Source organism: Archocentrus centrarchus, chromosome 3 (assembly GCF_007364275.1).
Source record: "Archocentrus centrarchus isolate MPI-CPG fArcCen1 chromosome 3, fArcCen1, whole genome shotgun sequence".
Classification (NCBI taxonomy): domain Eukaryota; kingdom Metazoa; phylum Chordata; class Actinopteri; order Cichliformes; family Cichlidae; genus Archocentrus; species Archocentrus centrarchus.
The window spans coordinates 23,843,564-23,987,742 of record NC_044348.1 but is presented as its reverse complement, the minus strand read 5'-3'; the positions used below and the strand labels follow the sequence as shown (position 1 = coordinate 23,987,742).

The following is a 144,179-nucleotide window of genomic DNA, read 5'->3' as shown; positions in this document are numbered from 1 at the left end:
TCATTAATATGATATTATATCATGTTTTATGTTATACTCATTAAAGTGGAAGTGCTACAAATGCAGGCAGTAAGCTAGAGTGGAAAGCAGAGTGGAGTTTCCCCTGGCGGAGGCAGAGGTGTGCTTTACATGGAGTGGGCTCTCAGCCTTTAGCTGCGATAGCAGCCACCAAGAGGGGGCAGAATTGTAAAGGACTAAAAAAGATGCACACAAGTACATAACTACACGGAAGGTGGATGATTCTGTGTTTGTGTGTGGATGGGTGTGTAAGGACGTGTGTGTGCATGTCACTGACACTGACAATGAGCCTTTGTAATGCAGTGACTACTTTATTGGCCAAGACAGGAAGTTCTTCACATGCTAAAGAACAGATTGTATCTGCTCACACCTGCCAGTGCCCTCGACATTATTACACCAGGACAGACAAGGCTAATTATTGAATCATTTTGATGCAGGAAGGAAACTCAATGGATGAAAAGGAAGGAGAAATGTAATGAAAAGACAAAGAGATGCAAAAATAAATACTATAATTTTATGGCACAAATATATACTTTTGTGACCACAGAATTAATTTTTAGAATAGTAATACCATAAACAGCAAAACATCTAATAAAATAAGTATTTTAAAATGCTTGAAACATAAAAGTGGTCACAACTACATCTCTATCAAATATTACATACATAATGTAAAATAGCATAATATAAAACAACCTAAAAAAAAAAGGTGTTTGGTTGCAAAATATTTTATTGTACAGAAGATGGTAACAGTTTTTTAAAAGTCAGTGTAAAGTTTTGGATGGAGGTCTACACATGTTACATAAAGAACACCTGAGCAGATAGACCTCTTGTAAATTGTACAGAGCAAATTGTCATTATAGAAGATGATATTAGGTTCCTTGATAAGCTATAAACAGTCTTTTGTACCAGAATATGATGACCTTATAACACAAAGACTTTGGATTGTTTTTTTTCTTTAAATTTCAAGATTTTTTTTTTCCTTCTGTGCTTTGTAAATTGCATTTGGAACCCAAAGCAGAAACTAAGACAAACTTTCTCATGTACAGTACACGAAAGTATCTTCTATTTTCCTGCAGCCCCAAAGGCAACGTTATCTCAAGTAATACTAGCTCTGTTACCGTCTGAATATCTTGCAGAATATATATAATATATTGATGCTTGTGATGTGGTACGCTCATACTACTTACATTTAAATCTTATTCTAACCACAACCAAAATAAATGAAGTGTAACTTTAACCCCAACTAATGGCTTGAAGAAAACTCAGAAGATATATATATATATATGTGTGTGTGTGTTATCAGCTATCACTTATTCAGGTAAGGGTGAAATTTGATTCTGTAGCATTTTCAGTACGAGAAGCGTGTTGACACTCATCCAAGTAACTTATTCAGTCTTCCGTGACTGCAGGTTTCCCCATCTTTATAAACAGTACATTTGCATAATGACCAAAACTAGCACCACTAACGAACAATGTGCTGTGAGTTCAGTTTCATTATCGTTAGTATGCAAATTGCCATGTCATGAATGTCAATGGCTATGAGTACCATTCACAGACAGTTGTGGAATGGTTGCACTCACAGCATTATAAAATGGTGAAAGCTGTACTCTAAGCCTCCCTCCTCAGTTCAGAGATGGTCTTTCCCTTTTCACTTAAATGGCCTCCTTGACTCCCTGCTCAAACAGGCATTCTTCCCTGTCCAGGATGTGTACATCCTCATCACTGAAAGAGTGGCCATTGGCCTGAAGGTGTAAATAGACTGTGGAGTCCTGGCATGATGAAGTAGCTCTTCTATGTTGTGTCATCTGCTTGGCCAGAAATCGTTTGGTTTCCCTGATGTATAATTCACAACAATCCTCTTGGCACTTAACTGCGTACATTATATTACTCTGTTTATTACTCTGATCCTTGGGGTGGACCAATCTTTGGCATTAGAGAGCATACTATACAAATACCAATCATAGCCATACTAACTTTGGTTTATTGTGCAAGTTGACCAAGGCTGCCAACATGATACTTTCTATCCATATGAGGTGAAGTCAAAAGTACATCTATATGTGTGTGCATGCCTGTGCTTGCATCTCTTTCAATTATTTTTCTACCATCCTGGCTGCCTTCAATTGCATTGCATTGTATGCACAAGCAGCTGCACATCAAAGTGAACTGTGCCCTCGAGGACATATTTAAAAATCAATGTAGACCTGGATGTAGCTAAAAAATTTATATCATTCACTGCTACCTCTCTCCTCAGCACACACACACCTAAACACACAAAAGCACCAGTTACAACTCATCAACAAAAAGCCATGTTAGTCACTGATCTTTGTGTGAGAAGTGGCAGTGGCTCAATAGCTCTGCTGCCGAAGGATCAAACTCACATGTCCTCATATGTTTTAGCATTTTGCACAGGTAATCATCGGTGATGTGTTGGAATTACGTCTCTGAATTTATATATAAATATATATATATATATATATATATATATATATATATATATATATATATATATATATATATATATATATATTAGGCTCAATTACATGAGAGTGCATTTTATGCATGTACCGTCTGTCTCTCACACTGGTCGTTATGATCAAGAGTTTCAAGATCTCAAGATGGTATCATTCATACTAACTGCATCCCTCCCATAAATTTATATATACTACACTACATGATTTTTGCCATTGACACCACAGATCAGGGTGTGCATGTGGTTTATATGCTTCAGAAACAAAAAGACTTTGGTTTGCCCTGTCCATGGTTAATTTTTAGTAGAAAATTCTGAAAACTCCCATTAGGTCTGTTGTTTGTGTCTTAGTATATTGGCTGTTTAATTCATACAATAATCAACTTGGACATCAATAATCAATAATCAATAATTTCAATTTCTCTTTATGCTATGCTAACCTAACTCTTAGAACTGGTGCCAGTCAAACAAATAGGGTAAAATGTCAACTTGCTTTATTAAACAATAATACATATCTTACACTAGACATAATCAGGGAAAACAAAGGTATTTAAGTATACTGGTTTCAGGCCTTATTTTTAACGTTGTCTGCAATAAGCTAAGTTTTAGATAGCTGTAAACTAAAGGAGTGGATTGATGCAATGTTCTTTTATAGTAGATATATTTCCTGGATTACAGATAGATCCACTTTACAAACACTCAATTTCTTACTTATTTAGACCTGGATTGGGTCTGAATGAAGCTCAGCTTTCCTTATTTAGCTACAAGCACACATTTTACAATTGGCTTGAGTCACGAATTTGATGTATTAGTGCTTGTTTTTACCTCATATTGCTTTTGTGATTGTTAAGGGCCTTTGTTAGGCACTATTACAGAGATAGAAAGTAGAATAAAAGGAAAGGGAGGTGCTAGATGAGTGTTATAGCTTTCCCCTTGGCTGTCTGATGAAGCAATCCTGAAAACAAACCTGAAAACAAATCTAAGTACAAGGCCATTCTTGTAAAAAAATAGACTTAATTATTATTATCTAATTTATTACATAACTGTTTGCAGAATGTTACTACATGTTTGCAGAGCACAGACTGCACTCTATTTTTCATTTGTGATATGCCTCATGGACATGCACTTCCTCACATTTATTACTTTCATAGGATGATACCTGATCTGTTTTTTTTTTCTTGTAAACTGGATTACCTGGCTTGCCCATGAATTTGAATCAGCATTCTTACTTTCATTATCTTATGTGATCCGCAGCCTTTATGCTGTGATCACAGAGCATTCTTAAAATGGCACGATGACTACTGGTCCACGAGACACACAGTACTGCAGCATTTCCAACAGACCACACCTGCCCCCAGAAATATCAATTCTACTTTGAACACCCATACTGGTGGGAAAGTTATACTGCTCCTTGCTTGTTTATTTATGTAAATCTGTTATACTTATCATCCACTGCAGTGCAAAGCCTGTAAGAGTGCAGCCATTAGTCTAACGGTATTAGAAATTTGACTGCTGGAAGTCAAACATATTACATAAAGGATTCCCAGCCTAGCAAAGCATTTTACAGTTACTATAAAATAGGGCTTTGCTATCACTGCAGACTCTAATTGTTTGCATCAGCAGGGCTAATGTTTTGACACTGAAAGAGCCCTAACTTGATTATTGGATGTGCTGCTATCCCATATTAAATCAATCTCACATATTATATAGCAAATTGTGCAAGATAAAGATTTCAGGAACTCAGCAAGTCTCTGTGATATTTAACTAGCTGTATCACCTTTGCAACCTATATGGATTTAGATCAAAACATTACTAGATGTTCTTGGATGTTTAGATTAATTTCTTTCTGCCCATCAAACAAAGCAAGCAGACCTTTATTATTTCTCTCCTGGTGAAATACCAAGAAGCTAATGTATGAACAGTCATATCTTATTACTATGCAACTATTTTTTCTCTATTTTTTTTTTTTTAATTGCTGACTGGATTACACACAGAGGTCATGTTTTTCTTAACTTACTCATAAACTGCATCTGCATTGGCAGGTGGTGTTTAGGGTGGATGTTAGGAGTGCAAAGCTTCCTGCTCTCTCAACAGAGATCAGTGTCTGCTTCTGCAGTCCCGTTTGTGGTTCATTTTGCCAAAACAAAAACCCTATGTACATACACAGGCATATAAATAAGGCGTTTTCAAGATGCATAGTGCTGCATCTCAAAACTGTCTTCACCTCAAAGAACAATCTAGTTATGACTTTCACTTGATCGTGACAGTAGAGACACTGCATGGTAGGGGGAATAATCCAGATTTGTTCCATTCCAGCTTTTTGTAACGTGAGGGTTCGTTATATGCCACTGCTTCTCTCTCATCTAAAAGAAACAGCACGATGGAGACGGATAATTTGCTTAGCAGCCTCTTTGTTTACTTCTCCACACTTACAACTTATTTGTTCGAAATTTCCGTGTGACTCACAAAACCAATCAGAAGTCAGAAACTCCTGGACTTGAGGGAAAACCACAGCGGTAGATTAATCACAGTATTAAAACTGCACTTAAAGGTGCATAAATAAACTTCCAAACGTACTTGCCAAAAACACGTAAACACTAAATATAAATGCAAATATGTATATAATTAGCTTCTGTAATCACATCTCTATAAACTAACTGAAGTATAAGTTTACCTCTAAACTCTACATTTTCATAATGCCACCAAGCACCACTGTTTCAGAATGAAAACTACCACTAACTAAATCAATGAGAAAGTAATAGGACAGTCATGACAAAAATCCTAGAAATATTTGCACTGTGTTTCAACCGCTTCCCTGATTACTTTTAACATCTGATTACATCAGAATTCCTTACAAAGGTGAGTTGTGCAGCTTCTTCTTTCATCTGGTAAATTGCAGGAATGCACTGGGGCTGCTGCAACATGGCGCAGTTATGAAAGGCATCTCTGAATAAATAATATGAATTTGTTTTGCCTTTGCAACTGATGGAGCTGCTGTGATGGGCTGTGAGGGGAGCAGACACACAAAGATCAATTCTAACCTGACCATCATTCAGTTAGAACGTGTGGTCTAAGATGCTGTAGAACACATTCACACTTTCAAGCTATCTGCTGCTGAGCTAAGTAAATGTAACAAAGTTGCCTCCTTCCTTGAATGCAAATTTGGGTTCAGGGTCACGTGATCCAACCCTAACTATAAACTTTATAAAAATTGAAGGTTTTAAGCCTAATCTGAAAAGTAGAGAGCGTGTCAGTCTCCCAAATCCAAAATGGTAGCTGATACCACAGACGAAGGGCCTGAAAGCTGAAGGTTCTGTCTCCCATTCTACTTGTAAATACCCTAGGAACCACAAGTAAGCCAGCAGTCTGAGAGCAAAGTGCTCTATTGGGACAATATGGTACTATGAGGTCTTTAAGATAAGATGGGGCCCAATTATTTATAATAAATACTCTAAATATTATAATACTCTAACAGGCTTATATGACCACCCTGGTTCATGAATAATTTTCAAGAGGAAAAAAACAACAGCAACAAACAAAAATCCTCCCCTCTGTTTTTTATTTCTTCCCACAAATTGCAACCTGAGTATATGTGTCCATTAAATGTAGTGACAGATAAAACAGAAATACAGAAAATTTGTTGAGAGCCAAGTAAATAAAAGAGTGAAGACAACTAGTCATCAAACAGGATATAACATGCCATTCTAAACGTGATAATGCTAAACCAAACTGAAGAAACAACAGAAAAGAGAGAATCATTACAAATGAAAATTCCATCATTGGAATATTACTATCCTGTATGAATCCAATATGTCTTTGAGACTCTGTAACTGACACAGAAACTCATTAATCTCAAAATGACAAAATGTCATATTGCATAAGACCTGGGAGCCAAATAATTTTACTTTCTGATTTGTCTTTGAATCTTGTCAATTACAGGAGAAATGCTGTATATTAATTTGTTTGCAAAGCCATATTTGGAAATTAAAGATACCAGAGCTAGAAGATAAAGAAATTGCTGGTTATGTGGCTGTGGCCATTTATTTATTAAAAACACTAATAATTTGAAAATATTTTAGACAATAGTTGACATTTTACCCTAACCATATCCCATGACCCAGCCCCAGCTAGTGGCTGAAAATGGATGGATGGATGGTTGGCACACTGTATATCAATGTGAATGCAGTGTTACACAGTTAATTATGAACATACCAAGATATATTGTCTGAGCCTTTAGTTCCCCTCAGCTTTATATGGTTTTACAGTGAGTCGGTCCTCAAATTTACTGTTGAGTTTTACTCTCAAGTGAGTTTGCTTGATTGGCAGATGCCAATAAGGTTGTGGTCCACAAAGACACATAGAGGTTGCATAAAGGGCAGTCTATCTGCCTTACAGATAGACTGACAGTCCCTCCCCCACCCCCCCCCACCCCCCACTTTCCAAAAGTTTACTGTAATAGAACTGAGACGAAAGCCCTCCAACATCATGCAGACAAACCATGCTTATAACATGACAAACTGTAGAAACTGTCACAGGGACTGAAGCCTTTCTGACAGTCCTTCTTGACAGAAACAAAAGTGTGCAAATCTCAGCCAGCTGAAACACATTTCAAAGTAGAAGAGAAAACAAAGAAAACTGTGCTCTTGGATTTGAATTACATACTCAGATTTAACCAAAATTAAAGTGGCATTATATGCATGCACAGTTGGTTCTTGAGTCATTTATCCTGTATGCACTGTGCTGCCGTAGTTGTTGATTTGTATCGACCACTGGTTAGACTCTCCATGGATTAATGTGTAGACACACACACACACACACACACACACACACACACACACACACACACACACACACACACACACACACACACACACACACACACACACACACACACACACACACACAAACACATACAAAGGCCCACTTGAACTGACAGCTCAATCAGTGACTGGCCAGAGGAGGCTGACAGCTGCCTCATTACACATGCGGGAGATCTCCTTCAAAATTACAGGTTTCACATCTGTTGTAAATGTGTGTCTTTCCAGAGACAGCAAATGAAAAACTCCTGAAGAAAAGAAGGTGCTTTGTCTGTGCATTAAGACATCAAGGCACAAAGCTATTGGGCTGTAATTGCTTACGCTGGATTGTGTGATCCTTTCAATTTGGCAGTTTAGTAGAGTTAAATGTCCTTTTGATGATCAGTATAAGTCTCAGTGGTTTTGTGAAAGCACCTAATGAGAGGATGCCTGAGACAGTTTATGCTTGTTTTGCACAAGTAGTTACCTGGTATTCAAATGAGTATGTGTTACTGTATGTCTGAGTATATATTTGTTGTCTAACGGTAACTGAAATCATTATATTGGCTCAGGAGATAAGTGGGTTATCTGGCATGCGCAGTTGGTAGTAAGTGTGTACAGAACAGAGAGAACAAGTGGTTGTGTTCGAGACTGAGTGAGATAGTATAGTCATTCCATTTGCACAATAATGAAGTGGGGTCAGAAGCCATCGGCAGTGTTTGCCTCCCACCTAATTGTTCTCATGTTTTAAATGGACTCTGTGCTCCATTATTTTGCTGACCCTGGCTTATCACAGAGACCTCAATTACAAAGAAACAGAGCCAGGAGCATGAGAGCATATGTGTGTGTCTGTCCATATTTGTCAGACTCTGGTAAAATAGTACCATAAGAGAGTAATAGAATTTATTTAAAACTCTCTGGATAAATGAATGGGTCAATTTTACTATAGTTGTGTAGACTGTAGGCTAGATTTTCCTTTTACTATAGTTTGGTGACTGAGTTTTCTTTCTTTCTTTTTTTCTTAGGCAGCTGCATGGCCAAACCACTCTGACAGATAAAAGTGTAATAAATTATGTCTTTCATAATAATGGCTTTGAAAGAGCAAAGAAAAGTACCCACATTTTTTCCCCCCAGATCTTTTCTGGTGGCCTATGTAGGTGTGGTCATCAGCAAAGGATAAACAAAAGGCCTTTCTTTGAATTTTCTGATGTGATCTCTGGATACGATGACAAATATTGATTGGAAAGAACTGCAAGTTATTCCAAGGGAATGTTTTTTTTTTTTTTTTTTATATCATAAGTAAGTAAAAATAACATTAAACATTATAATATGGTAATTATTAATTCTGACTTTCAAGAATTTTCATGTGATTTTAAAGGTGTTAACCACTGATATGAAAAAAAAAAATCAGCCTATATTATCTCATTATCAGCATGTTATTACCACAAAAGTATATTCAGATTTTTTAATTTTTAATCTAAAAATCTGAACAGTATGCTGATAGAATGTTTTTATTGGTTATTATCTTGGTACCAAATATTAACAGATTTTTTTTGGGTCTCATTGCTAATTTTAGCTGTGTTTTTGGCTCCCATGAGCTGAAGAATAACTGCTGATTTTTTAATACCCATATATTCACAAGTTACTACCTTGGTAATTATTTATGCTAATGTTCAATCATGACCTATTAACAATTTCAAACCCAGCAGTTTAATGGTCTTATGGTACATTATTTAACTGCAACAAGGCAGCAGTAAAACCATTAAAAGATAAACACACATATTAAAAATCTATTAATCACTGAGAGCCTTTGCAGTGATTTTTAGTATAAGAAATTAGGTTTTTACATAAAGAAAAGCTACACAGGATCAGACATTCCTAAGATAACAGTAGAATCCATTTCAAACAATATTTCAGATTCAGGTTAGCTCTGGGCAGCCTGGCTTTACCAGCTGAAGGAAACTAACACTTTCTTTGTGCTTATTGCTATTCATACTTTCTGCTGCTGACTGGCCCTTAATTATTCAGCTGAATAAATTACCCATAAAGCAGAAAGTGGAGTCATGGTGTGCCAGGAGGGAGCAGGCCTGTCAGCTTCAAAGGGCCAAAACCTGCCGAGCTCCTTTGGGCTTCATTCCACTTAACACCAGTCAGTAGGTATATATGTCTAGGTTTTCATAAGCCTGGCTTAAATGTCGAGGGAAGGTTGCTCCCTAGTGTGGGGCTCAATATTGAATGGAACTCACATTTAAATCAGCTTGCATGGCTTTAGTGACCTTCATTGGAATTAAGTGAATAGAGGTTAAGGTAGAGGTCAACATAATGGCCAAACTAAAATAATTCAGAATTTCCCTCATTTGAATATTGTAGTAATGAGCAATATTCTTAACACCCTATGAATCTGAAGCGTTTTAAGCATCTTAATCTAATACTAGATGCTCACTGAATGACTTCATTAGAAAGATTGTGTATCAAGTTTATAACTGGAGGAAGACTCAGTAAGCTTTGTTCATGTTTCATAGTATCTGTGGTACATTATGTACGCACTGCAGTGCTTTATGTTTAACAGACATAACTGGAAGCTCCACGGGGGCTCACAAAGTCTGGGTGCGTAAACTAAATGACCCCAGATCCTCCCATAGTGATTTCTGTCAAGGTTCTGTTGAACAATGTGCTTAACCCCAGCCGTTCCAGTGGACCTGTCAAGTACAAGAGAAACAGCAAGATATTATGTGGTTGCAGTGGTTAGCTCCCAGGTGTGAATGTGTGTAACTGAACCAATGAATGTCAAGCAGTTTGTTGGTGAAAAAGGGCAGGGGTGGTCAGCAAACTATCCCTGGACAGATAAACTGATGAATGATATTGCAGTGCTGGATCTCAAATGGTATGCCTAAAAGGATGTTTTTTTTTTTGTTTTTTTTTTGTTAGCGCTTTCAAAATAAACTGCTTCACTCTATCTGTAAGTCTGCTTATCCCTGCTGTGGTTGGATATTTTTGATGTTTTCATCCACAAAGAAAGCATGAGAAAAAGATAATATACACTGATAATCAGTCTGATAGCAGTTCGGACAGTGCTTTGAATTTCCAAGTCTGTTTCGGAATTATGACTTTTTCGCCTTGGTGGCCAAGTATGTCTCTCTGGGCAGAGTGTCTATAGTTAAATGTGCCTGATTTATGTCATATATGCCACTCCGGACTCCTGCTAGTGCTGTAATTGCCACTCTGACTGGCTGTGCACCATGTCAGACAGCACTGATGAGTAAATTACACAATAATATTGTGTTAAAATGGAACTCAGCACTGTTCGTCTTGGATGTTTCAGCATGTTTTATACTATAAATATAAATATAGTAGCCTGTAGAACCACTTTTAGCAGCAGTAACTGTTTTCCATGTGACTTTATCAATCTTTCACATTGTTGTGTTGGAATTTTGGCCCACTCTTCTTTGCATCATTGCGGCATTTCCTTTAGGTTTGCGGGCATTTATTTGTACAGCTCTCTTAAGCGTTTCAGATGGGTTGAGGTCTGGACTGGACCCCTGTTAACACCTTGATTTTTTCCTTTTTTAGCCATTCTGTTGTAGATTTGCTGGCATGCTTGGGATCAGTGTCCTGTTCCATGACCCAATTTCAGCCAAGCTTTGATTGTAGAATACTTTGGTATACACAGGAGAATGTGGCTGATTCAGTGACTGCAAGATGCCCAGGTCCCATGGTGACAAAACAAGCCTAAATCATCACCACCACCACTGGGCCTGACAGTTGGTATGAGTTGTTTGTGCTGATATGCTGTTTGGTTCTCTTAATATGGGTTGCTTAAAGCCCCCCCCTAAAACTCATGTTACTGCAAAATAGACTGTAACCATGATGTGGCATTTTTAAAAGTAAGCAAAGGAAATATTGCTGAAAACATTGAAATTTACCCCAAGAACAATACCTCATCCAGGGCAGCAACATGAAATACACCTATTTTTCCTAAGTCCCAAGCACCTAAGAAGACAGACTGCTTGACTGATGTGGTTATTTACAGCATAGTAAAAATGATAGAGCTGGAAATAACGTCAGAGCTGGCTAGGTCAACACAACAAAAATGGCAAATCTACCTGAGCAGGCAACAAATAAACCTAACACAAACCAAATAAAAGAAATAACATAACATAACTTTCTTGAATGAACTAAACAGCAGAAAAACAGGATTAAGAAAACTGGCAGCCCACCAATAGTACATCTTACAAATCACAGCTGAGATAAGAGTGTGGCTAGTTGGAGAGGGAGGTGAGCTTTGCCCCATGCAGGTATAAAATCACCTTGGCTCCTGATGTAGTGTGCTGTCAACAGTAAAAAGCCAATTGGCTGCAGATACTGGCAGTCAGTTTGGCCACCTAATGATGCATCCACACCTGTTGCATGTCACGCATCCTCATTCACCGATTGTAAATAAGTGTGAGTCATCAGTATTGCGCACACCCCCTCAGTTGGTGATTTTATATTCATGCTGTTGTACTCTGATCTTTCCATCTTTGGTTTCATTTTCCTAGTTAAGCAATTCAGCATTGTGGGCTTGATTACAAAGTTTATTACCCATCAACCTTACACAAAACAGTGAAGTCAGAGAAAGCAGTAGAGGCAATGGTGACAGCTCAAGCAGGTTAATCTGCCAACCATGTGAGCCTTCAGGGCAGGGTTTGGTAATGTGATTTAGATGAGTTTCCCACGCTGGCGTGTCGCTGCCGTCTCCCCTCAGTGCTCCAGCGACAGTCCCTCATTACACACCGTGCCAATGTCAGCAGTCTTGCCAACGAGCGTGACAGTTTTTGACAACCGGTTTTCTCTTAGGCAAAAATGGTGAGAAATGAATAGTGATATGGAGAGGACTTTACAGAATTAGAAATGTTAGAATTAGAATTCCCTTGCTGTTCATATTTGAAATTACATGTAACATGTGCTCTCCTTAGTATTTAACCTGTCAGTGGATCAGAACCCTTGAAATTACTTTTTTTTTCTACAGTGTTTGATAATGCAGCTTGATAATGAGGGAGGCTTGAATCATCCAGTGAAACATTAATGCTGGCATAATGGTACAGTTTGGTTTTCACAATTAAGACAATAAATTTTATTAAATTCTTTGGAGAGGAGCAAAATGTTCTGTGAATATGGGCGGATAGAGGATAACTGTTAAATGTATTTCTTCCCCACAGTTAATTTTGTCTAACCTCTGTCTGTGTGTGTTTGTGTTCGCAGACAAAGGTGAAGGCTGGATGTACAGTATGTATGGAGTTTGCATACAGTAGATGTACTGCATTTCAACAGTATGGTTATACACATGCATGTTTGTTTTTAGTATTGATGAATAAGTGACTGCCATTCAAATGACGCTTTGGCTGTTTGCCAAATGGAAAAATTGATATTTCTCTTTTTATTTGCCTCCATCTTCACATCCTCTCTCTGAAGCTGACTAAACAACACCATGCTCATCTCTTATGAAACAGACTGAGGATGAAGCATGACTGACAGGCAGCTCAACCTGTTGTGAGTGCGTGTGGCTGCCAAAATGTTTGTGTGTCAGGGTTTATGAGTAAGCTCCCTGTAGATGCTGAGAACAAAGCACAAATGACTTTCAGTCAGTCTTCATTAACCCCCTCAATTTTTGAAATATGTGTGTATCCCTTTCAAGTAAATCAAACAAAATCAGACTACTGGAAATTGCTGTTTTTCCATTTATCTCCAAACCAGAGAACTCATCCATTCGAATTGGAACAAAGAGGACTTTGAGAAGTTAGGACAAGGGCAAATTTCTAAATTCCTTGCCTCTAAGACGCTCTATTACTCTAGTCTCAATCACATAGCCTAGTTATCACCACCAACCAATTATTTGATTAGAGGAAAGAGAGGTTTAAATCATTTAGGCCACTTCATAATAAGGAGGGGCACTACAGGATCCCATGGATCTGACAAATACAAGGCTAAGCTCCAGACTGAAGGGATATAATCTACAGAGCTGTCTGATAATTCTAAATTTGCAGCAGCATACAAAGACACACACACACACACACACACACACACACACACACACACACACACACACACACACACACACACACACACACACACACACACACACACACACACACACACACACAGAGATGCTGCATATCCATATTCACACTTGCTATGCATCACTCACATTGCCTGACATTATGCCTTATAGATTCCACAGTGCACTCTGAAAAAAATGTAAATATAAAAGGTGTTTTGGAATTATGAAATGTTGCAATTTCCAAAAATGCAAATATTGCACTAATCAAAAATATTAGATGGACGTTATTCTGTCACAATCACCTGCGTGAATCACTTGCCTTTATTGGACCTTATATTTCTTGATCTGACCACTGCTGACAGTTATGCCGAATTATGAATTATTGAAGAATGCAGAGGTGAAAATGATGGTATTGAAGCTCAGATTGACTTTTATTTTAGTTTTGCACATTTTGAAATGAAAATGATATAAGAGTATTGTTCCTGAACTTCTAATGTAAACATCAACATCCAGTTATTAACACAATTTTACCGTAAGGCTGTGATGACAGAACAGCAATGGTAATGTGAATGTATTGTGACATATGGTGATGATAATGAAGTTGTGTTTTACGTGCAGAACAGGACAAGTGTGTTGTAGAAACATCCAACATTTTCACACACCTCTCATAACTTGCTTTCATAGCACAGGATGTGATGCAAGAGGAAAGCAATGGATTCACACAGGTTATTGATTTCCAGCTGAAACAGGTTAGGTTCTCACAGCTGGATACAGGGATTAATATTGAAAGGAGACTGTGGGGGCTCTGATGTTCAAAGGAATCCATGAAAGACAGACCCTATGGTAAGTTTACCATATTTCATATGGTTATACGTTTACAGACATATATATATATGCGTTAATTTCGATTAATTAATTATGGGGAAATTAACGCGTTAAAAATTTTAACGCATTTTAATCGCACTTTGCACCGTGGAACGTTTCTCAGTGCACGAGTTCCCGGCATACAGATTATATCGACGCACAATGTCCAAATTAGGGGCCGCATCCTGCGAAGGACCCGGCCCACGTCTTTCGCAGCCCACGAATGCCACAAAGGCCGGAAGTGAGCGGCTAGCCTTCATATCAGCTGCCGTCACCTCTGCGTAGCTCATGTCGCCTAGCAACCGTGAGTGCGAAGCACAGCTGTGTAAAAGCAGCTGTTAAACGGAGAACGAACTTTTTCTCCTTTTTGTGGTTTAATTTTAAGTCTTTAATTCAAAATAAGCTGTTAAAACAAGCATAACACATTTCAACATCAAGGAATACAGCTGAGCTAATGATTAATTTCCAACTATATTAAGTGAGACATTAATGTTGAATAAAGCTATCCAGTTATGATGCTTAACTTTAATTTCAGGAGTTTGCTTATCACAGGAGCACTTCCACCCTTCGTTGGTCTGTGTAGTAGACTGGTGGGAAAATAAACAAAATTTTGAAGTTTAAGCTTATGTATATTGATTCATTCATCAACTAAACTTAAATTAATATTTATCATGTCAAATATTGAAATGCGATTAAAATGCGATTAATTTCGATTAATTAATTACAAAGCTTGTAATTAATTCGATTAATTTTTTTAATTGAGTCCCACCCCTAATATATATATATATATATATATATATATATATGATCTTCATAAAAACTAGATTTCATGGAATAGTCATTTCACGTACAGTGATCCAATGAGGTGCTTTCAGTGAACAGAAGAAGAACATGTCCCAAATTTCAAACAAGAGGATCCCATTATGTAGGTTGTTTTTTCACAAACAAAAAGCCATTATCTCAGAGATAAGTAAAAGGCTTATTTATATGAATTGGTTAATTTATATTTCAAGCCTGAATGACACACTGACAGTCTGCTATTTTTTGAACACTACACTACAAAAGCTATTGTTGTGACTGTTGAGTATGCATACACAATAAATAATTTTGAAATGGACTGTGCTGTACAAACAAAGGATTTGACCTCTCTGATGTAGTGTCATTTCCTATTGATTAGCTGGAAAGATGCGGAGGCCTGCATGAATACAAGTCCTGTTATTGGATTAAGGCTCTGTCAGTATTCTGCAGCCCTGTATTGCTAATGTATAAAATATCAATAGTAATGCAACAAATGCTGATTAGTGAGCACCTCCACACACACACACACACACACACACACACACACACACACACACACACACACACACACACACACACACACACACACACACACACACAGAAAGTTTCTCTAATGTCAGAATACAGACGTTCTCAGGTGTCTTCTATCTTGAGCTTTTTCCTGTTCATCAAGTGGATTTTATTTTGAGAATCCCACCAGCAACTTATGACTAAACTAGCTCATTCTCGGCACTTGCTGGACCTTTTATTTTGAAATTTCATGCTTCTCAAGACAAACTGAATTTCTGTTTTAAAAATTCACTCTAATTGGGAAATCTAGCTCCATTAGTATCAAAATATTACATAGTACAGACTATATTTGGACTTTTTTTTCTTTTCATTTATTTAACAGTGACAACACATGTTAATGGACATCAAAAATATAAGATGTTAACATGTCAGATTATAGCAGAACTGCTAATTTACATCTGCAGTCCCAAGGCAATTCATATAAAAAAACTTTATAATAAACAAAGACGTGCAACAAAAACAAACACAATAAACACATCACAACAGAAATAAATTAAAAGTGGTTGTAAACCTGGTTTGCCATCAGCCACTGTTTGAGCTGAGCTTTTATATACTATATACTGTTCCAGTATTTAATTCCCCTTATTGACATCACAAATGTCCAAATGTAGTGCACCTATGAAGCACCTCACAGTCCCCTCTAGTAGTGACCCTAGTGTTAACTCCAAAGTCCATTTTTCGATTGATGAATTCCTTTAAAGGAGGTGGGGCAAGCACATGTAACATCTTATATATAAAATAGGCATACTTGATTTTATTTTTTTAATTATCAATACTCAGAAATTTTTTTTTCTCCAAAATTCTGTAGATTACGTTTTACAATGCTGGACAGCTTTGTTGCATGACTTTTAAAAGACTCTAAAGCGAGCCCAAGATATTTGGATTTATTTACAATCTGGAGCTCGTCCTCTTGCAGGAAGACATCAGAGTGTATGACCTCTACCGGTCGTTTTGTAAACATCATACACCACTGTAAGCCGTTCCTGGACACGAGCCGATGCCTCTGTAAGAATTCAGTGGTGCATAAATAAAAAAGATTTTCTGTAGACCAAGTTCAGCTTTAAAGATAACTGGATGTAACTCATTTTAGTTCATTTCTGGAAAGGACAGGAAAGATTTGGTGACTGCAGTGAGACTTTTGTGTGACACATGTTGGTCTGTGCACATGTGCTCTTACAGTAACAGCAGAAGCCCCTCTCAGTATGTGTTTGACTGATCATCGAGTCCTACGGTGCTGTACACAAATACACACACCCAAATGAGCAGCTATTCTGGATGACTGAATGTACAGAGACAATCAATGAGGCTTGTGGTTCAGAGCAGGGTTCTGTCTGCTCTGCCAACTCTGCTCAACCATTTGCTTGGGTTTGTTTTTCTTAAAACTTCACCTCTTATCACCTGTCCTGCAATAGGGTGAAGCCTGTGTGAAATTTTCTTAATTAGTATTATGGCCCAGTTACAGGGCTCGGCTGTGTTTGCAGAGCTAATGTTTATGGCTAAAAAGAATGAACATGACGAGTCTTAGATTAGTCCTGAAAATTCCACAAATATGTGACAAAATTAATCCCAGTGAAAATTAAAATTAAATAAACAGTTTATAAGCAATGCACAACATAAACACTGCGGGAAATCTCATATTAAAACACACTTCTTGATTCAGTGGTTATATTATTTTTTTTGAGAACGAGAAGCATCATACAAACCTTGTAAAGGAATTTACTATTAATGCTCACAGACAACACTACCACCCAGGAGGCTGAAAAGGCTCTTTTTGATGCAGGCAAATATTGTGTTGGAGTCACTGTCAGAGGATAATGAAATGGGTATTTATGCAACCATGCGCACAGTTCAAACTGATGCTAAGCTTGTCGACAGAATCTGTAATCAGTCACCAGCTCAGGGCCCACGGGGACATGCTGTTTGAGTGAAATCAGAGGGAAAGCAGAAAAAGCTCAAAGAACGAAGCCCCATTTTGCTGATATTTTACTGTACATTTTTAACATTTTTAAAGCTTGATGAGTATTGACAAGAACCACAAGAAGGCACATACATGCAGCAGATCCTGGGAGAGCTTTGCAAAGCTTTATAGGGAGTTAAAAAAAAAAACAAGTTTTTTTTTAAAATGAGTTTTAAACTTTCATAATCAGAAAAAAAGGGAAATGCCAACAGCTGAATGTGAAAGTGCATGGACAGAAAAATGTTTTCCACAGACTGTGGCATCACACTCCCATCAAAATTACCAGGGGGAGAACTGTGAGCTAATTAATCATCCACCATAAAAATATGCATAGCAGCACACACTGGTACTCTGTAGATACTCTGTAGATATGCACTAAAGATCACACAGATAAAATGTCAAGATGAAATCTGAATTGTGAGGCCAGTGCAGCAATCTAACCCCTAACCTGCAAAGAATTGGGCTCATCCTTCACATATAAGAGGAGAAATCCAAAAATGAAGTGACTCTGTCAATGAAAACAAGAAAGAAAAAAAAAAGTACCTAATTTAAATTTGACTGGCATTCCCTTTGAAGGACTTGTGCCACAATATGTCAGTCCCAGTGCTAATGTCACATTTGGAACATTCCCCAGAAGTCCCATTTTATAAGTGCCATTGTGCCACAGTTTAGGTTGTTTTCGCTCACCAATGAATGCTACAGCAGAAGTTTGTATTAGCAGTCTGAGCCTGGAGCACGTATTACCAGTGCACAACTGCTTTCCTGATGAAGAAAACATTGACCGTGCTCCTGTTTACATTTGTAACCTGAAACACCTTTTTCAGTCTTGGAGCCCATGGGTTCTTCCAGTGTGAAGACTGCTGTTTGATCTTTTGTCACCAGTGATCATCTTCAGCATGAAGATTAGAATCATCACAGTCTTTTGACAGACATCCTCATGGACAAAAACATGGTGCTGCTTCTGATCATAGTGTAAATCACGTTCAAGATGTTGTTGCTTGTAAACACAGGTCACGATCATGTAACATCAGGGATTAAAGTGGGCCGGAATGATCCAGAATGGTGTTCCAGCACTTTCAATTAATGAGCAATTAAATCTGATCGGCAGGTTAATGCATATTACTTTCAGATTAGTTAATTTTCCATGTGCTGCAGCCCTGGCATTGCTTTCAGTGACGGCCCACAGCCTGCTTACATCTTCAACACACCTCTTTTTTTCTTTCATCCCTGTAATGAATTCATAGTATAGATGTAAAGTTGCAGTTGCAGTACTTCAGCATCTAGTTACAGAAGAAGAGAAAGCATAAACAGAGCAACTTTTTATTATACGTGGCAGGTAATTTCAAATGCAACTTTTTTAACATCTCAAAAATATTACCAAACACACAAATTGTTTCTGATTAAATTCACTCACTGAACTCGACCTTTAATTCTAGCTCTATAGTGTTCAGGGGTTGGAAAATCAGCATTACAGCTTGTGAAACATTGGCTTATACCTTGTTGAACTCAGTTGGCCAAATCCTCAAATATCAGGGTAGCAGCATAGATCACAGCCCCACAAAACAAATCATTATGTGACTTATTTCCAAGTAATTCTTTTCCCTACACGGTGCTGCTACACCCAATCTTAGGGTTCCCCCACCTGCCAAATCCCACTTTAAACCCTGTGTAACATGATACGAAATCCACACCAATCAAAGTTACAGCTTACACCTACTGACATAGCCGTGCTGTGCCCCCTTGTTGTGCAGCAGGAACCGTCTCTGAGCTCTTTGATCACACCTTATACTGCATTTAACAACAATAAAGTACTCCCATTTTTTTTTTCAGTGTTATACTATCAACCAACCACTGTCATTTTATGGATTCTTAGCAGCTGTCTGTTAACACTCAGGGGACTCGATTCCAAATGACCTGGGATCAAAAAAGATATCCTCACAGTACAACCACAGTGCACCAAACTACAGCTTAATAAATAGCATATTAAAAAGGTGGGACTTCGGGTGCCGGGGTGGCTCAGAGGTTGAGCAGGTGACCACATACATATGTAGAGGTGCAGGCAGCGCAGGTTCGAGTCCTGGCCTGTCACCATTTCCAGTGTGTCCTCCCTTGTATCTCTCCTCCCAATTTCCTGTCACTCTCCACTGTTAATAAAAGCCACTGTGGCCAAAAAAAAACCCAAAACAAAGGTGGGACTTCAATTAGATATCTACCCATAAATATGTAGATTGCAGAAATATATAAAACAGTGACTCATTATTTCTTAAAGTCAGTTAAAAGCTTTATGCAGAGGGTTAGTATGACAGAAGAGGATTCAAAGGATAGCATAAGATGGAGGCAACCCACTGAAGGGAGCAGCTGAAAGAAGAGGTCAAGAAGAAGTTTTATACCTGTTTAATTACTTGAAGACAACGTGAATTGTAAAGTTATTCAAATCCTGAGTACTTAATTGAGTCAAATAATTATGGGATAACTCATTGATAGGCTACTCACTGAGCTTCCTCTGGTAGAGATAGTACCCTGGTGAAAAATTTTTAAATTTTGATTTAGAGAGTTTGGTGCTTTCTCTTGACAATTATCACAGGAAAATTACATATTACAAGTTGCTTGAGTGTCTCTCACTGCAACGTCTCATTTATACTTTATGCAGTCGTCTTAGAAATTGGTTTTCTTGGGAAAAGTGTCCCACTGCGCTGTGTGAGATATGAAACAATAGCATATTAGTACCTCACTGAGGGTAACCGTTGGAATAGTAATACCTTTATCTTTTAAGCATATTGGTGTCTTCTGGCGATTTTAGTCTTGGCCTCTTAACCATCACTGGGGTTAAACTGAAAAGTCTTGCCAAATGTATTTGTACACATTTAGCCTCCCAGTTTAACTGAATATCACTTGAACTTTGAGAATAAGCTCTGCACAAAGAAATAAAATGTTCTTTTTTACTGGAGGCAACAGCAACAGTTAAACTGCCTGTGTTGACATGCACAGAGATATCCTCAGAAACATCCATCATCTCAGGTATGCAGTAACCTGGGAACTAGACAGAGAAAAGAGGTGTGTCACCCCGCCCCCCCCACCCCCCCCCCCCCGTTAAAACAGGGTTCCACCCGGTCTTACCCGTGGTAGGCCTATCGCAACCATTTAATGTATCTCTTATGCATAGTGGGCTTAATACAGAGCTCTAACCACATAATCTTTTAACATTTTTCAGTTGCTCAGTAATATATATAATAAGAAATGTTCTTGCTCTGATTGTCTGTAGGTTGTTCCAATTGTGTCCAGACACGTGTTCATCTGGAAATTCGAATGGAATTGAAAAGTGACATCACATTTTCCTAGAAATGTGATTATTTCTTACTAACTGTAAACAAGAACATTTGGCTTGGAAGTTAATTATCACTCTACAGGTTTTGTGCCATACTTATCTCTTTTTAATGGAAGCCCCACTGACTACAATGTTTTCCTCAAGTATTAACAGTAGTTATAAAGACCTGACCAAGAAACTTTTTCCATCACAGTGGCTGACTGACACCAAATTTTCCAAGTCAATTTAATATGTTAGCAGCTCAGGTTATGGAGTTGTAAAAACACATTTTGAAAACCATCTTATGACCTGCCAGGCTAAAAGTGAGACAGCCTGAGTCATCCACCACAGCCAAAAATTATACAGCATGTGGCTAGTAAATGGGGTGATTTCATGCCCCGAGTGTTACCAGTCACTTTGCTTATAACGCATTAGATAACATTTTATGTAAATTTAAAGTTTTGATTAATTTTATTTGATTAGCTAAAAGCTGTCACATTTGGTGAAACTGTCTTATTACCAAGTTACCAAACTGGGCAGTTCAGGGAATGTGAAGCGCTGCAAAGAGAGGGCATCAGATTAACATCTACTTAACACATTTCCACAGATAGCAAGACACTTCAAGCTCTCTGACAGAGCTGACATGGGTCCTCTTGATAATAAGGATGTGGGCATATAGTGTTGACAGGGTGTTCCATGGTTGGAAAGTTTATTTCTCTTCCACTCTGCTGTCAGCAATAGCCATCTATATTTAATATTTCCATTTCCCTCTAGTCTGCCCTGTTGACCCGTTCGTGAGTAACTTTCAAAACATACACCCATTCTTCAGATAAGACTGACATTTCTGGATGACCACAAAGCTTGAAGTGACTAACTAATTGGTTAATAAAAACAAGTTTATACTCTATTATGACTATACTTTTCTATATCTAATACAGTGTAATGGTAACAGACCTTAAATGTGTCTTTAAAATTGCCTGACCTAAATAACAACTGAATGTTCAAAACACAGAAAAGAAAAAAGCACATCATCACTTGTAGAAATCCAGGCTGTTTTTTTTCCTTAAGAAAAGGAGGCGACATTTCATTCCTATACAGTACAGTAGAGAAAAAAAATTGCTGTACAGTTGAAAAAAACACACCTTATCTACTGTAGATATGATGTTACTTTTTCTGTTTTGTCAGAATTTCTGTTACATTTCTCTGTGTCTGCCTTGAAAGTTTCAGTACATGTATTATGTCAGGCTCTGCTTACTGTCAATCTCCTGACTCCCATGGGAAAATAGTCAAATCTGCAAGAAAATAATCCCCTTATAATCTTGCCGCTTTAAGATTTTACTATGTATTTGTAACAAAGTCAAATTAAAAAACAGAAAGAATATCTTTTTTTTTAAAAGCTTTGCATAACAAAAACCTAAACTTAATGTTATAATTAGTAAACTTACTATAACATGAACATAAGTAGCAGCAACACAGATAAAATAACAATAATAATAGACATATACTGTATGCAACTCATTTAATGTACTTCAGTGGAAGCTTAAATCAAACATGGAATGAGCTGGGCTATATAGATGTGAGTGCAGATGGCAGACATAACACAGTATGCACCTGAGAAAAGTCTATTATTGCTACATTGTGCTAATTGGGTTTTGTTTTAAGAGCCTTTTTCTGATTTATCCCCAGGGTATGCTGCCATGATGTGTTGGTATATAGGCCTGGAGAGAACAGGAAATATGAACAGCTGCTGCCGCTGCTCTCCTCTAGGTCCGGTCCAAGCTGTCCTCATTCTATCTATCTGTTTCCATGAGATTTTGTTTCTGCCTGCTGAATGTCTTTTGCGCCCCTTCTTTCATCATAACATTGCTACACCAGGATGCAACAGTACATAGGAACAATGTTTCGTTTTTAATAGAAAGACAGTTCTGTTTTCACACTGAGTAATGCAAAATAATATCTGGTTATTACCATATTTGCATATGTTATTTAAACCCACATTGTCACAGTATACACACAGATGAGCATACATCTGTGTGTAACTTTGAAGACATGATGTACAGGAGTGTATATATATGTGTATATACTCTGAATATTTTTTTCATCATAAAATGGATTTTATTTATCAAAACTACCTCTTCTAATTCTATTCTGTTCTATCTATGTTGCTTCTTTGGACATGTGAATTGGCCCCAGTTGTCTGACTGATGTGTTATTCTGGACAGGCAGCTTTGCTCTGCTCTGTATTCTGTCTTCAAACACAGTGGGGACTCCTCAGTTAGTTGCCAGCATGTGGGCCTCTGGGAGGGTATTGTCCAGATGCTTCTCTCCCAAACCAGGAGGTTTCATTGCCAAAGGGAACTTGCTGCTCTAATTAAACATCACTATATGTGCCACTATGCATGTGCAAGAGCACTGTGTTTGGCCCATTACAGCCACAGTCCTGCACATAATGATCTGTAAAAAAAGTTTGTATGTATGAGGTTCTTTTTTATGCTATTGTGTACTGAACATAATCAAAGTACTTACAATATGCTCTTATTAATCTAAATATTAAGGCTATATATTGCCTGACTGGTTTTACACTAGTGTTGATACAGTAACCTGGGTGGGTACTGAAACACTGCCTTCATGGATGTATCACTTTAAAGGTACAGTCAGTAATGTTTTGAGGTTATTTAATATAAAAAGAGAATAATGTACTCAGTAATATACATCCCATAGATTAATGTGTAAGTACATTTTCCAATAAATTGATGCAGTCTCATAAACTTATAACTATCCATCCATCCATCCATCCATCCATCCATCCATCCATCCATCCATCCATCCATCCATCCATCCATCCATCCATCCATCCATCCATCCATTCCCTTCTGCTTATCCTGCTCAGGATTGCAGGGAGACTTATAACTAATCCATTAAAAATGCATCGGAGTGGGCGCCGGTTTGTAGAGCCACCATGCTGCCCCACCGTATTTGACTACAGTGACCGGAAGGGACAGCTCTCTTCTGACTAATGGTGTTTTCAGTATGTGAAAAGAGACCATCCACATATGTAGTATGCCAAAGGTGGAGGGGAAGTCAAAAGTGTTCACATACTGTGGAGAGACCTTGAAATTTGTCCCTGCACTGTCAGACTCAAGACATGAGTCTGTTTGTTTTATCACTGAAGAAGAGGTCCCCTTCACCAAAGAGGTAAAAACACACAAAAAAGAGACAACGGGACCAGGATTTTAATAAAATATCATCCTCTTTCTCCTCACCTCAAGTCTCATCTCCTGAACTGAAGTGAGGGCTCTAACACAAAGTGTGCATAAACATGCTTATTTCTGAAATGCTGAAACGTTATTTCTGAAACGTTTCCATCTGAATGCATTACTTTTTGTGAAATGAAAATGGCAAAATGACACCGTCTCCACTGAAAACGTTCTCGTGTAAATGGGGACTTTAGCCCTGTGACATACTGGTGACGTGTCCAACGTGTGCCCTGCAGTGGATGGGATAGAGTCCAGCCCATATCCCCACAACCCTGAATTGGTTGGATAAGGGGAAGAAAATGGATGGATGGAGTACTATAACGTCATCCCTAGATCTTTATGTCTTTAAGACATTTCTGCAGTTTAACTAATTGGTGCGTTTCATCTGGCTTCATGGAAAGATAAAGCTGGATATCATCTGTATAGCAATGAAAATGTATGCTATGCCTTCTAATAATACTGCCTAAGGGAAGCATGTATAATGTAAATAAAATTGGTCCTAGCACAGAAGCATAAAACCCTGTGGAACATAATTAACCTTAGTGTGTAAAGAAGATTCCCCATTTACATGAACAAACTGGAATCTATTAGATATGATTCAAACCACTGCAGCGCTGTACCTTTAATATCTATGGGACGCTCGGATCTCTGTAATAAAATATTATGGTCAACAGTATCGAATGCTGACTGAGGTCTAACAGGACAAACACAGGTATTAGTCCACTATCAGAGGCCATGAGAAGATCATTTGCAACCTTCACTAATGCTGTTTCTGTACTGTGATGAATTCTGAAACCTGACTGAAACTCTTCAAATTAAACCTTTCCTCTGCAGATGATCCGTTAACTGTTTTACAACTACTATTTCATGACTTTTAGAGAGAAAAGAAAGGTTTGAGATTAGGTTGATGAGGAAGATTAAGTGATGGCTTTTTAAGTAATGCTTAAATTACTGCCCCTTAAAGGCCTGTGCTACGTAGCCCATTAATAGAGATAGACTGATCAATTTGAAGATCGAAGCATTAATTAATTAATGGTAGGACTTCTTTGAGCAGTAGCAGTAGGAATGGGGTCTAAAAGACACACAGATTTTTTGGAGAACGTAATTATTGAAGTTAACTCAGAAAGATGAATCGGAGAGAGAGTGTCTCAATATCAATATCTCAGTTTCAGTAGTAGTGAAAGTAGCTGTGTGTAATGATATATTTGTGAGATGTTATGAATAATTTTAATGGTTAAAATTTTATTTGTGAAGAAATTTGAGAAGTCGATAAGGTTAAAGGAATACTTGGCTCAACAGAACTCTGACTCTTTTTCAGCCTGACTGAATAGAAACCAGGGGATATTCTTATTTTTGTCAACCTGTGATGTCCTAGCTTCGTGCAGAGCTTTTTTTTTTTTTTTAAATAAAGCAGCAAACTCTTTTTTCCAGGCTAAATGAATATCTTCTAAATTGGTTAGATGCCATTTCCTCTCTAGCTTATAGGTTATCTGCTTTAAGGTGCATGCTTGTGAGTTATACCAGGGAGTCGGGCACTTCCGATTGAGATGTTCTTTTTCAAAGGAGCCGCAGTATCCAGTAGTACACAGTGAGGATTTAACACTATTAAGAAGATAATCGACCTCTTTGGGAGTATAGTTTAGGTAGCTGCTCTGCACTGTGGTGGCATATGTCATTGATGAAGATAATAGTGGAGGAATTATATCCCTAAACTTAGTTACAGCACTTTCAGAAAGACATTTGCGGTAATGAAATTTATTCCCCACTACTGTGCCATCCACTTTTGTAAATTTAAATGTTAAGAAATGATCAGACAAAAGAGGGTCTTCAGGGCATAGTGTTAAATGTTTAATTTCTATGCCATATGTCAGAACAAGATCCAGAGTGTAATCGACCCTCTGTACCCCATAGTTGCCACAGCCGGCCACCTTGCATTTCCCAATAATGGCTGTAGCCAGCTGGTGTGTGTCTGCTACTTTTTTCTACTAAATTCTTGTACACACTTTATTTTAACATATTTAAATAAAATCAACATTTAGCAATAAATCAGGAATAAAAATCTGATATGTGTCAATTAATTAATTATTGTTAATTATAATTATTTGGCGATGGTTTACGTTGTTACTCCAGAGTCCCCTCAAATTCTCTGCACAGCATTTATCTAGTGAGATTACCTCATAATGCTGGGTGTGAAGCATCCACAGCTATTTACTCTGGAGGAGGCTGTAAAACTTGGTGAAAGGAATCCAGTTTGGGTCGATGAATTAGTGAATGAGTCAGGATATCCTCAACAACTCACCTCAGAATAGCTGTCATCGGTCAGAAGTGAGTTTCACTGACTCATCAACTTGTATAGGACTCTTCACAAAGTTTTACAGCCTCCTCCAGAGTAAATAGACGTGCACGCTTCTCACCTGGCATGTCGACAGCCGAGGTAAACAGTGGACTGACTACCCAGACAGTGAAAGACTCTGGGCTGATCTGGACCAAAGTCACTTTTCTATCTAAGTACACTCACTACAGATGAATGGCAACCACAATTTTAAAAAAAATGTAAAACACTGCAAAATATTTAATTGATGTATATCTGTTTTTTTATTCCTAATTTATTGCTAAATGTTGATGTTATTTAAATGTGTTAAATTATAGTGTGCACTGTAAAATATTGTGTGAGTAATTTTTCTTTTACACAAACAGTAGTAGAAACACGCTGGCTTTAAAAAATAAGTGAAGCTCTTCTGTAACATAATTTACTAGACTTAATTTGTTTATATATATTGATTTATAGTTTCACTAGAAACACACAAATTTAATGCTATTAAATAAATGAATGTGGTCTTAACAAAAGCAGGTACAGATTACATGATCATCATGTTTCACATTATCTATAGATATTTTTCATTCTTGAAGTCTTATTCCCACCCTTTTCCTATTGCATTCATTGACAAAAGCCCCATAGAGGATTTAACATTATTGAAGCAGTTGTCCAGGTTTTAATCTGTGACTTGGGGCTGTCATTATCCATCAGAGGAGATAGTCTGTCCCCTCCAATTTCCTTCCCGTGTCCATCTCTTCCTTTCGCACTTCCCTCTGCTTCATAAATATTCAACATGCCAAACCATAATTTACGCGCACAGTCTGCCACTCCCCATCATTTCTACACCTGGACACATGGACAGTGACATTCCCTTCTGTCCTAATCTGCTTTTGTGTCCTTTATTTCACTCCTCTTCCTCTCTTTCTCAACCCTTATCTACTTTATACTCTTTCCATCTGCTGTCAACTCTCCTCTCCTCACACATCCTTCATCCCATCTAACTTTGTCCCTAAAACAATTCAAGCATTCTTTGTTGAAGGGCAAAGTTTCAAAGACTCGTTTAAGTAAAATGCTTGAAGATTCCCTCCTGACCTTGGCGCAAACAGGTTGACAACTGAAAATTAAATGTTTAAGTTATTAAAAATAATCTTTTAAAAATTAGCTGTGATAAAAAGTTGTTATACCATCACTGTGTATGACAAAAAAAAGCAAAATGTCACAGCAAAATGTTGACCATTCATCCACCCAGCACTGACATTAAACCACATCTGCATCAGGTGGTTAAACCATATCACCCTGGATGTTCTTGTACCAGGGTCAGACTCTCTTATAAAAATGTACCATTTTTCAAAGGTTGTCAAAGGAAGCTCAGTGATGATGCCAACCAGTATGACTAAACTCAATGTAGCATTTGTTGTGGTTAATTCTTTTTCATGAAATTGGGTGAGCTGTGGTTAAATAACATTGGTCTTATTGTAAGGCCACTATTTATGCACTAACTGGCATTTTTGATTAGGTGGAATTGAAAATGTTTTTTTTTTTCTAGAGGTTTTCAAATTTCATTATAGCCTCAGGATTTGGACAAGGAGACTTATTTCAATATTCTCCTAAGTGTCTTTGGTGCATAGAGCACAAGGTTGTTCATCTTAGCCTTACACGTACCACAAATCTTCCTCAAGGGCCTTTACAATCTAGACAGCATGCGGCACTGATGTTCACTGCCAAATTTGATAAGAAAAAAAAAAACCTAAGTCCTCCAGCCAAAAACAACAAAAAAGGCACTTTAAAAATTTAAACCCAGAAAAATCCTTAGGAAACGCAAAAGAAATTGTTTTAAGGTTCCTCTGCACCTCAAGATTTACAGCGCAGTACATAATGCACTATTGGATAGCTGTGTCTATTTAGATAGCATATCTATTGATATTTGCCACTTTATTTGCAATATCACAGTAAACCCACAGTAAATCTGTCATTAACCACATTTTATTTACCATAACCACCATTTCTCCATATGCATAACTGTTCTGCATATGCCTGCTGCAGATACTTAGATTTTTTGTTTGACAGTTGGGTTAAAAATAACAAGTGTAATGCAGGAAGCTGGGAAGACACTTGGCATTGCAGCTGGTTGAGCTGCCCTGATTTTGAGGTAAACATGTTCCTGTATTGATAACATTTAATTAATGGTACATTAATTCCATTAATTCTAAATAAATTTGTGCCATAACGTGATTAGTATTTGCCATTTTTGCCATTATTATGAGATCTAATGAATACAAATTTGCATAATTTGATTTATTATTACTATTTCAGTGATGCTAATGGACAACTGTTTCTTCTAAAACCAAAGATGTACATAGAGAGAGAACACCTTCAAGAATTACATGATACAATATAATTTAACCTTTAAACTGATGAGTTAAATCTGTGCCAAGGTAATAAAACTCCTGTTTAAACAATCTTTAACTAAGATTATGTACTTTTTTTTTTAACATGAATTATTATTCGATTGCTGTCCACAGCAAAATAACGTGATCAACCATTTACAAAAACAGAGGAGCTAAATACGTTAAATCTTTACACACTTTGCACGGTATATTCTGAACTTCTAAATTTCCTTTCAGTTTTTCACAAGTCAACAGCAGAATAATAAATTTTATATATTTTATGTTGTTAGCACATCTTTAACACATGTTAAGAGGCAATGTAACACTGCACATGTGCAACTGCTAACAATGGTAGCGTGAAAGACTGACTGCAGCTTAGCATAGGCAGAGGCCGAGCACATCTACTGATGTTTTCTTGTGTATGGGTGAACACAAGAATCAGGGCATGGACAGTAAGGGATCTAGGGTCAAACAAAGAGAGAGTGATAGAAAAGGAAAAGAAAAACCCAGAAAAAAAATCAGCAAATACAGATGAAGAGACAACACATCAGTAAGAGGGAGAGAGAGAGAGAGAGAGAATACAAGGAAGTATGAGTAAGTCGGAGAACACTGTACAATCAGTTTTGTTCATCTTCAGGTTTGGTCTGTTTGGTCTGCTGGTCACAGGCAGGACATTTACACTCTGTGTCTCACACATAAATCATGTCACATGGCTGAATGAACAGACACTACCAGCATTTTTGCTTCAACAAAGCCCTGCACTGTGTAGCCCACCCTGCTGTCAAACACAAACACAGTGCGCAGAGTAAAAGTGTACAGTGTATAGATTCTCATTCTATGCACAGTCATGCATTTGTACAGAATGCATACATGATCATGCTTAGTCATGGGTACAAATACAGATTCACACGAAGGCCTGGATGGACAAACATACTCTGCAGGCATCCCATGTCAGTTTTCAAGGTGTTCTTTTCATACGTGCCGTCTAATCAACTGCAAACCTGCAATACAAAATTGTCCCATTTCTGTGTTTCTCTCCACTATTATCCCTCTCTCTGTCATCACTTCGCATAATTTGCATCTCTCTCTATCATGGGCAAACCGTGCCATTACTTCCTTCATTATTGGGAGAGAGTGATGCTGAATTTCTAAATTTCCTGTCAGGTTATGTTTATAGTACAAGTTGAGACAAACAAATGGCACAGTCACACTCTCGTGGTTTATGCATTCTTGTGTCCCTCCGTGCTGGATAGATGATATCTGGCACAGGTTCCACATGCTGAAGCTCTCTCCTTTTGATGCTTGTACAAACACAGGGTCTGAGACAACAGACTCCAAATGCTTTGATGCAATTAGCCAACAGAGTGTGAAGCAGAAAACCTTTGTAGCTTTTTACACAACTCGGGAAAACAGTGTCAACACAAAAGGACGCAGAGATCAGTCCACAGAAGCCGAGTCTCTTTGTTGATGCCACTCCACCCCCTGTGTCTGGGACAGGCTGAGAGAGGATCTAACACTCATACAAACTGGGTAAAAGACAGAGGAGGTATGACAGAGATTCTGGTGGGAGCCATGCTGCCCTGTGTTCAGTGGTTAGTGAAGGGCATGATCATACAAAAGAGAGTGCATGGATTTTCATGAAAACCTTTAAAATGCTTTGGTGAATACACAAGAAAGGTCAAGCAGTGATAGATCGATAAGGATAAAGCATAAAGGAAGCCACACGAGTACTGCCATTTAATTTTAATTTTTATAAAATGCAGTGTTCTTTGCCTATGTGGGGAGGAGAATATGGATTATTGTATTATCATTCAACTGAACTACACTAACACTAAAAGGATGTGTATATTCTCATGCTACAGTACTTCCAATATAGAAACAAAATACTTTCACTGTACCAGCCTATAATAGGCCATTAAATACGATGAATGCCTTTGCAAGAATGGATGCAGGCTTTACCTGAAGCCTGATTGAAATAGTTAATGCTGGCATACACTGGCAACTAATAAAAGCATACAAAAAACTAATGACGAAAATGAATGTCATATTACATTCATGGATTCTGTCCAGAGTGTTATTGTCAAAATGTATGTGGACATTTGAATATTTTATTTTACATTTCATTTCAAAACTTGAAATTGGCCTTTTGTGAAGGCTTTTCTCAAGATTTTTACATCATATTTCAGCCACAAGAACATCTGTAACCCTGCACAGTGATGTTAAACTACAACGGTTGGGCTCGCGCCAATCCATCCAAAAACACAAACTCCTTTGAATAAAACAACAGTGTTCTTTGTTTTCTGCAGCCTCTGAAACGAAACATTTTCTGATCTGACATGCATTACGGCAAGACATGAAATATACATAGTGGTACAGTATCATTATGGTTTAAAAACAAACAAATTACATTTTTGGATTCAGAGAGAGATCTTAATAAGTTGTTAAAATTATTTTTCATTTTGTTCTGTTTGCATTTATGTATATTTCTTTCTGTTGTCATTTCGTATTATGTAAATGTATGTAAACAAAAAATAATGTACAAAAAAAGGATAGAAAAAATTAGGGAGGTTTGGTTATCTTTCACACACTCCTTCTCAACTGTACATATTTGGTCAGCAACATTTAGTCATATTTTAACTCGGGATAGCCCTTTGGTATGATTTTCTGACCTAAGGAAGACCAAGAACTGTCAAAAGTCCAAGTTAGCAGCTCATGGTGCAATCACAGAACCTCAAACTAGAAGGTAAAAACTAGACACGAACCATTTCAGTTTCCAATCAACAGCCTATGCTAAATTCATCTTTTTATGTATCCCTGTAACCTGCCCAAACAAATTTTGTTTCTCATTAAAAGTACTATTTGACCTTCTCCTTTGCTCCCAATTACTATGGTTCTAGACTGCGCTATTATTTGAAAATAATCACGTCTTTTAGGAGCACTTGCTGAAATGACTAATGCTGTTGTTTATCTTGATGGGATGGTCACTTCCAAAGGTCAGTGAGATCAGGATTTGGGGTTCTTTCTCCTTCATAGACCTTTGGAACATTGTCATGAAGAAACTATAAAGGCTGATTTTCACTAAACTTTTGTGACAGGTGGAAGTAAACTTTTTCTATTTTGTGGCATCAAGATTGGAATTGAAATTGGTACTAAAGCTATTGAAGAGCCTTACTTAGAGTGTAGATGAACAAACTCAAGAACATCACTGACATTATTGGACTTCTTTTGGTTAATTTGCCAGCAATAAAAGGACAATTGTAAAAATAGATGGACAGATAAGGAGAATGGACATTTAAAAGGAAGGGAAAAAAGGGGAAATGAAGAGGATGGAAGAGTCAGTGAGGTTAAAGGAGTGACAAAAATGCAGACAAAGTTGGGCAGAAGAATAGAGAAGGGAAATGGAGGAAGATGGGGGAAAAAAAAAGAGAGTAAGCAAAAGCAAGAGGGAGAGTGGAAAACAGCAGGGCGAGAGTGTTTGGCGAGCTAATTCCCAGATATCGACTCTGCTTTGATTAGTAACTGGAGGGAAGCTTTTAATGAGAGGATTCTTTAATCAAACCCCAACATAACACAGCCCACTAAGCTATCTCTTGTAAAGGGGGTGGGAGGTAGGGGGGTGGTGTGAATTATTTCTCTCCTCAGACTTCTTCCCTTGTGCAAGTCAACAGATGATCCTGCTGCTCTCCCACAAACTGAGAAGGTAATCGCCTGTGCAAGTATGTTCAGACTCTCAAGTAATTTATTATCTTCAGCGGTCTTATTGCTTCAGATTAAAACCTCCTTTCTAGGAGCTTAAGGAGCTGTGTATTGATGCTTTGCTTAGCACACCGGCGCAATAATGGGGCATTGTAGAGTGTGATTGTCTCCAATACCTGTGTGCTGATTTTCTGTGTGGACACTCTGTGCGCACTCATGCATGTGTGTTAAAGTCTCTTGAGAAAAAGAGTAGCTTGTTGTTGTGTGGTCAGGCTTTTCAGACTGGAAGAAAGAGAAAAAGAGAGTGAATGATAGAAAAAAAAACAAGTGAGACCTTTAGAGACAAACAGTTTGAGGAGCTTTAAGTGTACTTTAGGCAGAAATGTACCCTTGCTGGTCTACCTAGCAAGGGTTTGTCTCGCTGGTCTCCAATGCACTCATTAGGAAGCAGGGACAGCATCTTAGAGACACTCCCTTTTCAAGAGAAAGAAGCCAACTAATTAAAGGTCTGTCCTCCTCCCTGACACATCCATGTCCCCTCTGGAGCATCATAGCAAACCACTCACTAGTCTAACTGAGCTTGCAGTGTGGCACAGTTTATAAGTGGATCGAAGGAGATGGCAAATACAAATAGTATTAAATGAAAGATGCCATTTATCATACAGAACACAAAAGTGTAGTAAAAACAAAACAATTTTTACTTCTAACTTATTTAGAATTAATAGTAGATTTATTAACAGCTGACTCACTTAAATTACTAATGATTAATCACTGTTTTATATTAAGAATGGGTCAAGTGACTGTGCAGTACAAGAGTTTATTCAGTGACAATCCAACCAGCATACATGTCAGACATGTTTTTATGAAGGAGCAGTGTACAAAGATTCACATTAACAGAGAAGAAAAGCAAATCATTTTGTTCTTCAGGGTGATTAAAGAGAAAATATTTTAACAATGTAGTATTATTCCTTTTCAGGTCTGATTTCATTGACACTGAAAAAGAAATATAATTTTTTACAAAGACATTAATTTAATTACAGTGTTATTAATGTGGGGGAAATTTTATTCTCAATTGTATTCATTGTATTCATCAACCTTATTTTGTTTTGTTTTTTGGATTTAGTTTTATATCTTAAAGAGTGCATTGTCAACACTACAACTACTTATAAATTCAGCTTTGTTTTGGCCATGTGTTTGCATGAATTGAATTACTTCATGTTTAGAGAGACAAACAAAATACTTTGCTCAAGGAAAGCTTTACTTTTTCTTGTGTATTATAATTTCTTTGTCCTTTTCCCCCACTCTGCAAATTCTGAACATCTGTTTTCGTCTAAGATATTGAACTAACAAGGGAGGAACACTGGTTAATTCTGCCTTGAAATTCTGGTCAATACACAGACTGTGTTAGGATATTTGATTAGATCTCAATACACTTGCCTCTCTATTGCTTCTACTCCAAAAATGATTTGGCTTGGGTAAAGGGTGTGTATGTGTGTACTGGGGTTAGTGTCTAAGAAAAGAGTGCTGCTGCTGTTTTCATTGATTGTGACACTAAACCATACATTTACCATAGTACATCTCTTATGTCTTTCTCTCTCTCCCTGATGCCAATGAATCAAAAGCTGCAGTGGGAGGAAAGCAGAGCTCGTTAGAGGCGATTTCCAGGGAACCTCTCGCTCAAACATCTGACAGCCCCTCTCTGATCGATAGCTGTCTTTCTGCACTGTGTCTGCCTTTGCTCAAGCTTGTGACTAAGCTAAGCATTGCACTGTTTCAGAATAGATGGACTGAATTACTCTGTGCTCTGCAGGGATCCAAGACTTTGAGCAACTGCTGACACCAAATGACATGTTTATATATTTTATATTTTTTAAGGAGAATGAGCTGTCAACCCCTCTTAGTATTTCAAGAGACATTACAAAAGTTGAGAGGCACACAACAGGAGAGTTGTGCAAAAAAATATTAGGACAGTGACACATTTTTGGTTGTGTTGGTGGTGTCCTCAAATGTATTGTCTGAAATTAAAACGTGATTTTTAAAGGCCATGAACCCTATTACGCATTTATCATTCATATCATATTTTAGAACCACACGAGGAGCTAATCCACACGTTTAGGTGAGGTCATAAAAGTCTGTGCGCTAATACTGTAGGTATGGTGTCCTGCCGTTTAAAGGGTAACAAACTCAACAGGAAAACCATGGAGATAGATGGATGCATGACTGTGGATGAATGGATGACAGTGCATACCCACACGGTCCTGAGAAGAAGTCTGTTGAACCAAAATAACTAATCTCATTTAATCTGAGTTTATTGGGCTTGTATTTACTTTGTGCATTTTAGCCGTGTTTAGAGCCACATCAAAAATATTGCTGCAGTGCTTTTTATTGGCAGCATGGGAATGCAGTGGCTTCACAGGAAGAAGATCTGGGGTTTGAATCCACTGGCCTGCTGGGGTCATTCTGTGTAGAGTTTGCATGTTCCCCCTGTGCTTGTGTGGGTTCTTTCTGAGTACTCTGTAGGGGTGGATGTATTGATCCAAATATCTATAGTATCAATACAACCCTGGTATTGATATCAGATTGACACTAGTGTGATAGAACTGATGCTTTTGTTTGTTTGTCTCATGTAAGTTCAGTACGTTGCTCTTGTTAATCAGAAAGGAGACATGTCTGTGTAAGCACCTCTCCTCTCATGCAGACACACTTTACTCTGATTAGTTTTCCTGCAGTCACATGTCTCAGCGGCACTGAGCAGAGCCATGTTGGCTGCAGTGAGTGAGAAAGTGTGTGTAGAGGTATTTTTTAGCAGTAAATGAAAATATTGTAAACAGTGATGTGTGTTGGAAGGAAATTCACTACTGTGGCAACACTACGAATTTATATAAAGATGACGAAAAAGAAAAAACTTTGTCCCGGAAGGAGCAGGAGGAAGGAAATCCCTCAGACAGACCCAGATGTCCCACGGAGACAGAGCCTGCGGCCACAGTCCTTTCAAAGCAGCAAAGATTAACCAGGTAGTTCATATAGTGATGGAAGTAATGCTTCAGTCATCACTTATGTCGGTTCTTCAGCATTAGGTAATGTTAGTGTTAAGTATTATTGGTCATCATAGATGTTACTTCAGCAGACTGATTACTTATAGACTATAGTCAGGTGGTCAAATAATATATTCAACCCACTGAATTGTGTTAAATTATTTTACTGAAACAGAAAAATATACCTCAAACATGAACCATGAGAAATGCCTGAATATAATAACTGTTTGTGTTGACTGTCAAAGTCTATTTTATTTAGATAGCACATTTAAACAACAGAAGCTGACCCAAAGTGCTTTAAAGACAGGCACATTTATATTTCAGGTGTCCAAAAAACCCAGTTTCAAAATACATGGAAAGCTGAAAGATGTGTTTTATTGTGTTAATTATTGTGGAAAGCAAAAATCACAGTGATTTAGTGCTCATTTAAATGTGTTCAAATTTGGAAAATTGATGATGATTCATCTAATGTATCATGACATGAGCTACCGTTATAAGCTAAAAGTATTGGTACTGGCAATACTGCCCCAGTAGTTACTTGATATTAGATTGATACCAGCATTTTAGTATATATAGCACAGCTCTGGTACTCTGGCCTCCTCCCACAGTCCAAAGACATGAATAGGTTAGGGTCATTGGCATTTCTAAATTGGCTATAGGTGTGTGTGGATGGCTGTCTGTCTCTCTATATTGGCTCTGAGATAGACTGGCTACCTGTCCAGGGTGTACCCCGCCTATGACAGTTGGGACAGGTGCTGTTTAAAAATGGGTTCTTTGTTGTCTATTATGTGTAGACACAACACTGGTTCATCCCTTGACTTAGGTCCCTTTTTTATGATTCTTAGGTCAGTATTGACTGGCTTAACACACACACACACACACACACACACACACACACACACACACACACACACACACACACACACACACACAAAATGGTCAGGTACAAAGAATGAGTGAAAAAGCAGCCAATGTTCAAAGATGAAAGTGTGTGTGTGGAGAAGTCAGAGTCTTTCGTTTGTCTCTTCACAGAGTTCTGACAACCTTGGGGTCACTTATGAAATGAGTGGCCCAGACTTCATCTGAAGAATCATTAAAAGTCTGGCCAAAGGGCAGCAAGAGAGATGTCTTCACTTTTTAATTTCCTCATGACATCCTCAATGGGGCAGGTTAACACAGGCAATCACATCACTGAATCAGAAAAAAAGTTGTTTCGGAATATTGTGCACATTAAAATCCAAATTGCATGAATAAAGTGTGCTCACATCTGTTATAAAAAGAATCCTGGTCTATGGTGTATCTGAACATGCATTAGAATAATATTGGATATGAACAAACTGGAAAAAAAAACCTAGTTTCTAGTAAATACATAGGCCTCATGAATGTCAAATGAGGTTATTTGATTTAAATTTGGAAAAAATTTCCAGAGATTTATCATTTTTTATCATTTTTGGTACTGTATCTTTGCATTTGGTCTACATGGGGAAGTGGTTTTGTGTAAGAACAACAGTGTCACGTCCCACGGGTCTAGGGGACGTAGGAGCAACATATGATTAAGAATGGAAACAAAAACAAGAAAAGCAAAACAGCAAGTAAATAAATTACGATTTTTATTGTAAATGAAACAATGCCTTCTAAAAGCCAACCAGAACTCAAACAATCTCCAAACTGGAGACGTCACCTGTCCTGTGAGGGGAAAAGAAAGATATAATGTTAAAGCAACCCTCAAAGGAAAGTAAACCCACAAACAAAAACCACTCCCTCTGAAAACCGGAGCACATCTATTGTCAACCAACAGACAATTTCCACCCTCCACAACGGAAGGAACACTGGCTCGGTTGGCTCATCTCCTCCTCTTTATACAGGGCGACCTCAATTAGAGATGGAAACACCCACTACTGGATGACAGCTCCTGTGGAGGAGAGAGAGAGCAACAGATAACAGAACCAATAACAGACAGGACTCCTCGGGCATCAACCTGCAAGATCACTGCCCCAACTCCCAGGTCACTAGCATCCACCTCGATCTTGAAAGGTTTGGAGAAGTCTGGAGTGGCAAGGACAAGAGAGCTGGAGAGAAGAACTTTAATGCACTCAAAAGCCTGCTGGCAGTCATCATTCCATAGGACTGGATGTTTAGGGCTGTACAGGTCGGTGAGAGGAGCAACAACCTGCGGGAAGTTTTTACAGAAGCATCTGTAATAACCGGCCATGCCCAGGAACCTACGAAGCTCACATGTAGTGCGAGAATAGCAGAAACTTTGACATTGAGGGGACGGACATGTCCCTGCCCAACCTCCTTACCCAGGTATGTCACAGTGGCCTTGCCAAACTCACATTTCGCCAGATTGAGAAGCAATTCAGAGAAGCAGCAGTGAGGTATTTGAAAACCACCTCCAGATTGGTGATATGTTCAGCCCAGCTGGAAGAACAGACAGCCACATCATCCAAATACACGTTACAGTTACACATGATCAGAGGTGGCAAAAGTACTGACATTCTGTACTTAAGTAGAAGTACAAGTACTTGTGTTAAAAAATACTTTGGTAAAAGTCGAAGTACTGGTTCAACTTCTCTACTTAAGTAAAAGTAAAAAGTACAGGCTCTGAAATTTACTCAAAGTAAGAAAGTAAAAGTAGCTCTTTGGAGGACGTTTCTACCTGCTATTTTTGTGTAAAGCTAACTGAACCTTATTATATATTATTGTAATAATATAAAATAATACATGAGAACACAAACGTTATTCCAATCTAAATTTTAATTCTAATGAATGCACTCAGCTTGAATCACAAACTGTGAAAAGGAATTTAAACACAGCTCTATTCTCTGTGTCCTCCATAGTAGAGGGTGACTGTGTCTCCACCTAAACACCAACATGAGGATACTCAGGGGTTACAGTGGGATTCAGAAGGTGGAGGAACCCTAAGATCAGCTGTAGTGGCACTGCATGGGGAGAAGAATCACAACTTTCTATTGTAGCTGCAGTAAATGATGTTGGTGTGCAGGCTGTGATCAGCTGACCTGCTGCTGCTGCTCTGAGGTTTACTGCTCTGTGTGGATGAACTGAACTCACAAAGATGTAACCCAGTATTTCACAGCTATCTGAGCTGATCTCCATCCCCTACACTGACAGCATACAGGCTGTAGAAATGTTGGATTCAGTGAATGAATCTCAGCATCAGCAGCTTTGATTCAAACTCATCTCTGCACTGATGTAACCTGATGTAACCTGTAACTCTGACCATGAACACAGAGCTTTACTGTAAATACAGTACAACAAGCTAACCTGTTTATTACGTACTAAACTGCAGTATTTTCATACAATCTTTGAATAACACAAAGTCAGCATACTTCAGTTTATTTTCCAGTCCTTACCTTTAAATCTAACCTCTCTTCTTCCTCTCCTGTCCCCTTTCTCCATCTCTGAGTGAACTTCTCTCTCTTTGCTCTCCCTGACATGCAGCAGCTCTTCTTTTAGCTAGCAGACACACTGTGTGACAAACTGCACACACTTTGTGTGTTTGCTGATATTTGTTGAGCATTTAAAAATGTTGCATTTACCTGCCACACGTTACTCCCTTTATGCTCGCTCCTCTTCAGTAGCGCTAGCTAAGCTGTTTATGTCCCGCGAGCATAACTTACGGACTCGGTCCGGCCTGCTGTAACCCTGATTATAGCGCTATAAATGAGACATTAATTACATGGGTTTGTGCATTTAATCCCTTTGTACCCGATAAGTCCCGGTGATGGAGGATACGCCAGTACGATTATTCCTCCGTTTAGGCTCAGATCGCTTGATGACTGACGGCGCACTGACCGAAAACGCAAACTTCTCCCTGACGTGTTAAAAAGTAACGAGTCTGTTTTGAAAATGTAAGAAGTAGAAAGTACCGATACTTGTGTAAAAATGTAGGGAGTAAAAGTAAAAAGTATTCAGAAAAAAAAATACTCAAGTAAAATACAGATACCTAAAAAATCTATTTAAGTACAGTAACGAAGTATTTGTACTTCGTTACTTCCCACCTCTGCACATGGTAGGCATGCTGTTTAATAGGAGATGCATTGCCTACAATGATATTGTGGTCCAGTACCATAGTACAGGAAGGTACATCATTGACGAGAACGCGATAGGACCGAATAATTTCTGTAACATCAGAGTCTTGCTCTGTTGTCAAATGAGACAAATATGACCTTAAATTGGACAGCACCTTGAAGTTCAGTAATCAAACACTCCCTTGGCTTGCATTATGTAAGTCAAGACCATCCTCATCTGTTTCTGCCACCTGCTTCAATGCAGAGACCCATGAAACAGGCACTGGAGATGGCTCAGGTTCACCACAAAAATTGCATTTTAAGCAGCTTTAAAGGTCCCCGCACCATGTGACCAAAAATGAGCTCGGCTGGACTAAAGCCCAGTGATTCTTGCCTAGCCTCAGGCATGGCAAACATCATCAGCGGCACCCCCTCATCCCACTCCTTGCCAGTGTCTAAACAGTATTTCTGGAGCATGGATTTTAAGGGTCTAGTGCCACCGCTCTAGAGCGCCTTGAGTCTCAGGTGATAAGCGCTAGACACCACATGCTTGATTCCCAGGGATTTCATACTCTGTTTAAAGAGTCGGGACATAAAGTTAGAGCCTTGGTCTGTCTGGACCACTTTGGGGAGTTCAAAGATGGTGAAAAACTTGGCCAAAGCTTTAATGATCAGGGGAGTAGTGATCCTCCTAAGAGGGACTGCCTCTGTGAAGCAGGTGGCAACACACATCATTGTTAACAGAAACTGATTCCCAGCCTTTGTTTTAGGTAACGGCCCAACACAGTCTACCATCACATGTTCAAATGGTTCCCCAAGAACTGGGATGGGGTGAAGTGGGGCAGGAGGACATTACAGGTTCTACAGAAATGCACATCAGCTTTTAAACCTGGCCAGAACAAATGATGCAGCACTCTATCATAGGTTTTTGTGATTCCTAGAAGCCCTGACCATGGATGGTCATGTGCGAGTGTCAAAACATGATGACGATACATAGAGGGCACAACCACTTGATATGTTGTTTCCCAGTCAGTACCTACTTCACCATCTGTTTTGGCATTTGTCCATTTGCACATGGTAGGAATGCAAATAATTTTTCCTATCATTCAGGTCGGTCACAGACAAAACATATGGCCAGACCGGGGTCGGACCTCTGGGCGCTAATGAGTATATGGCAACCCCTCCCTCAGGGATTCCCCTGCTTGCTCGGATAACCCCAGAGGGTTAACACTGTCACTCTCACCATCCCTGTCACTTGAGCCCCACCCAGTGAATGCTAATGCCAGCCATGAATCTGCCAACTCAGTGTCCTCTGCCTTTTTGCGTGACTGGGCTTGAGTGAGGACATTTACAGGAAACACAGACGGGTGACTACTGGACAGCTCATCTAGCCCTGGCACTGGTGTATCTATAACCACAAGGACCGGGTGCACCCTCCCCCCAGCTATGTCATTCCCCATAATGAAATCAGTGCCCCTGATTATGGACTTAACATATACCTGATGCAGGGGAGCAGGCACATACCCCATCTCTACACCCCGTATCAGAATACTAGCGTGACAGGAGGAAGCCTCATTCAGGAGGAGGATATTGGACAAAATTAGAGATGAGGACCCACCAATATCTCTCAGGATTTTAATGGGTTGCTCACCCGCCGAATTCCCCATTAGTGACACCATTCCATCAAAGATGAATGGTTGAAAACATGGCTCTGGCCCCTCTTTCCGGCATTTGTCCAGATCCTGGGGTGGAATAGTTTTGATTAAACCCACTCCCTTTGGTTGTTTAGCAGCTACCCCTCACTGCTCATGCTTTAGAGCCAGACACTCTGCTGCCACATGTCTGGGCTTGTGACAGAAAAAACACAAAGAGATAGGACATTTTTGCCTTAGCAGTTCTATAAAGTGTTTTATGGTGTAACATGTTTCTCATTCTCATACATACCCAGGCACCAATGGCAAGTGAGCTTCCTTAAAAGGTACTGTTTTGAAATCACGTGTCTTAACCAAGGACTCTTTGAAAAGCCAAGACTGAATCGTTAACACTATCCTCACTGGACAGTCTGTTCTATAACCAGAGTCAGAGCTGTTGTTTCTTGTCACAATCCAATATATTCTCATCAAATAACAGTTGATGCAAGTAATACAAACTACAGTAATAATAATCCCGGTGGGGATGGGATGTCCTAAGATAAGACATTAGGTTAAAAAGCCTCCCACTGTTTGATAACTCATTGGTTCAGTCATTTACCAGACAGAGCAGAATATTCGTCTTGTAAAATTCCTCAACCTCAAATATAAGGCGTATTGGTGGGCAAAGTACAACAAAGGGAATGTTATCTAACATGTATGGTGTCCAACACATCAGGCCAAAAACCTTAACTCCTTCATGCTACCATGTAAGGGGAGAAGGAATGAAGAGGTACCTCTTGTGCCAATATCCTGCTGAGCTGGCCTTGGTGTGAGTCCCACCGGGCAATAGTCCAAATTAACTGTGACTTAAAGCTCCTGCTTTCTATGCTTCCGACAAAGACTGGTGGGGGGGGAGACAGAGAGAGAGACCAGGAGAGAGAAAGATACAGATAAAGAGATGGAAAGAGAGAGGGAGAAAGGGGAAACATCAGGAGGATGGGGAAAATGAAGAGAAAAACAAGAGGAATCAATGAAGGGAGGAATGAGCGAGAGGAGGAAGGCTGTGTGTGTGTGTGTTTGTGAAAGAGAGAGAAACAAACAAACAATCACCCATGCAAAGACTGGGGAGGTATGCAGAGATAAAGGAAAGAAAGAGAGGGAAAATAACATGAAGGAGAAAGAGAGAAACAGGCAGACGCAAAATAAGAGTGAACTTCAAGGTCTATATTGAGTTGGCGGTGGCAGCGCCAGAGGACCTGAGTAGAATAGCCTTGGCATCGCCTCCTTGGCCAATTAATGTGAAGCTGTCTGGGTCCAGGGAAGCTATTAGATTCTGGAAGAGAACAACACATTAAAAAAGAACAAGAAGAAAAGTTCACCACTGCTTCTGCACAGTGGTGCTTGTATGTAAAGCCCCCTTGTTTTTCTTGACTGAATAATAGTACCCCCCTCCCCTTCCCTTTCAAAGCCTCTGGATGTGGGCAGAACATCTCTGCTTTATTAACCATCTCACTAGAGACAGGACACCCTCGCCGACAAGCAGCAGCCTTTATTAAAGATGCCGCCGTGTGGAAAGGACTGAGCATTGAGATTCAAATTGAAGGAGAAAACACCGTGTGGCCATAGCTTTAGTTAGTCAGATGAGAGGGAGAATTTGTATTGATGTTAATCAAACAAGCAAGTGTTATGTTCTTGTTTAATAAGAAATGCCGGCACTGTATTAGCACATGAGACTTGTGTACACTACCTGCAACAGATAAGAATACATATGTATATGTTTGCATACATAAAGACAGGTGTGTTTGTGTGTGTAACATCTGCAGACAATTCATGGATAAATGTGTGTATGCACACATAGAGTACCAATAGATTTTTAGCTTTATATATATATATATATATATATATATATATATATATATTATAGGGGTTATTTTATAGCATAACACAATCAAGTCATCGTTGTATAACAAAGTGTAACACTTTTTGAGCAGAATGAACAATAAGGTTCAGAAACGCCAAAATATAATATCCCCATTTGAGGAAATAGGGTCTCAGGAGGTTAATTTGAAAGTTTAACACTTTTTGGGGCATCCTGCATTGGTTCTGCAGCAACACCAGGTTTTGATTATTAACATCAAGTAAGGCAAGTTATTTTAAGCATTTAGAGATATTTGTCAATGTTCCCTGAATCAAAGCAAAGATCAAAGGAATAAAACATGTGTTAGATTCGCCCTTCATAGAAAATGTTATTATTGGCTGGACTTATTACTTGGAAAAAGATCATGCACCATTGATGAATGGGTTTAAAATCAATCCAGTGAGAAAGAATTGATTAATATTTAACTCTGTGCATTTTAACATAAAATATGATTCACTCTGAGCCCACTTTTGGCATACAAAATCAATTTTTCCTTTTTTATCGAAAACATTCTTACATAGATCAGGTAACCTGGTGTGGCACAACTATGAAATTATTCAATTAATATGTGTAAGCAAAATTATGGAATTATAATTTTGTTCCTACAAATATGCTGTTTACACTGTAGTCATGAAAAAAATAATTATATATACAGGTACCAGTCAAAAATCTGGACACACTCACCCATTCATATGGGTAAGTGTGTCCAAACTGGGCATTGTGGTTGTGTGTTGCATCCTTCTCCCATATGCTCTTCCAGTATTGCTCCGTCTCCAGCCTTGGAGGGGGTGCTGTTCTCATATTGTTCCCCTGTCACTGAGAGTACACCTTGGATGGTTCAGTGGAGAACATCTGGTTTAATCTCCTGGTTTCTATCTGTCTGGTATACCTCTTTAAGCGGTTAGCCAAGGCTGTGAGTCCAGTTCTCCCTCATAGTCTGAGGTAGGCTTAGGTAGCATTGAACCCCCTATTATATAGCATCTCCCACAATTCCCACAATGTAGAAACAACAGCAGTACGTGACCCTTTTGAATCACTGACAAAATCTGAGTTGTGGCTGGGCAGTGCAGATGTGTTGAATCAGTTTAAGCATGCCACCCTTTGGATGGAACCTCCACTCTTCTTTGCCCATCTGTCATTTCTGTTTGTTCTCCAATTTGCTCACAGTGTCAAGATGAAGGGCACAACTCATCAGCCAAACAAGTCCCATTTTTTTGTGCACAGTTCAGCTAGTAAAGCAATCTGACTTCATGATTATAAAGAACCGTGATTATTTTAGCAGCAGAAGTTTAAGAATTGTATCAGGTGTATTATGCTGTGAAGTGCCATTGTATAATACTATTACAGTATGTGTGATAATTAAAGCTAAAAAAAAATTGCAGTAAAATATGCAGTAAGGGACAACTTTGTGTCTGTTTTGCTACTTTAAACTGGTTGCATTAACTTTTTTGTACATAATATTTCTTCAGTAAAATTTTTCCTCTCTGAAAAACAAATTGTTGAATATTGACTCTTCTAATCAAAGCCTCTCACTTCTTTCTTATCTGTTACTATATAGCTCTGCTTGTCTTCCCACAGTTGAATGGCTCATATATTCTCCTCTGATCACATCTTTTTTTCCCTTGTTTTCATCCTGATTTTTCCAGTTATGCATAGAGCTGTCGCTCTGCTTCCCCAAATCTTCTTTTTGAAAAGCTGTATTGTTACCATCTCTCTCTGGCACAGACACACACACACACACACACACACACACACACACACACACAGACACACACACACACACACACACACACGCTCACTCTGGCTTAACACCAGATTTTGATCTTATCTGGTCAAGTGTGTTTACCACTACAGTACACCTTGAGCTTACGCTGCAAGTGGCCAATATTTTGCTGAGAGATTATTTGAGGGATTTGTGCCTCAGGTATATGATTTCCCATTTGGGGAGCACACTGGAGATAAGTGCAATCACTTAATCATTCAGCCACCTGAAATCAATGCGGCACAGCCTGAAAGGAGCAAAAAATGGACAATAAAGTAAAATCAACTGTGGCCTGTGCAGTCATTATTTTTAAAGTGCTGTCTGCTCCCTGTTAGACCACTTGCTGACTGTGCAGTCAGATGTGTATATTTATTTTTTTCACCTAATTTCAGGTCAGTGACAATGAATTCTGTCAGTTGACTGTATAGTGTGTTAAGTAATAATATTACTCACAATATAATTTTAAATGTAAGCTCACTATTAATTTTCTTAATGTGGAAAATGTGTTTGTAGGTTTGAAATGTTATTTGTAATTCTGAGAATAACACATCGTAAATGTAGGATTTGTGATTCATCCAGTACTGTATACAGTAACACAGTACAGATACTGTATATTCTAAGGCAGGAGTATGAATACTTTAGAGGTGTAGGGATATTTGGAGGGGGTTATGAAGAGCCTGACATGCCTGACAGTCTGATGAGAACTGATGATTAAGGCCTACATTCATGTTGATATGTTCTCTCGTGCGGGACCTGCCAGCTGGGCCCAGATATGATGAGTCTACTGTGGTAAGGAGCTGTCAGTGCTATAGAGGCAATGCTATAAAAAGATCTATCACTGCCAGACCAGCCAAAGATTGGCCATTTCTCAGTGAAGGCTCATTGACAAATAAAGTTAGTGTGACACCTAATAAATAAATAATAAAGTGCACCTAAAATAACTCACTTTTACTGACTGGATGTGGGGGAAAAATTGTTCTTAAACAAACAAACTTAAAATTTTAAATCTACATTTGCACTCCATCCCAAGCAAAGTGAAGCACCATGGTGCACATATACAGTATATGTGCTGTTTTCCAAGCTGCAAAAGGAATACTATGTGGAGTAGAGGGATAAAGCTTCCTTATGTGTAGTGTAGGATTTGTTTACCAACACAGAAATTGCAGTTCTGCATCTGGCATGTTTTTTTGTTTGTGTGTGTACTACATCTGTGGTCAGTTCAGTAGCCTTTCTCTTTACAATCCACCAATACCTAAATACCAGTATACATATGGGAAATTATGTATTGTTTGGTAATTATTGTAGGTAATAAATATGTAATTAGTAGCAAAAACACAAAAACTGAGATACAATCCTTTGTAATAGGAGGTAATAAAGGTTTTTCTGAATATTTCAGTTGTAGTTTCTCTGCAATAATCTACTTATTTCTTACTTATAAATTGGTTTTGGAATCCAAAATTGCCATGGTCCTGGGCTAGTTGCCCAGTGTTTTTGAGATTTGGATTCTGTGGTTTTCTTGATCTAATTATTCTGAGATTTTTGGCTTGTCTTGTGGTTATATTGATTGTTGTATTTATCTTTTAAGTATATTTAATTGTGTCCTCAGTTCTTAGCATTATGTTCCCTCCCTCTGGTGTCTAGTCTCTCATTATGTTCATTCATGTGTCTGTTTTCTGTGTGCCTGTCTTCCAGTGTGGTGTCAAGACTGCATTCCTGTCTCCATGTTCAGGGTTTCCTGTTTTACTTTGTCAGTCTCTCGTCTCTCGTGCTTTGCTTATAGTTTACTTCCTTTGTCTCGTCTCTTGTGATTCTGTTCAGCCTTTCTCCCCAGCTTTTTCCTCTTTTCCAGGCATCCCTCTGTGTATATATAGTCTCAGTCTCCCTTTGTCCCTTGTCAGATCATCTACTTCAGTTCCTTTTTCTGTTCCTAGTCCCCTTGCCCTAGTACTACTACTCTACTACTCTTTTTTTCAAAAAATAAATATTGAAAAAAAAATTAGGTCAGATTTAATAAAATTCTACTTTTTTTGGCATTAGCAACATTTAGAAAATAATACTAGTATATGGGGATTCTAAGTATTACATTATAGTTTTTATCCAAATATTATATCATGTTACATTTGAGCTCTGATCTCTGCATTATGCTCTGCATTATATCTCTAACAAAAGTAAATGAGAATGAGCAGCTCAATTAGTTTGAAATATTGCTTTTAGACTTAGATCCTCCCATGCTATGTAGCATATCTGGTGGCAAATGAATGCCACTGGTTTTGACCTTGCGCCAGGGCTTCTGCTTCTTCCCATGACATATTCAGTGCCTTTAGATCTTGGTTGAGTGTCTTTCACCAGGTGTTACGGGGGCATCCACATGCTCTTCTGGCACACGAAGGCTGCCAGCGCATCGCCATCTTGGAGAGTCGCACGTCGTCCATAAGGAGTATGTGGCCGGCTAGTCGAAGTCTTCGGTGTGCGACAATGTTATGAAGTTTGACCGCGCAACTCCTTCATAGGACTTTCTCTTTGGTAATGTGATCGGTGTAGCAGATCTTCAGGATTTGGCAAAGGCAATGCTGCTGGATGACGTTGAGCTTGGTGTTGAAGCTAACCGACACCATCTAGGTCTCGCTGGCATAAATGGCAGTTGGGATCATGATCGAGTTGAACAGGCGGAACTTGATCTCAAGGGAGATGGTAGGGGAGGACCAGATCTTGTTCATCTTCTGAAATACTGCTGCTGCCTTCCCAATACGGCATTTGACGTCCACCTCCGCGTTGACATCTTGGGAGATCACACTGCCAAGGCAGGACAACTTCTCTACTTCTTCCAACTTCTGTGTCCCAACGAAAATTCCCTGCCGTTGATCCGTGGTGCTCATGTGCATGATCTTCGATTTCTCGGCCAACTTTCCCGGCTTCTCCTTGCAGGTCGGTCATCCGTTGTTGTAGCTTTAGCTCGTTTTCCTCGAGCAGGGCGATATCGTTGGCAAAGTCCAAGTTGCCGAGATGGTTGTGGTTGGACCAATGGATGCCGGCCCCAATACGGGTGCTGGCGTGCCACATAACATAGTCAAGGGTGACGAGGAAAAAAAGTGGTGAAAGAATGCAACCCTGCCTGATGCCGGTGGTGATCTCAAAGAAGTCGGTGTGGCCATTTCCGGTCTTGACGCAACAGCTCAATCAAAGGTACAGGTCCCTGAAGATGTTGATAAAGACGGCCGGGACGCGGTACAAGCGCAGGAATTTCAGTGGATGCTGTCGAAGGCCTTCTTGAAATCAACAAAGTTGATGGTGAGTTGTTGTTGGTATTCGACACACTGTTTGATGATATTTCTTAGGACGAAAATCTGCTCTGTGCATGATCGACCACTTTGGAACCTGGTTGTTCTTCTTGCAGTCGTTGGTCAAGAGCACGCTTCAGTTGCTGAAGAAGGACGACACAGAACACCTTGCCGGGCACGGAGAGGAGGATGACGCCTCTCCAGTTGGTGGACTCAGAGGTATTGCTTTTCTTCGGAAGCTTGACTATCTCGCCCTTCTGCCAGTCCTCCGGCACGTGGCCATTTTGCCAGCACTTGTTGAACAGAGTCGTCAGTTCTTCTGCCATCGCTCAGGCACCGTGCTTCAGTAGCTTCGCTGGTATTTCATCCAAGCTGGCCACTTTGTTGTTCTTTAGGCTCTTGATCACGATATTCACTTCCTCGATGGTGATTCTGCCAGTGTTAACCCTGTGCTCTTCTTGGGCGTCCTCCACCTCAAAGTTGTAAGTCGTGATGGGCTTTGGCTGATTGAGTGTGTTCCTGAAGTGTTCAGCCCATCATTTGTTCTGCTCTTCAGGAGCGTCCCATTCTTATCCTTGATCAGGACATTTGCATTAGTCCTTGATCCAGTGAGCTCATTGAGGATGTGGTAAAAAGTCTTGGAATCATTCCGGTTAGCTGCTCCCTGAGCTTCAGCGCCTTTTCATTTCAGCCATACTTTCTTGTCCTTTCAACAGCTTTTCTTCATGAGCCGATGCAACTCGGCATACCTTCGGCTCTCTTCCTCTCTGGCTTGCTCAGTTTTGGCCTGATTCCTTTTGAGCTTCATGATTTTTCTCTCATCAATCAACTTCCATGATCTTTCTTGGATCCACTGCTTATTCCTCTTTCCTTGGCGTCTTCCGATGATGTGGCCAGTCTAGAAATCTTTCACATCTTCAAGTTCTCTAAGGAGGGCGAAACGATTTTGCAGCTCCAGTATGAAGGCGTTGGTGACGGTCGGATCCTTGAGCTTTTCGATTGCGAATGGCCTCTTTGGTGTGGACTGCCTTTGATTCCAAAATTTGAGTTTGACTTCCGCTCTGACTAGATAGTGATCAGATCCAAAGTCTGCTTTCTGATAGGCCCTCGAGTCGCGCAGAGCCGACCTCCACTTTGGCTGATGCAAGCAAATGTCTTTTTGTGGATCCCTCGGTGCTGGAAGTGCATATTCCCAATGCACAGCCCATTGCACTTGCAGAATGATACCAATCGTTTGCCATTGTCACTGAGGCGTGTAGAGGATGCGTATGCTCCAATCCCAGTCTCCAATCCCAGTCTGTTGCTGCCCAGCTGGGCATTGAAATCTCTGATAAGGATCTTTAGGTCACGATTGGGGATGTCATCAAGGACATCTTGCAGCTGATCATAGAAATCGTCCTTGGAGGCATCCACTGCACTGTCCATCGGCGTGTACACTTGCACAACAGTCAGTTTGGCGTGTCCAAATCCAAAATGGGCTGTGATGATATGATCGTTGATAGGCTTCCAACCGATGAGTGCTTCTTTACTCAAAACAAGACCGACGCCACGTTCATGTTGTTCCTCATGGCAGGAATACAAAATCATCTTGCCGCCACAGATAATTCGGCATGTTTCCGTCTATCTGACTTCACTAACCCCGAGGATGTTGAGCAAATAATCGCTGAATTTCTTCAAAAGTTGAACCATTCATCCTTGTTGATATAATGTGCGAATGTTCCACGTCCCTTGTAATGTTTTTGGCTGAGAATAATGCTTCCATCAGGTTCTGGACACCGTTGCCGGCTTCCTCCAGCACCAAAATGCCACTTGAAGCAGAATTCCCACCGCGTTGTCCAAAACTTCTACTTCTATTTTCTGTTTCTGTAGCGGTTAGGTTTTTACAGGGAAGGGTTGCTAGCCCAATGCTCAACCCTCCTCCTTTCTCATCCGGGCTTGGGACTGACAATGGTTAGTTTAAAATATAATATAGTATAATATATATATATATATATATAGTAGGGCTGGGCGATATGGACCAAAAATAATATCTCCCTATTGTTTAGCTGAATGGCGATATAGGATATATATCTCAATATTTTTTCTTCCCAAAAGGTATAAACAAAAGGGCACTTCTGAGTCAGAGCTAGATGTCCCAAATGCCACACAGGTACTTTTATTAACATTCAGCTGTAGATGTACATGAGAAATTTTTAGTAACCAGCTCCTCTTCAACAGCTTCATGTCTGTTTACTTCTTCATGTTGTCACTTCCTGCATGATTTGTGGGTGAAGTGGTGCGGGAGAGAGGCGGGGCAGTGTGAAGTTGAGCAGAGACAAACTGGGAGAAAAGAAAGGTGAACTGGTGGATCTACAAGTGTGATTGTAACGTGACATAGACTATATTGATATAAACAATATTGTCTCGTCTTATATCTTGTATGAAAATATTTAGATATTTCTTAAAAACTCGATATATTGCCCAGGCCTAATATATAGATTTATATTTTAGATTCTTTAAAGTAGGCATACACCTCTTGCTTAGATGACAGCTCTGCACATCTTGGCATTTTTTGTCAGCTTTATGAGGATATCACCTGGAATGGCTTTCAGTTAACAGCTGTGCCTTGTCAAGAGTTAATTTCTATACAGTGAACAGCCCTATTTGAGTAATGTTCTATTCCATATTATGGCAAGACCTAAATGTTTCGGAGAGTTCAATTAGCACACCCATCTCAAAATCAACTGTTTAGAGAAGACTGCATGAATCTGGACTTTATGGTTGAATTGCTGCAAAGAAGCCACTTCTAAGGAAGAACAACAAGAGGCAGAGAATGGCTTGGGTCAAGGAACACAAAGAATGGACATAAGACCAGTAGAAATATGTCCTTTGGTCTGATGAGTCCAAATTTGAGATTTTTGTTTCCAAATGCCATGTCTTTGTAAGACACAGAAAAGGTGAGTGGATGGTTCCTATATGTGTAGTTCCCACAGTGAAGTATGGAGGAGTAAGTGTGATGTATAGGGTTGTTTTGCTGGTGACACTGTTGGCAAGTTATTCAAAATCCAAGGCAAACTTAACCAGCATGGCTAACACAGCATTCTGCAGTGACATGCCATCCCATCTGGTTTGTGCTTAGTGGGACCATCATTTGTTTTTCAACAGGACAATGACCCCCAAACACACCTCCAGGCTATGTAAGGGCTATCTGACCAAGAAAGAGGGTGATGGAGTGTCAGATTACTTGGCCTCCACAATCACCTGATCTGAACCCAATTGAGATGGTTTGGGATGAGTTGGACTGCAGAGTGAAGACAAAGCAGCCAACTAGTGCTCAGCACCTCTGGGAACTCCTTCAAGACTGTTGGAAAACCACTTCAGGTGATTACCTCATGAAGCCAATTGAGAGAATGCCAAGAGTGTGCAAAGCTGTAATCAAAGCAAAAGGTGCCTACTTTGAAGAATCTAAAATCTAAAACATACTTTGGTTTGGTTAACACTTTTAAGTTTCCGACATGATTCTGTATGTGTTCCTTTATATTCTGAATAACTTCAGTATTAATTTACAATGTAGGAATGTATATATATATATATATATATATATATATATATATATATATATATATATAGGTATTCCTACACACACACACACACACACACACACACACACACACACACACACACACACACACACACACACACACACACACACATATAACACATATATATTCCTACAAGTTACTTGTGTCCAGTTATTTGCAAATGAATGCCTATTATCCATTACCTACTCCTACATAATGTTTGTGTCATCAATGTAAATGTCTGTCATGTTACTCTAAAGTAAATACTGCCCAGACAATAAGTTGCCTTGGCTGAAGTTTGCACTCTCGGAGTGGTTCTTGTTTGATAAATAAATAATGAATAGAGCAGATTTAAGGATATCAGTCATGTAAAAGACAATTAAAATGTCTTTGAAATGTTGTACATTCAGAAACCTTAAAGTCTTGAAACTTGATTCAGTGTTTGTGCCTGAAGATGTGAGATGTGATGAGATGTGTGAGTGGATATGAGAAAGATATGAGAATGGTGATAAATCAAAGTAAATGCCTGATTTGGTGGCTCTGTTATGTTGTGGTGGACATTTCACTAATATGCTTTGAGTCTACTTGTTCCCTTAGAGGGAAGGGTAACAGCAAGTCAATACAATGTTGATTGATCACCTTTATCTCATGATGAAATGTTTCTACCCTGATGGAGTTGGTCTTTTCCAAGATAACAATACCCAAATGTGTAGGCCACAAGGGTCCACAATGGTATGATGAGGTTGCAAGTGATGGAAATTGTATAGTAATGCCTTCCCAGCCACCCGTTGCCAACCAACATGAATACCTATGGGAGAGAGACAGTGCTCTTCACCACCATCTTCAAAAAACCACATCAGGGAATATCTTTTGGAAGGTGCATTGGAGCTATGGGTGGTGGGTTATATGGCAATACGTAGTAACCCACAACCTTACAATGACATTTTATGTTGGTGTTCTCTGTGTCAACATTTTGTATCAGGCCTATGTCTCATTTTATTACAAGCAATTACCCTAGAATGTTATAGATAGAGATTGTGATAGAGGACAGGCAAAATATTTTCAACCCCTCTCTCTCTCTCTCTCTGAAGCAAGATTTTTCTTTTTAAATTCTTTTGACACATTGTCTGCTACAGTCACTCAACATGCTGTTGATAGACAGATGACTGGATTGTTTTGTCTTATTCTCTTCAATGTATATTTATGTATGTGTATTGTCAGATGTGGGTGGCTTTTAAAATCTCCACGTACTAATCACAGCTGTTTAATATGACTAAAGTGTTTAACTTCAGAAGTTCAAAAGGCATTATAAAAGTAAATCTTTCATTTCCACTAGTTATTTTTCTACTTCTTACCATGCTGTGAATGCATGTTCTTTGTGACTTGAAGGCAGAATAGAAAAGTATTTATTAGATACTTTGACAGACATATTTTTCTATCAGCAGAGCATTTTTAATAGTGCTGCCAAAGAAGAGGAAGAAAAAAACAATATGAGATGATGGATGAAATTTATTGCCCAGGAAATGAAGAATAAATAAATTGAGCCTTTCACCAAGGTGTTTGTGTTTATAGTATTTTGCAAATAAAACAAAGCTTGCAAGTGAAAGAGAGATAGGAGGGGTGTTGGTTAACTTGATTTCACATATGTATTGTGAAATCAAGCCAGACTAGTTCACAGGCAACATTTCGACCCAAGGAAAGCACTATTCATATGGAGAATGAGTGACCTTATTCTAAAAATAGTTTTTAGCAATGCAAGATCAAACTCTTTGCATAACACTGTCCTCTCTTTTTCAGGACAAGGGAGTGCAAGCACTCTGCCCAAAAGGCGGTTTTCCATTTATCTGTGCCATCCGTTTGAATGTGTGTTCAAGTTTTGGGAGGCAGCACATTAAAAAAAGAGCAATCCAACAAGAAATGCACTATATTTGCTTTCAATTGAGCGCCAGTAGAGAGCTGCCCAGATGGCCCAGTCAGAAAAAAAGTCTGGCAGTTGCATCTGGAACAAGTGGACCAGATGGAGAGTGGTGCAGATATGGGTTGAGTCATAAGAAGAAGAAAAACATCCAAGAGTGAAGGACAGGCACACTACCAATAGAAATACAGTTGCTTGTTTTTTCCTTTTGTCAAATTATTCAATGGTCAAACCTAGCCAGATGGAGGAGAGCACTGTGGTCATTGATTGCACTGCAGGGTGTCTTTATTAATAATATAATTGTCTATAATAAACAAACAATACAAGAAATAACAGCACTTTTGTAATGTGTTATCCTTTAACTCAGGACATGTGTTGCCTACTTAAAAACCTGTACAGGACCATGTTCTGTTAATCCATCCCCTGTTGAGCCCACAGAGCAGAGATTACTATCAAACCCATACACCACAGCAAAACAGCTACGTTAAGTTGGTGCCTTGCGATAAGGGGTCACAAATCATCTGTCTTGACTGTCTGGCACTGTAAGTCTCCAAGTATGTTCCTGAGAAAGAAGTGAATTTAAAAGGAGACATGAACTGGTACAGATTGACGAAAAGTGAGCAGTGAAAAGTAGCTTTTCTGATGGAGTATAGAAAAGCTACTTTTACATTATATAATGGTATTGATATAAACAATTTCTAAATACTGTGAAAGACACGAAGTGACTCTAAGAATACATTTAGCTAATACACTACAATTGTTAATGAGTAATGGCGCTAATGAGTCTAGTAAAAACTCTACTACCTAGTTTTGTAGCTATGAAGTCTATGTTTTCTTTTTTTACATTACTTCACTATTACTCTGTAAGATAAAACATTCTGGGACCTTTAAACCAAAAAACCACAAATGTAATAAATCTGAAAAAGAAATAAATCACTCTTTAACGATGTACGTAGGAAGAAAACTTCATTTTATTTAGGTTCATCAGGCTATGTCCACAGGCACATTGGTATTTTGGTAAATGGAGCTTTTTCTATGGACTTTTGAGAGAAAAATGTTCAATTTTTTGTGTAATATAGGATTTTAGGTGCTCAACAGCCCTGAGTCTTCTTTGGTGTACTTTTGGTTTCAAGATGTGCCAGATGTTTTCAGTTGGTGAAAGTTCTAAACAGCAGGCAGGCCAGTTCAGCAATTGGACACTTCTGCGATAAGCCCATGCTGTTTTAATAGCTGTAGCATTGAGTTTCACACTAAAATATGCATGACCTTCCCTAAAAAAGATCATCAGGATGGGAGCACGTATTCCTCTAAAACCTGTATAAACTTTTCATTACTGATGGTTCCATCCATCCATTTTGTTCTGCTTATCTGGGTCCAGGTTGTGGGGGCAGCAGCCTAAGCAGAGAAACCCAGACCTCCCTCTCCCCAGCCACCTCCACCAGCTCATCCGGGTGGATTCCAAGACATTCCCAGGCCAGCCAAGAGACATACGTAAGGTCTCTTGTGTCCTGGGTCTACCCAGTCTGCCAAACTAGAGGCACTGACCCAGAACTCCGCATATAGGCATGTCCTATAACATCCAGAGCCTTCAGAAACTCAGGGCAAATCTCTTCCACCCCAGAGGTCCAGCCACCAAGGAGTTGTTTAACTACCTCAGTTAAATCACCTCCAGTGATGGGCAAGTCATCTCCCTTGTCCCCAGACTCTGCTTCCTCTACAGAAGGTGAAAATAAGGAAGTATTCCTTCCACTGCCTCATTATATGCTCACTTGAAATCAGCAGCACCCCATTTGCACTATACACTGTGTAAACTTTCCCCTCCTGAGTTGCATGATGGTTTGCCAGAATCACATCGAAGTGGTCCAAAAGTCTTTTTCCATGGCCTCACTAAACTCCTTCTACACAATTTTTGCTTCAGCCACCACTTGCGCTGCATTCTGCTTGGCCTGCCCAAACCCGTCAGCTCCTTCCAAAATCTTGCAGGCTAACACAGCCTGACAGGAGCTCCTTCTTCAGCTTGATCACCTCTGGTGTCCACTATCTGGCTTGGTGATTACCACCATGACAAGCACCAGCTGCCTTGCAGCCACAACTCTGTGCAGCAGCCTCAACAATGGAGGTGGAGAACATCGTCCATTTGGACTCAGTGCCCTCAGCTTCCCTTGGAATGCTATCAAAGTTCTGCTGGAGGTAGGAGTTGAAGATCCTTCAGACTGGGCTCTCTGCCAGGCATTCCCAGAACACGCTCACTATACGTTTAAGTGTGCCAGATCAGTCCAGCCCAACCTGTTCCAACTTATCACCAGGTGATGATCAGTTTATAGATCAGCTCCTCTCTTCACCTGAGTGTCCAGAACATGCGGCCGCAGATCAGGTGATAAAATTACTGAATCAATTATTGACCTGTGACCTAGGGTGTCCTGGTGTCATGTGTACTTACAGTATGGACATCCCCATGTTCAAACATGGTATTTATTATGGGCAAACTGTGATTTGCACAGACGTCCAATAGCAGAACACCACTCGGGTTCAGATCAGGTAGGCCATTCCTCCCAATAACACCCTTCCACTGTCATTGCCCATGTGAGCATTAAAGTCCCCCAGTAGGACAATAGAGTCACCAGATGGAGCGCTCTTGAGCACTGCACCCAACAACTCCAAGAAGGCTGGGCACTCTGAACTCATTCAGTGCATAAGTGCAAACAATAGTCAGGACCTGTTCCCTGGCTCAAAGGTGGAGGGAAATGACCCTCTCGTCTACCAGTAAACTCTCCCCAATTTGTCAACTGACTTTTTAATTTTTTTCAGATTGGTGAACCTCTACCTATCTTTACTTCTGAGAAATTCTGCCTCTCTAAGATACTCTTTTTTTTTTTAATTTTTTTTTATAACCAATCATGTTGTTCCTCCAACTGTTTCCTTTAGTACCACTTACTTTTACAGCATTTTGTTGCCATCATCCCAACTTTTTAAAGACATGTAGCTGCCATCAAATTCAAAATGAACTAATACTTTCTGTAAAATAGTAAAATGTACCATTTGAAACATTTGAAACAGTGTTTAACAAATGTATTAGATCACCTGTCATCAAAACACAAATATTTTAGAAATCACTCAAAAATATTTGCTACACACTGTATGCTAAATTTGCTACACACTGTATGTTTTCTATGCTCTACTGTAAATAATTTGCAAATAATTGCATTCTGTTTTTATTTATATTTATATTTTATGCAGTGTTACTTGGATTCTTTTTAAACACAAATGATGCTGACCAGCACATCTATGTTCCATAGAAAAATATATTTTGTTTCTTCTCTACATAAACTAAAATGTAAAAATTAAAATATGCAATTTTATGCTTAGAAGTTATGCTAGCTCTAGCTTCTGGCATCCTCTTTTGCGTAAAGATATGACTTTCTTGTAAAGACTCGTGGTGAGAAAGCCAAAATGTATACTTAACATTTTTTAAATGAATAAAAGTGCTTTAACCAGGAAAATACATTGCCTGACCACATTTTTTTATATATAGAATCTCTCAGACTCAAAGTAAACCATACCATGATATACTGTATATATTGTATGAGTTGTCTTTCACACACACACACACACACACACACACACACACACACACACACACACACACACACACACACACACACACACACACACACACACACACACACACAATGCACAGAAACTTTCATGCAGGCCAAGGACACCTAGCACAAACACCACAATATGTAACATAACACCAGTCATTCAAAGTTCTCTGGAGAGAGAGAGAGAGAGAGAGAGAGAGAGAGAGAGAGAGAGAGAGAGAGGAGAGAGAGAGAGAGAGAGAGAGAGAGAGAGAGCAAGCCCTTTGAAAAGAGAGACATTCATATATAGTAATCCACCCAATGGGAAAAGACAACTTTTCCCCCACCAGGGATCGCTTTAGGATAACTAGTGTTTTTCTATCCCCTAGCCTAAAAAGGTCAAAGCCCAACTTGATGCTTTACACGCCCACAGTAATACTCCTAGAGCATGTTGCAACACCAGCTAAACCACAAGCTAATTAATCCAACCTATCTTAACAACCTACCTGTCAAGCGCTTCATCAGCCTTGGTCAGCAGTAGCGGTAAGGGGTCAGTGGCTCCCAAATGGCCGAGGTGCTGAAGCGTGAACATACTGCAGTGGAAGTGATTACCAGCAAAGAAAAAGGTGAATGACATGGTGGAAGTTTTATACACATTCTTGTACACACTGTTGTATTTATAAACCAGATAAACTGGAGTGATTTTACAGAGAATGTTTTTTATGTAGCTGAACTTAAATTTTTATTCTTTCCGTCACGTATTTCTTCAAAAATAATGAATGCTGAATCATTTGAAACACAAACTGATAGAAGATAAAATGTAAATTACTCTCAACTTCTTATCTCTACTTACTTTTCAATGTAAATTGACAAGTTGCTGGCTCAGGTTCACTCCCCCTCAGGGTTAATTTTACATTAAACTTTGCAGCTCAAAACAAGTAAACTGATAAATGTTTTCTATACATTAGGTTCAGAGGATGCAGATTTCATATTAGGACCATTGTATCTTATCTCATATTCAATGTGCCATGAAGAAATCAGTGAATATATACATTTAGTCTGATTTATGGTGAAAAGTCCATGCTTAATTAGACATGCAAAGCTTGTTGCAGTGTATGTTTTCAGAAACAAAGTGCAACACAATAAACTCTAATTGTTATAGAAGCATAACACATAACAGAACACAACTAGTTAAAATGATTAGTGTTTAAATATGAATGTACCATTCATATAAGCCACCATCATCTCTAAAGTGCTCTTGCACAAAAACGAAACTAGGAACTAATAAATTAAGTTGAAATATTTCCCCCAGGTGTCTTTGGTTTAAAGAGCTATTGAGGCTATAGGCAACCTCAGTAGATGCACTACAGTGTGATGAGGATGGACTACCCTGCTAAACAAGCTAAGGGATTATTGCAGGTGGTAGTTTTCTGTGTCTTGCTTTTTGTGGCCCATCGATTGTTGTCTCATTCCAGCACCTGTGAGATCTCTATCACCCATTTTATTAGGGGTTTAAAAAGAGATGTCTCTTTTCTGCCTTAGTATATATATATTTTTTTCACACTTTATTATGTTCTGTAAATCCCTTCTGGGAACTTTAGGAACATTTGGCATTTGATTCACTAACAAAATGAAAACACACACACACACACACACACACACACACACACACACACACACACACACACACACACACACACACACACACACACACACACACACACACACACACACAAAACCCCCCACACATGCATCCTAAGTTTAAAGGATTATTGATTATAATATAAAATAATAAAATAAAATAATATCAGCCTAAATGATGAATGTCAGATGAATATCTTGACCCCATCTTTCAAATTCAGAAAATCCTTTTTAATTTATTTCTGCGTGTCTTTTTCTCAGGTACAGGCAGTGATATTGAATGTTTTTGAGAACTGCTTTATTCTGCTCTGAGCAGTAAATCCAGTAATGACAGACGCACACATGCACGCTGACAAGACATTATACAGCCTGGGGTACCTGGCCTTCTATGTGGAGCCATTATGCAGGATTTCTGCCTCCTGCTGAATGCAGGTGGGATGCGGGGCCTACTTATTACAGCCCAGATGGGCATGTAATCCATCACTGTCTCTCCTGCCCCCATCGTACTCTAGAGGATGTCTGGAACATGGTCCCCAAGTGTGTGTGTGTCTGTGTGTGTGAGTGTGTGTACATGTGTGTACAGGTGTGTTATATGCTGGTCTATCTTTTTTTGTCATGTCCAAAAAGGAATTGTCAATCCATTTTTCTGTGCACCTACCGTATTTTCCGGAGTATAAGTCGCACTTTTTTTCATAGTTTGGCTGGGGGTGCGACCTATACTCCGGAGCGACGTATATGTGACATTTATAACACATGAACCAAAATACTCCAGCCACTTGACATCTCCGTGAACTGCAGCTTTAAGGCAGTCTTGCGTAACCTGTGGGCGCAGTGGATGGAGAGCACAGCTTAACGGCAACTGGGAGAATGCGCCACCCAACTTTCCTGGAAGTCATTGGATGGATCAAGAAAACATGGGCTTCAGTGACAAACCATCCTGTTGGGATTCAGAAAGGCTGGAATAATTGGAACTGCAGCTGACGACGAGTCTGACTAACGCGACACAGAAGAGGAAGCGGCGCTTCGTCTACGGAGTGTACGGAATTGTTTAGAAGTGACACCGAGGATGAAGAATTCAATGGATTGATGGTTTGGTTAACTTGTTAGTATGTTCTTTATGCTATGGCTATCTGAATAACTTAATGTTACGTTAACATACTGTAGCGATTCTCTTAGTTAGAGAGCGTGTTGATGTTGTGGGATTTCGGACTGTTCGGGAGGTTCGTGAAGGCAGCATGGAGAGAGAGAAAAAGACCGAGAGCTTGCCTGTGTGTGTGTTGCTGTTCCGCTGTTGTAGTTGTGGTTGGCGTGGCTGTGGCCTACAGCAGCCGTTTTTCTGTTAATAAAGACGACCTTTGTTGTGAATATCGCGGACTTTGGAAGTGTGTTTACAACGTAACAATACCGAACACGTGTTCGTTGTGCGTCATGTAGCTGAATGTGCTACGTTAGCATAACGTAGGTGTAACCGTGTTCGTCCTGTTCTTTAATCCATTATTATTTTAAATTGCCGTTCAAGATGGAATTTGTGCTCTGAGTCTCGGATTCTATCAACCGCCCCCCCCCCCCCCCCCCCCCAAAAAAAAAGTGCGACTTATAGTCCAGTGCGACCTATATATGTTTTTTTCTTCTTTATTATGCATTTTTTGGCTGGTGCGACCTATACTCCGGAGCGACGTATAGTCCGAAAAATACGGTATATGTTTTATTCAAAACATATTTGTAGCCAATGAATGTATGTGTTGTTTCATTATTCTTTACTCTGTCTTTCTGTTCCACACGTTTTGGTAGGTAGTCCAACTAGTCTCTAAGGTTACTGTAAATATTAATACTGTTCCCAATGACCATATTTAGTCCACCAGGCCCTCTAAAACTAAGGGAATAATAAATGTGTGAGGCGTAAATTTATTTAAAAAAAAAAAAAAAAATATATATATATATATATATATATATAAGTAATATTAATATATAAGTAATCAAAACTTAAAAGTGTTAAACAAACCAAAGTATGTTTTAGATTTTAGATTCTTCAAAGTAGGCACCTTTTGCTTTGATTACAGCTTTGCACACTCTTGGCCTTCTCTCACTCAGCCTCATGAGGTAATCACCTGAAATGGTTTTCCAACAGTCTTGACCCAGAGGTGCTGAGCACTAGTTGGCTGCTTTGCCTTCACTCTGCGGTCCAACTCATCCCAAAGCATCTCAGTTGGGTTCAGATCAGGTGATTGTGAAGGCCAGGTCATCTGACACTCCATCACCCTCTTTCTTGGTCAGATAGCCCTTACATAGCCTGGAGGTGTGTTTGGGGGTTATTGTCCTGTTGAAAAACAAATGATGGTAACACTCAGAGCAAACCAGATGGGATGGCATGTCACTGCAGAATGCTGTGTTAGCCATGCTGGTTAAGTTTGCCTTGGATTTTGAATAAATCACCAACAGTGTCACCAGCAAAGCACCCCCATACATCATTTGTCCTCCATACTTCACAGTGTAAACTACACACCGATGTGATGTGACATGAACTCACAAAGACATGATGTTTGGAGCTAAAAATCTCAAATTTGGACTCGTCAGAGCAAAGGACATATTTCTACTGGTCTAATATCCATTCCTTGTGTTCCTTGACCCAAGCCATTCTCTGCCTCTTGTTCTTCCTTAGAAGTGGCTTCTTTGCAGCAATTCGACCATAAAGTCCAGATTCACGCAGTCTTCTCCGAACAGCTGATGTTGAGTTGTGTGTGCTACTTGAACTCTGTGAAGCATTTAGGTGGGCTCTTATGTGGGGTGCTGTTAACTTGTAGTTTCTGAGGCTGATAACTCTGGTTTGGGTATTACCTCTGAGGTAACTCTTGGTCTCCCTTTCCCTGGGCGGGCCTGATGAGAGCCAGTTTCATCATAATGTTTGATGGTCTTTGCAACTGCACTTGAGGATACTTCTTTCTTGAAAGTTCTTGAAACTTTTCAGATTGACTGACCTTCATTTCCTAAAGTAATGATAGACTGTTGTTTTCCTTTACTTAGTTGAGTAGTTCTTGCCATAATATGGATTAGAACTTTACTCAAATAAGGCTGTTCACTGTATAATGACTCTACCTCTTCACAACACAACTGATGGTCTCAAACACATTAAGAGGGCAAGAAATTAACTCTTGACAAGGCACAGCTGGTAACTGAAAGAAAGAAGAAAGAAAGCTTTATTTGTCACATACATATACATGCAGTGAGATTCATTCTCTGCATTTAACCCATCACACACATGGAGTATGTAGTACACACAGCACAGCATGGAGCAGGGGGCAGCCAAGGGGCGCCCGGGGAGCAACCTGGGGGGGTGGGCTTGTTCAGGGACCCACAGTGATGCCAGCCTGAGGATTTGAACCAGGGTCCTCTCAGTGATTAACCCTCTTCTTCTCCCCTAGGCCACCACTCCCCTTGAAAGCCAATTCAGGTGACATTCTCAGAAAAGCAGACAGAAAATGCCAAGATGTGCAGAGCTGTCATCTAAGCAAATAAGTAAATTTTTTGTGTTTTTTTTCTCCAAAATGTAGTATTTAATTGATTAGGGAAGAGAATATTGGAGAGCACAGGTTTTGCTGAGACAACAGATTTGCATCGATATTTTCAGGTTTCATTGTATATAATACGACCTTACTACCTCTTCTCTTATGGATTTATCTTCTAAAAAAACAAAACAAGAAGCTATAATTCAGTATTCAAATGGGGTTCATTCAGCTCAAGTGTTGGTAACACACAGCAGGCAATTAAAGCATCAATTTAAAACTCTTTTGTATGTTTGGTCCAGTCCTTCTACTAATGACCTCTGGAGAGTTGATCAAGAGTAGTGCAGGTCTGTCTACCTCCCCCATACGGTCCCCTCACAGTGATGACACAGGCTGATTCAAGACGCCTTTTGCAGCAGTTGTTGTTTAGCTTGTGAACAACTTTGTACATCTTAACACCAGGTCCTTAAAAAAAAAACCCACACATACACACACACACACACACACACACACACACACACACACACACACACACACACACACACACACACACACACACACACACACACACACACACACACACACACAATGTGAGGACCTAGAGATGGCTTCATATCTGTAAATTCACATTAATATTGATCAGTTTGGCAGACTTTTGAGGTCTTGAGAACAGACCAAACTATTTTCTAAACACAAAGCAATTAAGCCCTTTCTTATTAAACAACTTTGCTTTTCTTGGTTTACATAGTACTTTACAGAAAATGGCTATACATATCCCATTTCAAATCAATACTTGGATGTAGCAATATATTGCTTACTGCTGCTGGTCACACTAATGCACAAGTTGTTTAACCGAGGAAAAGCAAGGATTGATTTTTACCGTTCCCAGTACACCATTTTTTTCCCCCGTGTTTTGTTGATGATATTCCACTGTTATACCTGGGAGGGCGTATGTGCTCATGCCTTTCTGTAAAAGGGTGTAGCTGCTTTCAATAGAAGATGATTTCCTGGTGCTATAACAACACAATTACACAGGTTCCTCCCACTGCAACCCCTCTGATCCCAGCTGTCTCAAGTGTAGCCATAATTGTCCAATCAATACACTCTATGTCAACTGCATCATGCCAAGAAACCCAGAAATGAAAACAAGAAACATACACAATCTGCCAATGCTGCTCCCCATGGGCGTAATCTGTCACTGAATCAATATAGACGATGACACTGTATGACAATAGAATGGGTGATATCTTTCATCCAATGCCACCAAAGGAGCCTCGGTCTATGACATGTGATTGCTATAGTGGACAACAGTTACTGATTCTGCCACTATTCTTTAATGTGACCAGCTAACGGGAAGAAGAGCACGGTGTGAGGTCTCTGAGAGTCCATTCTGAAAGTGCTAAGTGCAGCAGGTTAGGTAAAACCTGACTGTCTATGGCCATAAATTTCCATGAAAAATAAATATGCAAATGTTGTCACCTGTTTGTGTGAAACTGCTTAAAACCAACATCCAGCAGCATTAATATTGCATTCACTACTTGAACATTAATATGCGGTATGTTTTGTGGGTTATACATTCTCAATTATGAAAAAAGTAGTGAGGAGCAGGCAATTTTCAACTCAGCTGGTGCCGTAGAAGCTGCTTTACTCGCAAACCATATTCATCTTGCAGCCTCAGTCACACAGGCCTCGAGACTGATCAGTAACCCATCAGTGTATTTACGGCCAGTTGGCGAGTAGTTGCTGGAGGTTGCTGGTCATCTGTGTGCCAGTCGGCAGTCCCAGTTTCACTACTGCTCAGTGAGCCCTCTTTGCCACTAATTTCACCTGGTGACAGCTAGCAACCTCCAGCAACCATTTGTTCACTGGTCTGGGAATGCATATTTTTCACTTGTGACTGAATGCCACTGACCACTCTGTGACTGAGGCCTAAAATTGACAGTAGTATTAAAAATTTCCTCAGATATGCTATGTCATTAGACATATTGCTTTGCCATAAGATTATAATAAATTCATGCACATTGTAACTTTGTTGAAGTTCTGCTAATAAAAGAAGAAAAACATTCTTCTATGTGCAAAAGTCTCCTTAGAGATATTAGTCCCAGCTGCACACTGTATAAACAGAGGTAGTCAATATTGTGCTTGATATTAAAGCCATGTCCCAGTTGCTATTTAACTGACATATTATTGGCTGTGTGCATTTTACCTGGAGTAAATGTACATTACAAGTTTGTTAACCAGGAGACTGTGGATTGTTTGCCATTTGGGAGCTTTGCATTTTTGCAAAGCAACAACCTCTGGGGGTTAAAACTGAAGCCAATGCATAAGTAGGCCTACCACAAACAGCAGTTCCTGGCCACCTGAGGTTTGTTCCAAAAGCATGCCAATCCATGTAGACTCCCATGCAAAAAAGCCCCCCAAAAACCAAAAAAAAAACCCAACCTGATGGGATTAAAAAGTATATTTACAGCCTAGAATAACAACAGTCACTGTTGCCCATTATTTAAACTTCTATAGCATCATCTGCCATGCTGCAGACCATCATTCGTCTGCCTCATCCTGGACATTCAGCAAATCTCATCCAAATCTCCAACTGCCATCTGCTCCACCACCACCACCAGCATCAAGTCTCTGGGGAGTCGGTCCTATTTCCTACATTTGTGTGAGGTGCCACACAGCTATATATATATATATATATCTTTTTTTTTTGCCAGTTTACTTTTATTACTTATGCTCTGTACATCAATAAAAATTATTTTTACTTTCGAATAATCTCTACATTAAAATACAGTAGGAAAAAAAGTACATTGTCATAACGGATCAATTTTATTCATTTTTTTAAAAATACAACAAAAATTTTTAGAATTATGTGATTCTTACTTTGATTAAAAAATATATATACAGTATATGGGAAGGTAGCTAAGGAGACTCGTGGAGAACAAATAGTTCTGGACTGAATGACATCTGTCCAACTGAAAATGCATTAATCTGTTTACAATTAGATATTCATAAATAAATGCAATAGCATAACAAATTGAACCCATCATAGTTTCAGATTTTTTGTTCCTTATTTTATAAAAGAGAAACTGATTCATTAAACAATAAAAGGCCATGAAAAGTAAAACCTCCCTTTACACCAGATTACACATTCTAAATCAGATCCTTTGCACACCCTTTCACTGTCTTGCATAGTCAGCACATGTAACAGAGCAGAGGGATTGGGGATGCTATAGAAGAATGACTCAGAATAACAGAGAAGTGTGTGGCTTTTTTTTTCTTTAATCAAATTACCTTCTGATTTACTGATGCCTCATTTGCTACTTGTGGGCATACACTGTGAAGAAACCCTAGTTGCAAATTGTTAAGTTTTCTGGATGACAAAAGGAATCACATCACTGACTCTACATTGCCTCTAGCACAGCCTTGCAGAGAGAGAGAGAGAGAGAGAGAGAGAGAGAGAGAGAGAGAGAGAGAGAGAGAGAAGGTGATGAGGTTGAGTAGGCTTGATTATTCTTGAATGAGGTGAATGGGTAATGGGCAGACAGAAATATTCAATTTGTCATACACTGGTCAACTGACTGGCTAGCTGATAGACTGATTGACTGACTAAATGGTTGGTTGGCCAACTGGTTTGCGTTTAGCATTTGAATGAGCTATAACTGCTCGTATTTGACGGGTATCTCCACAGTAAAACTTCCAGCACTGTAAAACATGTCCAGAACTGCACAGTTTAATCTTTGCTCATTGCAGTAGAGTAAAAAAGGATTGAGGGCTAAACTCTGTTTGTTTATCATGTCAGCTTGTGTAACACTTTTATTTAATTCTATTTAGTCAGTGTGATGCTTTTAATTTGAATAACTTTTTGATTGTAATTTTCAGGGTAAAGCTTATAATGGCTATGTCAAATAAAAATACATTTTTATACAAACCTCCATCATTTTAACCAGAGAAAATCTTAAATTAAAAAACAAATAACAGTGATTAATATAAGATTAAGGAAGATTAGACTCCATCCAGGTCCATGTATAGATTCTATACTTCGATGACAAATAACTACTCTGTTAAAATAGATCAGAAGAAGCCTAAGCATATACTTTAATCATTTAAAAAAGGTTTCTGCTCTATTTTATTTGTGGCCAGTGCACAATTACATGATCAGAAATGTGTTCTCATATGTGAAAAATGCAGCTTTTTCCTTTTGTTTCTCCGACTGGTCATGTTGTTCAAAGTCATCGTCAGACATCACGAAAATTAAATCATGCACAAAAGTATAATAAAAAACATATCATAACAAAAATTACCAAACAACAAACAGGTATCAAGAGTTATGAAGCAGTTCTTCTAAACTCGCTTAGCTTTTGGTTATTAATATTGTATGTCTTCTGCTCTCCTTGCCTCCCCACTGATAAAAGTGATAAAACAGAAGCTGTTTTTATTAGACAGTTGACTTTCCTCCTCTTTCTTCTTCTTTTCTTTAATTGCTCCTACTAAGAAAACACTTTTCACACTTTTTTGCTGTTAGATCAGTTTTTACTAACTCACCATCTGAGAGAGAGACTGATCACACCAAACTTTCTGCTCAAATATACCTATACACACACATCTAACTCACAGGCACAGACTTGTGTGAACACATTATGTATGTCAGATGAAAATAGATAAATATAAACACACAAATCTCCACTAATAATGTGGTACAGACAGAAGAGCACTGACTGTTTCATCCCATTGCTCTCCTCTTGCTCGTTAAGAGATTTGGCACCAGCAAAATATACAGTATCTAGAGCCGGTTTTACACTAACCACGTCTGTTACCACCCTCATCCTTGAATAAACCTTATCATTAACCTAACCTCACTGTTACCCCAATATATGCATGCTTTTTATACATACTACATACACACAGTGGATTGGCAGATACATCAGATACTAAGCTGATTTTATCAATCAGTAAACATTAGGGCATCATCCTAATTTTCATTTTAAGGGGATGACCACCCAATTAAAATGGGCTCTAGCACATGGGTTCCAGCACATGGTTGACCTTCTATCGATTCGAGTCTTCTATTTTCATTCCTGAAGTACAAAACCAGAAATTATACATACTGCTTCAGCTGTGTTTTGGGTCTTCCCCAGGCTATTCTCCCAAGACACTTCCACAGGGAAGTATCCAGGTGGCATCATGATGAGATACTTGGAGCATTTCACCAGGCTTATTTCCACTTTGAGCTCCCCTCCCCATCCCTAAGGATGAGCCCAGACAAACTGCAAAAATCATCTCATTTTGAGCCCTCTTTTATTGTTTTTGTTTTTTTTTTTTTGAGGGGGGGGGTGTCAGTCTTTATCTAGCACTTATAACTAAAGCTTAGGGTTGAACAGATAAGCTGCCAAAGTGAGAGATTTCATCTTCTCTTCACCAGGGTAGTCCTTACCAGTCTGACAAACTGCAAAAATTGATTTGTTGACAGGCTCGGTGAACTTTTACAGCCCCAGCCCAAAGGGAGCAAACCACCATCTTGACAACTGGGATGATTTAGACAATACTTTTGATTTACAACCACTGCTATTATATATGGTCTTACTGTACACAGTTATAAATGGAAAAACTTAATAGTCTTTTTACAACTGATCCTCAGTGATGGTATATAATGGTAAAGTGGGCTCATTAAAGCAATCAGTGTCAGGAGCCCTTTCAGGAATTATAGATTTCCACTACATTAGTATGCATCTCATTACTAATAATTAAGGGCAACCAGCTCTTTGGTAGCAGATTAATTCACAAATTTTGCTGATACAGTTTCAGTGCGATTGTATTAAAACTCAGTTACAGTATGTTGCTGGCCAATTACAGGCATGTCCCTTTCCCATAACTGGACCCAAAGGGATAAAACTCACTCCAAAGTCTAATCTATGTTGTATTTTAACAAGCAAAACTCTAAACTTCTTAAGTACAGCATTTGACTCATAATTGTGCAACCCTTTACTAAAGTTGTTGACTAATTTACCCTATGCCAAGTCCATGTAGTCTCCTTCATATTGCTAGATCATAATGCACACCAACACATAAACATAGCTACCACGAAATGATGGCTTTCAGGCAGGGTAAACATAACTTTCTGAAGTCTTGTTAGCCAAACACACACATGGTTAACAGCTGATACATCCACTTGTTATCCTCTGTAACAGCTCTGTCAACACTCCACGAAATGTAATCAAACCCAAATCACTCTTTCATCCACATGCAACGAAGATGGCAGACGTGAAACTTAAATGAATTGTCTTAACTTCCAAACTCTATAATGAAAAATAAATGCTTTGCATTTTCAATCAGTTGTGGAGGCTTTTCTGTAATAGCCTCTTTTGATCATTTTTGATGTCTTTAGGAGAGCCCATCTGCGATAGAAGATAAAAGTAATAGACAACTAAATAATAAACATGAGATGAGGTGACAAAAAAGGAAAAGAAAAGGTACAGAGGATATGAAGAGAAACTGATTAAGTTTAAGAAGCAAAGAGTGCACAAAGGAGGTTGTTTAAGAAAGTAGGGAAGCAAAAGGATGTGAGGACGATAGTAGCTGGAATGATGGCCACCCATACGCTCCTCTAATACAAGGCACAAATAGATCTGCCTTTTATCCTGGCAATGCACACACCATCCATAAAGCCCTGTCAAAGCAAAGAGGGTTACTCTATTATGCTGCAAACATACATAACCACACACACACACACACACCCAAACACCCAACCACACACACACACACACACACACACACTGGTGCTCGGCTCATTTATGCTGCTGTTTATTACCATTATCACCAGACTAGAGGAAGCAAGAAAGAGCCAGGCTGCGTTTCGCTCCTTGACGCCCATCATCATTGTCTGAGTCTCAGGTGTTTATCGAGCTGTCACTTTGGAGGAGGCCCAGCAGGCATCCCAACACTCCTTTGCCCAATCTGTCTCTTGCAAACATTCATTGTTTTTATCACTTTCTGTGTTTGTTTCTCAGGACCATACTGCCCTTCTTCTCTTCTCTTCTCTTCTCTTCTCTTCTCTTCTCTTCTCTTCTCTTCTCTTCTCTTCTCTTCTCTTCTCTTCTCTTCTCTTCTCTTCTCTTCTCTTCTCTTCTCTTCTCTTCTCTTCTCTTCTCTTCTCATTTTCTTGTAGCTTCTTCTCTACATAGTGTATAACTTCTCTTTTTTACATCGCTCCTTTTTCCTTTCTATTTGTTCACTGTGATGACAATTGCCTCCTCACTTCACTATTATTTGTTCAAATTTTAATTTAGAGACTTCCTGGCCTTGTTCATGTGGTTTCAAAGGAAAACTGCTCCGCTTAAGCATTTAATGATCTCAGAAACTGTTTTTCCTGTGGTTTAATCACTCCCTGGTGCATTTTTATCACTCAGGTAAAACACCATGGGTCTAAATTAGGTGTTGAGCTTATCAAAATTCAGCTACTGGGCCATTTTGGTGCCCATTATTTTAAAAGGCAATTACTGTGTGTGATAATTACGTTAATGGACAATTAAGAGAGACTAACTTTATCATGGTATAATTGGGGATCGACGGCGCTTTCTGCATTGGCAGCTATTAGGGGAAAATCTTGTGCTTGCGGCGGTACACCATAACTTCACTTCATTTGAGATGCTGCTTGAAAAGGTTTGGCTGTTTTAAACTACAGTTATATTCGGACAGACACACAGTGTAAGGATGAAAAACCTTTACAAGCCAAATTAAGCATTAATATTGGGCACATATTATTTTCTATGATATACTCATTACTAGCATACATGTCATTTTAGCTTTTGCCAGCAGAATAACTGTTTAAAAATCACCAACTTTAATATAAAAATTTACTTTTTTGCACAAAGTGATAATTTTTCATATTTGGATTATTTACTAGAAACTTTTTTTTCTATTCTCTTGCCATTGTCCAGCGTGTGTGTAAATGTGCTGGAGAGAGTTGGAGAACATGGGGCTAAGTCATATTTAGGTACTGTTTTGGGCCATAAAAGAAATGTAACTTAAGTTTATACTTTAGAATTGCGTCTTTTTCATATTCTTTTTCATATTCAGAAAGCCGGGTTGAGATAATTTGAGATTTGTGATATGGCACATTATCCTGCTGGTAGCAGCCACAAGGAGATGAGCACACTGTAGTTATAAAGGGATGGACATGGTCAGCAATGATACTCTGGTAGACTGTAGTGTTTAATGATGCTTAGCTAGTACTAACAGACCCAAAGTGTGCCTATGTTGAGCCTATGTGAAAAGTAGCCCCAGTTTCCTGTTCTTTGCTTACAGGAGTGGCCGTCAATGTGATTGTCTGCTGCTGTAGCCCATCTGCTTCAAGGTTCAAAGTGTTGTGCATTCAGAGATGCTCTTATGCATACCTTGGCTGCAACAAGTGGTTATTTGAGTTATTGTGGCCATCTAATCAGCTTGAAGACTTGCCATTCACATCTGACTTCTGGCTTCCACAAGGCATCCAAAGAACTATTGCTCACTGGATATTTTCCTTTTATGGACCATTATATGTAAACTCTAGAGATGGCTGTGCAGTAAAATCCCAGTAGATGAGCAGTTTGTGATTTAGTTTAGGCATTAACAACCACGTCACGTTCGAAGTCTCTTAAATCCATCCATCCATTCTCTTTTGCTTATCCTTTTCAGGGTCACGGGGGGCTGGAACCTATCCTAGCTGTCATAGGGTGAGAGGCAGGGTACACGATGTACAGGTCGCCAGCTTGTCGCAGGGCTAACAGAGAGGCAGACAACCATTCACACCTACATGCAAAGGCCCTGGCCAAGGTGGATAAGAACCCAGGCATTCTTGCTGTGAGGCAACAGCGCTAACCACTGTACCACTGGGCAGTCACTTAAATCCCCTTTCTTCATTCCTCATTCTCATGCTTGGTTTGAAGTTCAATAGATTGTCTTGACCATGTCTACATGCCCAAATGCACTGAGCTGCTTCCATGTTGCCAGCGTCTGTTTTTTTTTTTCCCCTCCATTTTTTTTCTCTTAAGCTGTGAAATGGCCCTTTTACAGTTTTAATGCCTCAACCTCTACATCCTTATTCTTTTTCATCTTTTCAACTTGACCATTTTCTTGTTAGACTCCCCTTATGCTCTTCCTTTTCCTCTGTTTTTTCCCTTTTTCACAGCCTACAGGGCTGAAGTTAAATCCCTTTTATTATCCCTCCTTCTTCTTTGATCCAAACTTTCCTCTGCTGTTTTTTTCTGTCTTTTTCTATTTTTCTTCAGTCCCCTTCTCATTTGCATTGTGTCTCAAACAGGTATGCTGTTGATCTCATCTCTTATCTCTCTATCCTTGGTTTTACTCTTTCTACAGCTTGCTCTCCTCTTTTAAGTTTCCCTCTGTCTTTATCTGTTCTTCTTCCTTGTTTCTTTTCTTGCTTCCACCTCTGTGGCTGAACAGCCAATGCGGGGATGAAGCACTTGCTGAGTGTCTCTCTTTCACTTAGTCCCAGACTCTTTCCTCTACGTTCACTCAATCCCAGAGGGTTCAGATTCTCATCTTCCTCTTCCTTCTTGGTCCCCCTGTTTGTATCACTCCCTTACTACTTGCTCCTCTTCCCCTCTACTCTCCTTCGCTCTCTGTTACCATGCTCCCATGGGTGCAGGTGGTAGAGGATGACGTTTCACTTTGATTGCTGCATGGCTGCAGGCGTTCCCGGGGCAGAGTAGCTGTGAAGCTTCAGTCTGCTGGATGTAGTGGTAAATAATCCCAACTGGGGAGAGAGGAACAGAGAGACACTGGAGGGGAAGAAGGAAGGAAAAGATGAATGTGTGTGTGTATGGGTAGGAATTGTCTGCATATGTGAGGATAGGGATTTTGGTTTGGAAAGGATGTTATCACCCATATCCTTTTGGAATGATGATAACACATTTGGGTTGTTTTTATAGGCTGAAATAGAGATATATCACCCTCTAATATATTTGTGTATTTTTAAACTATAAGTGACAGTCTGGACTTGACAGTCTTGACTTGAATATGCTGTAATATGCTTGAATATGATTACAATTTATGTAAGCATTATTTTAAATGAAATTATATAAACCCTATATTTATACACATTATATAGGCTGTAATCTAAGCGCTCAGAAATGGAAATGAACTTTCCTCAAAATGTGACATTGTCATACTGATTAACATTCACAACAGTGCTGTTTGGGACCTACAAACAAATGTTTTATTCATCAGTAACTTGCAAGCAAAGCCATCTTAACAAGACTAAATTTCTTTCTGCATTATTAGAATATTCACAGGGTGGCATACCTGCTGCCTTTTAAAAACATTTTTAACTTTTTTTAATGAGACACAATGTTTGTAGTTAAGAAGTTCAAATAAATTTAAGTTCAGTAGTGGGGTTACCTTCTAATTTAAGATGAGAAATGAGATGTTTGGAGCATATTACCAACAACACAACTAAAAATTATGGATAAACAGATAAATGTTGCAAGACTGTGCAAAGGGTGCAAGTCATGTTTATCATTATTATTATTCTTTTTACAGCCTGTCTTAATACAACAGTCATGTCATATAGAAAAGATGCAGATGCAAAAGCAATGACAGCCTCTGTATGAGATTTCAGCTGTGCTTTCCAAAGTCATTACAAATTATTCAAAAATTCATATGATTTGGATGTGACAAAACTATAGTTAAAGCTTGTGTGGGTTTCTGGCTTTATTAATTTAAGAACTATGATGAAAAGCAACAGGTACTTTTGCAAGTCCTATGTATAAGTACAGTTTTGAAATAGCATAAATACACTATATTGCCAAGTGTATTCACTTGTCTGCCTTCACATGTATATAACATCCTATTCTTAATCCATAGGATTTAATATTATGTCAGCCCACTCTAATAACTTCAACTCTTCTAGTAAGGCTTTATGTGTTTATGGGAATTTTAAAAAAAAATTCTTACACAATTGCATTTGTGAGCTTTGACACTGATATTGGACAAGAAGGCCACAGCCCGCACTCAAATTCATCCCACAGGCGTCTATCAGGTTGAGGTCAGGCCAATCAAGTTCTTCCACACCAAACACTCTCATCCGTGTTTTTATGGACCTTGCTTTGTGCACTGGTGCGCAGTCATGTTGGAACAGGAAGGGGTCATCCCTAAACAGTTCCCACAACATTGGCAGCATGAAATTGTCCAACATATCTTGGTATGCTGAAGCATTAAGAGCTCCTTTCACTAGAACTAAGGGGCTTAGCCCAGCTCCTGAAAAACAACCCCACAACATAATCCCCCCTTCCACCAAACTTTGCACTTGGCATAATTCAGTCTGACAAGTACCGTTCTTCTGGCAACTGCCAAACACAGACTCGTTCATTGGATTGCCAGATGGAGAAGCGTGATTCATCACTCCAGAGAACACATCTCCACTGGTCTAGAGTTCAGTGGCTGCATGCTTTACGCCACTGCATCCAATGCTTTGCATTGCACTTTGTTATGTAAGGCTTGGATGCAGCAGCTTGGCCATGGGAACCCATTCCATGAAGCTTTCTATGCACTGTTCTTGAGTTTATCTGAAGGCCACATGAATTTTGGAGGCCTGTAGTGATTGACTCTGCAGAAAGTTGCCGACCTCTGCGCACTATGCACCCACTGACCTCATTCTGTCATTTTATGCGGCCTACCACTTTGTGGCTGAGTTGTTGTGATTCCCAATCACTTCCACTTGGTTATAATACCACTAGCAGTTGACTGTGGGATATTTACTGTAATAGTGAGGAAATTTCATGGCTGGACTTGTTGCACAGGTGGCATCCTATCACGGTACCACACTGGAATTCACTGAGCTCCTGAGAGTGACCTATTCTTTCACACATGTTTGCAGAAGCAGTCTGCATGCCTAGATGCTTGATTTTATACACCTATGGCCATGGAATACCTGAATTCAATGATTCAGATGAGTGAGTGAATACTTTTGGCAATATACTGTCGTGTACCTTTCATTTGGGCACTTGTTGACGTGACTCATGGTGTCCTATTTTGGTCACACAAAATCAGTTTTTAAAAGTCTGTGTTAATACAACAACCCTGCCATATGTGTTTTTATTAGGTGCTGTTACAATTCATCTTATTTGTGTTACTCTGCCAGTAAATCTATGCACAACGTATGGTTAGGTAAAGACAAAGGTATAAAGAAAGTTTTGGTAAATGACACTACTGAACCTTGATTACTTTCAAATTGCTCTCTTAATACATGTACTTCTGTATTAAGTCACAGCTGAAAAAAAAATCCAATTCCTGTATTTTAACCACTACTGTACATACCCCACCACAACCCTTAATCAAAACCCTAATCAAACTCACCACCCTAAAATGTGCAACCAGCCTTTTGCCCTCAATCATGAGCATTATGATGTGACTATGAGAACATATTTGTATTACCACGCACAATGCCCAGAAATGTGAAACCTATAAATATTTAGAATCATATTTTTCTGTATAGTTGTTTTCATCCTGCAATAATTGTATGCAGTGTGATCTCCTTAGTTTGACCACATGCTCTCTAAGAATAATATGTTTTATTATGCATAATTTTAAACCCCAGAATCACAGAAATTTAAATCAGAATATAAAAATGATTAGTGGAAGATGGCCACAAAGGATCACGTGATTATTGAGTACCTCAGACAGCAGAAACCAGAGCAAGAAGAGGAGCAAAAACAGGAACCATCATGGATGTATCACCAGCAGATAGAAGAAGTGGCTGATATTGAAAAATCCTACCAATGGTTGGACAAAGCTGGACTGACAGACAGCACAGAGACACTAATCATAGTAGCACAGGAATAAGCTCTAAGCACAAGATCGGTAGAGGCTGGGTCTACCACATTAGGCAAGCCCCCAGGTGCAAGCTGTGCAGAGATACCCCTGAGACAATCCAGCACATAACAGCAGGGTACAAAATGGTAGCAGGCAGGGCATACATGGAACACCATAACCAAGTGGCTGACATAGTATACAGGAACATCTGTGCCGAGTATGACCAGAGGTCACAATGGGATACACCCCCAAGGGTGGCTGAAAATGACAGATGCAAGATCCTGTGGGACTTCCAGATACAGGCGGACAAACTTGTGATGACTAACCAATAGGACATAGTAGTGGTGGACAAATAGAGTTAGAAACCTGTAGTGATAGATGTTGCAATAACAAGTAACTGCAACATGAAGAAGAAAAAACACAAGAAGCTTGACAAATACCAAGAGCTCAGAGAAGAGCTAGAGAGGATGTGGAAGGTGAAGGTAACAGTGGTCCCCGTGATAATCGGGCAGTGACCCTCATACTGGAAGAATCACTCCAGCAGATTCCAGGAATGACATCCGAGATCTCTGTCTATAAGAGCACAGGAAGCTCAAACTCCATATATATATATATATATATTATATATATATATATATATATATATATATATATATATATATATATATATATATATATATATATATATAAAACCGGCTCTAATGTGCAGATTTCATATGATATAATGATGATGACCATGATTATTTATGCAGAAAGGTGCAGTTTGGTTATGTTTTTTTGAAACTGCACAGAGATTTGTATGAAGTGCAGGAAACTTAATCGTATATGAATAACACAAATAAATGACACAGCTCTGGTGCTTAATCATCACAGGTCAGCTTAATGTTCTGCTACATTCACTGAATGTGTTTAAGTGAAACACATTTCATTGGTCCCTCTCAGTCTCAAAAGTGTTCTTACCTTAAAAGGTTTAACAGGGGTGACTATGAGTAAAATGAAATTTAGGGATAAGTGTCATATGCTGAGAGATCCACCTTTCATCAAAATTGGAGATTGTATTACAGAGAGGATTTGTCTTGTCATTTTTATTGAATTCATGGCCTTCTGAGTGACAATTGCCAACTGCACCATTAATAACAGAAATAAACAAAATATAGCTTCAAGCAGTGCGTTGATATTTTGACCCCTAAGCCTATGATGAATACTCAGAAGGTATTGTCAAAACACAGGAGAGAAGTGTCTGTTCAAGCACTTCAGCTCATTACACTTAATTGATTTAAAGGTGGAATGCTAAGGATTTTAAGGTTTGAAGGTCACTGAGAAACATGAGAGTTTGAAGATTTTTTTATATAATACTAAAGCATATAAGGATCCTACAACAGAACCCAACAATTGCAGAATTCTTGTCATGCATGTTGACCTGATGCATTACTATTTTGGCCACAGAAAGGTTGATGGAGTTTCTCATCTCAGTATTCTTTTCTTTTTATGCATTCTTTACATGTTGTACGGTTTGATCTATGTTTTTATGCTCCAGTAAGACATGCCGATGGTGTATCCCTCCCCTTACCCAGTGTCAACTGGTGTAGTCTCCAGCCCCACCAGGAAATGGGTCGGATAAGCTGTAAGAAACCAGATGCAGGGATGAATGCTGAATCTTTCAGTGATAAGTGGTGTAGGAAGGCCCGCCTTCAAATGTTAATCCAAGCATGCCTCCATTCCTGAGTATCCTTTCAGCAAACACAGGGTCAAGTGGCTCCAAAATAGACAAACTTAGAATAAATATCAAGGTCTGTGGTTAACTCCAGTTGGTTTCAGTATGGTTGTTGAAGGAAAACAAATAGTTCAGGTTAATACACATGTAAACAGCAAACATCAGCCATTTATTCTCAAAGCAAATGCCATAGATGAACAACCAGGTTCGACACCAGCATCAAACATGTGACACTGCCTTTCAGACTGATAATCCTGCAACATGAGGCATAGCTAGAGCCTGCTTAATATATTACCTCATTCACAATTTAGATTAACCACTGCATATAAATTGTAAATAAATAGTTAATTACATTTTATTGAGTAGTTATTTTACTTTTAACAAACGTGATAATTAGTCTAATATTTAATAAAAAGTGCTCAAAAATTTATAGCATTACAGGCTATAAAAACAAAGTTGCAACCTTGACATCCACCAGAAAAGCCAGTCCGGCTGTCTGTTATGAACCCAGTGTTTCACTGTATTAGACATTCATCTACTTCCATTGCTTACATTGGGTGAGGCAGGTCCTCCCCAGCATAAACTCATAGCCAGTTATACCAGGTCTATAGTTCAGGAGTGAGACAAGCTGACAGACACATTTGATGATATTTTCAACCACCTCCTTTCTTGCTGTTTTTCTCACTGTGACCCCCCCCCCCCCTCCCCCCATGTATCATAAATATATATAATCTCATTCTCATACTCATCTACAAATGCCTTAAAAGTCTGCCACTCTCTGATATCAATAACACACGCTCCTCATGATTAGCATCAGTTTGCCAACTGAGCTAACAATTTCACATACTGCACCACTTTCACTCTTTTAGAAGAGTGTAATCGAGAACTACCGCTCAGCATTTAAGACTATCATCCCAAGAAACTAACTGCCAAGCCACATGTTCTAGGAATTTCACACTCACTCCAACCATAGCTTTATGAACACCTCCTCTAATCCCTCTTCACCTGATTATCAACTTGCTAACAGCTTAAACACACACATTAAGCTTGCAGATGATTCTAAAGGCATCAGACTCATTTTTAACAGTGTTAATAAGGATTCATCAATTATAAAGATGAGCTGAACAAAATTCAATGCCAGTTTAGAGTGGGCAATCAGTTTTTAAATCTGCTACTATTATCCCGAATAAAATTCATTTCTGCTCTGATGTGACACTCTTATAAAACTTGTAGATTACAAATCAATGATTATATTAAAAGACAAAGAACACCTTTAGTATTTAGTTGTCTTTTTAAACATTGTTCAGAAGGTTATTATTTCAAAACTTTCCTTAGTTTTCCTTATTAAGTCCAAATTCCAACGATATTCTCTGTAATGTTATATGAAAAGGGAAGCTGTGCAAGAGTATTTTTTGGTGTTAAATTAATCTCCAGATTATTGTTGAATAATTTTCTTCTGGATCATCCCTACTTCCTACTGAAGCAGATGATTTATAGTATTATCAAAAAGTCTAATTTTTCTGGTCTGAGACTCTTGACATATTATCTTCAGGTTTTGTGTCAGAATTTTGCATGTATGATGTGTCCATCTCATAACACAGAGATTCAATTACCCATGAGCACACACATTAATACACCCACAATGTTATTTGATCTCAGATTGCCTAATATTTCACCCATGACATCCACTTGTGCTTAAGGAATGATACAATTATGTTTATCTACTGCTGTTGTAGTGACAAAAAAAAAGCAAAACATGTTTGGTCCAGTACTTGGGGACATGGATTCTTGATACTGTGTTATGTATTCTGAACCCCCCCCCACCCCCCCCCCCCCCCCCCCCACCCCTGCTGCCATGGCCCATTTTCCCCATAGGAACCATTAATGTTTGAATGTTATTTTCTTGGCTCTTGTTCAGCTCATCCACTCACAGCACAGCTGCCTGTGCCACCTGATGATCAAGAAATCTGGAAACAGTGTTTTTTTTTTACAGTGAACTATGAAAATGAAATATTTATCATGTCTAAATCACAAAGGTACTGCATAAATTCACTGATTTAGGATTGTATTTTCACACCCATTACGGTGTTATTTGTAATGTCAAATTAAATTCAAATTGTAAAGCCCGTACTACATTATGGGTAGAAACCCACTGTGACATTAGAGAGAAAAAAACATGTCAAATGAATATTTCTGAATTTAGTATAATATACTATATAACCCAGAGGCCATATTAGAAATCTAAAAAGACTCCTCCAGCTTAGCCAGGGGGGACACAGAGGAATTCCCAAACGGTCCAAAAGACATAATATCACCAGTGTGTCCTGGGTCTACCCCGGGGCCATCTTCCTGCAGGACATGTGTGAAACAACTCACCTAGGAGGTATACAGGAGGGTTCCTAGTTAGATTCCTGAACCACCTCAACTGGCTTCTTTTGATGTGAAGGAGTAGTGGCTCTACTCTGAGCCCCTCCTGAATGACCAAGGGAGAGCTCAGCCACACCTTGGAGGAAGCTCATTTCCACTGCTTCTCTCTGTGATCTCATTCTTTTGGTCAGAGCGCTTGGCTATAGCTGGGGGTAGGAGCATAGATCGACCAGAAAATTGACAGCTTCGCTTTTGCGCTCAGCTCCCTCTTTACTACAGCACACTTGTACAATGTCCACATCATTACAGATGCTGTGCTATCTGTCAATCTCCCACTCTACTCTCCCCTCACTTACTTACCCTAGATACTGAAACTCTTCCATTTGAACATCAACTCATCCCTGAACTACCAGAGCTTGTGGACAATGGAGTTCCCAGCAGGTACACCTTCAAACACCCTGCCCAGGGACTCAAAGAAGGCTGGGTACACTGAACTGTTGTTCAGCACATAAATGCAAATGACTGTCAGAACCTGTTCCCCAACCTGGAGGTGCAGGGAAATAACCTTCTCATTTGCCATCTGCCAGGGAAAACCCCAATGTATGGTATACCCACCCTTGCCCCCCTGCCTCGCACTGATGCCAACTTCGTAGCTGTAGAGTCAGCCCCTCTCTAGGAGAATGGTTCCACAGCCTAGCTGTGCAGTGAGGTGAGCCTTACTATACCTACTGTAGCTATACTTCACAATCTCAAGCATTAGCTCAGGTTCCTACTTCACCAGAGTTATGTTAAGGTTAAATAATATTAGGAATACAGCATATATTGCAATTAAGATGTTCCCATTATTTACAGCACTTGGGTCCTCTAGTCTTGTTTGTTCTTAATAAATTAACACAGTACAATACAGTTTTTTTTTTCAATCTCCAGAGACTACTATAACCTGGGTGACTGAGAACCTACACAGACGAAGCTTGATGATCATTTTTGTTTTTTACTTTCTATATGAACCAGTTCAATATTTCAATAGCTGCTCAGATGCTGATCACAGATCCAAGCATAAAATTACATAAAAATTGGCCCCTAAAGGTAATGTGAATCCAAAATGGAGCTTTTATGGTGTAATGTGGCTTTACTGTCGTCAGCTACGATAAATTGTTATTGCCAACAACCATTTGAAGGCACTTTATTTTGTGAGTTTTACATGGCACTGGACAACCTGGGTTGGGTGAGCATAGTATGGAGACACTTTTGTGCAAGAGATTTGACTATCCTTAGCAGTTCTGTTTTTAATTTAATGCAGAGACTTCATCTTGTTCTGGTAAATCCTAATATGGAAGAAAGTGTCCTGTCGTGATAAACCACTATTATGGTGAGCATATCAAATCTAAGCCTTTCAAAACTTGTAAAATCTTCATTGAGTGTTTTAAGAAGTAGACATGTTAATCTTTTACAAAGCAACTTCTCAAATTTGAGTCAAACTTTGCATCTACATCTTCATATCTGTCGCTGTAGAGCCTCCAGCAGACACAGAAGGATTTATGAGGCAGCAGTGAGCTGTAGAGTCACTTTATGAGCTGGCAGCCGTCTTCTGTGGGCAGGTGCTCAGCCATGTTTTTACTGCCATTGCTCTCCTCCTCCTGCTCCTCCTCCTCTATCCCCCGCCATTCTGGCAAGTCATAGAGGCCTCATCAAGGACAATGGTAAGTCTCTCCTTGTGTGTATACAAAAAAGGATGTCTGATACATGCTGAATTAGAAATAAAAGGTCATGCCAGGTATAGAAGCTGCTTAAATAGCTCCATCAGTAATATATTTGTAAAAAAAAACAAACAAACAAAAAATAAATTAATTCTTTCTCTGCTATCAATTACAATTTAACATCTGTTCCTAGTCTTATCTGTTCTTTAGACAAATAAGTGATTTGGAAATATAGATCATATTTTCCAGCCAATTTGCTGATAACATTGGATGAAATTCAATGAAGTTGGTCACTAAAAAAATTCTTATTTTTATTGACAGTATTTGACAGTTATTACACATTTAGTCTCTGAACATTTCCACTAAAGTATGATTATGGTTTATAAATATGATTTTTATAAAAGGAGTGGTTTAACATTGCAGAAAATTTACTTTCTTGACAAGAGTTAAATTATAAAATGAATATACTATAACGCAAATACTAGAAACAGGGAATTAAGTTTGCCTCTGATCAGGTAACATAGTCTACCAAGCCAATGAAAATCTCAATAATCAACTATAATAATATTTGAAATGAAATTGTAAATAAATAAACACATTAAAAATATATTTTTGCTGGGTTATGTGCTAGCACATATCATGTTCTATGCTGAAAACAAGTTGCATATCTAATGGACATCTGGCTAATACTCTAAGCATCATTATATTCATTTAGAATTGTATTTGTGTCAAACACATCTTGTAGTGAAATTCCAAATTTCTGAGTTTTGGCTCTGCTTCTGTTCATTAATCAAATGTTCTTTCTGTTCTCTAGCTGTTTGGGAAATGAGTAAAGTTGTTTGAGATGCAGCCATTAGTGAACAGTGGGATTGCAAAGCTTATTTTGTTGAAGGCTGCAGATTGTGAAAATATTATAACTACAAGTGACCCCTTACTCACTACCCATTTTTTCCTCTATTGTTTGGCTTACAGGAGCAATGAATATTTACAGACCATCTGAACAATATTAATGTGATTTTCTTGTGTCCCTGCTGTTTGATATGATTAAGATGGAGGGATGATAATTCACAATAGTGATGATAGATAGAAAGAGGGACAGACAGACAACAGTGATAAAACAAAATAAATAAAATATAAAAAGTAGGTAAAGAAGAGTAATAGTAAGACTGACATTGTGCAGGAGAGTAGTGCAAATTGCATTAATAAATAATATGTGCACTATCTCATAATAGCGTAATGTTATGACTAAATCTTCAGTGACTGCATTAAAATTCTGTAGCTCCAATCACACACTTGATTTAATGAATAAAGAAAAGTGTTCATAAAGACGTCATTCTGCATAGCTGACTTAATTTAGAGCACCTCTTAAAACAATCAAATTAACATGAGATGAACTGTAAATAGTAAATCATGGAGCTAAAACTTTACACCTAAGGAAGTAATAAGGGCTTTCATAATGTTATTAGTTTATTGCCTATTGTAATTTAAAGCAATTGCTTCAGGCCCAACACTGTCAGTCACTCTGAGGAAGCTGTACTTGACAAATAGTAAGCATTTCTGTACAATCAATTGTCTGTGGACAAACAGCAGTATAGGATATATATATTCAATGCAATTCAGTTTTGTTTAAATAACTCCAATTCACAGCAACAGTTGCCTCAAGGTGCTTTAAGGTAAAGACTCTAAAATATTAGAAAGAAACCCCAACAATCACATGACCCTCTATGAGCTAACATGTGGTGATGGTGGAAAGGAAAAACTCCCTTTTAACAGGAAGAAACATCCAGTAGAACCAGGCTCAGGGAGGGGCAGCCATCCTCTTGGCCATTTGTGGCTGAGGGAAAAGAGAGGAGAGTACAGAAAAAGAGCCAGAGTTTCATAATTACTAATGATTAACACAACAGAGGTGTAAAAACACACAGGGAGTAAAAAGAGATGATAAAGAAGAAACACTGAGTGCATTATGGGAAATTTTATTTTGTCCAACATGATTCATACATGCAATTACTGGGGTTAGGTTAATTGGTGATTCTAAATTACCCATAGGTGTGAATGTGAGTGTGAATGATTCTCTCCCTCTCTGTGTGTTAGCCCTGCAACAGGCTGGCTCACACACCTGTACAGGGTGTACCCTGCCTCTTTCCCAATGACAACTGGGATAGACTCCAGCCCCCCCTCATGACCCTGATCAGGATAAGCAGAAGGGAATGGATGGATGGATGATTCATACTAACTCAAAACTCCTTTAAAAAAGCAAGTCAGTAAAAAGGATTAGAAGTGTATATTATGAACTATGTATACTTTTAACTATAAGTGTGATTGTAGCTTAGCCCAGAACTGTACTCGAATGTTAATGGAGACATATACAAACTGGGTGTTATTTCAAGATGTTTTGTGGCCAATCAAACCTCTGCGTTTTTATATGCATTGCTATACAGTTCCTCAATGACCACTTAAGGCTGGCTCCAAGAACAACTCAATTCCCACTGACCCTATGCACATGTCAAATTCAGTTTCACTAAGACCCACACTGGGAAATGAGAATCACTTCATGAGCCAGACATACTGTACATAGTGTATTGATATGGTTTTATATGATCAACTATGTATGTCTCTGCCAGGATTTTCACATATAATTTGGTTGAAACAAAGCACTCAGCTAGCAAACAAATTAAATTCATTAGAATTTATGAAAGTTTGTTAAACAAAATAATGCATTCTGATTACATTTTTACAGATAGGTTTTGGCTTTATGGTTGCCCGTTTCACAAGCCTGAAATTTTACACATACTGATAACATGGGGTAATTAATAATATTTAATGAAATCCCCTACTGTAAAAGCAAAAATATTGACTCTAATTTAGTTTTACAAGTATTACCTCATAGACCTAAACAAGACAACACAGTGCTTGTGTAGGAAGCTTCAAATGCCTTTGAGACTGGGTTTAAACAAATAAGCACTTGCTGTCGTTGTATGTATCTTCAGTTTGACAGTCTTTGAAAGGAGAAATGATCTAATGACAAATGGACACCCATCCTCTCTTTACATTCAGTAAAGCGGTAGAGCTTAGAACAGGGATGGGCAACTCCAGGCCTCGAGGGCCGGTGTCCTGCAGGTTTTCCTGATCCCACACACCTGAATCAAATGCCTGAATTACCTCCTTGGTATGCAGTCAAGTTCTCCAGAGTCCTGCTAATGACTTCTACCGTATTTTTCAGACTATACGTCGCTCCGGAGTATAGGTCGCACCAGCCAAAAAATGCATAATAAAGAAGAAAAAAACATATATAGGTCGCACTGGACTATAAGTCGCACTTTTTTGGGGGGGGGGGGGGGGGGGTTGATAGAATCCGAGACCCAGAGCAGAAATTCCATCTTGAACGGCAATTTAAAATAATAATGGATTAAAGAACAGGACGAACACGGTTACGCCTACGTTATGCTAACGTAGCACATTCAGCTACATGACGCACAACGAACACGTGTTGGGTATGTTAACGTAACATTAAGTTATTCAGATAACCATAGCATAAAGAACATACTAACAAGTTAACCAAACCATCAATCCATTGAATTCTTCATCCTCGGTGTCACTTCTAACAACTCCGTACACTCCGTAGACGAAGCGCCGCTTCCTCTTCTGTGTCGCGTTAGTCAGACTCGTCGTCAGCTGCAGTTCCAATTATTCCAGCCTTTCTGAATCCCAACAGGATGGTTTGTCACTGAAGCCCATGTTTTCTTGATCCATCCAATGACTTCCAGGAAAGTTGGGTGGCGCATTCTCCCAGTTGCCGTTAAGCTGTGCTCTCCATCCATCATCCACTGCGCCCACAGGTTACGCAAGACTGCCTTAAAGCTGCAGTTCACGGAGATGTCAAGTGGCTGGAGTATTTTGGTTCATGTGTTATAAATGTCACATATACGTCGCTCCGGAGTATAGGTCGCACCCCCAGCCAAACTATGAAAAAAAGTGCGACTTATACTCCGGAAAATACGGTATATGTGATTCAGGAGTGTTGGATCAAGAACACATCTAAAACCTGCAGGACACCGCCCCCTCAAGGCCTGGAGCTGCCCACCCCTGTAAAGTTTAGAATGTTGTGCATATGCCTTGGTCTTGGTCAGTGCCTGAATTAATAACTGAAATAAACATACACTGAGCAAGCATGCCATTATGACCATCTGCCTATAGTGTTAGTCCCTTTCCTGCAAAACAGCCCTAACCTGTCGAGGCATGGTCTCCACTAGACCCCTGAAGGTGTGCTTATTGTATCTGGCACCAAGATGTTAGCAACCTTTAAGTCCTGTAATTTGTGAGGTGGGGCCTCCATGGATCAGGCTGGTTTGTCCAGCACATCCCACAGATGCATGAGTGGATCTGGCAAGCCAAGTTAACACCTCAAACTTCTGCTGAAAGCAGCCACAGCCATCAGTGAAAACTGTTTTCATGAAAGGGTGTACATGGTCTGCAACAATGCTAAGGTAGGTGGTACATGTCAAAATAACATCCACATGGCAGGACCCACAGTTTCTCAGTAGAACATTGCCCAAAGCATTGCACTGCCTCCACCAGCTTGCCTTTTGCCCATAGTGCATCCTGTTGCTGTATTTTCTAGGTAAGCAATGCACCCAGCTATCCATGTGATGTAAAAAAAAATGTGATTCATCAGACCACCTTCTTCCATTCCTCTGTGGTCCAGTTCTGATGCAAACAAGCCCATTATTTGCACTTTCGGTAGTGGACAGGAGTCTGTGTGGGCAACCTCACTGGTCTGCAGCTATGCAGCCCCATTTGCAAAAAGATGTGATGCACTGTGTATTCTGACACCTTTCTATCAGAAAAAGTATGAACTTTTTTGGCAAGTTGAGCTACAGTAGCTCATCTGTTGTATTGGACCACATGGGCCAACCTTTGGTCCCCATGTGCATCAATGAGCCTTGGCCACCCATGACCCTGTCATTAGCTCAGCACTGTCCCTTCCTTAAACCACTTTTGATAGAACCTGACCACTACAGAGTGGAGGCTCCCCGCAAGAGCTGCAGTTTTTGGACCTTGTTAAACACGCTCTAATCCTTTCGCTTGCCTATTTTTCGTGCTTCTAAAACATCAACTTTGAGGACAAAATGCTCACTTGCTCTCTAATATATCCCACCCACTAACAGGTGCCATGATGAAGAGATAATCAGTGTTATTCACGTCACCTGTCAGCGGTCATAGTGTTATACCTGATCGGTATGCATGCAGCCTGGTAGAAAAAAGGATTTTGTTCTCTGGAACTAATTTCTCTATTCACGACAGCTATACCAGGGACAGAATTTTATGTAATTCATGTAGTTAAATCATGTTAAGACTTAAAGTTATGCTAAGTTAGTCAAGTCAAAATCAAAGTCAAAGTGAATTTTATTGTCATTCAGACTATACAGCTGGGAGTAAAAAAGACATGTTAAGTAAGAGACAAAATATACATTAAGTAAAAAAGACATGATAAGTAGGTAGACAAATATATACGCACTAATTGAAAATATTGCACATAATTAGCAGTGATGAAGTACCGGTAATAATAAATACGTAAAAAATTGTTAGCATTTAAATTATTGCACAGAAAAAAATAAAAAGTAGCAGCACAGAATATAATGGATAGTAGTTATTGCACAGAATATAATAGAAAAATAAGTAGCAGCACAGTGTATTTAAATCTTAATAAATATGTGTTTGTGTGTAGAGAGTCTGTAAGTAGAGAATCTGTAAATGTGAGCAAGTATGTTGTGTGTGTTGTTATATTACCGTAAGTTGAGAATTCTAATGGCTTGTGGAAAAAAGCTTTTGCTGAGTCTGGCAGTCCTGAATCGCATGCTGCGGTAGCGTTTGCCAGAAGGCAAGAGACAGAACAGTCCATACGCTGGGTGTGTGGGGTCACTGATTATCTTGGTGGCTCTTCTGAGGCAGCGTGACTGGTAGAGTTCTTGTATGAGCTAGCATTTGGTCAAAGTGGGAAGGAAAAACTCTCTCTTAATAGGAAGAAACCTCTGGCAGAACCAGGCTCAGGGAGGAGCAGCTATCTGCTGTGACTGGTTGGGGTGAGGGACCAAGAACTGCAATCTGGGCTTTGCATTCAAAGCAGTGACAGGAAGCCTTCCATGTCTGAGACTTGCACATGTGATCCCTGCACTCACTGAAATGGCAGGTCAGTTGCCTTCATAATTTTATACCCCAAACTCCTCATTTGATCTGTTTAAGCTCATTTAGCTCAGAAAAAATACCTTGAGGCAACTGTTGTTGTGATTTGGTACAATATAAATAAAAATGAATTGAAACTGAATTTAATTCAATTACGCTGTAGGTGCTTGTTCTTGCAGTCTGTTTTAAGGCACCCTCTGACCTCTGTATGGCTTGTGTTCTTATGTGATTAGTCCTGTGCAGTTTGAAGATTCCTGCACGACCCTTCAAAGGTGCCTGTTTCTGCGGGACCCTGGGCAAATGTGGTAGGAATACAGACAGTTCTCATAACAGTTTCAAGGTACCGTTTGAACTACTATTCCATAAAAAACTGCAATCAAACATGGCATGTACAGTTTTACAGTTTCAAGATTCCCTAAAACCACCATTTTCCTTGATTTCACCCATAATGGTGGACCAAAAATCCATCTCAATAGGTATGACTCAAATTTGACCTGCAATAGCCTCAGTGTTGCACCTTGTCTTTATTTGATTAAATACATTTATTTAACATTGTTAAAATTATGTGGTGTCTTGAGAATATGTGGCACTGAATAATAATCTAAGTTGCCTATTTAGAGACTGAGACCTTTGCTTAAATGAATCTCTTTGAATTTTACACACACTGAATTATCAGAAGGAAAAAAATAGGCAGTCGTCTAGATTAAAAAAAAGAAAAAGATTGTTCTTTTCTTTTTCTGACCTGTCATGTCTGGCAGTTTTCGCAATCGGAATGATAATCCGAAGGCATTATTGTACCAAACATATTTGCTTTTACAAGAAGTGCTCTATAAATTTTCTATAGGCTATTCTTGTTAATCGTATTTTTATTTTATTTATTCTTGCCAGATCTGACAGGCAGGGAAAGAAGAAGAGAGATGGAGAGCAGAAAGAAAAAAGAGAAGGGCAAGAGCCCAGAGAGCCAGACGCAATGAGCAGCCCACCCCCCCGGCAGGCCGGCACCCCCAGCACGAGCCGAGAATCCACGCGCACGCACTCACACGTCATATATTCATACACACACATACATGTCAGTCACACACCCATGCTCATATACACGGACCATACATGGACATTAAGTGTGGCAAGCGGGCACCAGCACCGAGCCAGCGGCGCCCCAGAGAAGCAGCCAACCCAGCCCCGAACTACTAGCCAGTCCCTACCCCCGGCAGGGTGCACGAAACGCGGGTGTGGGAAGACCCACCCACCCCCTCCTCCCACTCAAAATGGTTGAGGTGATGTGTTAGGTGTATGTGGGTGTATGTAGTGGGAGGAATGTGTATGACTGTATGAAAGCTACAGTGCTATTAAAATTGGGGGGGACAGATGTAACAGCGCCCATCCACACCACCCCCCCAAGGCCCTCAATGTCTAAGATGTGAATAAAATTGAGGAGCAGGCAGCAGTGAACCAGTAAGTGGAGCCACCTCGGCAGCTCCACCCACTAGCCACTGTGTGACACACCTGCCCCCCAAGGCCCTATGTGTACTATGACGTGTTGTGAGCTGTATGGTGTAATTAAAATGGAGGGGTGGGACATCATGCAGCGCAGCGAGCAGAGTCAGGGGAGTGCCCCCCCACCCCCCCAAGACCCTACTTGTGTGTTGTGTTGTTTGATTGAGTAGGAGGAGGGGAAGGGGGAAGTAGAAGACTACCCCTGGAGATAAAAAGATTTAAACTCAGTTTAGCATTTTAATGAAAAACTCAAATAACCCAACTTAAAAAACTAATCAACCAAGACTTTTGCTTTGAGTCCTGATTTGAAGACTACGCTGGAGACTAGGACTTGCACTTAACCTGATTGACCTGGCAGGAGTTTATTCCTTAAACATGTCCATAATACATTTTGTCCCACTTCATATATTCATTTAACAAGGAGCATTGCTTTATATTCACTTCTATGGCTGACAGGAAGCCAGTGTAGTGATTTTCTATAATAATAATAATGATAATAATAATAAAAGCCAAGTTCAGTTCTTTAATACTGTGCTTTCAGACCTCTTGCATCTTTTTAATGTGAGCTGTAATGTGAATTTTTGGTCATAACTCATCCCTGAAGTCGCTACATATAGACGACAACAACAACAAAAAAAGTGCCGCTGACGTCTAAAAATACCAGCACAAAAAGTAATCAAATAATTGATGAATTGAATTTTTTTTTAAAAATGTGAATCACATGTGATTACAAGATTAACCTACTTGGGTTACTTAAATGGAAACAGGGGTAGGAACCCTCCACCTGCTATTTTTAAATTTATTTTTTAGAAAAGTGTTTGCTAAACTGAAATGTTTTTTTCTAACTGTACTGATTATATAAAAACAGCATGGGTGGTGGGGGTTTGGTGAGGTTGGTTGCACTACTATTGAGTAATCTACTGTGTTACAGCATATGTTTTGCACTGAACAAAAAGGAGTGTTCATTTTATGTTGGCCAGCAACATGCTAAATGGCTCTGGCCAAAAAAAATAGAAAGAAAAACAACATTTTATTGGATAAAACGTGTGGAAACAGAACTGCTTTCACACTGAAGCTTCCTGCAGCCTTGCGCACAAAGCAGTGAGCAATAAAGATAGCTTGAAGATGATTTATATAAACATTAAACCCTCTGTCAGTGGTGCAAAAGAAGATATTTTTTCCAAAAAATGGATCTGAGAATAAGCCATAGTTTGCACAATCACAGACATTGTTGTATAACCCTCTGGGTGTCCTCTTAATTTGAGTTTTAAGGACTTTTCTTAATGTCATAGTTTCCAAAATTCTTGTAAGATTGGAGAGAAGATTTAAATTCAGCAAACTTTCCTCATTTGCCCACAAATTACCTGAAAGTGTCCTGCTGGGCCAAGATAAGAGCCCGGTAAGACATGAACAGACAAGACGTCTTGTGTTACCTTCCCCTATCTGGTTCTTAACCATGCAAGGATGTGTTAGCCAAATGGACTCCATCGGCTGTCTCTGGGGGGGTCAGTTTGCTAAGTAGTAAACCTGTGTTCTGTCAGGTGTCATTAAAGTCCAGCGGGAGTCTGAGGGGACCTGTCACGACTAGGAGTAATGGATGTCTTCTTCACTGATTGCTAGCAGGGATGGAGTCAGCACAAACAGCAAATTAGAAGTGACATTTTGATGGAGGCAAAGCTGGAGACACAGCTGGTCACACAAGTTAGACAGAGAAACAGGGAGGGCCCAACTGAAGAAAAAAAACATAAAGGAGAAGTGATAGAAGGAAAGAGGTGTCCAAAACAAAGGCACAGTAGAGTACATTTATTTTCCGCTGATTGATAGTGTGTTTTAATATTTTGCCTTTTAAGAAAAGGATAACTTGAACACTGACACCAAAGGGCTACACACAATTGATTAATTCTACTTGAGCAGCTGGGGTGGACTACTTTGCTATGAATTGTCATGAAAGTAGTTTGTGAGAGAGTGAAGGGAATGACTCATTTTCCTGCACTAATTTTCATGGTTCAATTTAAAAGATAATGAAAATGTGACAGAGTGTATATCATCCTTGAAATGATAGGTTTATTGTGATGCTCTTGAGAGACCCTACGTATTGACATGAGAAATATCTTTATGCGCTGGCCTCATTACACATGATCATTAGCAGTGAAGGGCAGCAACAGTGCTGCACTGGGCAAAGGACTACTGTACCATCGCTGCATCAGTGACAACAACCAGCCAAGCAACAAGCAACATCCTCAATCTCTTCAGGCTAATAACACAGAGAAAACAACATCAAGGGAATCACTCAGTGTCACTCAGAAGGCTCGGGTCAGATGAGTACAGGAGCTGACATTATGAAATGGATTAGATTTGAGACCAATTAAAAATGAATTGCTCGAAATGAGCGCTGACCCTCGCCGAATTGGATGCCAGTGATCTCATTAGGCTGGCTTCTCACTCAGTACAAGCCAGCAGCTGGAGAACAGGCCCACCTGACACGCTGTCAGAGAGGGAGAAAACCCAAAGGGCTGCAGCTTGCAATGGGCTAAGAATGATACCTACTCAAGATATGTAGCATGTGTGCAACATACTGTATGTGCTTGTGTATGGTTGGACCTTCTGTCACTGTGCATGTCTGTGAGTGTACAACACTGTTGTATTGTACATGCAATAATGTATATTTTGCGTGATGCAGCATTTTGTTTACATGCATTTTATTTAGATTACATTTTTTTTGTTTTTAATCCTTACTAGGTTATTTCCTGTGTATATGTAGCTAGAAAAATGTAACTGCCCACAAAATATATACAAAATAATATTTAGAAATACTTGTCTTTTAGCCTTGTACATATATCAATTAAAAGTAAAATGGGAGGCAGAGCCTTCAGCTTTCAGGCACCTCTTTTGTGGAACCAGCTTCCAGTCTAGATTCAGGAGACAGACACCCTCTCTATTTTTAAGATTAGACTTAAAACTTTCCTTTTTAATCAAGCTTATATTTACGGCTGGATCAGGTGACCCTGAAGCCTCCCTTAGTTACGCTGCACTTGGCCTAGGCCGCTGGGGGGCTTCCCATGATGCACTGAGTGTTTGTTCTTCATTCACCTCTTTTCATTCTCTCTCTGTTTATACACCATACTAATTTTATCAGTATTAATCTCTGGCTCTCTTCCACAGCATGCTTTTTGTTTCATTCTGCCTCTCTCCCCTCACCCCCAACTGTACCTGCAAACACAAGCATGTGCAATGTAACTAAATAATCTAAAAAATTTGAGTTAGAATCTGTTTATTCTGAGATAACTGAGATTAAACAAACTAAGTACTAACTGAGATTAAAACAGAGATCAAATGAGAACTTGCAGGGGTATAAAATTATAAAGGCAACTGACCTGCCATTTCAGTGAGTGTGGGAATCACATGTGCAAAGTCTCATACATGCAATGTTTCCTGTCACTGCTTTGAATGCAAAGACCAGATTGCAGTTCTTGGTCCCTCACCCCCAACCGGTCACAGCAGATAGCTGCCCCTCCCTGAGCCTGGTTCTGCCAGAGGTTTCTTCTTGTTGAGAGGGAGTTTTTCCTTCCCACTGTCACCAAGTGCTTGTTCACAGGGGGTCATCTGATTGTTGGTGTTTTCTCTGTATTACAGTGGGGTCTTTATTTTACACTATAAATGCCTTTGTTTTCAGTGGCTAAATGCAACCAGGTGACATTTTTGTAAATAACAGCAATTAAAAGTCATGTGTGAAAATGTGTGATGTATATGAGTCCAAAAAAAAAAAAATCTAAATCTAAATTTTGAGTTACAGTAAAAAGTAAAAATTTTAAGAAAGTAACTCAAAATTTTGAGTTGGGTATCTCAAAATTATTAACTCAAAATACTGAGATACCCAACTCAAAATTTTGAGTTATGGATGGCAATTTTTTTTTTTTTTTCAGTGGGGGAAAGAAGCTTCCAGAGCTCCACCACCCCTTCACCCTCCAAATGAGGAATTTTTCTTGCCTTTTAATCAGCACACATGTGACCGGACTGTTGTGTTCAGAGACAAAATAATGTTGGAAAATTTGTGTTGAGTAACATAATTTAAAAAAAAAAATTTGTGTCCAGTAACACAAATCAAAATTAAAAGTTGTGACTATATCATGAACTGCTATGAGACCGTGTTGCTATAAGAACTTTCAATATTCTGGGAAGGCTTTCAACAAGATTTTGGAGTGTGTCTATGGGAATTTTTTTCCTGTCATCTAGAGGAGCATTTATGAGGTCAGACACTGACGCTGGATGAGAGGATCTGGCTTGCAATCTCTGTTCTATTTTATCCCAAAGGTGTTCAGTGGGATTGAGGTCAGATCTCTGTGCATGCCAGACTTCCACATCAAACTCATCTAAACATGCTTTTATGGAACTTGCTTTGTATGCTGGGGCAGAGTCATGCTGGGAGACAAAAGGGCCTTCACCAAATTGCTCCCACAAAGTTGGAAGCAGAGAATTGTCTAAAATGGCTTGGTAAGCTGAAGCATTAAGATTTCCCTTCAATTCAATTCATTTCAATTCAGGTTTATTTATATAGCACCAAGTCACAACAACAGTTGCCTCGAGGTGCCTCATACTGTAAGGCAAAGACCCTGAAGTATTTGGGAAAAAACCCCAACAATCAAACAACCTCCTACAAGCAAGCACTTTGCAGTGGTGGGAAGAAAAAGCTCCTTTTTAACGAGAAGAAAGCTCCAGCAGAACCGCTGTGACCGGTTGAGAGGTGAGAGGAAAGAGAAGAGAACAAAGAGAGAAGCGAGAAAAAAAAGAGAGCATAGGGAGACAGGACAAAACACAGACTAAGGACCATTTTATACCTGCCGTGTGGTGCTGCCTCATGAATGGCACTGGACACATAGTTGACGTCAAATTGATGTCATGTCCACTGTCACTAGCCGCCATTGTTGTGCATGGTTGTGCACCTCTCGATGTGAGCCGCTACTGCCATGGCTGGGTCGAAGACAAAAGTGTACGATCGTGGGGTTTTTTTTGGTTTTTTTTACCATTGTTTTAATGATATATCAGTACAGAAACTCAGAGATTCACAGATTCCACAGAGGGAGATGTTGCAAATGTTTGAAAAGAAGAGACTTTGTGAATAAAATAAATTAATTAAAAAAATAAAACTCGGCAGTTTCTTTGCTTCCAGGTTTTACTTCTCCTCGTATATCAGTGCTGATGTGAAGGTGCTGTCAGAGCGGCTGCCTGCGCTGTAGCAGTGAGCATAAATGGATGTGATTGTGTGATGACTGTGTTCAAATTGACCAGTGTAGTGGGCATGCTGGAGCCTTAAGGAAGAGAGAAGACAAAAAAAATTAATGACATGTTGCAGCTGTATATAAACATGTGGGGAAAAGAGGTGTGGAGAAGGAGTGTTCAGTGGATTACAGCGTACCAAGTGAAGTTCCACAGCAGTCTGAGCCTGTGGCACCATAACTAAGGGATGCTCCGTGTCAGCTGATCCATCCTCAACCACAACACCAATTCTGAAAAAAATTAGATGTTGTGTAAAATGTAAATAAAAACATAATGCAATGATTTGCATATCTCCTAAATCCATATTTTATTCACAATAGAACATAGAAAACATATCAGATATTTAAAATAAGAAAATGTAGCAATTTTATAAAAATCTTAGCTCATTTTGAATATGATGGCCTCAATATCTCAAAAAAGTTGGGACATGGTCATGGCCTGTAAATAAATGTCAGCAGTAATTCAAGTAACACTATTACTTTTTATGATCTAACACTATTAACAAGATAATCTCCCTCTGTGGGAGTAAACTTTAGGTCTCTGCTCTGCATTGTGTTGGCACATGACAGTGAAGAAAATAAAGAAGAAACCTCTTTTTGAAATTGTGTTACAGCACTTTGAGAAAGACATCTAGTGCATTGAAATTGTTGTTCTGGTGCCACGTAAAAATAATTGTATTGCAAAATTAAAATAAATAAAATTATATTAAGAAATGGTCAGAAAAAGGAGGGAAAACTTAAATGTTCAGTTTCTGTGACATACTGTAAGTCAGGACAAGATCCACAGTGACTAAAATGGTGAGTGGGCTCATTTACATTTTGAGAAAAAAACATTTGAGTCTAATAATAAAGGCAGTGTGGAGGCTGTTATTTTCAACATCTGCATGAGCGTTATACTCACCCACTATAATTATTTTATCTGAAGTGAGCCCTAAATCACATAAAAATTCTGAGACATTGGCTGGAAATACTGAAAAAGGGGCAGGTGGACAACAGACGACAACAAATAAAACTGTTTTTTGTGTGTGCTTTCCAGTTAGGGTAGACAAGGCCAAGAGTAAGGCTTTTACATGAATTATAACTCTTTCTATGTCTTTGGGTTATTATTAGGATAGAGTGAAAGCTTGCTGCCACTCCTCCACGGCCTGTGCTTCAAGGATTCTGACAGTTAGCATAGCTCGGGGGTGTTGATTCATTTAATGTATTCATCCCAGTGCAACCAAGTTTCTGTGTGGCAAAATAAATAAACATTTTGATCAATTATTAAATCACATACTAACAAGGACTTAGAAGTGAGTGACCTAATATTTAATAGTTCCCATGTAATTGTTTTGCTCAGGTACAGTTGAAACAGTTAAATTTTTCTTTGTTTATGTTTTTTTATTACTGGCATTTCAATTTTAGGAGCAAACAGCCGGTTGTGGGTTTTGTGGGTCATTCTGTTTTAATAAATAATTACATTTCTATTAAAATGAGCTACTGAGTTCATGGATCAGTGTCAGTGGGGAAAAAAAAGCCTGAAAATGGCTTGGACTTGGAGGACATTGATGATGCCTGGAAGAAACCTAAGGGGCTCAGGCTAACTCAAGAAAAAAAAGCCATCTATACCATTTTCCCTCTGGCTGCTATAAAGAGAAGTGTGATTTGTCACTTTATAGAACATGTTTCCACTGCTGCTGTAGAATCCAATGACAGTTCAGCACTTCATCCAAAGCTTGGTAATGCTTGGTAATGTAAAGTTTGCAACCATGCCATGAAGCTACCAGTGCACAGTTTTTGTGCTGATGTGAATACTAGAGGAGGTCTGAAGCTCTAGAGCCATTGAGTCAGCAGAGCATTGGCAACTTTTATGCACTATGTGCCTTCAGCACTCAGTGGCCCTGCACTGTAGCTTTATATGGTCTGCCACATGGTGGCTGAGTTGCTGTGATTGTTGCAATAGTGGCATCCTATTACATTAACGTGCTCAAATGCATCCATTCTTTTACAGATGTTTGTAAAAACAGACGGCATGCCTAGATACTAGATTTTATATACCTGTGGCAATGGGACTGAATGAGTTCAGTGATTAGTTGTGTCCCATATAAACCTAAAGCTAAAGCCTGTGGACTTTCATCAACAAAACCATTCATGTTCACTGTATTTTCATTCATTTCTCATCTGTGTCCTCATCTTCCTCTCCACATTGCCAATCTGTTAACCATATCTTCACTCTGAATCATGAGCAATTAGCCGCTTGCCATCTAGACAGTCTGTTTTGGTCATTTAGTGTCTGAGGCCTTCATTAGTGACAGTGACTTTTACCACATGGAGGATTAGCTAATGTGCAGAGAAAACAGAAGAAATGAAAAAGAGGCTTATAGAGGAGTCTGGTCTAGACAGATACATACAAATGGAAATGGATATCAAAAGAAAAAGTCATATCAGAGCTGGATGAATCATATACTATACCTAGTATTCAGCCTGCCTCTCTGCTTATGCCCCAGTGACACCCTGTGATCTCAGGGTCTGGGGTGCATAGTAAGGTTCCCTTCTTAATGGGTACTTTCACTTAGAGTGAACATGCTGTGAAATTTTGATTAGTCTCTGTATCTTTGGTGTCTAAATGGCAATCTTTAAAAGAAAAATCCATACCAGAATAAAAGGACACTTGAACAGTTTAATCAAAATTTGTCCATGGAGATTAAAAAATATTGCCTAAAAATACATTCACAGAAAAAATAGAGCAGTTTCAGAATAGATGAAAAATTCACAATTTTTTTTTAAATATTTCAGTTAAAAATATGAAACTGTACTCTTATTGAAATGTTTTGCATGCATCAGCTACGTGTAAAATTACTTTTCTGTGTGAATTTCTCCTTCAAGATTTGTCTGAGAAAGACCAGCTGGAGATCTCTGTGGATTTCTCATATGGGACTAGGACTGATGGACAAGTCTGTGTCCCCCGGGAACCCTCTTAATGCACTTCCAAGGTCATCTGCTGTTGCTCCAAGCAGCACGGAGTGGCAACAAGCCCTGACAGTGTCACAGGTCCAACGGAACCTGCATAAGATAGTTCCTGCTGCAGGAAGCATGGGGCCATTAAAAATAGATGGATCAATAAGAATACATGCACCTCCGGCTGTCTATGATAATTCAGAGAGTAAGGAGAGCAGAAAAGAATAAGAGGTTGGAGCAGAGGGGACACGTGATGAAAGGACAAGAAAGGAAAAGAGTATTTGAGTTTACAGAGGGAGATGTAAATGTAAAAAAAATCCATTTGCAAAATAAATTTAAACCTTAAAATAGCTGTTTATGCTGTGTGATGTAATATGTATGCTTAGCATACCTCAATCTCATACTATCATTTACTCATAAAAGAAGTCCACAAATTTTCATATTTTTGCATGCAACATGCAAAATGTGAAGGTGGCTTATTTAAGTCAGTATAGTATAAGTGTAATAAGACTTGCATATCTTGTACTAAAATGCTTTACATAAACTTTAATATTGGAGGGAACAGTAAATTCTTATAAGCTTCTATTTATATATATATATATATATATGAAAGAAGGTAAAAGATGACAGAAATTTTGAGGAAAAGAACAAGAGTGGAAAGGTTTGGAGAACATGGAAGGATGTGAGGCAGCAATAGAGTTAAAAGCAGGAAACATACAGTTTCAAACTGTATGTTTTAACCACATGCTTATCGTGCAGTTTATTTTAACATGTAACAACTTTTATGAATGATGAAGCATGAAACATCATACAGCACAATGTTAAAAGTTTATTTTTCTTGCAGTTTTTAAAATTTTGATTGCAATTAAAGAGGTCATATGCTTTCCATTGGTTTCAACTCTGATTGGTATTTTTTTATGTGATCACAAAAGATGGAGTCATGGGAAGTGCAGTGCAGTAGTGAAATTTAGACAAAAATATGATTACACTATGTGTGTTTGTCTTTGACAAGCAAGTGTTATTTTCTAACTCTTTTTAATTGTAAAACAAATAGAAAATGTCCATTATTCCTGTCAAACTTTGCTTTTGTGGATTTTAGAATGATTTTTTTTTTGCCCCCAAATAGTTACATTTTCTTGCAAATTCTTCTAATCTCTTGAAATTTTGTGTTTGATCTGAACATTATTTTTAATTTTAATTAAACATTTTTACCATTTTTATAGGCAACTTTTGAAGAGAAAACAGCTTGAAAAAAGGTTAAACCACTAGTAACTGGCATTATATGGGAAAATGACAAATTTGTAAAATCATTGTCCAAACCACAAAAGCAAAGTTTTGGGATCATAAATATACATTTTTTTTTAGTTTGTTTTCATGTATAGAACTATAAAAACATAGTTTAAACCCCAAAACATGGCAAAAGTGGAAATTTGTTGCCTAGTGTTATCCAACAATAGAGTCTGGAATGTTTTCAGCAAAAATTCCACATTTACAGACTTTTTTTACTCACTATGAAAAATGTGAGTTAAAATATAATAATTTGCAATATTAGGACAGAAAAAATGCTCCAACAGAAGAGAAAGTATTGATTTTTTAAATTCAAGACAAAACAGAGAAATAAACACGTTGGCCAGTTAATTAGGTACACCTCCGGGTTGGACCCCTTTTGTCATTAGAACTGCCTTATATAGTCATGGTATAGATTCAACAAGGTGCTGGAAGCATTTGTCAGAGATTTTGAACCAGTTGCTGCAGATTTGTCAGCTACACATCCATAATGCAAATCTTCTGTTCCACAACATCCCAAATGTGTTGTTCAGTGTGTTATTGGATTGAGATCTGGTGACTGTGGAGCCGTTTGAGCATAGTGAACTCACTGTCATGTTCAAGAAACCAGCTTGTATGAGCTTTGTGACATGACATGGATTCCTGCTCGATGGACATGATCAGTAGCAAAACTCAGGTAGGCTATGGCATTTAAACAATGTTCAGCTGGTACTGAGGGAGCCAAAGTGTGCCAACAAACTCTCCCCCACACTATTACACCACAAACCTCAGCATGAACCATTGATACGAGGTGGGATGGATCTCTGTTTCCATGTTGTTGTTGTTTTACACCAAATTTTGGCCCTACGATCCGGATGTTGCAGCAGAAATCAAGACTCACCAGATCAGGCAGCATTTTTCCAATCTTCTGTTGTCCAATTTTGGTAAGTCTGTGTGAACTGTGGCCTCAGTTTCCTTCCTGTTTTTAGATGACAGGAGTCTGCTGCCCACCTTTTTCATGGTTTGACATGTTGCACATTGAGAGTTACTCTTTTGCATACCTTGGTCCTAACAAGTTTTTTTTTTTGGACTTACTGCTGCCTACCTCTCAGCTTGAAGCAGTCCAGCTATTCTCCTCTGACCTCTGGCATCAACATGGTGTTTTATTTTTTTCAGACCATTCTCTGTAAACCCTAGAGATGGTTGTGTGTGAAAATTCCAGTAGGTCTACCTAGCGCCAATGACCATGCCACTTTCAAAGTCATTGAAGTCACCATTCTTCCTCATTCTTCAGCAGGTCATGTGATTGGCTGATTGGATATTTGTGTTCACGAGCAGTTAAACAGGTGCACCTAACAGTGTGGTCATTGAGCATATATACACACTAAAATGTGTTAGATTAAATGCAACCTAATAAATTAAAGACATTAATTTTGAACAGCATAACATATTTTTATAGATATCGGGTCAAAACAGCAGGACTTACAGTATGATGGAAAAATGTAATGAACTTCACCTTCAACTTGAATAATCTGATTTGTTAAGCAAGAATAAACTAATTCATGCTTTTGTGGTCAGTCATGTTTTCAAAACTTCTGTATATACTTTTTTTGTCTGCAAATGAATAATGTTGCTGTCATCCAATAAATGCAGATTACTGACTGCTATACTATGGCTATATCACAAGTTCAGTGTGTGTGACCATTTCTATTGTGCATTTAAAACTCCAGTTATTAATGCAAGCAATGTGGACAACAATAATTTTGTTGGACTGATTCCAATTAAATATTTGACATTGTTTACAGTGAACAGCTTGATAGTGTACATTCTTGAAATATCTTAATAAAATCACAAGCATTAAAGTATTTTTTTGCAGGTATCATAGTGTGTGTCTGTAAGTAGGTAAGCAGTAACATGCACGCACTCCTATACACTTGTTGCTGTTTTGTCAAACCTGATCATTAACAACACTAGACTTGTCACAGCCAGAAATTAGAGCTAACTGACTACAGCAGGAAGAAAAGGTAAAGACATCTTTTTCATCATATCATTGATATTTTTTCATTTTCAATAGCTGTGACGATCATGCAGTAACATGATGTATTCAGACCACTTGACCTTTGCAAATATTATTGAGTACCTTTAATTTTAATGGGAAAAAAAATGGGTTTTGTCCAGCAAACTACTTTATATGCAGCAACTGATAATGACAAAGTGAAGTGCTTATTTTTTAAGAATAATTCACTGAAATCTTTTATTTACAGTCGTAAAGAGCCTCAATTCATTATTTTTCAGCTGCTACATCTTTGGGTCTCCTTTTGCAAATCTTTAGAAGTTTTGCTCAGGCTCCATCCCCACCAGGGATGTGACGTTCCTTGTACCCAATGCCAATTTCAGCAGCTGGGAATAGGATAGCCAAGGCTTCCGCCTTTGACCAATCCACACTTCAGTGGACCCCTACAGCTCCTCTCCGGTAGTGGGTCCACATGAGTGGTGGTCCACATGGCCCATTGGGCCCTACTGGGCCTGTCAGCGAGCATCTGACCACCAGACGCTTGGTGACAAGCCCCTCCCCAGGGTCTGGCTCCATTGTGGGTCCCCAGTAATCCCAGTCCGGGCGAGTTATCATGGTCCATTGGTATAACTTCCATAAGGGTTTTGTGAATCAGGTTTCCTGTGAACTTTAATTGAACCGTTTTTCAGTGCAAAGCAGATAGAAATTTTATGAACTTCTTTGATTCTTGAAAATCAGTCTCATTATCTTTGAAGCCTTATTATATGCTTTAACATGTTATATTTCCTCGTTACTCTGCAGAACGGAGGTGAATGTTTCATAAAGTCATATTATTGATCCTCTGCATTCTTATACAGTCACACATGTAGAGCATGTAGAGATATTGATCATCTCAGATAAAATTTCCTTATGTCAGCCAATAAAAAATTCTATTATTTGTATTTTGTTTGCAGCTTTAGGGAAGAAGAAATAAATCACATCCCTTTTTGTTAAACAAAGATTAGAGCTGCACTCTAATATTATTTCTTCAATAATTTAGATTGGGAAAATTTCAATACCATTAAGTAATGTATTATCATATGAAATGCAGCAAATAGTGAAATAGTGCAGTCTGGAGTCAAACTAGATAAATGGTGATGGTAAGGGTCATTTTACATTTTTATTGCCTCATAAATATTCTTCACAGTTCATAAATAACTTGCCCCATATTAATAGTCAGTAAAAGATCAATTAACATATCAATCAGAAGATCCAGTGAGAATTTTGACCAGAAGCAGTGGTCAAAAATGTTTTTTTTTTTCTTATCCTTTGGTCACCATCTTCTCTTAATGAACTTGCCAAGATCTCTGCTTGCTTGCCATCACTGAACTAAATGGAATCCAGTTCTCGCCTATTATTTAAAAGTTGTGGCTAAAATGTATTAAATGCCTGAAGGCAAAATTTCAGATACAATGTTTATCAGTCTAAGTGAGAAAGAATGCATTAGATCGCCCACCTATACACTGGCAATCTTTCACAGGCAATATAATTGTATTCTTGTGTTGCAGACCACACCATACAGACCTAAAGACTTTGAGAAAGACAGTCTGAGCTCTTTTTATTGATATTGTTTATAATTCTGACAAGAAAGGTCTCACTGCTCACTATGCCACAGCAGTTTCATTCTTACATGCAATGCGTAATAGGTGCAATGAACAATCCTGTACATTAAGACAAAGGTTTGATTAAGTGACTTTCCTTTTAGCAAAGAAAGCCCAGCGAGTTCAGTTGCAAATACATCATGATATAATAGAGAAGTAGAAAATATTTTAAAGCCCAGACACAGATAGACCTATGCAGTGTCACTTTCCTGTTCATCTCCAACAGTCCTGAAAAACTTGCAACTCATACCAACTGTTAAAAAGCGACTCTCAAATGCAATCTGTAGAACTTCTTAGCATTTTTACAGAAGTGTCAAAGTTCCTCCTCTAAGTTCTGGCTTAGAATATATTGTTTAAACTGATTTGGCCTGGTTACAGGAGTGTGTGTAATGTTTTAGAAATACATACATTGACAGCAGAAAAGAAAATAGTTCTTATTTGTCTGGGCATAGTACTTAGTTAAAAAACAGGACATACATGAAGTGACATGACTTCACACCCACAGCTTTCTGAAGATGTTTCAAATAAATTTACTTGGTTGGCTTCCAGCTTAGACCAAGAAAATAAGTGAAAGCATAATTAATACTTAATCAGTGGGTTGTAGCTACTGCCTGCTTAAAAACAAAAAGCTGACAGACTGAAGACAGTTTGCAGAAACTGGCAAGGATTTTGATGAAATTTCAATAGTGTACATCTGTATATGTATGAAAATAGCAGCACTGTATATTTTCCTGCAAAGAAGAAGCTAAGATGAAGTACTGTAGGCACAGACAAAAGCAAATATATAATGCTGAAAGTGACTAGGCCTAAGTAGATTTACTTAACATCACATTTTGTGCTATGTCTTGCTGTTTTACCTACATGTATATATCTTATTATTGTATAAGACAGAATACAATACATAGGGTATGCCCAGCCATGTATTGTCATGGCCTGGCAGTTCCAGCCATCTCTCTCTCCCTCCTTGGCTGTATGTGGCAGGTATTCCCTCTCCAGGAGACCCAGCCTGGAGGTGTGGTTTCAGCAGCTGTGGCTAGGATCTGTACACCTGTTCTCCATTTCCTCATCAGCTGCTGAGGATTTAAGGATGAGCACCTAATAGCGGTAATCAGGTTTCTACTTAAATTGTATTTGGCTTGCTTAATTCTGAATAAGAACACATCCCAAAAAAGGAAAACTTACCAGTGGAAACTTAGTGGCCCTGGTATTACCTTCTGACAAATGCAAAAACTATCCAAAATTTACAAAAGTCCCTAAAATAAAACCTAGTTAACTCAGCATAAGCTTGAAACCAAAATTGTTTTACTCTTGTGAAAAAAAAAGAAAATTGTGACACAGAAATTGTTACAGAAAATGTCAATTTATTCTGTAATTAGGAATTCATTTGCTATTTTAAGATGCAAGCGAGGGTGCTCCCACCTGTGCTCAGAGAGTGCTTCCGTACTGTAACATGATGTGCTTTGTACCTATTGTGTCACAGTTACACTCACAATAAAGACCACGTTCTTGGTGTTATTTCCATAGCAGAAGCTCCAATTGTGATACCCCTGAGGGTTGAAAAACTAGCTTTTGAAAAATCTCTTGCTTTTCACCTCACCCACTGTGCCTTTTATAAACAGTCAGTAATTCTCTTTGATGATGCCAACACAAAGGCCTTATGTCAAAATACTTTTTTCTGATTTCTCTGTGGTTCAGACTAACTCATTGTTTTGACATCCTTTTCTTGCATAAGGACTATGATGATTGTGGTTGCATGTGTGTATGATTAACCACACAATAACAACCTCGGATAGGAGAAAGCCACCACCATCATCATCCTGACCTTCACAGGCATACAATGAAATACAATAGCCTTGATTCTGAGCACACACTCACTATCAAAGCCCGTGATCTATTTTGAGTGACATATCATTCTTATGGGAGTGCCAATGTGCAGATTATAGGTGATGCAAGCAGCCTGCAAGAAATGCTTCCAATATCTTGGTGTTGTAGGAAATGTACAAACAAGATGATAGTCCTTTATGCTACACTGCTAATGTCTGCAATCAGACATTTCCCCAAAATTTAAAGGCAAGTTTGGTTAACGTTTAAATGAAATCATATCAAATGCTGTGCTTATTGAAAGTTTACACCACAAGTTTTTGAAGTATTATTTAAAGTGTCATTTTGTATGAATATACTGTACATGCACAATTATCACCAAAACCATGTTACTGCTACATTCATCAGTATCAATTAGGTAACACTGTCACATGAGATGGCCATGGCATTCTTATTGCCCTAGATGGAAATCTTTTGTGCCACAGTTGAATTAATAACAATACAGATTTAATGCGAAAATATGTGTATGTGCACATTAATTACCTAGTTGAAAAATGTGTTTTTGCATATACAGGAACTACTAATCTGAGCGTGTAAAGTAACAAGAATTTGTGGCTATTGTATCATGAAATGTTACACATGAGGTTCCAAAGAATGCAATTTTTGGCCATCTGTCTGCATCAGCCCCAGCAGATAATAAAACTAGATGCTGTGATCAGCCATCAGATTAAGCCACTTTCAACAACATGTGTTGTTTACTGGCTTATACAAAAAGCCCGGGGGCTGTGCCTGTGGCAGAATTCTGAATGATTCAGAGGCCCTGAGCCTGTAAGAGGCTTTAGAGTCCTTTTTCAGGACATTAGTTGGCATTTCTCCCAATTAAAATACATGTTCTCTCGAATTCATTCACATTTTCTGTTTCTCCAGTCACAACAGTTGCCCCTTCATTTGTCAATATTGCAGGGTTGCATTTGTTTTACCAGAACCCTCCTCTCATCAAACAACTTTAGTAGAGTAGGACTTTATTTTGCACAGTGCGCGACTTTTGATGGACCTATGAAACTCAATTCATGATAAGTCATGAATTAAGAACAGGAAAGTTTCATGCAGCTGGATTTGTGGAATATTTTAATGCAAACTTACTTAAAAACAAGAAACTTGTGGTTTTTTTGTACACAAAGAACAATATATATATATATTTTAATTTAACTAATCATAAATTAAAATCCCTAAGCCAACGTGTCCTGAAATCTCAGGACAGGAACTATTTTTTAATTTATATGTGTTTACATCTCTAGCCACCAGGTGGAGAAAGTAGAGCAGCTGGACGTGCTGCTAATTAGTGAGTAGAAATGCTTTGTTGTATTTTACTCATGAATCATTACTGGAATAATTAGGTGGTAAGCTGAATTAAGGATTAATAAAAATGTGACTTTTGATCATGAACAAACTAAACATTAATTGAAAGTATGAATCATTAAAATGTCTAAAGCAGCCCCTTGGGTTAAGTAAGTTAAACTAGTCACTACATTGTTCAAAGGATGATTATGTTCTGGTTTTTACTGCACTGTCAGTCTGATAATTCTGTTCATCTTGGTTATTTTGCTATTTTAAATCCTATTAATTGAAATTTAGAAATTATTGTGAATACAAAATGTATATTCTAAAAGAAAATCTCACAACATTCAGTGATTTTTAACTGGAAATTCTAACATGTCCTTAGTAAATTTGTATGAAAAACTTTACATAGTTTCATACTTTAAACTCACATTAAAGTAGTCACAAAATTTGCTGTAAAACAACATTTAAGCCTATTGTTGTCTCATCTCTAGACAGCTACTGTTTCTATTTTTATTTCTGGTTATTTAAGCAAAATCACAATAGAAGAAAAACAAAGCATTTCCTGAGATAGATACAAGACAGACAGCCTCAAAATGACACAAAAGAGGGAGTTACTGACAAGTTATACATGTTTTTAAATATGAAAAAGAACTAAATACAGATTAAATGAATGCAATTAGGTTAAAAGAAATCTTTGAGCTGGTGGATTTTCACATAATTTGCAGGCACGTTAGCAGCTTACAAAGAAAAAAATATGACAAACTTCTTACTGGTTCCCCTAATAAGAGTTGACCCTCATGTATGCTTTGAGTCGTTTGTCACCAGCTGGAGGAAACAAAACTCCCAAAATTGGAAAATGATAAAAGTTATTTTTTTTTGTTTGTTTTTTACCACATACTGTATGAAAATTATACAGTACAATTCCAATGGTTTAATTTCCAGTTTGTGTTCATGGTGGTAACATCATGGTGATGGGGCCTGGTGACATATTTAGTTTAAACAACATTTATTTTGCTATTTCAGGCTTTTGACGATGACAGCTCTGCAAAGGAGTTTCTACCTTACTTTACTTTACTTTACTTTATTGCATTTAGCCGACGCCTTTATCCAAAGCGACTTACAATGATGATACAGTAATACAAAAAGCCAAAACATTAAAATAAAAACATTAAAAGAGTTAAACATTAAAAAACAATGCAACATTAAAAATGTATGTCTATACACATCAGAAGTAATTGTCCTAGTTAGTGCAGGTGTTCTCTAAAATACCTTCTGGTGTTCTAATGAACAATTAGTTTTTGTGCAATTCATGAATCAGAAGTGGAGCATGGAAATAACAAAACAGTTCTCCACACATGTTCTTAATAGCGCAGTCAAAATAAATCCACTTACATTGAGCGATATGCAATCAGAGGAAAAGTTAAGAGAAAATTTTACATTTCCACTGCTTCAACTGACTCGTACAGTTACATGCAAGTTGTTTTTCAAGACCAATTTTTAACTTGGAAAGCAAGAAGATCCTTCAAATGTGCATCGCCCTGAGAAGCACTGGTTTCAACTACTGCAGTCAAGGCTGAACTGAAACAAACAAGGACATCTTCTAAAAGAAAATGCATGCTGAATATAACCAAACACATAAACTCTGAGGGTGAAAGAAGTAATGTTAATCACAACAAATGCACCTCCTCTGACAGAGATTGCAGTGTGTTTTAATTTGGAATCATTACGTTTCAGAGCTCTGGTCAGAAATTGGACAGGACACAGGGTTTAGTACTGAATACCATTAACCGACTGCTTCTGTTTGACCTCCAAAGGATGTGAAAGTGCGGAGTAACATTATCGGAGCTAATTAAACCCAGCAGGACAGAATTGCTTGCTTGGGATTGTAAAACCTCAAACTCCATGGTGTCTCACGTTGTAATCAGAAACATTATTTAATATAAAATAGAAACACAAATTGGAAAGTAGAATTTTGACCATGAAACATGGTACCAAACTAGCAAAGATATGCAGGGTAATGCTCAAGTGTGTATGGGCAAATAATATGCGACATGATGTCTCAAAAGAAAAAGTATGGGATTCTGATTAGTGATACTAGAGGTATTTTGGGGGAAAGTTTACTTGTACTTTGTTATAAGCAATCTATACACTATGTACTATGGACCTGCTCTTTATAATAAGGTTATTTCAGCACTTTTTGACTAACAAGACAATTGATTTGCATCATAGCTCATGGATTATAATAATTTTTTCCTCTCTTTTTTGTGCAGGAATCAGGAACTACGAACATGTCGAGTTCTGTTGTTTTGGAAAAGGGCAGCCCAGAGCCACGTAGGCACACTCACCTGCTTGCCCAGCAGGAAGGTTCATGGCTCAATCCCCAAGCCTCTCTCTAATCTCCCAGTAATACAGCTTGAGTCATGATAAAACAGGTTTGATGGAGGCAAATCCTGTTATCTTGGGTGGGGGTGGTAGCAGCTGTTGTTACAGGTAGTGGGTGAGTTCAAGAAATGAACTGGAGTGTAAATTTTAGGATTAAACACACCCGAACCGGATCTGAGAGGCAACTCATGCCTCGTGAACCTGTATGTACTGTATCCTCTCACACATGTAAAAAGACATTTTCTTCTCTCTCCCTCGTGTCTTTCTTTGTCTCTCACAGACACATTCACATGGAAATCTAAAAGCACAGCAGAACACACAATTTGAGTTCAAGGAGGTTGGCTCCTAATGGAAATGTATTTCAGCTGCTGCCACACCTCATCTTCTATATTGCTTTTTCATTGAAAAGAGGAGCTCTTTGACTAGAGGAATACAGTTTTTGTAGGCTTTTGTTCCAACACTCTCATCTCTTAGAAGGACACATTAGCCCTTTATCTTTTAGAGAAATGCTGGCACATTATTTCTCCTTTATCCCATTTCCTATTGGTCTCTCACACTCAGATCTAGTCAAAAGAGATATGAGGGAGGTTTTTATGTGAACGTCTCTTTTATGTGTAACTTGTTGCCTAATAGGTGGAAAACTTAGAGTATACTATACAGTAGGTAGGAACAAACAATCATGGCTCACTGTTTTTTTTTTTTCTTTATTATTTATTCTTTCTTTTTTGGAGGGTGGGGGTGAGTTCAGGACAGTATTGACAGGTGTCCTGCTCCTGTAGATGAAACAGGTAGCAAGCTGAGATGTCATATGTACCACCAGCTACAGGTTGAGACATCTGTCACCTGGTATTCTTCTGATACATCATTTTCTTCTTTTCTTAAGGAGGAGAAAAGAAAAAGAAAAGGGACAGAATGATAGACAAAGTGGAAAAAAGAAGAAAATGTTGGGGCGGTAAAAGTAGAGGACTGAGCACAACTGAAACACACTGGATCATCAGCTGCTGTATCTGTGACAAAACACTAAAAAAACAAGCAGAAACTGAAAGAGAGAAAAACAGAAGCAGATACACAAACAAAGATACAGTCTAACTGTGGTAGATGTTTAGACAGTGTGAAGATGATCTGCACACCACGCCCCAAAACCAGATTTCCCCTCAGTCAATAACAGACAAAGGGACAAGATAATCTGGCCTGAGTCTGAGACTCCCCCATTGGGACCCAACCAGGAAAATGCTGCCACCGAGCACCAGGGTCCCTGGCCAGCCCAGGGCCAGCATCTGCCCTCACAAGGTCTCACAGCCCAAGACCGCAAGGCAGCTCCCACCCAGGCCCCCCTCACCCCCAACAATCAGGCACCAGACTCCTCAAAACAGCAGCCACAGCTCTCCAGCCCCAAGAAGTCACCAGATACCTGCAGCCCCAAGGTCCTCCCCCTGACACCTACAAGGCATATGGGGAGTTGAACCTACAGCCAATCACTCCCACTAAGTCATGGAATTGATCAGTGGGAACCAGAGAAAATCGAATACAGCCAATTGGTTTATAGTGAAGGCAGACAGACTAATGTGGTCTAGAAGTAAATTTCGATATTGAGTAACACACAAACAGTTTTTTGATTTCCGATTCACGAGGATAGTTTTCTTAGCAATGCATAAGGCAGTAAGAACTATTTGGGGTTTTTTGTTTCCTTTATAAAAAAAAAAAAATCATAAAAGCATGAGGTCTCCTCACCAGTTTGTCTTGGTAAAGAAAATGAAGATGAAGTAAAAAAAAATTGCAGGAGAATGCAGAGCTTTGCATAACCAAATTAATTAGTAATTAAAAAGCAAACAAACAAAAAAGAACAACAACAAAACATCTCTCTTTTCTGAAAGCACTGTGACAGACTGGCAGCCTGTCCAGGATCTATCTTGCCTTTTGCCTAATTTCAGCTGGAATGTACAACAGTGCACTTAAGACCATATTTTCATAAGGAGTTAAGGAAATGAATGTATGGCCAGTTATATATCATTTTTGTAAATGATTTATTTATTTTTCTGTCATTTTAATTATGTCAGACATCTTCACTTCTGTCCAAAGTGTTTCTTCATGAGCCATACATCAAAGTGCTTTTAAAGCTAAATGTACCTTATTGGAGTTTCAGGAAGTTCACATGGCTCACACTGGAAGGAAGTGATTCCTATCAAAAGTGTCTCTCCACATAGTGACCGGCATTAGCCTGAGGGGTGTACTATGCATCCATGCAGTTCTAGCATCAAACTGTATGTTTCCACAGGAATCTACTCTCATTGAATTATTGACACAGAAAATACATTCATATGTTTTTATGTTTAGTCCTGATTGATGCCAAGTCCATTTTACACTGGTGGACTTTCAGCAAATCAAACACAGATTAGAAAACAGATAAGTATTTATTGATGTTCAGCAGAGGGATTATTCAATCAGTAAGCCTGGATATTCACTTTGATTTGGCCACAAACTAAAGTGATTTTTGTTTATCCATCATTACGAGGGCAATGACATAAGACCTAAATGCATTTCATGAGTGTCATGTTTACATTTATCAAGTTTATAGTTAACAGCTCTAATGTGCAGCTGTCACAGCAGAAATAAATGGTAGCACAGAGAGTGCACCTAATGTTAAAATAAATATATTCAGTTATGAATTTGCAAGATTAACAATTTTCTGCAGCATTGCTCTCTTGCCTTAATTGCAGCACCTGTGTTTTATTTTAGTGTTTTATATATTTTATATCTTCTTCCCATGACCTGTTTCTCTTGACTAAGTGCAGTGGTACATGATCAGTCCATTTTGAACAGAACAGAAAAACAGCCAAATGGTGAGTTAAATATTCCCTTCAATAGGAGCCACAGAGCTGAATGAAGAAGGCCTAGGTTAACAAAGAAAGCTGATAGCTATTATCTGTATCTGGAGCTTCAGGTTTTATTATACAAACGAATGCAAAAAATGTTGATGAGACACACCACCTTCATGAGACACACCATCAAGGACAAAATTATCAACAGCTCAAGAATGTCACGCTTAGGGAGGTGTATATATAATTGTAGTATAAGTATATAAATGCAGAATGAAGAATTAGCTGCACTTGAAAGCGTACTGGATTCACATTCTCCTTTCAGAAGTACAAGTACTTCATGTTTGGCATTTTGTGTTGTTTTATACTTCAAGATGACACTTTATTCTTAGGCTGATTACAGACTTTCACATGACTAGGCTAAAAAAGCCCAGAAAATTGGAGGAACTACCATAGAAAAAAGGTTTAGGAAGACATAATGCTGCCGTCAGTGAGAATGAATGTAAATTCTGAAATTAGTCCCAGAGCAATGAGCGCAGTAATGTGACTGGCTGGCAGTGCACACTGATAAGCCACAACATTAAAACCACTGACAAGTGAAGAAATTAACATTTATTAGAGCTAATGTAGCACAAACATGTGAAAACCTTAATGTTGGCCATAAGATTTCAAAACACCTTGCAGCACACGTGGCTGCAGACCTGTCAGATAACAAATGCTGAACCTGTCCACCACCAATAGTACATATGTAAAAGTCAGAAGTGGACAATGGAAAGAAAGGAGACCTGGATTGATGAGTCATATTTTCTCTTACATCATTTTGGCCTGCTGAGTTCGTGTGAGTCACTTTCCTTGGAAACAGATAGAAGCAGAATGTGTTATGGGAAAAAGGTTGCGAAGAAGTAGGTTTATTGCTTCCAGGATTTCAGGATGCACTGTGGGCAAAACATAAACTGTGCTGCAGAACTCAAGGTGCTGACTTCGCCTCCAAATTCTCAGATGTCAGATCTTAATCTGAGATGGGTGTGGGAGGGTGGGGAGATTCACAATGGCCTCACCTTGTATCTTACAGGACTTAAAGTATCTGCTGCTAATGCCGTGTTGCCTGATACCACAGGACACAGGGTCAGAATTGCTTTAGAGGCACTAGGGACAATATAAGGCAGGTGGATTTAACATTCTAGCTAATCAGTGTATAATAACCACAGATCTTTTTTTTTTTTTTTTAAACTTTACATTGCCCTTTTGCATTTTCTGCTGATGTATGTGGTTGAACCAAAATACAAGATATGAGACAGCCATGTAGTCCATGCACATTTAAAGTGGGATTGGTGACCTTGAAAACACGTAATGAGGTATTGAATGAAAAAAATAAACAACAACTGGGAATTACTAACTGAATATGTGTAGGCTGTGGCTTTAACTCTAGTGTTGTTCTAAATTATACCTAGAACGACCAAAAAAATAAATAAATAAGCAGTTCACAAAAACAAACGGTACATGAACACATAAAATTAGGACATTACATATGACCTTTGCTGTACAGTTTATCAAATGTCACATGTTGTGGCAGCTGACCGTGACATCATGGACCCATGATGCGGGACTCGAAACAGGATTAAGCTTACTTCAGCTTTATTGCAGGTCGAACAAGATTTACAGAGCTGGACGGGGGGGCTGCACAAACTAGGAAAACTACTCAAAAACTAAGATACACAAGATAACACAAACAAGAAAAACAAGGACGAACGCTAAGGGACAAAACACAGGGAGAATCAGAGATGCAGGGAAAACACGAACCAACAATGAACCAGGAAGAAACAAATGAACTAGGGAATGCAAGAAATAATACAAGATAAAATGAGTCAGTGATCCCAAAGATAAATAATCTACAAAAGTCCATTAAACTAAGAAACACAATTGAAGAAATAAAACAATAACAGAACTTCAAAACCCCAAAAAGGCCCAGGACCATCACACTTGTTAAACCTTACCTTTTGAAAATAATCTTACATCTTTCTCTATCATCCATTCTCCAACACTGAGAGTGAAGTTATCACACATTAACATTATTTCCCTCACATGATTTCTCCTACCTTTATCTAACAAGACAGATTTGGGTAAAACTGCACAGAAACAGCTCGAATGCTTTGTGACAGGCGTAGAGCTGTATCAAATGTTGCATTAAAGATGACCTGCCACCACTGCACACAAGTAACCTGCAGTAATTTGGATTTAATAATATTTATTTGTACATACTGATGTTTATCATCAAGGTAACAATGTAGCCCTGAGTGCCCTATCTCTCTGGTACCATACCTCTCTAGCTTTTTCATTAATAACCTGTAATGTAGTGTGTTAATTTTTTTTAAGCCAACAAACACCCCAAAAGTGTTTTCCTTGCTGTCCATTGCATCTGATGTACATCTTCTATGATAGCTTCTACTGTATAAGTTGCATCACTGCCACTGGTGGTTATATCTTCTCTAAAGTCATACTGGTGGTCACTCAATAATTTGTATTTTTCAATGAAAATTTCAAGCCTTTGCTAGAATTGTTATTTCTAAAATGTTTTCCTAGTTTGAGAACTAGGAGAAAAAAAAAAGAAAGTATGCAATTGGAGCACAGATATCTCTAATTTTCTAAATTGGAATGACTGTCGCTGTTTTCATTTTCTTGGAAATATATCTACTCTCTTGACCTCAGTGAAGGACTAATTTATTTTACACCACCAGCTAAAAGCATCTCAGGAACAGTCTGATGCAAAACTGAAATGTTTTTTCAATCCCACATTACTCAGACCTCAGCTCTTCAGTAATGTCTAAAGTCTAGCCATACATCTCTCCACAGGCCTCTCATCAGTCCAAAAATGAATTGAAACATCCAATGGTTAAACCCTAAAATGGTGTTAAACCAGAACCATCTGCAGACTGCAGCTTATTAAAATGTAAATCTATTAAATCAGCTTCCATAACTTTTTGCATTCAATGTGGATACATTTACATTTTGGTTTGTACACTTTCAAATTAAAAGGAAAAATAAATATATTTCTGGGTTTTTATATTAGATCTGTATTTCCTGAATGTTACTATAAGAATAAATAAAGAAAACCTCACCTGCACTGGTTCTACTCCAGAAAAGCTGAATTCAGAGTGAATTGCACATTCAAGAGAGGAATAAGATTAAAATAAAAACAGTTGATCCTAATTTCTAATCAAATTCATGTTTAAAAGGAAAGCATCTGTGAAGCAAAGTGTTTTTAAGGCAAAAAATACCCCAGAAGTATTCAGCACTGATTTGCAGTGAGCTCAGTGTAATAACTTTAGGGGATTTAGGCGACTTTATCAGCATTTTCATCAACTTCATCAGCTCAGACGTTCTCTATGTTGAGGGGTGGAAAGAAGTTGCTAATTTCCTAAAGTAAATGGGAGAAAAATTGGAACATAAATGGGGTGGGGGGGGGTGTCTTACCTCATCCTCAACTGAAATTACACATTTGGTTTAGCAGGTATAAATATATATCTCTCTGTATATCAATGCAAATTTCTGAATAGATTTAAATATACATTTAAAGGTGTTGCAAGTAATGTGGGGTGATAAAAATTGATGCAAGAAAGACATAAGAAAAGAAAAAACAACAGAAAGTACAGGAAGGAAAGGAAAGGAAAGGAAAGGAATAAGTATTCCTAATCCAGTGTGATTGCATTGCCTCACTTTGCTCAGTTTTTGTAAATGTGAGTTCTTTGATAGCCTGTGATTATCCACAAGTCTTACCATTCACTGACGCAGGCTGAAGGCTAGCCAATTAGCCTTTGGCCTGTGGAGAGTGATACTCTGGCTGGTTTTGTTGTGGTGTGGTTATCTATGGTAGTGAGCAGTCAAACCCACACTTATGGTGTCAAGAGGCTGTTTGGATCTTTTCATACAGTCTGACACCACTGATGAGCTGAGACTGCTGGAGAGTTATGACTCCAAATGCAGAGCAAACAAGATGATAATATGCTTTGTCATTCAGATAGGCCTTCTGTCAGTCAGATTTATGGTATACAGAGTGTAGACTTGTTAAATTATTCTCTGAACATATTTTAAGTAGCAAATTGACATATTTTCTCACATCTATTGTGAAGAGTATTTATTAAAGGCTGCTTTTTGAAAAAGGCAGCAGCTATATTTTGAGACTTAAAGGTGCCCAAATGAATCAGTGAGAAATGGTTTAATCCAGTTGTGGCACAAAAATGAAAAGCAGCTTACATCAAACATAATTGTTTGTATCATTTGTGATTTTTCTTTCTTTACAGTAATCCTAGATCAAATATTGCTGCATGCTGAGTTTGTGTGCTTCCTCTTTGATGGAGTGAGTTCCAAATGAAAATGTGTCACCTGTTCTATAATCCTTGGCAGGAGAGTATATTAAATGTTAATCCCTTACCATTAGAAATTGTGACAACAGGGATTGGCGGAGGGGGAAGAGGTGGAAGAGAACAAGATAAAGTATTTCACAATGCACAGACTGAAGTTTGAGATAATAAAGACCTCAGATGATTGAGTTATTCTTCTGTTTCTTTTTTTTTTCTTCTGAAGCTCATCCACACGATCACAAGTATCATGTTATTAGCTTCCTCTTTTAACTCTGTGTCCGCTGAGAACATCTGAGATTAGTCTTGGATCGGTGCTCAATGTTGCTCCCTTCTGTGGCCAATTTGTATTCACTAGACAGCAGTCTTAGAAGTAACAGCACAGAAGAAACAATTAGAGCTATAAAAGCTGATAGCTTGGGGCTTTGCAGACCAACTCTACCATTACTGAGTTATTAGATGGGATGGGTGGGTGGGTAGGGGGGTGCATTAAATGGAGGTATGGGTTTGAGGAGATGTGATAAGTTGGGGGATTGAAAAGCAGTACATGTAGAGGGGAGTGTTGGAAAAAGGAGACATGCAAGGAAAGTTGAAGAGAAATTAACAAGAAAGATTTAAAACACAAGTGAAGTGGGGGGTTTCTAGCTGTGGGATAGAGTAGTTAAGCAGTTAGGCGGGTTGGGATCAGGATAATATGACAGATCAAGGGTTGAACTAAGGAGGCACCACACAAGTTACTGCAGGCAAAGTAGAACAGCTGGTGAGCAACTTGTTTCATAGGAAAACCCCTATAGAAGAGAGGGCAAAAGAGAGGAAAGAAGTGCCAAGTCAATTCTGTTTATTTTTTAATCCATCCATCCATCCATCCATCCATCCATCCATCCATCCATCCATCCATCCATCCATCCATCCGCTTACTGATTTCAGGGTAAACATCACTGTGCAAGAGAAAGTGTACACTCTGGGCTGGTTACCAGGCTATTGAGGGACATCATTAAGCAATTATAACAAATGTTATAACAGTTAAAACGATAAGTCAGTTTGTTTTGATGCACTGATCCTGAGCTTTCCATCAGTCTAGCTTTGTCACTGTCTGATTTTTGAATACCTCTAATCAGTAATTTGGCTGTGTGTTTTGGCTTGACTGCCTAAGAGAACTAAATTAAGTGAACTTATACCTGTAGTTTAGTTTTAAGTGCCTGTCGTGTTGCGTCTGTGTCGTGTTTGTTTTTCTTACCAATAACAGTCTTTAGCAGTTCACAGTCAGTCTGTTGTCTTCTAGCTGCGAGGAATGCAATCAGAGCAGCTTGGATGGTGATTAGCTTATACATAACATGACACTGGCTGACCTTTGAATTTTGTGTGTATTTTCTTGAAATGCAGGTAACACACGGTCTGAGGGGTCCTAAAAAGCTACCATTTCTTTTCAACTGTGTATCATGCATGCCGTCAGTTTTATTTTACATACACCCACGACAGCAACAGACACTTAGGTTCAGGTTTCTTTATCTGTAAATGGCATGCTGCCATAATAGCTATTACCCTGTTGTTCATTCTTCCGTGAGATACTTCACAGCTTTAATTAGAGTCCACTGCATGTGTGTTGGAGCAACCCAGACCTCCCAATCCAGTTAAGTATAAGGGGAACAAATTGTGATTACTTGATAGCAGACCGTGTTCAGTCTTCCCCATTAGCTATGCTCCATTAGCATAAACAAGAGTTTGCCTGACTATAAATCACAATGGTTTTGCTGAAGTGCTTATTGTAATGCAGGACTTTTTTTCCCTTTTGGGATGTACATGTCTTCAGCTATCACTTAAGACTACAAGTAATGAAAACCAGAATATAATCTAACTATGCAATTAAATGTCTTTTCATTTGCTGTCTTTTTGAATTCCAATTTAAAAAAAAAAAAATAGACATTACAAAAGAATACAAAGACCTGAATGGCTGTATGCATTCTCACATTCACTCTAAATTTCCCACTCAAAGGTTTACAGGGTTAATTTTTCTAGGTAAAATCCTTTGAATCCATTGGTTTAATGTGGGTCTGTGGGTGGGCCTTAAGCATGCTCAAAATCATAGTTTATGATTGGGTAGTGCTCCAGGACCCAGTCAACATGACTATCAAATTGGCTTATAGATTATAAAAATACCAATATTTTTAAGTCTCAGCTCTATCTTCTAAACCAAAGCATAACCTTATTTATACAGTCAACATATGACTTGAATTTTGGCTGCAAATATTTAGTCAAACATTTTACACTCCATTAATTAAAAATAGACTTTGCCCTGTAACATTTGTGCAAAATGCCCCTGAACCTAGTGACATCAACTATGCAACAATTTATTCATTATTTTTCTGCAAGTTTCTTATAGAGCAGTTCATTGGTGCAGTGGCATTATAAATTATGTCTAGCAAGCCAAAGCAAAAAAAGTAGTGGTCAAAAGAGGAAGGCCAGAAGAGAACAGGATAAAAATACTGCCGGGACTTTGGACTGTTGTGTACTGTCAGTGACTTTGCTGAGTGCAAGGCCCAAAATATAAAGATCTGGTTGGTGAGTAGTTTGTCTTTGTAGTTTTGCAAAGGACTGAAACATTGTTACCACTTTACAGTCAAAAGTTTGGACACTGAGTGCGTCCAAACTTTTCTTTCTTTCAAAAATCTCTTTATTGATTACTAGAAATATATTGACAGATACAATACAAAGCCATTTGTAGTAATCAAATTTTAACAGATTTGAACCCACAAACAAAACCCCAGACATCAGACACACCCACACAAAACTAAACTGAGGTACAATATAGATATAAGATAACATTTGCTCAAAGTAAAAAAAAAACCAAAAAAACCAGATAAATAATGACATTTAAGATAACCTTAAGACGCTAAAATATATTATCCACAAATATGTATAAAAGGAAAAAAAATAATAATAATAAAAAAAAAGAGGGGAGGGGGCACTACTCAGAGACAATAGTAGTAGATTTCTCATAAACTGTCAAGAAGGGGCGCCAAACTTTATAAAATCTATTTTCATGACCTCGGACAGTGAATGTTATCTTTTCTAGGTCCATACACAACATAATATCCCTTATCCAGTGTGAATGAAAAGGGGGAGCTGGATCCTTCCACCTTAATAAGATAGCTCTCTTGGCAATTAAAGATGAAAATGAGAGCATTCTTTGTTTGAAATGTGGTAAATCCAGTTCTGGGGCAACTCCAAAGATGGCAGACAAGGGGTTCGGCTCAATCTTACAGAGCAAAACTTCAGATATAGTATGAAAACTGATTTCCAGAAATTAGCCAGAGAGGGACAAGACCAAAACATGTGGATTAATGTCGCAGGTGCACTCCTACATCTGTCACATGTTGGGTTCACACCTGGGTAAATGCGCACCAGTTTAGCTTTAGAGAAATGTACCCGATGGACAACTTTAAATTGCAAAAGTGCATGGCGAGCGCACACTGAAGATGAATGCACCTGATCCAAAATAGAGTCCCACACATTATCAGAGATGGGGGATTGTAAGTCTTGTTCCCAGACTGTTTTAATAGCAGTCCAAACTTTTGACCGGTACTGTATATGTTGAAAATATGGATGTAGTGTAATATGTGTGTGATAATTCTAGAAGCTGGTCTATTGGAAATTATTGTTGAATGAGGAAGCCTATAAATGCATATGCTTGTTTGGTACAAGTGGTTAATGGGCTTCTCTCTTCTGTTCCATGCTTATAGACATTACAGTTATTGTTATGCCACTTTTGCAGGTGAAATCTGTTTTGAGCAAATAAATAAATTACTACCAAGTTGTTATGCCTTTCTTGCAGTGACTTAATAGGCTTTTTCTTCCCACCCAACCCTGTTAGAATAACATTTTAGATTTATCAAACATTTAAAGCATCTTTCAGAATTTCTTCTAATCCTTTTTACTAGGGCTGTGAATCTTTGGGAATCCCAAGATTCGATTCAGAATCGATTCTTGGGGTCACGATTCAATTTTTTTCAGATTCTTTCAAATCCAAACGATTCGATTAAAAAACGATTATTTTCCGATTCAAAAACGATTCTTGATTCAAAACGATTCTCAGGATCTACTACGGTCTGCTGGCATGAAAGCAGAGTACATTTATAAAGATTTTATAATTATAAAGGTTTTATCATGAATGAATGAATTATTTAATCATGAATTTGAAGCCGTCTCTCTCCACTGCGCTGTATGGTCGCAGGTCTTTTGCGATGAAACAAGCGATGGATTTTGTTATCTTCTTTGCCCGTTCACAATTGAGCGGCAGTTTTTCAAAGTGGTGAAGCGTGCTCTGGGTGATGTCTTTCCAGGTGAGAACGGGGATTTGAAGTATTCCCGAAATACTTTACCGTTACAGTCTCTGCAAATCGCATGAGTCGTGTCATGCCCTTTCTTACCCGGGTTGACGGTAAAACCCAAAGTGTTTCCAAATGGTTGCTTTCAAAGACCGCGGAGGCGGTTGGATTTCTTTTTCTTCATCCTCCATAATTTAGCGGCGCAACAACAAACACCGTAACACGACACTACACACCCCCCTGTAGCCTACTAGGCCACGCTGCTTCCTTGTTTTGACTAGCACTATGGTGGCTGAGAAGGCACACCCGCACCCGAAAAAAAAATCGATTTTTTGAAAATGAGAATCGATTCTGAATCGTTCAATGTTAGAAACGCGATTCGAGCTCAAATCGATTTTTTCCTGCACCCCTACTTTTTACCTTTTCCCAACAAACATTTAATTTAGAACACCCCCCTCTTGAAATAAATAAATAATGTGGAATTTCATCTTTTAAATGACACGTGTAGATAGAATAGAATATAGTTTATGCATATGCATTGCTAAAGCCAACACACAAGGTATTTTACAGCTAGATGCAGACAAAGCACTACCTCTTGACCTAATCAATATAACAAAGAGAGAAGGCTGCATGATAAAAGGAATAATTTATGAGAACATTATCAGTATAAAAGCATGAAATGTAAATGATGAGTAAAAAGGTCATTAAAAACCACTGACAGACCATCTAACCTCTTAAAGATGTGGGATTAATATAAAAATGGGGAAAAAAAATTCTAATAGTATTTGTCACACTAGGATTAATGACCATATTCTCTTTTTTCATGTATCCTGTTTTGTCAACCCTTTAGAGGACTGCTTTGTTTTGTTTTAAAACAAAGGGGATAGCTTTTTATTACCTCGCAGTAAAACAAAACAATTTTTAAATCTGTAAGGTAAGCGATATCCCTTTTACTGCACCCCCTGTTTCACTGTGCATGCAGATTCTCAGTCCCACCTTGCTTTCTAGGAAAATCCTGTGAAAAGCGTAGCTTATTCTAAGAGTCTTTGACTTCACCTTTTATTTGCTGTCCCCCTGTGTCATGCATGTGAGTGAAGTCAAAACAACACTCCAGGAAATCCCAATACCCACGCAAATGCAATATTCCAAGGATACAGTTAGCACTGTGTTTAGTGTTACTAAGTTTGCTGTGAAATACTGTAGCTGTTCTCACTAAACCCTGCAAAGGAGTTCAAGATTTTACAGGTAATGTTATAAACACCCAGATCTGGATTTGCAAGTCTCTCCCAGGGAAACTAATGTGCAGCAACAAAGGACTAGATATAATTTAAATGTACTTATGGAGGAAGCAACTCCAGTTTATTTGAAATAAATATAACAGAACTGGGTATTTTACAGTGTTTATTGCATCCATATATTTATCAAAAGCTTCAGCCGCAATGTGTTTAGGACCTGACTTCTGTCTTTCTACCAGTTCGGAGGATGTTATAATAGCTGCTAAACTCTCTCCCTCTGTCTTTGGTTTTCACTCCTTTAGTTCACCTGGGCCTGGCTACATCTGCCTTTTAATTGCCTGTGTTCAATCCCTGCAGTGAAATTCAACACCTCATTAAAGCCTTCGGCAAAAGCTGAATCATTCAGTGAAGAAGAGGCAATTAAAGGGATGTTGGCAAGGAGTTCCTTTTGGCTGATTTATTGATTGGCTGACTGTGGTTGGTTCTTTTTTCATATGAAGTCTCTCCAAACTGTCATTTCAGGAAGTAAAATGACATCTGGTTAGTTCATGTAGTTGTGAGATATCATAAGTTGCTGCAGAGAATACTTACACTTATATTAATTTGGGACTTTAAGAAAAAATTAAACAAGAAGATTAAGCATCTTTTGGAATAAAAACCCTGAAAATGAAATCACTCTGTGCAAGTAACACATAAATGATGAATTTAATCAGTTATGCAGAATAATTTACACAGAAAAGTCTTTACAGCTACAGCTTTCCAACATTTCACAATGAACAATTGTGAATAACCTCTCAGTCTTCAAGGTGAAGCTCAACAGAAACCAACCCAAGACTGCTCGCAAAACAAATTGTATCCCACAAGTAGATGTTTGCTTCTTAATTATTCATACCCACACTGTTGTTTTTTTCCCATCGTCATAGAGTTTAAAATACTAGCAATTATTCAGTTCAAGATTCTCTTCACACAGTTGAGACAAAAACAGTATGTGCTTGAGAATGAAAAAGAGCCACATGCAGAAAGAGTTTTTTTTTTTTTCACGTGTCTGACTTTCTGTGCCTGTGAGTACAAGGCTCAGTCTTTAATTTGAGCTGCACCCTAGCAAAGATGATTAATGGATTTCCTATGCACCCAGATCGCTTCTCACAGGTGATTTAAAGGTATAATAATCCTTTACGATATTGCACTGTGGTTTCCAGACCATTAAAATAACACCAAATGTGTCAGAGGAACACAAACAGTTCATTTAAAACAGATTGCTGGTCTAGCACAGGACTGGGCCCTGGACACTGGGGAGCTATTGCACAAGTGTCGCTAATCTGGTTGTTTTCAAGAAAGAAAAATGGAAAAAATTTTTAGCATGGCTCATATCTCAGATTCGCTGGAAAAATTCAGACAATTACATTCTCTCTCTTTCTTGAGTAGCTGACACTTACTCAAAGACTGCATGTTTGGTATGTCTGCATGTGCTTCTTAATACATGAGAAAAAATGCTTACCTCAGGGTGTTTTTTAAACACACTGTTCACTGCAACAGTTCAGTGTTTTCCATGGTAGATTAATTATCGCTGAATTAAAAAACTGGATGTAAATCTTTCTCTTGTTCTGACAACTTTATAACTGACTTGCCAGATGTGGGAAATTACTACATTTTTTTTCTTTTTCCATATGGCTGAACACATAAAATCATGTGTATTAATTTCTGGGCAACTTCTGTGCAACATAGGTGTTAAGATATATACACCAACAGAAAGCTCAGTTAAAGGCTACAGTAGATATAGGGAGTGGTGCCGTGAAGAATAAAAACATTTTACTGTGTTGACTTGAGTGGATATATGTTTTTAATGAAAACAGTTGTAAAGGGAGCTCTTACATCTTTCTCCCACATAATTTCCTTTCAGTAAAATTTTCATTATATTGTATTTCAGTATTGATTCTTATTTTGTCATCTCATGGTACAAAGACAAGTTATTATTGATGATCTGAACAGCTATTTATAACTAAAATAACAATTTCTGATGACACTGAGTCTTCCTCATCCTTATTTGTTTCTGTCTTTTTTCTTCACTAATGATTAACTTTTGATTTTTTTCCCCTTATTATTTTTTATTTTACTTTATTGAACATGTTACTGTGTCATTGGCAGTTTAGCCACTTTGTGTTTACTGCTGTTTTTTTCTTTTCTTTTTTTTTTTTTTTTAACTCTGTCACCATTATATTAATTAGTTTGAGCTGCACACTCTTTCAGACTGGTGCATCACATTGTAACCCACGGGTGTCACTGCCCTCAGATTCATGTTATTTTATTAGATTCCCTCAGTTTTATGAGTATTTAGTTTTATGTTTCTCCTACTAGGAAATTGTTTTTCCTTTTTTTTTTCTATTTTACCTATTGGATTAATGAGCTCTTTTTTTAATATGTATTCTTGATTAAAATCAGCTGTTTTATTAACTGTTTTATAAATTGTGCATATAAATTTCTCATTGCTAAGTTGGATTTAATGACAATAGAAAAGAGGGATACAAATAAGGAAACTAATTTAAACTTTGGTGCCATATTGAACAAAAACAAATTCCAATCAAACATCTTAAGTTATTTAAATGTATTATAACACTGTGAATGCTGCTGCTGAAAAAAGAAAAAGTTTCCTCTCGAGACAGTGTTTTGCTGAACTTCATACTTTACAGAAATTTGTTATGTTTGTTTCAGACAAAATTTATTGCCACCCATTTTCAGATATTCTTTGATTTGGTAAGACTAGCGGAGACAGTGAAGGATCTGTAAGGAACTTGGATCTGATAATTGTAACCACAGGGAATCTAGGTCAGCATAATCCGATGGCTCCTGTGATTGGACAGTTAATTAAAGATGAAATCTTTGATTGTAATATGATATCCAATATTCTCTCTTTTTGGTCAGCTCAACATATTTTAAAAAGCTGTGATGAAGCAGCCATGAAATCAATGTAACTCAGTAATAAATCCCTCATATCAGTTGTAAATGTCATCAGTTGTAAATTGGTCATGTAAAACTGCCCCCCCCCCCCATATTATTATACAATTATCTTAATAATTACTGATATTATTATATTATAATTATCATTTAACTCCATGATATGATTTCACTCTTAGGTTAAAGATAAATCATTCAAATAATATCTGACTCCTCAATGTGCTAAAATACTAAACTACCTTTATTTAACCAGGAAGTCCCCTGAGAATAAAATCTCTTTTTTTCAAGAGAGACCTGGCCAAGAAGGCACAACATGCCGGGTTACAAAAGCTATAAATTTATATATAAATATAAACTATAAATATAAAATGAACGTACAGGACAAATAAACAAATGAAAACAAACAAATTCATTTGTGTGCCTCTGTAAAAGGTGTGGTGATATAGTGACTCTTTAAATGTTGTCTTGAGTCTAAAGTCTCCTGTTTTCTTCAGTCAAAGAAAGTTTGCATTAGGCCAGTGTGGTAACATTGTACCAGATAGGCGCTTGCCTTGCAGCCTTGCCTCCTTCAAGCCTCTGTCCCTGCGCTGCGTTGTGTCCTTGGGCAAGACACTTAACCCACATTGCCTAACAGTAGCAGCAGTCTCTGGCTGCATGACCACAGATGCTCATCTCTGTATGAGTGATCTGGAACGATCATTTCGTTGTGTGCCTTGTGTGCACAATGACAATGAGTTGAATCTAACATTATACGTCAGAATAATAGGTCATGCAAAACCCCCTCAATTTTTTCAATTTTTCAGATTTGTGAAAGACAGAATTTCACAGCTGGCCAGTCATCAAAAATTGCGGGGGTGGGGTGCTGCTGCTGCTGATAATCACCCATTGTTTTGCTTATAAGATATATTTAATATATTGTGTCACCTTTTCAATATATTGAAAAGGTGACACAATATATTAAATATATCTAGCCATTACCTATTAATTATCTAAATGTCCTTGGACACCAAGTCTGTCTTAACTTTGGGTAAAATAAATTAATATCTGAAACAAATAGCAACAAAGTACCATTTACCTTTGTTTGACCTCTACTGTCTAGCTCTGTGCAGGAAAACTGCCAAACACAAAGGAGTTGAAATCTGTCTGCAAAGCAGAAACACAGAGGTGAGAAGCTACAGGTTGTATACTTTGGGCTGTCAGGCACTTAAAACACTAGACACAGTTCTCTGAGAGTTGGGAGAGACAAAGAGGCTCAGCCACAACAAAGACACTGAGCTTAGAGTGGAAATCCTGGTTGTAAACTCTCTCAAACACACACACACACACACACACACACACACATACACACACACAGAGAGAGAGAGAGAGAGACATTTATAAATGGCGTCAATACTGCATTAGTCACTCCACGTAAAAATAATCATGCCATGACAGAATCTCGACTAATGCTCTTTTTCTGACAATGACATTGTTTGGAAAATACGGTATTCTGGACGGTGGTTTGCGGAAAAGAAGTGGGACATCAGCATATTCAAAGCCTGCATAACCTCCTTCTTCAACATTCATCACATTCCTGTCTTTGTTTTTTTTTTCCTTAGGGTAGAAATATGTCTTTGGGATGTGTCTATCCGTTACTGCTATGAAGTCATGACCTGTATTTTTGTGGTTATGTCAGGACTGTGGGTGTGCATTTTTCAATTGGAAGACTAATTTCAAAGCTTGCAATGCAAGCAAGCATGTCAAAACTGAACAGAATATCAATAACCCACCTCTTAAAGAAGTAATGGCCACCCCTGCTCACTCTGAAGGTGACTTTGTTTAAGTAATGACTGTCACGAGGACCTATGTTGAAACTTGAATTGATTTGCAGTTATATTTTCTCCCTCTTGCGCTTAAAATCCATGCATCAGTTATTGCTGTATGTGCTGATGCCAAGGTCATTTTGAACGTAAGAATGATAGAGTCTGACATTAGCCCCATTGCCTCTGAATGGGCAGATGCTTTGCTTTGGAAAGTAGGTTGCCAAGTGTCTGCTTTGATAACCCATCGGGGCTGGCTGAGAGGAGTTGGCAGGCTTGTGTAGGGAAACTCCCTGTGCATTTACTCAATGTAGATAGACTCTGCTGCATTACCATTTAGAGCACAATGAACACATAAAATCATATGGCTATATTTTACTCACAGAAACACACATTTGGAGGATGGCAAATACACGAGTCAGTACAGCACCAGTACAGTAGATATACACGATCAAAGACACTTATTTTCAGACAATCTAAATTCACCACTGATTTACCCGCCCCAAAATTAACCAGATATTTGAATTAAGAAAAGTGGACTCAGCTGCTCTATATATTTCTCATCCATGATACATTTTATAATTAACTTTCTCTTTTTTAGAAATCCTTTCAAACTGTTTGAATCAATAACACATAAAAAATAAATAAAAGTAACATATTTTTCCCAACATTAAAGCCTTTTAACTGTTCATTGCCTCTTGTTACGAGCTAATCCAGAGCAATTTCAGTCCATCTGTCATGTCCAATAATTGTTGAAAGAAAATTTTTTACCACCTAAAATTTGCCAATACACAGTATTATCACCTTAGGAGTTTCACAGACATCTTCTGTTCGTTTTCATGATTCATTCAGCTGACATGAACTACACAAAACCCAGAAGTATTTGCTAGGCAGAGCATCCATCCTTTCTATTAATCCTGATGAGTACATCTGGGTTTGTCAGTTTTGTTCTTTTGATGCCTGTCTACAGCTACAAGCTAAGTTACAGTTCTTTCATTTTCTTGTTGTAATCATTGCACATCTCCTATTCTTTTTTTTTTTAGTATTTAACTTTACATCTATATTATATTCTGGGCTAAATATTTATCATTTTTTATTTTTATAGTCTCTCGTCATTACTCTCCCCACTGTGATCTTTTACACCATCATGGTCATTGTGCATTATTAAACTTATTCATTACTCCTTTGAATTTTTCTTCCTACCACCTCCTTCTCCACTCTATCCTCCTGTGGTCGATGACCTCTTTTGTTTTAATGGTGGCACTAGGTAAGAGCAGCGAGCGCGGCGATAGTGACGCTCGGATAATGAGAGCTGACGGTTAGAGGGCAGGCCCGAGCCTCTAAGATGCTGCTGGTACTGTTGGAGTCTCTCTTGTAACTGCTTTCCACCTGCACAAGCACATTCACATTCAAAAATTATCATAACAAAATTTTAACCCGGGTTGAGCCCTTGCAGTTCACACAGTTTAAAATCACATAACTGTACTGTTACACTTGGTCAGTTTTAGTAAGCATTAAGTATTTTTCTGACTCTGTGAAAGTAAATATGATGTTTGGTGGTTTGAGTTTGTAAGTACTCTGTTTAGATGATATAATCCACTTGCTCCATACAAGTTGCTTTCCATCTATGCTGATGTGGTTTGTTCCCCATTAGTCACTTATTTGACCTTTTAAAGCAGTTCTTTTATTTTCTTTTTGGGCACCATGTTCAAATGTTTAAATTACTTTCATGGTTTTAATTATGAAATGTCAGTATTGCAAGCAACTTAATTAAGACAAGATAAACCCTTGAGTGTAACCCAAATTCCTGAAACACTTGTTTGGAAGTGCAGAAGAACTGCATACAAACAGCCCAGTGCATTGTAAAACTCATTTCTGTTGCACACAAACTAATGAAGTAAGTAAATAAAAAAAAAAAAAATCAAATGGCTAATCTAAATTCCAAGTATATGCAGATCACTCACTGACAACCTCTGTTTGATCCAAAATATTAGTGCAAGGTAAGTGTAGAATGTATTAGCTCTTTCAGTATCTTGGCAAAAATATATCCTTAATCAAACTGAGCTTGTTTCCCTATGCATGCACGATGCAAACCCAGTGACTTTATGCACAAGAGCTTTTCACACTGTGGAACAGGAAGAAACACATTTTAAGTCCTCATAGCATTTACAGGTACTCCAAAAAGTATTTAAAAAAATGTTTATCATTATAAATGTTTTTTTTATGAGATGGGTAAACAAAATCTCAAGATTGTTTTCAAAGTACTGTATATTATGGGTATTGTTTTAATGGTTACAGTATGTGAACTAACAAGAGTTTTTGGAGTGCTCGTGTAATCCCAGTACAGACTGCACCATGGACAGGCTACTTTCTCTCTAACACATATACACACTTGCATAATGTCACACATATTATGTTCTTTTAACAATATTTCAAGTAAAATCTTGAAAAAAAAAAAAAGAAATTTTTGGGCGAGCTTGTATCTGTTCCGTTATGTCCTGCAGGCTGTGACATTGAGATACGATCTTTTGTTGTGTCAGACTAATTAGCTGGCAAGTGTGCAGGCTTCATTCACTTTGACCCTGGCTGTGTGTGTATGTGTGTGTGTGTGTGTGTGTGTGTGTGTGTGTGTGTGTGTGTGTGTGTGTGTGTGTGTGTGTGTGTGTGTGTGTATGTGAGAGAGACAAGATAAAGACAGTGAGAGAGAGAAAGAAAGAGAAGGGGTTTCTTTGCCTTCCCTGTAAGAAAACCTTTCTGGAATTTTTTTTTTTTTTATATTTTATATTCCTTCAGTTTATTTGCTCATTATTATCCACTGAATCACATCTTTTCTTCTTAAGCTTCAGCTGTCGTGGACTGGCACCTATTACTGCAGTGCTGACATTCTGCTCATCAAGAAATCTCTCTCTACAGCCCATTCCAGACCATCAAACAGTGCAGTCCATCTGTCCTTAACACTTTCAACCTCTTTACACTCACATGAGCACAAATGCTCATTCATGGAAGTTTCTAATTTAGATTAATAGATTTAAGAATACAAATGTTCATTAAAGACTCTAATGAGCCTCCTTACTTTGTCTCTATTTTTTATATGTTCTATGTTAATGTGTCTCCTTATTTCCTTCAGTGCATCTCTTCTTTGTTTTAGCCACTTCCATCAATGAAGATAGAAAGAGCAATGCAAGAAAAGAGGTGCAAAGCATTCAGTTCATTCATTGTTCTTTTTGTTTTTGTTTATTGGTCTCATTGTTTGCAAAGACTATTTTCATTCATTAAAAGCTAACAATTTTACTTTCAACCATTTCCACACGTTGTTTCTGTTACTGCCATGAGAGCTGGGATTGTAACACAAAATAATTATCTACCGTCAGTGAGCACTTTATCAACAACAACCTCCCTTTACTCTCATAACAGCTTCAATTATTGGTGTCATTGATCCCTCAAGATATTAAAACATTCTTTTGAGATTCTGGTCCACGCTGACATGATTGCATCACATCATTTCTGTTGAGGTGTCAGCTGCAAATGAATCATATTTAGATCTGGTCATTGGGGAAGCAATTGGGAGTCCAGTGAGGTCATTGTGATGTTCATGAAACCTATCTCAGACTTCTTTTCTTAGGGGTATGGTGCATCATCATGCTAGAAGTGGCCACAAGAAGGTTGTTAATTGTCACCATAAAGCAAGATCCCCCACAAAACTGCACTACAATAGCCAGCTGCTGATACAAGACAGGATGTATCCAGGGACTTATGCTACCCATTTAAGCTGGATGGAATGCACCACAACAGTTTGGCACGGTTTTTTTTTTTATATATTTGAATTTTTCCATCTTTTTAAACTATATTTATTCTAGTTTATATATTATATTATTTATATTATTAATATACTGTTCAAAGGTGTGAATGTGAGTGTGAAAGGTTGTTCGTCTCTCTGTGTTGGCCCTGTGACAGGCTGGCGACCTGTTCAGGGTGTACCCTGCCTCTCGCCCTATGACAGCTGGGATAGGCTCCAGCCCCCCCGCGACCCTGACCAGGATAAACGGAAGTGGATGGATGGATGGATGGATGGATGGATATACTGTTCAACAAATTTAAAGGAGCACTTTAAAAACACAATCAGATCTAAATGGGAAAAAAAAAATCATGCTGGATATTTCTACTGATAAGGACTGAGTAATGTTTTAGTACTCAGTCGTTGCTTGCATGCATGCCTGACAACTGGGGGACATCCTCCCAGATCTGGAGCAGGGCATCACTGAGCTCCTGTACAGCCTGAGGTGCAATCTGGTAGCACTGGATGGACTGAAACCTAATGCTCCAGAGGTGTTCTATTATATTTAGGTCAGGTGAGCATGGGGGCCAGTCTTCATACTCTTGCCAGGTATTGTCGGGCACCAGGACCCACTGGACCAGAGTAGGGTCTGACAGTACTTCAGAGGACTTCATACCTAATGGCAGTCAGGGTGCCATTGCCTAGCCTGTAGATGCCTGTATGTCCCTCCATGGATTTGCCTCCCCAGATCATTACTGACCCACTACCAAACTGGTCGTGCTGAACGATGATATAGGTCTGGCTTCTCCAGACCCTTTCACGTCTGTCACATGTGCTCAGGGTGAACCTGCTTTGACCTTTGAAAAGCACAGGGCACTAGTGGTGGGCCTGACAATTTTGGAATTCTTTGGCAAATGCCAACCACGTTCCATGGTGCCGGGGAGTGAGCACAGGGCCCATTAAAGAACATCGGGCCCTCAGGCCACCCTCATGAAGTCTGTTTCTGATTGCTTGGTCAGAGACATTCACACCAGTGGCCTGCTGGAGGTCATTTGGCTCTAGCAGTGCTCATGCTGTCCCTCCTTGTGCAAAAGAGCAGATACCAGTCCTGCTGATGGGTTAAGGCCCTTCTATAGCTCTGTCAGCTCTCCCAGAGTAAATGCTTGTCAAAACAGTCAGAAAAGATGAGGAAGGAAAAAATATCAGTGGCCTCCACCTGTAAAATTATTCCTGTTTTGTTGTCTCATTGTTGCCTCTTTAGTGTGCCTGTGGTTATGTGATAAACAACACCTTCTGCTACTTAACTGACCAGATCAACATCCCAGAAGCTGAATTGACTTGATGCTATATACTCTGATTAAAAAGTTCCTTTAATTTTTTTTGAGCAGTGTATATCACAGATCATACTTTTAAAAGGTTGCAGGAACGAATAGGTTTGCAGCAGTAAGCTTACACACACACACACAGCACTATGCGCTATGCACATGAAATACTTTAGGTTATTTTAATCTGCACAGCCTTATTCCTTTGTCTTTACAGTAGTCTACATACACAGGAAACACAATGAGCAATTGTGTGCTCACCCCAACTCATCTCATGTGATGCTGCTCAGCCAATCAAATAATTTATTCAGAGTGTGTGAAAACAGAAAACTCTGCTAGGAGACCAGATGCAGATGTCGGAGGAAGAAGTAAGTGAGGGAAACAGACAGAGACAAAAGATGGGTAAAAGCTGAGATGATTGTGAATGTGTAATTAAAGGAAAAAGAAGAAAAAGGAAAACTCAAACTACACCTTCTCATTTGTTTAATTATGCACTTTATTTGAAGACTATTTTTCAAAAGCTCTTTTATATTTTGGAATGCAAGCCTTATTTAACTTGAAATGAGATAGGAAGTTATTTTGTCATTAGAATACCTTCCAGGTTGTTGTGAAAATTAATAAACATTGTTGAAATACTGCTGAATTGTACTTTATTTGTTTTATTTGAAAGCCAGCTGTTGACCACATACAACTGTTAGGCAAAATATGTTGCATTGAATTGTAATTCATGTGGAACTTTATAACATTCTGGATCTTTCTTCGGGGAACTTTTCTCTAACTGGTCCTCAGTACCCTTCCTTTAGGAGATGTAGGTTAGAGTTTAGTTTGCAGGTCTGTGTGTGCTGCTTAAGTTGAAAACATACTAAACTAAAACATACCTAAGGGTATTTCAGAAATAAAGTAACATATCTGGATAGAACCATCTGGAATAGTCATCATCCCTAAATGTCTGTGTGTGTTTTTCTTAGCCTTCTGGCTCACTAGTCAATAATGATTTGTGATAGCATAGCATCTTATTTATTATTAGTAGTTATGTGATTCATAGGGCAGTGAGCTGACACTTTAAACACCATTGGTAGAAAAAAAAAAAAACACTGAATTTGGGATTTTTATTTTATATTACAGGATGAGCCGAAGACGATGGATGGATGGATGGATGGATGGATGATAACTTAGTCTTTGATTTTTGTGCAACATTTCCTAGTGATTAAATAAGTTTGTATGAGTTTCTGTTTTGGGTTTTCCTTTTTTATCCAGTTTAGATTTTTTTAAAAATTTTATATTATTATATTTTTGTGTCTTCCTTACTATTCTGACTTTTGTATTATGTGTGCGTTTCTTGTCCTTGTGCTTAGTCTGTTGGGTGATTTCCTGTTTTACTTTGGTTGTCGGTTGTGTCTTGTTTAGTGTTTTGCTTCCCCCTTGTGATTGTCTTGATTCTCTACACATGTGTCTTGTTCCCCCGGCTGTTTCCAGTTCCGTGTTGATCCATGATATTTTATGATTACCCATTGTGTATAAATAATCCTGGCCTTCCCCTTAGTTTTTGCTGTAGTATCTGTGTTCCTCTTTCTGGCCATTTTCCTGCTTAGACTTTTTCATTCTGGACTTCACGTTGGACTTGGTTTATGAACTAATAAAAGTTATTTGTTTATTTATCTCCTTGCTTAATTCCTTTATTCAGGTCCTCTATGTGGGGTTACAGTTTATACAATATGTACAATATGTACTTAGGACAGTAGTGACGAGCAGTTTTACAAAGCATGCTACTGGCAAGTTATTTATTCTACTGCACTTGATATGTTTCCTGGTTCAATTGTTGTGATGTCTGCATGTGATGTCACCAAAGTGGGCATTGTATTTGAAAATATACCTATTACCATCTTAGCAGGTCATCTGTTAAATTAATTTACATTGTGGTAAAGTATTTTTCTGTTAATTCATGATTCAACTCTACATCAAACAGTGGCAGCATTGTAGAAGTGCGTGAATAAGGGATTGCCTATTTTAATAACAATAAGAGCACAAATAAGACAAATCTATAAATAAATATGTAGCATTTATCATAACATGGGTGATTACAAAACAGATTTGCTAACATTTTAAAATAAACTATATATTACATATAAATTCAATTATTCCCTCAGATCACTGAATAGCTATAGTATATGTAAAAGTATATTGTATCTATACTATATTTAAAAGTGTTATTTTTTTTTTCTGGAAAGGACTCCGATGCTTCTTGCTCTAATTGTCCCAACGTTTTGGCTTACATGTCACTCCTGCTATTAATGCCAAATTCAGTCTACCATCTGTACCTACAACAGGAACTGAGACCCATCAACCAGGCTGTGTTATTCCACACTTGCATCATTCAGTTTGGTGAGTCATGTGCAGCTTCAGATTTCTGTTCTTGGTTGAGGGGTGGACCTTGATGTTGTTATCTGCTGGTTCAGCCTATCCACCTCCAGGCTGAGGATACATGGGTATTTTGAATCACTGAAAGTCGAGCTTTAGAAAAACTCCTGATATTTTTCAAAATGAACTTGGAAAAATATCTCTGTTTTAAAAAAAATACCTGAGTACATGTGGATGTCACCTGAATGTGTGTGAATGTGTGCAGTTATCCGAGTTACCAAAGCTTGTCTGCCAGTTGTAAACAGTGAGTCATGTACCATTTTGTTTTGGCATCTCACATTAATAGCAAAACAGTTGGATGTTTTTGATTTTTGAACCATTCTGTATAACCTCAATCAGCAGTTTGTGACACATTTAAACCAAATCATCAGTTATACAACAGTCAGAACCACTAAGATCACATTTTTTTTTCTTTTACATTAAGATGGATCTTAAGGTCTAAGGATAGTTCTCATTAGTAATGCAGTAACAATTTCTAGACAGTTGTTGTTAATTTAACAGTTGTGCTTGTGGTGTTTGTTCACGATACATGCGTCTTTCAGCTTCACGGTTTATTCACTGTTATTTTATATTTATTTAAGTGATTGATGTTTAAAACCCAAAGTTATAATTATTTCTTTGTCTAAATGAACTTTTAGATTTTTAATCAAAGTAGAACAGTGCCAGTGAGTAATTTTGTAAATGACCCTTAAGGTCAAAAATTAAAAAGGGGCCAGAAAACAGGTGAATTAAATTTCTATCAAGGTTGTCTTGTAAATGCCAGGTCACCATGATAGAAAATGAGTTAGCTTAGAGCGTTCTTTTTATTCATGGCCCTGTCGATCTTTTCATACTTCCCCACCTCACCTGGCAATCCTCTCTGCTCTCAAGAGAATTTCAGGTCTGCCTAAAACATCTTCCATTCACCTTGTCTCTTCCAGATGTCCCATTTTTCCAGTTACTGATATGTAGACACAGAGAAATAAGTACAGGAAATCAAACGTGAACTAAACTTTAAGACCTCAAACAATTTTGGATAAATTCAAATTAGCCATATATTTTATTTTTCGAGTGTTGGTGATTTATTGTGTATGTGACCTAATTTATTATTTTTTTTAAATATCTGCTGTTTTGCAACATGACAATGTTATATATATTTCATACCCTCTGCCCAAAGACTCATATAATGAGTTTTTTTTTTTTTTTGCCACACCATGAGCTTTTTGGCATAGCAATATCTTGTCCACTGCCTTAAGAAAACTCAAACAATCAGTTGATCTTCTATGTGCAAGTACTTGGCAGCAGTGGGGCAGAAGGGGCATATGGTGACAGGACGGACCACCTTCTACTGTGAGATGAGGGGAAAGAGAAGAAGAGAGAGAAGGTGTTAGTACATTGCATACACATGAATATCAGTATAAGAGCTCTAGATTAAGATTTCTGAGCAACACATGTTAGATTAGATTCAACTCATTGTCATTGTGCACACAAGGCACACAACGAAATGATCCTTCCAGATCATGCAGAGACAAGCATCTGCGGTCATGCAGCCAGAGACTACCGTTAGGCAATGTGGTTTAAATGTCTTGCTATACTATCACGTATTCACATATGTGAATAATATCACATTTTTTCTGTGGTAAACCACACAGACCACTAGCACAGATGTGACATCTGTAAAAATTAGCATTTACATTGTAAATAAATGCCATAGGGGGCTGCATTTACACGAACAGGAAATTTAAGGTAAACACCAAATTATAATCCTAAGAAATTTAGAATGCTGTCAGAACAACTCCAACTTCCACCACCAACTTCCAAAAGGCCTTCTATGCCCCTCCTATACCCATTTAATCCTTTGTGCGGCTCATTCTGTGGTGACCCTCCAGTGACTGTCTATGGTAGTGGGCACTAATAATCAAGGCTATAGCAGAGGGGAATCAAAACAACAGCTTGGATAAGCTGGAGGTTGTCTTTTATTTGCTGGAAAGACCCGAATGCTCTCAATAAGGTTCAGGTAAGACCAACATTATTAGAAAAGCTCAAAAATGGAGGCAGGCCAGTGTCATTTGGATTTACAAGGGCAAAGCCAATCATAACGACTTTCATCATTTTTGTGTGTGAATGCACGAGGTCGGCTAGAGTGTTAGAGAAAAATGGGCAGGTGTGTGTGTGTGTGTGTGTGTGTGTGTGTGTGTGTGTGTGTGTGTGTGTGTGTGTGTGTGTGTGTGTGTGAGAGATTGTGGATGAGGGGTGGTGGTGATAGTGGTGGTGGGGTGTTTGGGCATTGCGTGCTTGTGCATGCTTGTCTTTATAAATGTATTCATGCTTAGCAATGCACCAATGCCTCCAAGAACAACATTTAGATCTCTGGTCAGACCCATCTGCTCTGAGCAGACTAAACGTGTTGCTGGCTCATAATTCATGCTTGATAACAAAATACAAAAAACAGTTATATTATAATAGAATTACACCTGCTTACTAAGGTTATGATGTGGTGGCAAAACAGTAGTAGGGATGCCAGATGAACAGCTGAGCACTCAAGTAATTCCTGTTTTTGATACAAATTAGCTATTACTGAACCATACATGTACATGGCAAAGTAGAATTTTCAACTCCAGTCAGTGACTTGCTCAATAACGTTTGTGAAGTCAGTACAGTAATGTTCATGAATCCATTGCTGATCCATGCATGACACATGCATGATCATGCCCATTCTCCAAGTATTGCAATCTTTCTGCCAAAGGAATTTCATCTCCAGGTTCCAGGTGCAGTGGTGGGTTCTGCCCTTGGGCAGAGTTTGGGCTCTGGCATTCCTTCCTGCACCTGTCCTGTGTCTAAGTGGCAGTATTTGAAGGCTGGATGGGCAGCAAATCTCTGCCAGATTGTCTTCACCCTTGTAGCAGTAATCAGGCTCTTTATGTGGGAGTGTATGAGTGGGAGTAGGGGAAATATCTGTCCCTGTATGTGACAATAACTAACATTTAATGACCCCTTACATGCTGACTAGCAGTTAGAAAGCCGCGCAAACATACAGACTCCGCATGCACATGTACAAAGCTTTGTTGTCAACTGGTGAGATTATGTCTCCCCCTGATCTGCGAAGTGCCATCCCTACCCACAATAAACAAAAATCACAAAATACTAAAATGTTCCACAACAACAAACAGATGCCACATCTAAGAGATCAGAGAAACATCTACAAATTATTCATGCTTTCTGTTTTAGATAAGTAGTTTTTATTCTCTTATTACCAGTTATTGTTGAAGTGATTATTAAGCTGGGATGGAGGGTAAGGGGGTTGAGGGCATAAAAATAAAAGACCAAAAGACTGAACGCAGATTTGATATGAGATGGCAAAGAGAGAGAGAGATGCTGATGATTACAAGAAAAAAGAAAAAGATGACTGGGTTCAGCAAAAGTGTGTGGGTTGATAATGAATGTAATCTGCATTTAGATTATATCAGGCTATGTGGTCATCCCTGATGTGAATTTGCTAGCTCTGATTACATGTGGTGTTTGGAGAGATGCTTCAAAGCAGTTCTTTGAGCAATGCTTGAAACCCAGAGAACATACAGGCACATCAGGCCTGCACATAGTGTATAGTTTATGCAGCAGTTTTAATATTGTTGATGTACATTTTAGGTATAAAATAATTTGATTATTTAACCCTTAAACCCTGGGACAACTTTTTAATTATTTACCTGACATAACATCATAAATCTTTCTTTGTCATAGCTGCAACACTGTATTTAAATACAATAGGTCTTGTAATAATTATCACCAGGCCAGAGTGACACTTGTGAAAAATGTTCAGCCTCTTCAGTAAATGTGTGTCTGTTCTCATTCTTTGGATGTCAATTAATGCCATTTTGTCAAAGTCACTGGCATGTTACATTTATGCACAAGTTGTCCTTAGGTAGTGATGCACTAAGTATGGCAATATTGACATGGGCTGTCAGTCTCAAAGTCATCACTTTGTATGTGCACTGTTACTCCTGTGAGGGACATATTTAACCACAATCTTTCCTTAAATACATCTCAGTAGCTTGTACAAGTTAAATCTACCTTGTGAGTGAAAGGAATAAAATGAAATTGACACAAATCAGAAGCTAGAAAAAAACACACAAAATCAATGGCTGATAAACCTTGCATTGGTGTCTTGACGACCCAACAACATACACCTTGTGTGTGAAGGTAAGATACAGGTTGCATCTAACAAAAAGGCATTATATGACACCAAGTGATGAAAATGTAATGATCTGATATGCCAGAAGCAGAATTGTAGCATTTCCCATTAGTTTAGGTTGAAGGATAGCAATAGATGCTTGCTAAGGCGGGGGTGTCCAAACTCTTTTCAAGAAGGGTCATATTTGATGATGCAAAAGTGCCCGAGTGCCAATAGTCCCTGATGATATTACTTTAAAAAAATAAAAGATGCATATAAATATTCTGTTCTTTAATATTTTTGTTTTCATGCAGCAAACAAGGATGAAGTAACCAAATGGTTCGAGAGCAGTGGTAGACGTGTAAAATGTCGCATAGGTGGGAGTCACTAAGTCTTGATCTGAAGCAGTTCTTGTTCAAGTTCAGAACAGACAAACTCTGCATGCACAAATATGTGGAGCCAAACAAGCTGAACATCTTTGCAAATTTTTGGAAAAATATGACCATATCCAGGTGCTTGTGTTGTGCCAAAAAATGATCATATGCCAAAAAGTGATTTCCGATGTTTTTATGTGTTTTTGATGTGCAATGTCTTTGCTTATATTGGAAAATAGGCTGTAGTCAACAGGATTTATGAAGGGCTCACATTTAAAATAAAGAAATGACCTGTTTTGCAAGTATCTTTATGTGTTATTATATCTACATTATAATTAATCCAGTCCTTTTTGCCCACTTCAACTATCTTTATTAAAATGTGATGTTATATTTGTTGCAACTTCTGCTGCCCCCGTGACCAGATCTGTCTGAAAAAAAAGAGATATTTTTAATGTCAATGAGAGTTTTTACCATGATAAATGAAGCATGTATAAAAATTACTTTGCCGAAAAGTAATTATAGCTTCTAACTTGTGACAGGAGTGTTCTTTCTTGCTCAAAATGAATTGATATAATTGGGGAGAGATATGTTTGTCAGATTATAGGCCAAAAGTCATTTACAACAGTTTAAATACAGCCAATCATTTTTTGGCAAATACTGAAGATCAGTTTTTGGCACAACACCAGTAAAAAGGCATGAGAGAGAGAGATGCTGGTGTTGGCTGCTACATTCACTGCCACGCTGAAGCTCAACAGTTGACATGCGGTGTTGCCAACTTAGTGACTTTGTTGCTACATTTACCGATTTTTCAGACCCCCCGTAGCGACTTTTTTTTCCCCAAAAAGCAACTAGCAACAAATTTACCAACTTTTTCTGGTGATGCTGGCAATTTTTGGAGACACCAAGCCCCCCCACGCTCCCTCAACAGCTTCATTTCAAAGGCCTTGATGTGTGCAAATAGTTGGCCCACTACTGCATCTTTTCCTTGAAGGCTAACGAAAAAAAAATCAAAGTTCGTTGACTTTTCTCTCAGTTGTCTGTTAACATGTGCAAAACGCATGGGTCATTAAAAATCTGAGTTCGGGCCGTTTTTGGCCCGCGGGCCAGACTTTGGACATTCCTGTCCTAAAAAGTGCTGCAGTGGATAACAAACTAAGATCATTTTTTAACCTTAGTAACAAAATGAAAATTGAATAAAAAACAAAAACAAAAAAACATTTCCTCTCATTATTCTTTCGAATAATAACAATACACAACTAATACACACAACTGTTCTGCTTTTATTTATTATTTTATTTTGTTAATAAAAAATAGAACAACAATCTTTCCTATAATAGAAAGCATTTGATAACTGGTTTCTTGAGCAGAGTAGCCTATATTTATCTAAAAAGCAAAGGACTATTCAAAGACTTTCGCCCTATCACAGCTGGGATAGACTCCAGTCCCCCGTGAGCCTGAAAAAGGATTAATGGGAAAAAAAAAATGGATGAAATTGGCTACATTTTAAAAGATCATTTATATATTTTGCTTTGCTTGTTTGACATCATAGACAGACTCTCAAAAAGGTTATCATAAGATTATTCATTCCTGTCAATCATTCTTAGTTTTGGCAGTTGCCATTTGCCAAACCACACAGAGCAGGATACAAGCATAACCTTCAGATTTTACTGTTTCTGTATGGTTGATTTGGGAAACTGCAGCACTCATGCTCATGCAAAGTCCTTCCAGGTGTCTTTTTATATATTTCTGTTCATGAATCTACCTTGTCTCTCTTTTTTAATGTATCTGACTCATGCACATAATGTTACCATGGTTTCCAAGTTATTTACAATGACATTCTCTCCTTCCTGAACAAGTAAATAGCACGCAACTCATCATACTATGTTAAATGTACTAAAGCACTTATCTACCTTGCATTAAGCACCTATGCCCAATGTAATGTTATCAGGTAACCCACAGTGCAGTGCACAGTGATTATGCAGTGCTTTCAAAAGCCCCAGCCAACCAGAAGGTTTGAAAAAGAAGAACTCCTTGCTGTGAGGCAACTTTGATAATCACTGCACTACTATGTCACCCATTGCTATAAATTCCCCAGTTACCAGCTCTGTTCTCAGCTCTAGGTCAATCAGATATTACACAAACTACTGTACTAGTGACCTGGCAGGCTAAAGATCATGTAATGTCCCATACTGTCTGAAAACACCACTTTGGAAGTGAATCACTGATATGGTATCATTTGATTAAATTTAAACAAAGCAAACATTTATTCTCAGTTCATCTTTGTGTGCTTTTAGTGACACTGCAGACATGGTCATAACCAGCTATGAGGTCAGGAAGATCTGGAACTCTGTGATTTTTTTTTTCAAAATAAGAGAGTACAAATTGGCAATAATCAATGTGTAATGCTCTAGATGGCTTTTCATTTGAAAAGTCTCTAAGGGAGTTTTGTGATATTATGGCTTGCCCTACAGTGCCTCTGACTGGGTTGTTTTTAGGGGTTGGTTGTTGCATATGTCATGAGGAATAATAATAGGCTGTCTTAGGCATGGGGAGTGAATCAGTGGCACAATGGGGCCAGACCCACTGTGTGAGCTTTCCCTCCTGCTATTTTAATTTCAAGTGAGGGAATAATTCTGTATTCTGTTATTTTGTTTTAATTCATTGTTTTATACAACACTCATCTTCCATATTTCTACAGTACTGTGCAAAAGTTTTGAGCCTCACCTAATTTCTTTATATTTTGATATGAAAATGATAAATAGGTGTAGCGATGTACTGAAACATGCAAGCATACATACTTGGAAATGCAGTGTCTATAAGGCAAAAACAGAGTCCTTACAATTCTAATCAGCTTGGCAGTCTATATTTGGTATGACCACCTTTATTCTTCAACACAACTTGTGGGCAGGTTTTCTTGTAATTTCTTTGTGTACTTTTCAGGAATGTGCTTCTTGGATTCTTAAAGGACATGAAAAGCCCTTTTTTGGATGTTTGCTATTTTATGTTCCATTTCTCAGGTCCAGGTTCTGAGGAGGCCAATTCATGACTAATAGGGTTCCTCCACTGTGTGTTTCTCTATCTAGATATATTTTTACTGCATTGGCAGTGTGTTTGAGATCATTGTCATGCCAAGTTTTCAGCCAATAGCTCTTTGGGCATCACCTTGCTGGTGCAAGAATACTATTTCTTGCCAGTCAAATTGTGATATTGTTGGCATTTTTATGAATGAAAAATGGGAACAAACAATATATTTATGTGACAGGCTACTAGTAACTACACTCCTAAAAGATATAACTTAAAATGGGTTCTATGTTAAGTTGTCTTGACAGAAAATGGGTTAAAAAAGCAGCTGATGTTCAAAGAAAAACTTTGGAAGACCTTCAGAAAACCCAGAGAACTGTTGCTCAAGACCACCTTAAAAAAGCAAGACATTCTGGCTCACAGGAAGCAAAATTGCTTCTGCAAAACAGGGAAGCCGAACACAATAAAGGACCAGTTCTCATCAGAAATGTAATCTTTTCAGCAGGTCATTGGAGCACAGTTGCTACACCTACAGTATACATTGAGAGCTCACTGATTTCCAAACCCTGGTAACAGCCCTGATTGCAGAGCAGGTTTTTGGTACCTCAAAAATGATGATCCATATTTACTGTGGGTATTGCTGTCAATAGAGTTCTTATTTTTCACAAGATATCACCTCAAAAGAGGGTCTTCACATCCCTGAAACAGGTTTTGTGGTTTGCGCTTTTATTATCTATATAGCTGAAACGATATTTAGTAAGCCATTTTCAATATTTGCTATAGCAAATGAAGTGCATGTTTTTATCTGTTCTCTTTTTCTTGCATCATCTATTTGGTTTTCTACTTAATTACAGGTTATCCAGCAATACCAAGCTTCTGTGAAAATCAACAGATTAGTTCTTTTTTACGGTCTCCACCTGGCATCCCCTTTCCAGTACACATTCAACCTCTCTTTCTTCTTTTCTCGCACTATTGTTTCTGTCCACTCACACTCTGTAGTTGCCAATCAGTAAAAAGAGTAGACCAGTCACACAGTCATCCACCGAGGGTCATGTAGAGAGGTCACTGCCACCAGAGCCTGTTGACAGTTTGACACTCATTATCCAGAGCTGATACTGAGGATGAATTAGATGTCCGTGCAGTGGAGGGACTTGGTCAAAGGCTCCAGGTGCAGTTACATATCGAGGGTGGCCATCGTTTCACAAACTTTTTATTTGATAGAATGAATTTCTAAAATAATAAATAAAAATCTTCTTTTCATCTACAACATCTTCTGACTACCATACACAAATAATTTGGAAATACCTACACTAATTATAGTTATTGAAAATTATAATCATCTGCTCTTCCCACTTACTGTAAAAGCAATTGCAATTTTTTTCAGTAATTACTCAGCAACAGATGCACTCTATTATATTAATTTTTGAACAACTACACTTTAACACACAGGCAGGTCCCCAACTATTACTATGAACTAATATAGCACATCCACTAGCAACTATAATTGAAGGACTGAATTTTAAGTTGCCATTTCTTTCACTACTGCATATTGAAAAAAGTAAGTCTCTTCACTGCTGCTCGACAATGACAGGCGAGCAGAACAAAGACATTTTGATTGACTTGTTCAATTGCCACAGCTCACAAAATGCTATCGGGGTTTTTAAAATCTGTTTAATTGTTCCTTGGTAACCAGATATTTTTCTGTTATTTTACAAACGTGATCTATTGGTGATACTACCCATTAGAGCTGTGAAGGTGTCATCCTGTAACTCTCTGCCTTTACCTTTGATTTACTTCCTCTTCCTTCTCACAACCAGCCTTGTTTTGACAGTAGCAACACCCCTTTAGCTGCCCTCAAGTACCTGAGGAAAACATATCTCTTCCCAGAAGGAGGACAAAGCTCTATCTCATACTGAATGGATAGAGAAAACGGGACAAAGAGCAATGGGCGCACCATTAAGAAATAGCCTCTAAACTACATCTGACAATAGCCAAGATTGCACTTGAACCCAATTCATCGAGGTAAAGTGGCCATTTGAAGAGATGTGGTAGGGAATTGGTGTTCCTGGATTGAGACAGAGCAATACAGAGAGTGTAAGTTGTTTTCTATATCTATATGTCACTTCTGTTCACTGCTACATACTTCCGTTGTAGGCAAGTCATAGGCTGAAGCACGCTAACACTCCGGCAGAGGTATGCAAATGTGTCTCTGTACACAGGAGGTAGGAGGAACATGTGAACAGAGACTGTCTAATTAGCAGTGATGTGTTCAACATGTTACCAGCATTATCTTCCCAGATGTTTGCCCTTTCAATGTGCCTAATGCAAGTAAATTTTGTTCAAATAAAATACTTGACTTTTATCATTGTTATGACTCTTTTTCACTACACTTCTGCTTCCCCCCTCTGTCCCTCAACTTTTTAAAAAAAACATTTACATAGTATGTATGTATGTATGTATATTGCAATATTAATACAAACCAATTACAAAAAACGTTCACTGTGTAAACATGTAAATAAAAGAATGCAGTGGTTTACAAATCATTGAAACCATATAATTATCTGAAAGTGGTACAAAGAAAAAAATTTAAAGGGCAAAATTATATAGATTCACTGCTCACTTTGTTAGGTATATCTGATCAACTGCTTGTTAACACAAATATCTAATCAGCCAATCCAATGGCAAGGACTCAATGCATTTAGGCAAGAAGACATAGTCAAGACAACCTGCTGAAGTTCAAACTAAACATCAAAATGATGAAGAAAACTGATTTAAATAACTTTGAATGTGCCGCCATCAAAATAGCCACTCATTACAACCAAGCTATGCAGAAGAGCATCTCTGAATTAACAACTCATAAGACTTTGAAGCAGACACAGCAGCTACAAACTACAGCAACAGAAGACCACACTGGGTACCACTCCTGTCAGCTAAGAACAGGAAACTAATGCTACAGTTCACATTGGCTCACCAAACTTGGACAATAGAAGATATTTTCTTGGCATACTCAGGTAGTGGTCAGGGGAGGAGGTCCTGACAGTCTGATCCCCAATTCACAAATCTGGCTATAGGAACATGGAATGTAAATTCTCTGGCGGGGAAGAAGGTTTAGAAGTACCAAGTAAGACATAGTTGGGCTCACCTCAACTCACAGCTTGGGCTCTGAAACCAGTCTCCTGGTGAGGGGTTGGACTCTTTTCCTACTGCTTATGCGCCTAACAGCAGTTCAGCATACCCAGCCTTCTTGGAGTGCTTGGGCATGGTGCTTGAAGGTGCCCCTGCTGGGAATGCCATTGTCCTGCTGGGGGACTTCAATGCTCATGCAGGAAATGACTTGGAGGAGTTTATATTCTAATTTTCTCAACCAGATGCCACATGTTAAGTTTCTGGCTGGCAATCCAGCAGGTAATCCAGCATTTGATGTGTTTTCCTTTTACTAATATTAATTAAAAATAAGTTGTTGAGCAAGCTGACCAGTGTTTTAGCTAGTGCTGCTAAAATGATTATCATTCAAGAAGAAGTGATGACATACTATAAATAGTTAAGTGAAAGTGTGTATCTGTGGGCCTATTTCCTATGTAATTCATTTCTGATAATTGTGGACCACTGCTTCTAGTGTATATGTTTATGCATGCTACTGAATTTGCAAGCACACAAATAGCTGCCAGGACAAACTTTCTACCTTTTTCCCACTGTAAGTGCATTTCCTTTCATTTCACATAGTCTGAGGCATAACAAAGACCACTGGAGCTAGTATATTGGCAATCACACAAATATGCCTTCACCTCAATATTTAATGAGTCGAGCAAATTAGCCATACAAAGCAATCTATTGAGCCTTTCCTTCCCACTTTGCTGATATACATGCAGAGCATAGCACCTAACAGAGAGCTCATTACAGCTGAGCCAACACTTCTAAAACTGGATCAGTTAGAAGTACATTGTACTGTACACACAAAAATTGACAGAGGCAGACACACACACAAATAGGCCAGATCCATCCATCCATCTTCTTCTGTTTATCCAATTCAGGGTCGTGGGGGGCTGGAGCCTTTCCCATCTGCAATAGGGTGAGAGGCAGGGTAAACCCCTTGACAGGTCGCCAGTTTGTCACAGGGCTAATACAGAGAGACAGACAACCATTTTCACTCACATTCAATTTAGAATCACCAATGTAGCCTAACCACACTAAATGCATATCTTTGGACTGTGGGAGGAAGCTGGAATGCTCGGAGAGAATCCATGCAGACAAGGGGAAAACATGAAAACCCCCAACAGAAAGGCCACATGCTCCACACAGAAAGGCCAGAAGGTGGATTTGAACCCAGGACCTTCTTGCTCAAAGACAACACTAACGACTGCACCACCACGCTGCTTCAAATAGGCCA

The 144,179-nt window shown here is 38.6% G+C and overlaps 1 pseudogene; it reads right to left on the bottom strand.

Annotated features, from left to right (window-relative positions):
• Window positions 1-48,832: 48,832 nt before the first annotated feature.
• On the bottom strand, window positions 48,833-100,684 carry LOC115778227 (craniofacial development protein 2-like; annotated as a pseudogene).
• Window positions 100,685-144,179: the final 43,495 nt, after the last annotated feature.